This window comes from Coturnix japonica, chromosome 12 (genome assembly GCF_054131305.1).
Source record: "Coturnix japonica strain WE chromosome 12, WE-NBRP24, whole genome shotgun sequence".
NCBI classification, from domain to species: Eukaryota; Metazoa; Chordata; class Aves; order Galliformes; family Phasianidae; genus Coturnix; species Coturnix japonica.
In genome coordinates, this window is record NC_140674.1 from 12,696,595 (window position 1) to 12,819,563 (window position 122,969).

A 122,969-nucleotide genomic window follows, 5' to 3' on the forward strand; every position below is an offset into this window, starting at 1 on the left:
GGAAGGATTCCTATGCTGCACCTGCATGCTTGGCTCATTCAGTCCCCCTCCCTCTCCAGGCAGAGAATAGCCAGGTTATTGAAAAGCAGCAGTTCAGAACATTATGGCTGAAGCTGAGAGAGCCTACTTAGAAACCAAGCTTCAGTAACTTTGCTTATGCACAGAGGGATCTGAATTACAAACCACTGAGTTCTACATGCAGTCATAATTAACGCCCTGAGGAAATGCTCAGTTCAAGATGGCTCCTAATTAAGCAGATAAAAAGCAGAATGAAACCTCAACACCGGAAACTACAGCACAAACTCAGACAAAGCAGAGTGATGACGTTTATCAGTGACAGTAATAAGCCTAGCAAACTTACCTGTTGGCAAGATCCATCACAGCAAATTGTTCCATCAGCCCTCAGTGTTTCTTTCTTATGAGTCTCATAGCCCAGGCAGAAGTTTTTTGCAGATGATCACAGAGACAAATTCTGGTCTTTACCACCTGGTAGGAATAGAAAATGCACATAACAAATTGCATGTAAACAGGTAAGGGATTTTTATTTCTTCCCTGATGTCTCTAAATTGCCCAAGAAAATAAGAAGATGAAGAAAAAAACTGGGATTGGATCAAGTATTTCCTGCCAAGAATGACCAAACCCCTTTGATTTCCAGTGTTGGTGGAAGTAAACAGCAGGAAAATCTGCACATAAGTCAGAGGACCCAAGGAACACTGAGCAAGCCTTAAAACACAAGATCAGTGCTGACAGAACTAACCCATAGGACAATCCATATGCATTATATCCTACATCTCTGTTGCCTAACATGATGCGATTCCAAGGGAATCCTTTTGTCCCTTGACTCTAAATTAAGCTTTTCATACACAGGTCTGATCAATACAACTGCTTGCCAACCTGTTTCTCCCTGGTCATTGGAAAGGACCGGTGTTTTTGCCTTGCTGCACATGAGCACACACCTCACCCTCCATACCCTTTCCCCATCTCTGCAGCCCTCCTTTGGATGTTCTTTAATAGTTTTAAGGCTTTCTTCCATGCACCCAGTGCTCGAAGTGAGGCTGGGCCCTGCCTCACTTGGAAGAAGGGATAATATCAGCTTGGAAGATGTGAAAGAAAGCCAACACATAATAAATACCCCAGTACCAGTGCTGTACCCCCAGCATTGGTAGGCTCAGCCAGAACAGCAGCCACTTCTGTGCATGCTTGCAGGTGGACACAAAAACACAGCAGCTCTGCAAGATGGACTGGCTGTTTTCTCTCACAAGGCTGACGGCTGCTTATTTTCTTTGTCCACTTCAAAACTATTGCCTCAAAAAGAAAGAATCAAGTTTGTTTTTGCAAGAGCAAGAAAACTGGTCTTACTGCTCCCTCCTGGCTCTGATATCAGTCAAAGCTGGCACAGTGAAGGCCTTGTTCCTCCCTGGAAGTTCAAGACAGTTTTGTTTAGGGGAAATAGAGGTTTCAGCAGCTGCTTTATGGTAAAAAGAACCTAATAGACAATAGGTGAATCATTCCCAAAAGCAGTCACTTGACATCAGACACAAAAGCTTCCAGCCTCATGATCAACGAGCCTCTCTGCACTGATATAGGAGGAATTACAGTGGTGCTTTTCTGAAGCATGGAGCTTTTCCTCTCCTTTTTGCTGGGAACACAATCACAATCCCAGCTCCCCTCCCCTCATCTCTGTGAATTATCGAACACAAGGCTGATGACAGGACTTGTCCCATCTCAGCACCTGGCTGGGTGCTGCGTGATGGCCTCTTCCTTGTTCTTCAACCTTAGACTTCTTTTTAACACATGACTACATTAACCTCACAGACAGAGCTGTTGGTTTTTTTTCTGGTTTTTCTTTTGTTTCCCCTCTGAGACAGAAGAAAAAGAAGCATCATTAGTTCAACCCCAAAAGGCAGTGAGCAGCACAGACCAACCTCCTCCTGTGTCCCCTATGGTTACAGAGCTGGTGGGCGTCTGTCTGGAATATCCAGGGCCGTCATCCACAAAGGGTCTTTTTCTTTGCAGATTCATCTGCTGACAGTGTTTGTGTTGACGTTCCATATGTAATACCTTCATGAGGCACATCTTAAAAAGACTCATTGTGATTAAGGTTCTCTGCCATTTTCAAACCATTGCCTAAAACAAAGATTGCTAACAGAATGTACGTATATTCCATTATAATGGAATTCTGTGTCATCTGCATTTTGTTTCCTCTAATGCATTATCGTGGAAAAGAAAAACTAATGGTGGGCTTACAACAAAGCATTGCCTTACCAGAGGGGATAGTGTTAACTGCACTAATTCATGGTGGTGGTTGTTTTTATTCATCTTCCTGCCAAGTATTTTTCTCTAATTTCAGGCTCTTGAAACCCAATCTGGACTCCTCAATGTAGACTTGCAACACAACAAAGGAGGGTAGATAAGAAAGAGAGAGAAAAAAAAAGAGAGGTCCTTCAACAGCAGCCTTGCCATTGCCCTCCAGTGTTTTCAGGAAGAGAGTGGCTTGTTTCAATATCGTTTGGAAGTAACCATGGCAGAGACAGGATGTTTGGTTTCAGAGAGCAGGCAGTAAGTTTATATTGTCAGAGCAAACACTTGCAGCTCCAAATCACAACATCCTTTTGCTGTTTACAAAGTGCGTTATGCCAGAATCAGATGCAAAGATGCACTTCACAGTGACAAAAGAGGACAATGCCATTATCCCGCATTTGTCAACAGTGTTACAGTGCTGAAGACTTTAGTTCAATATTTGCCAAGCAGTAAAATGAGCAACGCCTGTCAGTTTGTTGACCTAGATGCATCTGTTACTAGAAAAACTATATTGAGCAGACAGCAGGTCAGCTTCAACAGCTAGGGACTCGCATCCAAGGAGGTAAGTAAGTGCTATTGAGTTACAGTCAGATTTACAAGTAAACAGTTAAAATCTAGTCCTGGTTGTCCCCAGGATACAACAAACAAGTGTCCTTATGTTGAGACACCTCCAAACTAAGCGTAACAGCAGTTTTGTCAGGTAGGCAGACACTACAATTCTTGCAGACTAAAATTTCAAGGGGGATTTAAAACATTTACCTTCCCTTTAATGCCAAATGATCACCGTAGCTTCACTGACAGACCTTCTACAGGCTCCTATATGTTAGGTCACAGGGCAGAGTGAACAGTGCAGACACGCTTTTGCAAAGACAAAGCATGGAACAACAGTGAATTACAATCAAAATCAAGCAAGTTCTACTGATTCAGCCTTAAAGGGCTGGCAACAGACTGCATCCTACAGACCTCACTGCCATTTCTCTCCTGCTGTGCTGAGGATGCATCCTCGTGCCTGCCACAGGTGAAGCGTCAGACTAAGGACAAGGTCATGAGAAACCCTCTTAGCCCACATCTCAGACAGAAATTGAGACAACTTTACAAGTGCTTCAGTTACAAGATTTGCTGTTCACAGCGCCTTTGTGTTTCACATTCGAGATTCTGTACAACTGTTTTTCCCCCCCATGTCCCAGGAAGGACTCTGTTGGTTGGGTGTTTACCAACCAGTAAACACACTAAAACAGCCGAAACAAATCCCTTTTACCAGTTAGCTTTATCCTATGCTTTCCTAAGACAATGCACATATGTCACATAGATTCCTCTCTAGCTTATCCAAGCTCTAATAAAGGCTTTTCTTTATGTTTTAAAAGAAGCCTTGGATGCTAAGATACCACTCTGTTTTCTTAAGTAATGTCACAAGACTTCTGGTTTGGCCACATAGTTACACTTTAGAAATGAAAGGCAGAGTCCGTGCTTCTGCTTGGGACAAGTGGCGACAACACTGCAATCTTTTTTTAATAAAGAAGAGAGAAAAAGAGAGAGAGAGAGGAAAAAAGAGATCAGGAACTTGGTTCAGTCACTCTGGGAACCCGGCCTTTATTCACTGTTTACCAAAAGGATGAGCTGGGAAAGGGTTGAGGGGCAAATGTGTGCATTAGGTCTCACCTGCTGCTTCTCAGGAGTCATGAATATTCTTATAATCCCGTCTCTCGGCCCAACAGGCTGCAAAGTCTTTTCATCACAAAGCTCAATTTCTGTGAGGATCCCAGTATTGTTCTAAGCTGCAGCAAGTGACTGAATATTCCCATGTTTCCATGTGAAAACAGCCTCTTGCCACCGTTTCTTTGCTACTCTCCATTAATTACATTTGTATTTCAGATTAGATTAAATGAGAATAAATTCTGTTCTGGGCTATTCATAGAGCAGGCACTAAGTCCCAATTTCTAGGTTGCCTATGTGTGCATAATACCTAGTTTTCATGCTGTGATACAGGTGAATTAATAACGTATGTGCTACACACTTGAGCTACAGTGAAGATGTGAGAAGCTACCCTGAAAAAGGATGTGAGCAGTTGCATGAATTAATTATACTGCATTCGCATTTCAAGCCAGATGGCTCTGCTGTGAAAATCTCATCTGAACTTCAGTGCATCACAGGCCAGAGAGCGTCACCTGGTGTGGGAGTCATTTGCATAGGGCAGAGGAGGACAGGGAAGGATGTTGTGCTGGCAGGAAAAGCAAACGGGGTGTGTAAAACCATGTCACAAAGCAGGGTACAGAGATAAATCTTCACAAGATAACCCACTGCTGCTGTGCTTCCAGAAGCCTGGCTGAATTCTAAAGTTCAGGCTCTGGGCAATGGAGAACTGTTTTCTTTTAAAACAAATATTGAATAGCTTAAAAAGCCTGCCTTGCAAAAAGATCTAATTGATTGGATCTGCCAGGTAAAGGCCAAGACAAAAACTGGCCTTTTGTCCACTCCTCAAAGAGGTGTTCCATGATAAGAACAAAAGTAACAGCCTTCCTTGTTACCAGCGGAGGATTTCTGTTTCTTAGTTTTAAGGGCTTTATACCACCAATATTCAAACTGACCTTGGCTAGAGCTCACACAGAGCTACGTACCACCAGAACTGGAGCCCTGTGGAAGTATAAACTCCTTTAGCAATAGGAGGTGGGGTGGGAAGGAAACAATTCTGTTTGGCTGAAACATTTAGTCCATAATTAATCCTAAACTACAGAGACAAATTGCACATGCAAATAGCTTCAGGTTAGGTGTGTCAGAGATTACATCTATTAGATGAGCTCATCTTCCACCTGAGATAGATAAACATGTCACAGAGGAGTCACAAACGTAACATGAGCAAAGAGTTTGTTTTGGGGATGCCCCGAATCAGTGCAGGATGCGGAAGTTTACTGTTCAAGCTTAACACAAATTATAACATAAAATGTCATTATCAAGGAGGTCTGCAAACACACACGGTAAACCTGTTAACATGCGTGAGAAACTGTAAGATAAACATCCCTCCTGTCTGTACCATCAAGCTGCAGTTCACCAATTTAAAATCATTAATGCATCTCCGGCTTTAAGGAAGCACTCTTACCTGGGATACGACGGACCCCTTTCATTCCCTTTGTGTTTGTATTTTCCATATCAGCTGCAGAACCAGACTAGATGAAGTTATCGCAGATTTGTCTGTCTGATTCAGCTTGTGGAAGCCTTCTGCGAAGCATGTGTGCTATACGAAGTGATGAGCTCAAATCATAAACAGGCCTCTCACTGAATTCCTACTGGAATAAGTAGACGGAGGCTGTCATGCATCACCCATTCACCTGCCAAAGATGTATGCTGCTGTGGCAGTTAAATTATCCACGTTTCTCTTTAGCGTGATTCTTCCTGGAATACTGGGTGTGATAATTTTTCCTATCATGATTTAATTATGATTTCACACTCCAGATACTGTAAACTTACTATGTACACTCGAGGGAGTAATATTTCTGTGTTACAGTTGACATCTTTGGAATCCATTACTTTCCATGTAAGAATGACCTTCCAAACATGATAGCACTGACAGCTCAGAGGGTAAACTATTAGCTGCACAGGATAGCTGTGATGATATCCTCATCTGTTACTGCTGGTCACATTAGTCTATTTTTCCTTCTACAGCAGGATGCACAGTGCTGGAAAATCTCATTGCTCTTAGAATTCAGTCCTGGTATGCGGGAATCCACTGCTTTCCTCATCATCAAACACACGAACCAAGGTCAAATCTCTAGACAAACCAACCTGGCTGTTCAGACCTACAAAGTGCTCTGCCAAATTCACACATCAGACTGAAACACCCCTTTGCAAAGTGTTGCTTAGTGTACACTGTACTATTTTCCTCTCAGCCTCACAAAGTCTTCCCGACAGAAACGTGTTAACACTGAGCTGCTCGAAGCTTGTGCTTTGTTTGCTTCGTGCATGCTCATAAGACAGATGTTTCAAGGCACGAAACAGGATATAAACACGTTCATAAATAAAGCATCCAGGTGTTTAAGCGATGTCAAACGTAAAGGAATTCCATTTCACTGCTTTCTCCTTTAATCTGGCAATTCCAAGGGACCGAGCGTGTCAGCACACGTACCCAGAATGCTTTCTGCTTGGGTGAGTTCAGACAAGGTCTGCATTAACTCCCCAACCTGCAAGAAAATTATTTGAAACAAAAGGTTCAGATACGTCCCCTTCCTTCCAACAAGCCTGGAAACAAATGGTACAGGAATGAGGTCAGAAAGGAATCATCCGCCTACCATACCGCTGAATTCATTTACCTACCTCAGAGCCCATTCAGGGGAAGGGGTGGGATGGGGAACAAGGGATGATATAAAGCAGAATGAAGCTCTGGGGTCGCTTGCTACATTACAAGGTTTGACAGGCCTTTGCCAGCCTTCAGCTTCTTTGTGTCTTTCACATAATAGAGAAACACAAACTGAGCAGCCTGTGATCTGGGGATTGCACTATTAGACGGAGCAAACTCTTTGCAAATGCTAATAGTATTGTAGCATCCTGTCAGGCAGCAACACAAAAAAGGATGTTGATTTTCACATGAACCAGAACAGGCTCATTGTACGGAAGGTTGCAATGAATGTTCCATCCCTAAACATCGCAAGTCATAGGCAATTGGCTTGTGGAGATGAGGCAAAACACTGCTTCAAACCTTCTTAAATATACAGAGCACACTGTTAGCTTAGCACCTGTTCTGTGAGGCAAGCAAGGACAACACTTTCAAGAAAGTGAACATTACTTCTGGTTATGATTTCTGTAGTGAAATGGTTTCTAACATGAAGAGGCTTATGTTAGCAACTGTATTTTACTTTACAAGTTTTACAAAACTCATCTTGTTGGTTTACAGAATGACAGCCTGGATATTTTCATTTTCTGATGTGTGACAGCACAGGTGATGGCAGAAGTCAGCAACGTTTGTACACAAAGAAACATGTTTTCCATGCCAGCACAACAGCGTGGACCATTGTTATAAGCTCAGTTTTCTTTCAGTCTCCTCCCTGTTTCTGAAGCCATACCAAATGCTAAAAAAATTCTCAAGCACAGCCTTGTCCTATTAAAAAAATAACAAAACTAAACAAGTACCTTAGAGATGGTCAGTTGCTAAACAGGCATCCTAAGAAGGAAAACGACAGAATAACTCAAGATTTAAGACTGCTTGAATACTCCATGTCAAAGATGAAAGCTTTTCTTTAAGCCAGTTATTAAGGTTTATAGAAAAATAAATATATTCCCATTGTGAAGGTGATCGAAGTGTTCATAAAAGCTCTTCCTAGCCTGGAAATCAAGCTTCTAGGGTCACATCTATATATGAGACAGCAATAATTGGATATACACTAGTTCATGCTACTAGGGTAGTTTATAATCAGACTTTAAGTCAAATCCCTCCTTTCTCTCAAGACTTGACTTTTCATTCAAGGAAGTTCTCAAAGAAGCTTTACCTGAAAGAAGTGAAAACAAAAGATAAATACAGGAGGCAAATTAATTACCTGATGTTTCCTGTAATCTTCATCAATGCAAGCCCCTTCCACGTAAAGAAGCATGACTGGGACGTTTCCTATGGCACCTCAAAGAAAACCAGAAACACACCTGAAAGAAAACTTCTACTGTCACTCTGGAAAAATATAGAGAGATCAACACAAATTGAGTTCATATGGTAACATGCTCACTGACAAATATATCCTGTGAACAACTCCAGGACCAAATACTACCAAGAACAGAGAGTTTTAAATGACTCAAGGGGTCCTGGGTCAGACTTGCAGACCCCTTACTTCAACATTTCTCAATGGTAAGGTAATCATTAGTTCATATACTGAAATAAAACAATGTAATTGTCACTAACTTGGCGGTAATAAGCTTCTGAATCGGATGTTTTAGTACCATAACAGTATACTTTCTCACAGTTTAACAAATGAGAAAAAGAAAGCCCAAATGACTCTTAAGTACAATAGTACTGTGTCCAAAATCCACATTTTATTTTTCCTTCAGTTACATTTTTACTCAATAAATACCTAGTTTCCATGGAATACATCATGCTGAGTCTTAGATGAGCAGCACAGAGGTCGGAACTAGAACTACAGGGACATCACACTGAGAGATGAACACTGGACCACTGGATGTAATATTTTGCAACATTTACATTACACAGAATTTTCTGAGTGATCTCTTGAAGTAAATGCAAAAGTTTTGTGTATTCTTTTTTATACAAAGAGAAATTTAACACAAGTACAGACCCATTCCACTTGCTGTACAGCCTATGGAATCTTCGTCCAGAACTGTGCAAATATACATCTCTAAAGTTACTGTCAGAGAATGATGATGATAGAGAAGCCTATTTTTCATTTTTCCATTCTTAAAAACCTCATTTACAGAAAAGCAGTTTTAAACAACAACAAAAATAATCCCCATGCAGTAAGATCACCTTGCAATATTTAACTTTTCAACTTCTTTTGAGTAGCTTTAAGTTTTCATACAATAGCCCAAATACTTAATTATCTGAATATATGGGGAACATCTTACCAAAATGTCCGTTGTTTTCACTATGAGCAAACAGGCACAGTAACTGTTATAACAGAGTCAGGCTCATCTCTTTTAATTGCCAGGAGGTCAGAAATCAATGGCCTTTTCCAAAAAGGAAAATAAACCTACGACAAGTTTTCAACCTTCGTAATGAGACAACTTCAAAACAAATTGTTTAAAGCCTAATATCTTCTTCCACAGAAGTATTCAGAAGTGTATCCAGATCATCTGTTGCAAAGTGTGGGCAGAAAAATATACTGGTGATTAATCACCAGGCACCTACAATGCAGAGCCTATATCATACTTACATTTGTCAGAAGTGACATTTCCATGACCAAACTAAAATGCAGGAGAAGAAAGACTATACTTAGTTTTTATTTTTACTGTATTGCATTACAGATATCACGTGGTTATGGAGGGACTTTGTGCATAGCTTTCATATCAAAGCGATTTTGGTCTTACAGCAGCTATTAGAAACATGAAAGTAATTATATTTTGGCTTTTTTACTTCAAAAGGTTGGAATTGTACAGGCTATCTTTCTACATTTTACACACAATCAGTTTAATTTGTGCCTATTGGAAAAGGAAGATTTAAAAAGGAAACCAGTTTGTGCGATGACAAATGAAATGTAATCGGCCATGATTCCAAGGAACAACAACATGTATTAGGAAAGAACTTGTATGTTGGTATCATTTCCTGAGCCAAACCTTTTTAGGTGTCAGTGAACAGCAGCTCTTTCACTTGAAAGCACTGCAATTCCTTGAATGACGTCTCTCAAGAGTTCTGAATTGAACAAAATTCACAATTTCCCCTCGATATCTCAACACCATGCTTAAAATATGTACCAGAGTGATCAGAGACTGTTTCAATAACAGAGCATAACTGAGAAATAGCATAACTTCGAAGGGTGTTTTAATGTACACACGAATACAAAACCTTTATGTCAAACTTCTAGGAGCATTTGCAGCCAAGAAACCAACAACAGATAAAATCCCTTCGCGAATCTGATCCAGCTCCACTGCACAAGACAGATGACACAACAAAAGCATTTTTTTCCTATCAGGAAAAAAGAACTCAGTCAAGATTCTCATCAAGACACAAGTCAGGTTCTTCTGTCACAAACACGTAGCTTCAAAAACTAAAAAAAATCAGGCCAGTTTTGATTGAGTTTCTCCATCCCAGGAAACATTATTTGCTTTTTTCTCCGACATTTCACAATGCTCCCCCAAAATGTAAGATACAGAATGGGACACGAAAGCAGTTTTGTTCAGTCTTCTTTGTGCATGGTATCCTTGAAAAGTCTGCATTCCTGCGTTGCTGCTGAAACAAAGAGGAGATTTTACAACATGCAGATATATCAGAGGCCTCAGGCCTTTGTTTTTGAGAATTAATGCTGCAAACAAAATTTAGAGGTGATCTAAGTGCAGATCACTTTTGTTTACAGTATATAGCATCTACAAAGAAAACATTTCAAACTGCTTTACAGGCAAGAAAATTGCTTCCTTAGTTTTCATTCCAGTTTGTTACAGACTGACTCTTAACGAAGAAAGAAATAACAAACCAAGAACAATCAAATCTGAACAACCAACTGTTAATTGTATTCCTACTAAGTTTCATATCTCCATATCTTTCAGCTGAAAGTATAGTTTTACGTGTTAGAGACAAGCAGCAGCAGCCGTCAGGCACTGGAATGAAATAGAAAGGAATTTTCACAAAGTCTGTACACAAACACATCCAAGGGACATGAATAATTATTTCATACTGAAGGTGAAGAAATGGCATTAATTGTTTTATCATCTGCACACAATTACCTGCTTGACAATCTATTTCTCTTGATGGAGGGCTTCTATGAAGGCTTCAAGTTTTTCCTGGATTTCCCGAACTTTTTCTGGAGAATTAAAGAGATTGTAATTAAAACATCCAGCTACTTCAATTTTTCCACATAAGAAGAAAGACATAGTCCCCTTTGAAGAACTTCTGCAAACACAATTCAGGATTATGATATTTTATTAATAAGTCTAATGTTTCCCAAAGCAATCTTACATTAGAAAAGAAATCCTATACTTGTATTTCAAAAAAACTCAAGCTTCCACAAGGTTGTACACAGCACAACTACCCTATACCTGCTGTGCTGTGGAGAATAAGGACAGTTCCCTAAGCAAGTGTCACAAACTCCACTAATCATTCTAAGAAGAGCTAGAAGCAGTGACCTTCCATCTGGCAGAATTTCAGGGAAGCAAACATCAGTATCCAAAATCCCGACGCAAAAGGGTATGCACAGTACAAAGACCATTTAAGGCTTACACTTTATTTCCTTGCATTTGGGCAGTAACTAGGTGGATGTAGGCAGAGCCTCATTTTATATACAACAATAAAGCTGGGAACTTTTTTCTTTACGAAAGCATTACTAGACTAAAATTGCAAACAGTTACCAGAAATAAAAGACAATGGGGGTTGGGAAAAATACCAAGTTTTAGGCAATCTCATCCACTCTTCACCCAGTCCCATTCAATACTTGTTACCACATTACTTATTTAATTTATTAAGCAGCTTATAGAGCAAGGTTTAGAACCTAGATGGAACTGAAAGCCTGCAAGCTTTCCTGCTTTTCTCTCACCAGATCCTCACCAAAGCTTCTTCCAAGTGCCATTATAGACATGAAAAAAGCACAGGTAAGGATCACGAGGGAATGGGAGGGAAACATTATGATACACAAAAATAAGTCACAGAGAAGAAACATGTAAGAAATGCTCCCCCCCCCCCCAGCCCTTAAGATAAAAATACTACTGGTCTAGAGCTGTAAGTTTCTTTGAGATAAAAGTTTTGAGTTTCTTTCTTCCTTTTATAAAACTTTTATATATTCTATTAATGTTTTCTTCTCTTTATCAATACCATATTTGTAAATGGGCTTTGCTGAGCTGGAGTAATGGCAAAACAGAAAGGAAACAGAGTTGACATCCTTAAAAACAGGATACATAAACATAATGGAGGATGGGGGGCAGGAAAAATAGGGTCTCAAACTGGAACATGATAGGAATGCACCCAAGGGAACTGAAAGTTTCATCTATTAACCAAGTGACAATCCCACAGATAATACCGAACCCATTTTAGAGGAGTAATAACTCAACAAAAATCCCATAGTCCTGATCTTGTAGAAGTGGAGAATTTTAACTGGAATTTAAAATAAAAGATGGTAAAAAGCCTGTAGGGGAATGCAGAGGCCTTGGACTTCCATCTTTATGGTTCAGTGTTTAGGTGACGAAGGGAAAATCCCTTCTACGTTCAGCACTTCAGTGTCCCCTTCCCCAGCACATATCTACTACTACAGAGCACCTGCTGGCTTTGGTGTCAAGTAGAAGTTACAGTATGGGGGTGAAATCTGTATTTTTGGAAGTTGTGGAATAGCAGTAGCTGATTTTTAACAGAAGAAATTAAGTTTTGATTCGGTTCAGATGTAACCTTTGAATGCTGACAATGTATAAAAAAAGATAATCCCTATGAAGTTAATTTGAAGAACTGCCATCTTCTTAAAGTAAAAAGAGGTTTGTTTGTTTTTTTTTAACCCGTCAGTATGTAAACCCATTCTGCATCAAAGCCAACAGCACTACGGCATTCCTTTAGCCAACTACATAGCACAGCTCACAATATGGATGCTCTGCCATTGCTTATAAAATTAGCATTAAAAAAAAAGTCCTTTGACTTTGGACAGTCAACCCATTTCTGGACATTATTGATCCTGTATTTCCCTCTCCAAAACTGAGCAGCAGTTCTCAGTAGTAACTGGAGATCAGATCTCATTAGATTAGTGCTCTTAACAGCTTTGATGTTATGTGTGTATAGTTACTATATATATAAAACCTGATATGTTCTCCCCCAAATATGCTTTTTACATTGATCAAGCCATTGACATCATGAAAGCAAAGAGATTTAGCAGTATTAAATGCAAATATTTTCTCTACACAACCACTTGATAAAGTAATATTAAAGTCTTGAAAATTAATAGCATCAGCAAAAATCTCTAATTTTACCACTGTTAAAAAAGGTTTGTTGCCAACAAAAGCTATTTTAATTTTCTGATTAGGCCATACTAAAATAACAGGATACCAAAAATTTATTCCATCAAGATGTACTGGATCAGATGTGTTTGTTCAGGGAACAGACACACTAAAACTGCCTCCATATTACAAGCACTTTATTAGTTTTTATATTTGGACTGAATTGAAATGATTTCTTAACTGTAGTAATTATGAGGTCTCAAGGTAATTTCATACTCTGAAAAAACATGCTAGGTATTCTTAAGACAGAACAGTTACAATGACTGCTAAATAGCGGCAGTTCCTTGTGCTCTGCCTTGTACTCCTGCAGCAGCACCAAGAAACAGTTTGCTAAATGCATTTACTTTTTAAACAGGGAAATAGCAGAGTTATGTGTTGACTATACACACCTTAATAAAGCAGCAGGTATAAATGTTTGGCAGTTTTCTAAAGAGTAGAAGTGGAGCATTCGCAGTTCTGAGTAGTGGTCAATAGGCTCACCAGCACTTTTTCCATGAAGAAATAAACTTTGGATTAAAAGCATTTAGTTGCTAGCAAATTATTTCTGTATCACGCTCAATTACCCCAGTACCTTTATGCAATGCTCCAGTAGGCTGGAAGGACTACTGTCTTATTATACGGTGCTTCACAAGTTTAAATATGTGCTATTGCTTATTGTTACCCATAGCATCTAGAAAGAGCATGGTGTCTTTGACAATTTTAAAGTGGAGATGAAGTTGCCACCTGTTAAAAAGCAATCCAAAAATCAAATGCTATCAACAAAGAACTGTAGCCAATCGTGTTTCCATCTTCAGAGCAATGAAATTCACAGGCCTAGGGGCAATGAATGGCTATTCTAGTTCCCATTTACCCCATGTTTACCTAAAAGATAAGCTGGTTCATACATCAACTCCTTATGCCTCTTGATCTGGTCATGAATATTCCCATAATCCTCTCACCATATCCCATAAAACTTCATTGACAGAATGAGGAAATTCTTTTCTCGGATGTCATGAGATCCTCATTCATGCTCAGTCTATCCTTATCTCCATATGAAACGATATTGTTACCCATTCATTTTCTTTTCATTAATCCTGTGATACTAGATCTAAAAGGCTCGAACCCAAACTAATTGGTCTGTAATAAGGATTTGGATATGCTGTGAACACAAAAAAAAAAACCCCACACTCACAGATAGAGTTTGTTTTCTGTAATATTGTAAGCCAGTCAGAAGAAAATCTCTTCAAATATTCATTCTTACAGGAACTGCAAGGTCACTGATGGCAGCCTGTTATAACTAAGATTATCTACCAGTTAACAGCACAGAGGTCAGGAAATCACTCTTAACATGAAACACTTAAAATAAGGCATTATCAAACAAAGCTCCTGAGGTAAGGCCAAGTAATCTCAAAATAATATTAAACAAATTATGAAAGTAAAACACGTTACCAACCTATTCCTACAAGGCTTTGAGTAGCAAGAAAATATATATTTTCCAACGGCATTAATTGGTTTAATGAGAGATGCAACCTCTCTCCACAAGATTGGTCGTGATTATACTTCTAAAGATAAATGAATTTTCAGACATTCAAAACATATGTGCTTAGATGGAAATAAGAAATGGGTTTAGCATAGAATTTTAAAAGAAAAATAATGTCCCTGCACGACTGCTTGCAGGAATCTGCATGAGTGTTTTATCATACAAGGCAAAACAAAAAGCTTTCCTGCCCGCTGTTTGCAAGTTTGCCCATGTGGCATCAATTTTCAGTTGCAGCATAACAAAATAGTAAACTCTTTCTGGACAGCGATCCATCTTCATTTCATATTTCAGTGCAGCAGATAGCATGAAGAAGCATGATAACATTTGCTAGTGGCTCACTGTAAATCCCGTTGTACAGAAAAGTGATTTCTACCTCCAACTAATGTTTACGTGGCTTTGATATTATGCTCTGGGTTTTGGTTACAGTTCAGTTGTGTTGTGTTTTTGTTTTGTTTTTTTTTTTAATCTAATCTTTGTTTCTTAATCCCTTTGTTGCCTATAAACATTGCTACCACTTGCTATGCTACTTCTGTGTTATGGTTAATTAACCATAAAGGCAAAAATCTAGAATTTACTGCTGTGAATGCATCATCTTTCCTCCAGCAAAGAAGAAAGCCTGCTCTGTAGTCAGATTTCAGCAGAATGCCCAGAAGCACACTATTAAAAACTGGAAACATGGATCCACAGTTTCCTATTGAAAGCTGAATTCCAGCTTAGGGCTACCTAAGTCACGGATCCCACACATGCACTCAACCCCCAATGCACAGCCAGGTGGAGAACTGAAAAAACAAACTCCTTTAAGTTCAGCCTTTTGCACTGCATTCCTGGACATTCTAAAGGCCACGGAAAAAGCTACAATTCTTGTTGAAACAGTAAGAGGCAATGCACTAAAAGCCACTCTAAAAATGCCCCAGAAAGCAGACTTCCACCCACCGCTACTGGACCTGCATCAACATGCTTTCTCTCTTGTCTCACAACCGCAGCCTAACAGCTCCCATAATTCACCCATCACTGCAGGGTCACGTCCTGCTGAAGTTTAGAAAATCCTTTGAAACTACCCATCACATCTTTTTTTTTTTTTTTTTTTGCCAGTTTCCTCTTGTTCACATACTGTGTTTTCCTCTGGACAAGGACAAGAGGAAAGCTAAAAATTTAAGGGGGGAGGGAGGGAACAAAACCACCCAAGCTGCCCTTAAAGAGAGAGAACATCATTTATCAGCCGCAAAGACAGATTTATAAGTAGAGGGCTCCCTCTGTTCCTTTAAGGCTGCAAAACAGATGGGAAGTGAATGGACAGTCAAAGGGTCAAGAAAACACACGGGAGGTGCTGCTTGTCTGCTGTATGTATGCTCCCAGCATAAGAAAGAGGTCAAGATTGTAACTGCATGGCTGGGTGCTGGAAAGGCCTTTTCTTTAAGCTGTTATAAAGACAAACACTGTTCCTCATCCTGCTGTCAAACTGTTATAAATATTAGTTTGTCAGGAGTTTTAGCATCTACTTCTTTTTATAAAAAGCCCGAGAAAGATGAATCGTGCACGTGATTCTTAAACAAGGAGCTCAGTAGTGTGATAAAGCACTGCAAAGCTTTGAGAAGTTTAAATGGAATTTATAACTGTTCATATAGTAAATCCACAAATCAATAAACACATACAACTTTTGACACGCACCACTATAGCCTTCAGTTACAAGTGGTTAGGCTGAACGAAGGTGTGAACCAGTGCTTTCCTTTATGGAGGCAGTGTTCCCTATACCTGCTGCAATCTGTGATTGAATATACAGACAGCTTAACTGAATTATTTCCATAAATTCTGATTTTAAAGTACTCGCAGTGGAATGGGATAATTCAGACCCAAAAACTTTCTAAACATGTTCATAAACCACCCCCTCAGGAATCTCTCTACCTTCATATTCAGAGGAGCTGACAACTTTCCTGCTTCCCTTAAATCCCATTGCCATCCTGAAACTACAGGCACTTTAATCTGTGCAATATCTGCAATCAGTGTACTTCACTTATCAGCCCCAGAGAGTCAAGGAGGAGGACAGGAATGCATTCTAACTACTCAAGTGCATCAGGTGAGCTGCTTTCATTATAAAATAAATTAAGCCGATCGTTTCAGTGTTCTTTCAGAGATATTCATTTTAAAAGCTAGAACAAGATAATTCACTGGGCATACTACTTCAGTACCATTATTAAGATCTGCAGGAGTCAGTCAGAACATCAGCTCCACAGATACGACTTTATCTGTAACAGACCTGGCTGAATGTCCTCTAGTGTGGCATCAACAGGAAAAACCATCAGGGAAACTGCTTTCTACAAAGATATTGTGAGGGAAAATTGCTCTTTTCACTTTTGCAGCTGCTAGAGCAGGAAAGGATCAGCTACGTTGTATATTTAGTCTGCTCTAATAAAATCTTAGCCTCAGGTCATTTTAGACAGGGGAAAAAATAAAAATGTTTAAGTTGTCATCACTGAAGTTGCTCCTGTTGCAAGTATTAATACCACATTCTGCTTATTGTACCCAAATAAAGCTACCTGCAGAAAAGATCATCACAAAGTTCAGACTAAAGGGAACCAGATGGCAGTAAAAGAGAACTTAATCCAAAGACACCTGAGCTATTTTTACAAGGTACTGAGCATTGCCCCGTTACTGTAGCATCACTAATAATGCTTTTAAGCACCAGAAACAGAAATTGTGTGTTTTGCTAATGAAACTGTAGGTTACTGATCAGTGTCCTGACCTGTAGCTGCTCCAGATTCACAAGTGAGACCTCTGCAACTTAATGAAACGGCTGTAGCAACACATTTCCCCTGCCTCAGCCAAACAGAACAGAACAGAAGCTCACTGTGTTTCTTGGGGCAGTCCCCCAGGGCTCTTCAGACTGGTGAGCACGAAGTCCTCCTGTGCCTGGCAGGGCAGGAACATGTGAAACTGAGGTACGTGGCCGAAGCAGAAGTGGCAACTACACAGACTTCTGACTGTCTGTGTTTCTACAAGTTATTACATGTAAGTCCCACTTGTCTACAGAACATAAACTAAATATTTCCAAAGCATGATGTAAGGTCATAGACTAGTATACATTTCTATATTGCCATTAACATGAGCTTAATGTACAAATGAAGCTTAATAAAGGTAATAATCAAGTTTATGAGAGGTATGATGTCTGCAATGGCAAGGTAAGACTTGGGTTCCTTCCAGTCTCCTGTCTCTACATTGCATTTTTAATTAAAACTGTACTAATAACTCAATCTTTCAACAGAATTTAGTTTTGCTGCTTAGTGGACAGCTAGAAGGCTCTTAATAGCAGAATGACAAAGAAACCTCATAAAACAGACTCACATCTCGAATCAGACTTACAAAGTTCTCATTTCAAAATCAAAACTGTTGACTTTGAATGAATCCAGACACAACGATACTCACTATTTGGGGTGGAAATGGCAAAAAGGAGAAAACAGGGGCAGATCATAAATATTAGCCAATGATTCATCCAGCAGTGTTTGCTTTTTTCCAGTTGATGCAGAAAGACACGCATGGCTGTATTACTTACAAAACTAAGTTACTTATGCAAAGGTTACCACTGAGTTCAGCTATAAAACTTTAGCAGTATAAACAACTGGTATATGCTGGTTCTCCACCCAAAATAAAATTAAGCAGTAGTTAGCAAGATAATGATGTAGTATGCTGCCAGGAATATTTATGTGAAATTCTAATAATTAAATCTCGGAAAATCTGATCATTTTTAGATCCTCGTAACATCTAATTTCAGTTCTGACAGTCAGAAACTTTAAGTGAGCTTTAAGGGAAAATCAGGCTGTTTAGTTACTATTTTATTATTTTGCCATAATCACTATCAAAAAATATTTCCTTTTTTCCTGAAACTTTTATGTAGTGTTACACATTAGAAGCAAAGCACAACATACAATAGCTTGAAAAACCATTGCACTGATTTCTCCAACTTTTGGAGATGTGAGTGTTACACTCCACAGTTACACACTCACACCAAACACACACCTACAGTGCCTAGTTTAAAACTCTGCATCTATACAAACAGCAATCTCCCCATAACATGCACTTACAACTTGATTAATAGCTACTCTCATACAGCCAGTATTAAGAAGAAAATGTCAACCAATTACATGTCTTGAGCCTTGCATCACTAAGGGCATTTTAGGAAAACAATTAAATTTAGCATACAACAGAATGACCCGCGAGTACAAGAGGCATGGGTTGAGGCACAGGTCTGGATCAGCAGGCATTAAATATGTCATTACTCATGTAGCAGTTTATCATTATTTTTCAATGTCAGCTTTAAGTGATAGGCTTCACTTAGTCAGTGACAAATGTGCTGAACTTTGTAAGGATCTGTTTTAGAACCTGGACACCAGAGCCTAACTCTTCATCAATAACTTTAAGAAATCGCAGTAGACAGACCTTGGTCATCTGGGATTCTTAAGTAAAGTAAACCATCACTCCATCACAGGAGGTTTACGAGTGATGGATGTTCTCCCTGGAGGATTATTTCCCTCTCTGAGAAGATACAGCTTTTTAAAGCACTTTCTGCCATGATACAAAGCAGGAACTACCTTATCTGCATTTTGACAGAGACCATCCTACACATTCTTCTGGTTTTAATTCTTCAGTCTTAAGCAGCTGCCCCAGAACTCAAAGGAAACAAACAACAACAAAGAACTGAAACACATCTACTAAAAATAACAGGATGCATTTTAGTTGACTTGCTATATTCAAAGGCAAGGGAAATGGAAGACATGGATGGCCACACTGACCAATTTCCAAGCAGAAGCACACTGCCCCTGACTTTGCATCACAGAGCCCCAGATCCTATACAGGACTCAAATGGAGCACGGCAGTCCTGCTGCCACCTGCATACTGCTGACATCAGAACAAGCTTGAACTCATTTGACACACATGGCCCACATGAACACTTTTGTTGATTGATTGAGATCTGGGCAGAAACAAATATTTAAGTGACAGCCCGCCTCTGATAAGATGCAGGCCATGGGGCATCCCAGTAGGAGCTGCTGGCAGGAGACTGAAGATAGCAGCTACTTTGCACACGCTGGAGATGCATTTGATGACTCCCAGGGAGAAATGGCCCCTCTCTTTTTGTCTGGATAAAAGGCCACAGCACCTCCTGTGCAAACTTCTGTCAGCTCAGGGTCAGCCCAGAACTATATGCAGACTACCACACCAGCTGAATGGAGCTGAACAAGACCACTGCCACTTACATGAAACATCTCACAACTATGAAGTGATCGCACTTTCCTTCAGTAGCTTCCCAAGCAATAGTTAAGTGCCATGGAAGAGAAGGCGGCACTGAAGTAAGGACTACTAACAGCTTTTTGCCTTTTGCCCTTTGGTTTCCAGTGGAAATTATCTGAGATCTGCCCATTTGAGAGCAGAACCTTCCTCCTACAGCTGAGCTTTTCCCCCACGAAACCTTTTAACCTTTTAAAAAATGTAAAGCTCGTAACAGCAAAGAAAACAGAAGTAAAAACATTAGAAAGCTATGACAAAGCCAAGTCAAGGGCACATGTAATCAGCATGGTCATATAGGACCAAGGTAAAAGTCAAAATAATGTTGACAGTCATCTCAGGAGACTGAAATTTAAGTAGACTACCCTTGTAAAATAATTTGTGGAACTTAATTATTTTCAAGTTAAAAATGTACGACAGAATTCAAACAAACGGCCCCAAGCTATGAACTGCCTTTTCTTCATGTGAGGGCTCACTACCTACAGGTTTCAAAAGGCTTTTGTGCAGAACGAAGTCTCAGCTGGCCCAGGACACCTGTACAGGTGTCAGTGTTACTGACAAACAAACTCACATGCTGACCCCTTCACATTCAAACCTAGTAAATTCAGGATCAAGTTTCCTCAGGCTTTCTGCAGTGTCTTTCCCCACATAAATGTTTAATACCTAATTCAGGGAGGTTCTTTTTTCTTTCTTTAAGCTTACGAGGAAATAGGATGATCTAGGAAAGATGATTTGCATTTACTAGTCTTCTGTGAGATTATCCTGTGCAAAAAATCACATTTTTTTTCCCCATGAATAATGCCTTTATGACACACATACCTTAGCTGTCTGAAAGAAATAAAGAAGAGGAAATAAGGCAAGATAGAGCACGCTATTTTCTTTGGCTTGGTAAAATATTTAGTCTTTAGTGCAGTAAAAGGCAAAGCTCCTGCCGACGGCCTGACATTAGGATTCACTGTAAGTATTCAATATACATGTGCACCACCTAGCATGTTTTAAATGCCACTGCAACACAGATTTTTGTAGCTTATGTTTAGGATACAGCACTGGAAGATCCCATTCACTTTTGCAAATGGTTGAAGCATTCAGATTGTAACAGTCAGCAGGCTTCATTACAAAACCAAATTTGCCATGCTTTTGCTAATTAAGATTATCAGAGGAAAAAATGCCTGCCTTTTACAATATTTATAAGTGTTAGTAAATTATGTAAATAAGCAAATAAAACATCAGAGAGTAGAAAACAAGAAGAAGGCTGGGCAAATGCAGCTTCTCCTCAGAAGATAAAGGCTAACATCCAAGAAACAAATGCCTGTTGTGTAAACAGATGCCCACTGGGTATGCCATGTTCACACATGAAATGGTAACCAGAGATGGAAGGCTTGGCACCAGCCCTGCTGCCATGCTCCACTTCCTCACTCCTCTAAAGACCACTCATTGCCATCTTGCGTTGGAAGGTTGTAAAGCAACTTAACTCTTGTACAACGTTCACACTAATGAGGAAGTTTCCTTTGGCCTTCAATAGAAGAGACGCAAGACCAGCAGAGCAGAATTCTGGAAACAGATGCATAGTTCTGGGAAGTCCTTCACAGGGAGTTCAACAGCAACAAAAGCGGCCATGTTAAATGGTCTACTGAAAGTTAAGCTTCATCCAGCTTGTTAGTTTTGCTCTGAACTGCAAAGCACTTAACAGAAATGAAAGGGTAGTAATTTTAGTTAAGAGTAAAAGAGCGTAAAGAAGACACTCTTTATCTTGAAATCAAATTTCCTGACATTTATGTTCTTTATTTTTCCCCCTGAAGAAAACATCTCACTTATTATTGAAAAGCAGAAGGATATGCCTGAAAGCCTGCAATACAAACAGGACAGTCCTAACAGGAGGTATTTTTACAAGTGGAAGTTTTCCTTCAATATATTAATGTTTGCCCTAATACTTTTAGCTCCCTCTACCCTATTCTGTTTCTTACTGAACCACCCAGCACACAATATGTTTAAGATACTGATTTAGCTAAGCATATAGGAAAACACCAAGTTGTGTGTAACATAAGTTTCAAATCAAAACGCTTTGTCCTTTGGCAGCACGTGCAAGCAAGAAGCATCTGCCTACTGGAAAGCAAATGTAAGTCTTGTTGTTGCTGATAAGGCCGTACAATATGTGGTTTAAGACCTGGCTATGATTTTCAGCTGTCAGACAAGTTCAGCAGAGAACTTCAGTATTAATGCTGCACCAGGGCTGTGAGGGAGGTTGTGGACAGCAACATTAAACCAGACTCCTACAATATGCCTGAAGTGCCCAACCAGATGTCTTAGACATAGAAGTTTCCTTGTTTCCACATTCCCTGAGAAACAAACAAAAATCTCAGATGTGTTTTAAAACAAAGCAAGGAAAGTGACTAGGCTGACTGATACTGAGCTGACTTATTTTTTACAGAAGAACGTGGAATTGCAACAGGTAGCCAACGCGACCATCATCTCATTGCTCAGAAGTCAAGAAAGGAACTATGAGGAATTATTAGTAAAAGACCAGATTAAAAACTAGAAAGAACTGTAATACAACTGCATAAGTCCAGAATGCAGATACAGCCTAAATATTGCGTGCAGTTCTGCCCTTTCAATTCAAAAAGGGTTTAGTGGAACTAAAAAGGGGGAAAGAGTGGCAGGGCTGATTGAAATGATGAAGCAATGTCCTTGCAACGAGCAGCTACACAAATGAGGATTTTTCAATTCAGGAAAAAGAAGAGCAAGTGCTGGTAGCATAAGCACGTATGAAGTCATAAGTAGCACAAAAACTGAATAGAAAAAGATTACTGAATGTTTTTCACAGTGCAAGAACTAGGGAGAACCAAATGAAACTGGCAGGTGGCTCAGAAACAAACAAAAGGAAGTACTTTTTCACACAATGTGTAGTTAAACTCTGGAACTAATTGCCACAGGATGTTGCAGATGCCTAAGTTTATAAGAGTTCAAAAAGCAATTAGAGAAATTCACAGGAGGAAAAAGAAATCCATGAAGGGCTATTAATCACAAAGATATTACCTCAGGATTAGGAAATCTTGGAACACAGATTGTCTGGGCTGCTCTTTCAGCATCTAACAAGTACTGCTGTATGTTTAACCTGTTCTTTTCTTTAAGTACCCATACCTGCTCATTGCCAGGGATATTACTCTGGGATCCACCCATTGCAAGACTCTTTCAAAACCCTATTAGTCCTTAAGAATACAGAGCTGAAATACCAATCCAGGATGTAGAACACAGACAAAACTTGCTCAAATAAGTTCTGGGGTTTGTGTGAGCTCTCACTATGAGATTGAGACACCATGCTAGAAACAGTTTGCCATCAACCAGTATCTTGAACAAACAGTAAAACACATCCAGTGTTCAACGTAAAGGACTGACTGATGGAAGCACAATAGCATTGCCGTATCAAGAAGGAAGCATCTTAACCTCAGATCTTTAAAGAAATGCAGTTTCCAATCAGGAAACTGATCTTAGCTTTATATTAACAAAATTACTCTGGAAATTAAAAGACAAGTTTGTAAGCATTGGGAGAATGATATAGTGGAACAGATTTTCAGTAAGAATAGAGTGCCCCCAAAAGTTAACTGATTTAAAGATGGAGCTCAAGATAAATGAGTGAGCTGGATTGTATAAACACAGCTGCCTGCAACAGAGGGAGAGCGAATATCATGACATAGAAGATCATTTTCATTCCATTCTTAATTAAAGTACAAGAACGTTACAAATGTGTGTTACGGGAGTCAGGATCTTCTTTCCTTAACCACGGTTCTGATCACCACTGAATGCTCTAAGAAGGAAATTAGTCGTAAAGCCACCTGAGGGTTCAGTGCATTATGTTCTCAAAGTTTGCCTCAGGAGTATAAAAAAATTGCAACACAGACATGCACTCCAGTCACCATGGGAACGGCAAAGAAATCCCTCTTCCCTGTCATTTGCCCATAAAAATTATAACCACTTAGCAATAAAAGCTTGCAGAAAGTAGAGAGAACATTGCTGATTTGACTACAGAGCTAAGCAGTGGCACTTTTAAAATCTTCCCGTAGGTGCAATAAAACTGAACATGTCATCATACATCGTTTTGCACTGAATAATGATTATTTCATTAGAAAAATGTACCCAGAATCTGTGACCTCCTGGAATCTAAAAGAAATAGAGTGTAATGATGGTGTTTAAAATATATAATAATTTTACAAACACATACTCCAAAATTGATGCAAACGTACACAGACACCTAATCACACAGACAAGGCACTCCTAGAGGTCTAGCCTGAGTTTATAAAACAAAAGCTCCAGTTATCACTGCTTTGAAATGGAAGGTTGTTCCTGATGCTGCTAAGAAGCAAAGCTGACAATGCAGAAAAAATTTAAGCCAGCTTCAGTGCCAAATAAAGCCAGGTTAACTTAAAATACTATGTATTGTTTTAGCGTTCTGTTTACACTGCTTTGAAACATAGCATATTTAAAGTTAAATTAAAATTAACAAGTTTTGATCTGTACAGATACTCGCTCAGGAAAATAAAAAACAACATCCAGCATCAAAGCAGCAAGACATTTATCAGGTGGAGCATCACCCATGTGCGAGCTGTCCCCTTAAAATCTTTTACCATTTATAACCTACATGTATTAACACCAGCACTCCCTTAACACTTCTTCCTGAGTGACTCAAATCACTATACTACTGTAGCCCCCCCAGAAGTTTTAAATTGCTAGCTTTTTTCCTTGTTACATCTCAGGGTAATAGCTGTTTCAGCTTAGTAAGCTGACAGGTATTGCTCGGCATGTAAGGACTAAAACCAGCTGACCAGTGGGTCAAGGACATTTCCAACAAAGAATCTGTGGAAAGGCATCCAACAAGTAAAAATAGGTGTAATCAAAACCTCCTTAAGCAGCCAAGAACTGTATGACCTAGAAACAATTCTGTGGAGGTGTAGATTAACCATATTGTACTGTAAAAACAGGCACTATTCTTTACAACATTGTTGTAACCATATTTTTCAGTGCAATGATGCAATATATTCATGATAACAGTGAACTTAAATCTAGCATAAATATTCTACCACATTTACCAACTACATCCACCTTTGGTCAGTGGAATATGTTTGTATTTAAAAATCCCATTTGTGATACTTATCAAGTGCAAGCACATGAACGGCCCACATAGCATCAGGTGTTCTTAGCCTTATTTTCCTAGTCCTAAAGAGAGAGGAAGGTTAGAATTTGTTTTACTTCAGCCTAGTTCCAGACGGCTACTTACTGAGATCCTCTGCAAGCTGGACCCTTTTGCCAGTTAGGAGTTTAACCTTCTTTTCATTGTCCTCAGCAAAATCTTCAAGCACTTCCTTTACATTCTTCTCTAAGCGTCTTACTATCAAAAAAAAAAAAAAAAAGGGGGGGAATGACAATGAATTGCAACTGAAATTACACGCTACAATTGATTTTATGTTTTTATATCAAACATTTTAAAATCAAGGAACACAGCAAGGAACTCAGGTGAATATAGTTACTACTTAATCAAACTCTTTCTGCTTAGAAGAAAATTATAAGTGGAATCACGTAAGTTGAAAATAGCTTAAACTGGAAACTGTCTCAATAATTTACCATTCCCTTTACATTAAATTATCCTAATTTAATGCTGTTAAATCACTAATCTTTCTAATTAATTAATCTGAAATTAATATAAATTAAATATCATTTTTTATTTACTATATATCCTTTAACTACCCAGCCAAGACACGAAAATTAGCCACACATGATAAGCATGAAAGGAACAAGGAGATAAAGGAAAGCTAAAAAAGACTTTGGGAAACATTTTTTAATTTCAAATAACTCACTGTGAGCTTTACCTTCTGTATTAGTAAGCTGCTGCCTCAGTGTATTGGCTGTAATTGCCAGCATTCGCTGTATCCGCCAGAAGAGGACAATATCATTACATTCAAGCTGAAAAGAGGGAAGTTGTAGTGTCAGACCTCCAAGTGAAAGGCACTTTTAACAACTGTTCAGGTACATACATGCATCCTGATCTTGCACAAAACCCCCACAGAACAACTGCTGGAAGTAATAAACACATTTACTAAACATACTGCTTAAAAAGCATGTCAACCCTATTTGTTCATAACAAACACATTGAAAGAAAATAGCTCAGCTCCACACAGGGACTCCCTGCCTGGCAAATGCCTCTGGAAGACACTGCTGGGCCAAGGTCTATGTTAATTCACATCAGAAAAGATAGTTCTTACACCTGCAGAAATGACAGAAAGGAGAGCTAACATCACACCAGGAAAGCTTATAAGACAAAAATAGAGAAGTAAAAGGAGGCGAGACATCTAGACATCACAGAGTGGCAGCTCTCTGTCCTATGATTTCCATCTCATCTCTTTCAGGAAAAGATATTTCTGTGCCAGATTTCTGGTTCCACTGGGAACGCTGTTTCTCATTTAAAAGCAAGATAAAAATCACACAAAGTCAGAAGCCCTAACCTTTGGGTAATTTCTCTTTAACTTAAAATACAGATCTAAGAAAAATGCATATTCTTTTCTTATAGGTCTTTGTGCATGCAAGTCATTTGTTAAGCAAAACTAGAAAGTTCTTTAACAGAAAAGATAATTCTTTACATCTAGGTCACTATAGGCCCCGTGATTGTTTGTTGTTCGATTCTTTTTCCACTGTTGATCACATGCAGCACCAAGCATCTATTTACTGTGCTTAATCCATAGAAACACCTTTAGGTAATGTCTTACCTGACTGCTTAGTATCATTGAGGAAAACAAGTATCAGTGTAAAAGTGAGAGAAATGGATGCCAAAAAGGCATTGATAATTCCTGTACAGTACTGCTTTTAACAGCATACTTTCAATGCACGTTAACAATTAGTGGAAGCTTAGTCTGTAGCTGACTCCTAGTGGTCGTTTTGTATAATTACCATTTGGATGGAATTAAAATCACAGGATTTAAAGAAAACATCCAAGATCACCAGCTATGTTAAGATACAGAACACTAATCAAGGGCTAGACTAGTTCAACACATTTCTGGGGCTTTTTCAATTAAAACACTAAGGCAAACCATTAATACATGTCTGTTCCTTAATTTACCTCTGAGTCTACAAAATGCCGTTGATAGTAATAAAAACCTCTTCGACAAAGGTTGCAGTGGTTCAAAGCAGTCTTCAGAAAATACCTTCTATAAATTTGGTGCCACGTGTCTTTTATCTAGAGAAAAAAAACAGAACTTAAAAATACAGTTCTAAGTTCTATACTACAGAATAAGGCAAACTGTGCTGCCCTTGGCATGACGTAACCTTCAATTTAATATTAGGGACACATTTTTATGTACATTATTTTACTAGGTAATCCAAATTAAAGCACAGGGAAATATTTAATGGGTCTTGGTTAACCAAAGAGAGTAACAAAAAATGCACATAAAAGTGTGACTATTAGTAAGTATCAATTGGTTATCTAGAAAGAAAATTCAGTTTGCAGTCTGCTCACATTACAGATGCGGATTTCTACACTGACCTTTATAAAAAAAGGTATGATAAATGCTGCATAAGAAAGGCAGCCAGTATTTAAATAGCTCTTCTACCTTTAGTAAGTGCATGCATGAATACTGAAAAGGTAACTAAGGTTACTGCAGAAAATAAATCACTGTTTAAAAAAAAATCCACATCTATTATGTATTATCTGAATTTTCTTTTATTTAAAAGCTTATGTTTAATTAGATAAAAGGTCTAATTTGGTTAAGAGCCCTATACTGTATTAAGATAAATCACTTTCCAGAACATTTAAAACTTACATTACGTTCTTTTAGGGCACTCTAGAAAACTGCTTTTTTGCAAGTATTTTTCAGAAAACTCAGCTCTCTTGGATGTGGATTTGAACGTCAAACTGTAAACACAGCTGAAGTGAAAACTTAGGAATGTGGATCATATTTTTTATCATATCTTGTCTACAAGGGCTTTGATTCTTGTCTGCAACACACGAACAATGATTTTTAAACAAGCAGTGGCATACTTCAGGTCTGTACTGCAGGCAAGAAAATCTGCTCAGCAGATTCTGACAAATTCCAAAGGGTTGTACTGCACTTGTCTGACAGCCAACAGAAGTGTGTGAATTGCGTGCAAACAGCCATTTAGCAATCCATTTGGAAACATCTGGATTACAAACTCCGTATTTAGATACAATCTTTTGTACAGTACTTAAAAGGATCATTTGAGCGTTCATAGGGAGCTCCCATATGTTTTATTACAACGTGGCATCTTACCAGACACGGGTCCACTGTTATTCCTCTTGCTTCAAGATTCTTTCTGACTGTTGTCACTTCATCATTTGCCAGATATGCCGCATGTTCTTCATTACATTTGATTAACTTCTCAAGTTCATTTTTTGTTTCATTACGTATATTCTAGGATCAGAATGATTAGTTGGAACTGGTTATTTATAGACACGAAGATCATCACCACTTTCTCAATAAACTCACTACATCCTAATAAGCCAGAATACTGTCAGATACCTTTGACGCTTTACTTTGTGTGATTCAAAAGCACATTTGTGTATAGACATCTCAAATAGAGTATTTATACAAAGCTAACTGCCTTTTTGATTACTATGTACAGAAATGTAAAAGTGGAATAGAAAGGTAGAATAAAATCAGATTTTGGCCTCCTTTCCTCTTCATGAATAGGAACAGGTACGGTCCACATTCATACATTAAATTAGCAAGACTGAGTTGCTCTGCAAGTCCCTATTTAGTTTTAAACTGAGGTAGACAATAACCTGAAAATGTGTCATTTTCTTTTGATACTAACTGAATGAGAAAAATGCAAGAAAAATGAACGAAAGAACCCAAATAAACCAAACCATGGGCTTTCTGACACCTACAAGAACTATCAGCTTTGCCTATCAGCTCGCAAGAAGTTCACATGGTCCTAAGTTCCATGGTTTATATATTTAAGTTGTCATCCATTATCTTCAAGTTAACATAGGTTGAAATGACTACCCTTCTCCCATATCTGGCTGCACAGCTGACTGTAAAACTCCTTCCACCTGATGAAAGTAGTCAATCCAAAGATACAGCTTTGACAACAGCAGTGATACTGCTATCACATGCTAATGAAACACAGATGGAGCTCTGATAGGAAACTGCACGAGACTTCTGCTTGGTAGAGAGTTTTACTTCATGCTTGGAAAAAAAAATACACAGGAAAATAAACCCCACCCTGCTTTCATCAGTTTCTCTCTAGTGAAAGACTAATACACAGCTCAACAGCATATTAGTAAGGATGTAATTCAACTGAAGAGCGGTTTAAAACTCAATATCTATCTGTAATATGAAACAAATATATAGAATTATTTGTGGTATAATTAAAACTTAATAAAGAGAAAAGGCAATTTCAAAGTATTTGAAACAAAAGTTACTTTTAAATCCTGAAAATTGTGATATTATGGCATGTGGTTTTGAAAACTAATCTAGGTAATGTATGTTCTCTAAATGCAGGGAACTAGCATTTTATTTTTTATCTTTTGTTATTATTATTATTGTTACTATTTACTCTTGCCCCTGCCTCCTCCTTTTACCTGTTCTTTGGTGCGGCCTGTCCAGTACAGCCACCTCTTCTTCCAATCTGGACCCACCATATCTTCAATAACAGATTCAGCTAAAGAAGGAAATGTGAAACTATCGTAAGAAATATACGGATCCAGACAAATTTATAGTTCTAAAATTAGATACAAGATCAAGAATGAATATCTCATGCCACAGGTCAGATATCTTGTGGCAAAATTTAAGAAATGACTGCCATTAGGAACTGGTACTTTAAGGAAGTATGTAAGAAACATGACAGCTGTCCTCGTTTACAGCCTCCAAGTTTCAAATCTTACTTACTGCACCTTGCAACACAATTAATTTTGTTTGATAACCATACCAGGACCAACTATTTTGCTGAATACAGCCAACCCATTCACAAATTTCTCTGTACTTCTTCTTTATTCTCTGCATCCCTATCATCTTTCTTCCAACTGCCTTACTATAAGAGGAAGAGCAGTAGTTTATTCAGGCTGTAGTCTGACATTTTTATTGTACCAGTCAGTTCCATTTTAAACCATCCCTGCTACCTCAAGTTACGCTCATACAGAAGTTTGCACTGCAGTGGTGAGGAAGCAGGCTCAGATTAAAAATGTGACTGGAAGAAATCACAGAACTCACTGTCTTTGAGACGACTTTGGAGAGTCTCTTCCATAAAATGAATAGCTGCATCCCATTGCTGTTTATCAGATATTGACCGATCTTCTAAGGCATTGTGCTGGATCACTCGCTGCAATGCAGAGCATCTTTTTAGCATAAAATAAATAATTTATACAGGATATTGTTAAAAAGAACAACAAAAAAGACCCCACCACAATTTCTCTTTGCCTTCTAATATCTATAATGACAGCATTTATCAGGCACGTGGAATTTATTCAGTTTCCACAGCACTGACAAAAATATTTTCTTGTGCTTTTGACTCTTTTGTATAGCCTAAATAAGGTAAAAAATAAAAATAAAAACCCCCAAAACATGCAGCAAACAACATGAAATCCCTTCAGCCTATGGGATCTTTGGAAACGGCAGTGAAATGCTGTTGTTTTATGTGGCTAGGGGCAAATAAGCCAATAGTAAATTCCTACAAGGCCGCCCTTAGGCAGCCAGTGAATTATGGAGGGCTTTTTTTCCTGAACAACAACAAAAAAAGGCGATTTTATTAGATGTTACTTAGGGCAACAGTTAACAAAAGATAATCATAAAGTGAATTGAGAAACACTGTTAAAACATTTCATAGAAAGGGAGATGATCTCAGTTCCCCATCATTTTATGATCATGTTAAAAGAACTCAAGAATACTGAACATGCAACTTAGCAAATGATTTCAACAGCACTTAGTCAACAATATGAAAAAACCCACTACATTATACCAGACTATCCTCTGCTCTCTCGTTCCATTTATGGCGTTTAATACTTTCTTCTTTGACAGCTTGTTTCAGTTTGTCAAAGATATCATCATGCTCTTTTCCTTTTTGTTCTGTCATGAAACGGGAAAATTCCTCTTGCAAAGTCTCCCATGCCACCTAAAAAGTTAGCAAACAATAACTACACTTACACTGACCATAGCAAAGTGCATCAACCAATAGAGCAACGTTTTACTGCAGTTCTTACACCAATTTGTGTACATTCTGAACATAATGCACATACATATATTACTGACTTCTTTTCTGTCTTATCTATGACTAAAAAGGTCAATGCTGAAGTTATGAAGTTACTTCATTAAGTTACTGAAGTTTATGAAGTTAGCAGGTGAAATGTTAAAATTGCATGAATCTATTCAATATAAACAAACCTAGTGCAAAGGATTTAAGCTTTCAAAACGAGGCCTGGAGGTGGTTTATTTGTTGATTTTTTGTTGGCGGCGGTGTTTTCACTTGGGGCATGCAGAGGGGTTTGTTTAGCAGGGAAAGTCACTAGAAGAGTAAAACATGTTACTCCTGCAGAATTCGCTACTTGATATCAAGATCACAGTAGCCTCCTCTACACACAAGCTGGATAGAAGAACTGTAGGTAGCCTTTCAAACCACACCTTTACCTCCCTGGATCTGTTTTCATGTTATGACTTTGCATACTTAAAATACAAGATATAGTAAATAAGAAAATGAAGCAAATCCTTATTTACAGAGCTTAAATGTCTTAATTTGACTAAATTCAAACCTCCACAGCTTTATTTGGCAGTTGCTTGTCAGTCCACTGCTTCAGTTTGATGTCCACAGTGGTGTTAAATGTCCCTGAGTTCATTGTCTGTGCTGCTGGAAGGTAGATGTTCTCAATCACATGAGTAGATACCCTCTCCCATAATGTCTTCTGAAGAATGTCCTCCCTAAAATTCAAAGTTTTAACACTTATAATGGCTTTCAATACAAAATTGTCTAATGAGCCTATGTTCAATTTGCCAGAAATCCTGACAACAGACCAGAGAAAATACTCCTTAACATCAGTGTATCACTTCAACCAACATCTGCTTAGAACTAAGGACAAAGCTAAACATTTTTCTGTCACAAAAGACAGTTTCAGGTTTTTGGCTCCCTCTACACAATAAGAGCTCCTTGCACTTTTTAAACAGTAACAGTAGAACCATGCAGAACTGTGTGTGCATATGCATGGAAAATGGGGGAAATAGAAACAGAACAGACTGTAAATCGTTGAAACAATTTAACTCGTAAGTCCATGTCTCCATAACAAAGCATGTATGTTTTGTTTTGCTGTATTCCAATGTCTTTGTTGGAACAAGCTGTGATTTTCCATCTGAGCTCTTCATTGATTGTTCCCAGATTTGATAAACAATGAAGTCGCAAAGTCCAACCTCTTACTTAAACGTGCACTGACATTCATTTACAAACATGCCTCAAGTCACTATAAAACTAAGCGCCACTTTCCTACATATGATGTGTTTCAAGAAATAACATTGGAAACACCTCACTGCAACTTTTTAAAATGACAATAAACTTACTCAGGAAACTTTGCAGCTGTAGTGAAACAACTCAGGCAAGACAGTATAACATGCAGCCAATATCCACAGAGACAGTTATAGCTCTCCTCTTGTTTCCACGGTCTCCAGAACAAGTTGCAGTTTCTTTGCCACTTAATTTTACGCTAGCTCAGCATGCTAAATCAGCTTACCAATGGGTTGTAAGAATGACAGATTTGGTGGAACAGTGGAAATAGAGAGCCCAAGACTAAAACCACCTCCTGTCGTGATACAGGACTAGCAGAGTCACTTAAGTCCTTTTCCTATATCTAGACTAAAGTTCAGGAAACAAACCCCACACCCTTGATTATGTTCTTATTCCAAAGCATCTCTGGAGAAGGACTGAGGAACATTTCACATGTACCACTCCTCCTCTTTGCTTTATCCAATCAAACAATTGGAAGGAACTGAAATTTTAGAATAGAATCATCTGTGTTCATCAAAAGCACTGCTGGTCTCAGGCTGCCTGTAATTGCCAATAAATGTAATTTTTGTGACGTAGGTATCCAATTCTGCTTCATAGCTAATGAGGTGCTACATATAACTAGAATCACCATTATATGCTAACTCTCAAAAGAAATGCATAGAAACATCCACGTTATGCTCCTTCTCTCTTCCACAGGGACAAGTGAAACAGTAATACACTGCCATAAGAAAACAATCACCTTATTCATGTCATATAGTTTTAATAATAAAAACACTTTGTATTTTAAAGCTAAATTTCTGCAAGATAACCAGAAAACTCAGAAGTTACATACCAGTGCTTCGGTGTGACCTGAGTCAGACTTATGACTTCATCGAGAATCTCATTCTTTGCTTTTTCAAACAGTTCATTCTGAGCAAAAGGAAAAAATAAGAAATAATGAATTTTTACGTTTGTTTTATTTTTAGAGTTTGATTCCATTTTCAAAGAGTAGCAAAAATGTTTTCTTTGGGTGTTTGAGCCTAAAACAGCACCTTCTGGTCACATTCTGGACAATGTATGTGCTTATCATAAGCTACCCTGGTTTACCATGCATCATGCCTGTGGCCAGGCATGGCATTTGAACATTCAGTCTCTGTAAGAGAATTAGAGAATGGGATCATAACTGTTTTGTTACTCTGATTGAAAAAACAGGGAATGTAAATCCATGCCATTTCTATTTATCATGATCACAAAGAAACACAGATGTATCCCTGTGGGCAAGTTAGATCAATTAACTGTATGCTCGAAGAGTAAAGAACTTGTTAAGCATTAAATTACCACAATTTTGAGGCACATTACTTCACACAGTGTGAGAACTTTGTATTTCCTTCCCCTAGGATAATTTATACTGTCCTTGCATTTTAAAGTGTTGGTAATTTATGCTAACTTTAAGAAACCTTTACAAATAAGATTAAATGGAATGAATTTTAATTTACAGTCTTCGCAGCATATTGTTGCATACAAATTAAAGCAGCAATGTGATTTACCCTGTCAAGCTCTCGCAACCGGGGGTAATTGTTTTTCCATTCTGTCTCAAGATTGAAACGTGTGGCTGCAAAGAGAAAAATCAGAAAACAGGACTTTATTATTTAAACAGTCCATATGCACTGCATGACAATTTGAAAGTTCAAGAGTTCCTAAAATTGCCATCAATCTGCTTATGACAGATCCTCCAAAAACTTCAAAACGGATCAGTAAATGGATGAAAGTGTTTGCTGACTGTTCTATCTATTGACTCTTCCAGAATTTGTAACAAGCAAGTCCTTTATATATTGTGAATTATTTTGGTATGCTTTTGGAAAGATTAATTGAGGCAATTTATCACTTTGTGAGAAGCAGTCATTTAAAATATGAAACAACTGTCCCACATACTAGCATAGCATGATGGTACAACAACTCTGTACCAGTAAATGGCTATTTCACTTTTTCTTTTGAAGACATTTACCTTTAAAAGCATCTGCTTGCTGCTCCACAGACTCTCTCACCATTTTCCAAAAGCAATCTGATACAGCAAGACTTAAGTTCTTTGTTGTTACCTGGTGTGCCTTCAGCATGCATCTTCTGCAAAGAAAGAGCAATTGGATTTTTTTTCCATGAATACCCTGTTTCCTGAATTTCATTTTCTCCTCACAAAGAAAAAGCTTTGTTTTTTGTAGCAAAGGATAACATGTCCAAGTGCACCTAACCTAAATTTCATCCTCTTCCCCCAAAACATATTCAATACACAATCCTCATTTGAAGGTGTAAAAGATGTAACAAACCCTTTCATTCTAGAGGATGCAGTGTTAGGGACTGCAGTCCCACTGACCATGAACCTGCCCTTCATGAGAGGAAGCCCAAGCATGTCAAATCAAAACTCCTCCAGCTAAAAGAACTTCCTGCAAACCATATAAACTATTGCTTTGAATACAACACTGCTGTCACACCAAGAAGAATGCTATTTACAAGCATTCACACCTGGGTTGTATTCATTCCTCCCAGCTGTATCAAATCTCCAGGCATAGTCTGGGAACTAGTTCATCTAGAGCCTCTGAAGAGAGGCTCAGAAGTACAGGAGAATGAATTGATGCCTGGATATGCCTCTCTCTCTGTGAGCATTAATAAATCAGGCAAGCACGGTCATCTCAGCAAGCTATTTAATTTAAGCAGAATACATCTCAAATAGCATTTCTGCACTGCAAACTCTAATAACACGTTCAACAAGAAAATCAAACACAAGCATTTATCAACACAGGCCCAGTTAAGTAAAAGGAATAAAACCCCAACGTACTTCAACAGCTTGGAATTTTGAAAAAATTCCTCTTCATACTCTTTAATAGATTCAATGCTTTCACTGCTGTTTCCTGGAGAAAGAAAAAAGTGCTGCAACAGTTCTATTGAAACAGTTCTGTCTGGTAAGAAAAAAAACCCGTAGAGCCAGAACTCTATTTACCTTTTCCAGTAACAACTGCAAAATAACCCAAAGCTTTCATTGGGAAGAGTTTGCCTTCAATTATTTGCTGGATCTATGAAGATAAAGGATTAAACAAAAAACTTAATGGTAATTTTGCACAGGCACCCTTCAGTGCACTTTTAGAGCCCGCCTTGTTTGTATGTATGCAAGAATTACTATATATATACATAATACTATTTTGACAGAACAACTATTTTGTGCATGTCTTCAGCCGTCATAATATGAAAAAAATAGTTTCGACTCACCCTGCTTGGGCTTGCCACATTTTTCTCTGCAAGATCAACTTTAGTAAGCACAAAAATTGTCCTTTTTCCTTGGGGATCCATTTGGCTGACTAAGTCTGTGACAATACTGCGTTCTGCATCCACCGATCCATCTAAAATAAATGAACTTATATTTTAGGGTCTATATAATCTATCTCACATTACCAAAGATACAGTAAGCACTAAATACATTCCATGTTATGACTTAAAAACAGTAAAAATTAAATATATGCTTAACTTTTGGGGTACGTGCAGAGAAAACTTGCTAGGTTCCTAGCATCATTAACATTTCTGTTCACTGTACTAGTATAAGTTGTATCTAAAATCTCTTCTGGAGGAATCTTGAATTTGATTACTACCATGATTTTCTATTTAATGACAAAAATCAAGGTTTCTTTTAGTCACTGACACTAAAGATGCCTTAACTTACAAACAGACATTTCATAGCATGCAGTTTTGTGTACCATATGAATTGACACCCACTGAGAAAAAAAATATTTAATTGGGAGCGTTCCAAAAGGAACATAAGAATAAGAATTAAAACATTCTGCCACTTATTCTGCTCATTTATAATGTTATTACCTTGAATACAAAGGATGATGGCATTTGGATTCTGCATGTAGGCCTTGCTGATGCTAAAGATTGTTTCCTTTGTATCTGGAGCCATACCTGATGTCACAGTCTTTAATATATAGAGAGAGAGATTCAATACATTAAATACATTTAAAAAAAAGGACAACAGAAAGATGCAAGAAAGAAAAAATGAACAGTTGATCAGCAATAGCATTACATAACTAACAGAACTTAAAGCAATTATTATTTATGCGATGCATACTTACACTAATGACTCCAGGTAAATCGACCAATACCATTCGCTGTAAACCAGGACCTTTCACACTTAAGGAGATAGTCTGTGCAATAAAATTGAAACATGTTCATATAACACATTCCTACTTTGTTGATACTTAACATACATACACATATATCAAAATTATACATATTTACATACATCAAGCAACAGCCTTCAATTTCAAATAGGAAACCAGATTTTATATGCACACATTTATGACATAAAACTTATTTGAACAATTTAAATATAGTTTGTATGGAACAAAGTATAAAGTAGAGACAAATTAGATTTGCCACAGTGTCTTAAAGAATATTAGCAAAAGATATACATGTACATATATTTGTCACTAGGTATTTGAGAAACCTTACCTCAGTGCTAACAGTGCACCCCTCCTTCACACTATTTCTCATCCTGATTTCTATCTCATTCCTCAAAGCTGCAAGCTGTTTCAAGAAAAATTAGAATATCAAATGTATTTCAATATCAAATTCCCCCAGTCGTGATAGAAGAAAAATCACAAACATTAGTTTAAAAAAAAAAGTGCACTTAAGGATTGTTCAAGATCTTTTTATAAAAATAAACCAGTACATTTATAAGCATAAAACAGTTGTGCCTCAAGTACACCAGAAAAACATCATACATGTTGATTAACTAATTTGGTAAATGCAGCACTAAACTGCAGATTACCTGCAGAGTCTTGCACACTCCTCCCCACAACATCCTTCCAGTCTAAGTACTAGTAAAAAAAAATCATATTAAGAGCTACTTTAATAATGCTTTGCTCCACTCAGTGTATTTTATTCTTATTAAACAGGAGCAAACAGCCAATAAAGATATACAACTTTTCAGAAAATTAATCAAAATCCCATTAACTTCCAGCCACCTCTTCATACTTACATCCTCTTCTTTTGTCAGATCAAACTCCCGAGAGCTGTCTTTGAATAAAGCCACGTGGTGAGGACCTTCACTAAGGGTTACCTAAACAAGGAAAAGCTTTACTTGAGAAAGAATGTTAAGTTCAACACAGAGAAACATTAGAAGTACATACATATATTTCTGACTGCAGACATACAGCTTTTGAAAGCCTGTTTAGCAGAGAATTACTGTGGGGTCTGTAAAAACAGGAGCACAATACGGCACATGCTGATTCAGAGATTAGTAAACTTCTTACCTTGACAGGGGAACGTGTCATCATCTCTCCAGACCCTCTAGGGAATATTCGAGCTTGAGCAATCATCTCTAATACACTTGTTTTTCCTGCACTTTGATCTCCAACAACTACCACCTTAAGAGAGAATTTAAACAGCAGAATATTTTGGAAGTTCAGACAACAGAGGATTAAAAGTATGTTAATTCATATCAATACTAGCTATGTTATATTTGACAATAAATGCACTCATCTAAATAAGGAACTCTTGAAGAAACGTTAACTTTCATTCTTGTAAAAACTTTGATTTTTGCTCCAAACAGCCCAGTCTACAAAGTGATTAATCTGCCAGGCCATCTAATGACAGGTGGAAGGGTTTGCTAATCTCATAACAGCCAGTGCTTTACAACTTGTGCATAATTGTTTCAGCCAGGTGAAAGGCTGAAAATTACTCATCTGGTAAGATGCTGCTTCTGCCCAGAGAAGGCTATGTTGTAATGAGCTGCTATCACTTCTGTCTTACCAGCTCATTATAGAAGTTGCCAATGTCAAAGGAGTCTGTATAAGACAGCAGCAGCACTACAGCGAGAACTTAGCTGTGATACCTTTACCTTCTAAACTCTGCTGGCACACACCCTGAAAATAACATGTGTTTTACAGTGCTGAAAAGCATGGGGTACACCAGCTAAGACCATTTAAAAGAAAAGATTGAGCACTGAAGCAATATCCACATCTATGTAGAGCTTTACATGTAAGTCAAAGCAGACTTGATGTACTTGTATTGATTACTCTCAAAATTCAACATTTAAAATGGAGAATATACTTTAAAGCAAAAACTCTAGCCTAACACTAACTCTGGATTATACTTACATGTTCTATCCAACTATAAGATAGGACTTCCAATAAAAAAAACCAACAACAAAACAACCAAAACACAATGAACCAACCAAACCAACTCTGAATTCTAATCAACTTACTCGAGGTAGGTGATCTTGAGTGTTATAGCTGGCATCATAATCAGACAGGATATCAAGTACTTCAGAATACATATCAATCAAAGATTTCTACAAAAGCAAAAGGAGAACTCTCAGCCTATTAGCAGAACAGATTGGGTTTCAGCTGAATATACTGTAAATTCATCTGTAAAAGCATATTTACTCTGTCCTCACTCTTTAATCCATAAACTATGGATGCTGCAGTGTCTATGCTGCAGCACAGTATAAAGTAGCCAACTTTTGTATCTGTGGATGAACACACTATAACTGCAGATGCTTCTTCCTGAAAGAACAAAATAAAGTCTTGTGTACGGCACGAGAGCAACAGCATTCAAGTTTCCCAGCTTCCAAGTTGCAAAGCTGAACTAAATTTCTTCCACTAAAAACCAAGACGTAAGTTGAACAGTAAGTATTAAGAAAGGTTCCAAACTATCAACTTCATTGCATAAAAATAGTAACTCTGTGTCTTGCAGCTTCCGGGGAAAGAAGATCCATAAGGACCAGCAAGTGATAGAAGGATAGGCAGAAAAATAGGCAGGAGGGAGAGTTGGAAGCATATTTATTAGCAAATATAGCATAACTATATTAAATAAAAGGAAAACACAACAAACCAAACCACGATCCATATTTCCCACTTAGATCAATTATTTAGCTAGAACTGATGATCTCTCTTTAAAGATGTTGATATATAAAAGCCTTAGAATGTAAACAAAAAAAATCAGCATAGAAATGTTGACATGCGCACTAACAAACAAAACTTAGTGCAATTGAATTTCTAAACTGATGATTAATAAATAAATACCTTTAACTTTCTCTGATGAATCCCTTTGTCATCTCTTTGCAGTACCAGTTTTCTTAACTCTTTGTTCTCCTTCTCTAATCGCTCAAGCATCCGTTGGTATTTTAGCTACAAAACAGTGTTACACATATACTGCTGTAATTATGGAAATAGCACAGTTTAACAACATTTTATGAAAAAATATGAAAATATGAAAAACATTTATTCCTTCAAGTAAGTCTTTAAAAATATATATAGAAATCCTTGTAATCTCTAGGTTCCATTAAAATAGAATTCCAGCAAGAGAAAACTCTTAGAATTTTTTCTAAGTTATTTTTTATTTTTCATCAACACAACACCTTTTCCTCATAGGAAGATAAGAGCAAAGTATCAAACCAGGGGACAAAAGCCCATATTCAACTACCTTCAACATCAGTTTCAAAGGAGCTACAGTTATGCAGTTAGATATAAATTAGTGGTAAAGGGAACTCTGGCTGCTCAGAGATCAAACAGGGCCTAAATATGAATTTGCAAATTCACTCTAGATGCTTCCTTTAAAATACAGCTTTGATGCAAGAAAAAACTGTGCCAGCTCAATCTGAAACTGTTGCAGATGAATGTCTACCTAAGATATCAGTAAGTCAGAAAAGTTACCTGAGTTCGCAGAAGTTCTTCTTGAAGTTGATCAATCTTCTCTTTGTCAGAAACCTATGAAGAAAAATAATCATAGCTACTAACACACTGTTCAGTTAAGTAATGAATTCACAAACTAAAAGCTCCATTCCACATAAGGAAATTGACTACACATGCGTGATAAAGAAACTAAGATTCAATCTGTACTTGAAATTTAATGTTGATGAAAAGTTCCATCTGCAACAGGAGAATCATGGGGAAAGGTCTCAACTTCAGTGCATGCAAATGCAAAACTAACCTTCCAAGACTACACACTGGGAAAGTGGGCTTTGGAAAAAGCAAAACTTAGTATGGTGCTTAGAGTTCTCTAACTGTTAGCCTCAATATAATTTTGTAGTCAAATTCTCATGATCTTCTATGCTTATGTCCTGAAATAGCAGGAACTCAATAATATACAATCACTAAAACATCTGTTTTGCCTCACAAATGACCTCCAGGTGAGGATTTACTATTTCTGAAACCTGAAGAGGTTTGTTTTTCAGAATTACAAGCTTAAACCATGCTCAACTTCACAAATTGTAGTTAGTCAGGATAGTCTCGAAAGGTTATTTTAGAACTATTTGAATTACAGTATAATAAAAAAATTAGAATGTTATAACAAAACATTTTGTAGTTCAAGTCATAAAAGCAAGAGACATTTTCAATCAAATATTTTTCAAACAGTTACATCAACATGCCATAAACAGCTGTTCAAAAGAATCCATTTTTAATAGCACAAAACCAAATCTATTAATGCAATATAAATCCATAGGATGTAAACCATTACAAGAAACAGGAAATCTAATGGTTGACAGATGAAATATTAAATTTATGAAAAAAAGATCAATACAGTTATTTAAGGAAGGACATAGGCAAAAGCTTAAGATTTAAAGCTTATAACATTCACAACTCAAGTTAGCTTCACATCAGAAAGAGCAATTATTGAACATGCAGAGGACATCTTTCATTTTAGCAGACAAATCAATTTAGTTACTATAATTTCACATCAGCTGTTACAGATTAAACAACAAATCACAGTTATCCATACAGACCGGTATAATTAGAACACTAAACCAATAATATACAGGATCATGGATGCTCTTTACAGGAAGCAATTCATGCTGAGATTTCCATCTACATCCCATTTTTTTTTTTTATTCACAAGCAGCAAAGGGGAAGTACTGCAAATTAACTTTTCCTCTTCTCTGCTAATTAGTTAAATGATAGCAAGTGCATCAGAAAGAGGACTTTAGCACAAAGAAAAATTGATTCCTGCACCAACAGCACAGTATATGTACCTATACCAACACTTCAAATATCTCAGAGACATAAGGGGAAAATAAAGCAGGACAAAGAAGGAGAGGAGACAGGAAAAGCAAGAAAATAAAATGAAGGTAAACAAAGTGGTTCCATGTAGCGTAGATTTTCAAAGTAGCTAACATCCTCCCACTCTAAAGGAAGATCTTTCTAAAAGTGCTTCTGGAGCCTTGCTGCATTTTTGATGTGCACACTTACTGCTAATCTCATGAGCGCTTTCTTTTATGTACAATGTACTTCTGTTAAAGGCAGCAAACAAAAATATTGCACTCAGTAATGTGTTGCAAGATCTGAAGCAAGGAATTATCTAGCACTAGATGAGAAATCTATCAAGGACAATTAGGTAACATGAAAAATAATGAACAGGTCAATAATGATGTATATGCTTCAGCATTTCGTTCAGATGTGCTCTGAATATTTGGCTGCAATTAATACATACAGTATTTTCAACATAAAGTTCTACATATTCCTAACTGCCATAACATTCTTAATTACTAACAGTCACAGGATTAATCCAGGATTTCTATTCAGTTTTAGAAGAACTCAGAAAATGTAACTGTTCAGAAAGCTCTCCCAATAAGCACTCACACCTGTATTTGTCTAATCCAGTTCAGTAAGGTCTGGACATTGAGATGCTTCTTTCTTTCCACACTGCCACCAGAAATATTTATAGTGATTAAAAAAACCTGTACCGTCACGTTAATCAGGGATTCTTGCACGCATGATGCAAATATCTTTTTACTAAGGTCAGCAGAAGCTCTCATCTTATTCTTTTAATATAAGAGTTTTGCACAGTAGTTGCTTTCCAGCAACCTTCATCTCATATTGTATAAAAAAGTATGTGCCTCCGAAAATTCAATACATTTGAAAATACAGTTAATTGGTTTTGTGTATTCTCTAATCAGACTATATACAACTGTAAAATAATCACCTACAGAAGAACCACAATGATTTCCAGCAATAGAAATGAAAACATCAAGACTTGAACATAATATACATACGAAACAGCCATGCACACTGCTGCTAAAGAAATCAATTACACTGCTACACATTTATCAAAAGATTAACAAAAACATCAGAAAGAATCCATTACACTTTTGCTTTTATTCCCCACCCTGATTGCAAGTTGAGTAACAGCACTGATTACCTCACAGTTGAAGACATCTTAGCATTGAATAATTAAATTAGAATGGAAAATATGCAAGTAAATCAAGTGACAGAACTTCAAATAATCAAAGTGATCACCCTCTCCAGTGGGCAGGCAAGCAAAGCCAATTAAGTTAAAAAAAATAAAAGTGTTAGTTTATGACCTGCAAAAATGGCATTCAGTGACTAATCTCAATGACAAGAACAATTTCTTCTTCCAAAGGGGAATTTGCATCAATGTTTGGAATCACTGGAAGTTATAACTTCACATCAAGATGGGAAGGAAAGCAGTTTATTACATTTTTCAATTTCCTTCTTGTAACAAAAAAGATATTTTTCCCCCCCAATTCCCTTCTTATCTTGAATCATTAAGAAAGATTGAGAGTTTAGAGTGATAAGGGGTTATAAATCTAAATTATAAAATTATGTATAATTACAAGAACATAAAATACTTGAAAAACATTATTTTTAGAGAACAAAGAGATAAAAGCCATTTCCTCCATTAAAGGACTACAAATTATGACCAACCGACACTATGGAAGTAAACCGATCAGATCACAAATGAAGTAAAGCCACAAGATGTTCAACGACCACAGCGTATCAGTACAAAGTGTGCTTTACCAGGGTCAACAGGCAAAGGAATAGCTTGGATGAACATATGGTTTTTAACAGTATTTACTGCCTGTGCAAATTTGTTTCTAAAGAGCTGCTGCTACTTTCAAACTGGTAACACTGTAAATTGGGAATACAGTGTTGCCGGAGAGCACCTGCAAACAGCTGGACTTCTGTAAGATAAAGCCACAGTAAGCAAGCAGCAGCCAAGCAAGCACTAACATTCATTCACATTCTTTCCTTATATGCACTTCTTAATACACGAACTTCAAGTAACAGGTTTTATAGAGACAGAGAACACAGAATTTCAAAGTGACACAAACTATTTGTTCCGCTTTTAATAGTTAAAAGGAACTCGGTTAAACTGAAACTGGATTATACACCCGTTCTGAAGTTGTCTGCAATAATTACTTTGGCCCATGATTTAAGCGTTAGATTTTCTTTTAGCTCAAAGTACAGGATGCTGAAGTATTCAATTAGTGTGATTACAGAACATATTGCCCCTTAAGCCATCACCTTTCGCTTCTGCTGGTACGAGCCCGTGTTATATTGGCCAGCGGCTCTGCGTGCCTCCTCTTCATGCTGCTGGATTTGTTGTTGTAACAGAATGAGTTCACCAAGCAGGCCCTGCCACGAGTTTATAATAAAAAGGAAAGGAAAAATTGGGGGTGTAAGGAGAACGAAGTTAAACCAAAGGGTATGACAAAGACAGATGAAAAACAGGTATGAGAATGGGTCAGTTCAAACAACAGTGAAATTTCATTAGCAAGATCTCTTGCTAGTTAGCTGGGACTGGATACAGCCAGCAGAACCAGGCATTTTGCAAGCCCTGGTAGAACAATATTATAAGCATTTAGCTAGATTTTATAACTGTATTCCATAACATTAAATAGGTAACTAAATCTTGCAAAAATAAAATTCAACCAAAATCATGTTGTCAAATGGCTCAGGGTTTCATTTCAGTTGTTAATAACAAAGAAGTATCAGCAATCTGTCACAACTTATCTATGCAAATATCTAAACAGAGTTTTGGTAACGTTACAGAAAGTGGTGCACAAAAGTTAAACTGGTTCAACTCTTGTCAGAAATGCAAGAGCTCCCATTTCATTCTTGCTCTCAGAAATGCAGAGCCTGTACAGAAAGTTGACTTCTTCTGCTACTTAGCCATCAAGAGAAGCAAAACAGTTTCTGGAGCATAAAGAGAAAACCCTCACTTCCATTACACCGTAGTTTATAATAACTTTATCATAATCCTTCCTGATCGAAATCCTTGCAATCTGATGCTTATTTCTTTACTTGTTCAGCATTTCCATAAAGTTTAGATTTCTTCTCTCTCCACAGTAAAAATTGACTTAAGTTGTCTTTCAAGAAGTCCACACTGCTTCAAAGATGCTACGTGATCTTCTAGTGGGACAAATAATTTCAGAGAATACATATACAAATACTAATAAAATATTCAAATAAAAATAGTTGAAACAGATCATGGAATAAAACCTTGGTGTAAAGAAACCAAGACATCTACCACCAATTTATACATTAGGTGCATGGGATACACACACAGGCATGTACACATAGGGATAAAAACACAGGAGAAAATGGATAAAAGAAGAGATACAAATGACTAAATGTAAACATTCATTAAATACTGATTTGTGTAGATTTCAAGAATAGAAAAATCCTCACATTTGTATTTTCTCGACCTACTTTGAGATTTATTAAAGCTCTATGGTCAGACTAGCAAACACGAGAACTATGCCAGGAAACTGGGCCAAAAGCAAACCATTCCATTTAACTTTTACTAAGTATCAATGAGAGATATCCACATACCTACACAATATTTTACCACTGCATAAACAAGGAAATTCTCAGTACAATCTGACCCTATTTCGCTACAAATTACATCGTAGATCAAGAAAGCACAAGAGGAACACTGAACAAAACCTGCCACAAAGGCCTTTTAGCATTAAAATAAGCACAGTAACAGAAGATGCTTGAAGTCACCCTTGGATATGAAATTGCTTCCTAGGACATCTGGTTTGCATGACTGAGGTAAAATATGAAAAAGCTTTCTCAACTTTCTCAATTAATGGGATTTCGATTTACAATTAGTTTACAATCACTATCAATTACGAAGGAAACAAATGAAATAAGAGTAACACTAAGTTCACAAACTTGGTGGCAAACTCTGCGCAGTCACCATGAGAATCTGAGCATACAATAAAGTAAGACAGATATTACAGCATCACTGCACATACTTAAAAAATCCACTGCACATTACTTTACATTAAGAGTTGATCTGCAACAGTTTAGTTGAGCACAACTATCTTAATTCAAAGGTAACTCATGATTAAAGTAACGTGTGTTCTGTTTTCATTAGCAGCCAAAGCCTGGGTACTTGGTATGCTTTGACTCCCTCCACTATTGCCTATCAATATCAGTGAAACCACTCAAGAGAAAAATTGACAATAAATCCCCTGCAGTAAAAATATGTAAGTGCTGAGGTGGGTAAAGGAGTGAGAACAATGAGGAATGTAAAGAGATCAATTTCTAAGAATTTAAATGAATGTTGCCATTTTACCCAGCATATTTATAATTTGAAACTCCTTTACATTACTTTGAAAACACAACCGTGCAATAAATACAGAAGGGAAAATTATGCAGACCTTGTTGCATAATTTACAAGGTAAAAAAATGAACACAAACAAAAGAAGTTAAGAAAAGATTTTGAAAGTCCTGCAACCTGTCAGCTATACAGAGATTACCTGAAAATGGCCTTGGAAACACATACAAAAGTATTTACAGACACATAGGAAAACTGATGCCCATGCACAAAGTGTATGTTGGAGAAAGGTTCTGACAAGGGAAACAGAGCACTGCCTTATGCCTGCAAATTTCTCTGCAGTAATATTACTGTCAGTACATGACGTGTAGGCAGCTATTCCTTATTAGTTTTCAAGAGCTGTTGATTCAACTTATTCAGCTTTTTTTATTTTTTGGCCCTATCAGCGTGTAGTTTTGATTTCTCCCAATGCATGGAGCTTTTGAACTACCTTAGACTCCAACCACCATTCGCCAAACACCTTTTGTTTCCTATACGTTGACTGCTAACATAGGATGGAAGCTAACATGAATGACAAAGACTGAAATTTCCTTTACTTTTAGCTCAGTTAGACACCAGCCAGTCAAATTCCAGAGAAACAATCAGTGGACAGTCTCTCCTTCAAGATGTGTTAAGTTGTTGATAATTCATACAATATGGAATTTTACAGAAGCAACATTTGAGAAGTTAGGTTACAATTTTTCCTGAAAGATACAAATGAAACTAAACCAGTGATATAACAGAACTGGGACAAACTGGCAGTACAGTGTTAGTTTGAAAGAACTGCCACACAAAGGGTGGAACTGATATCCAAGTCAAGTGGTATTCCTATTTCAAAGCCACTGTTCGTGTATTTGTCAAACTTAACAATCAGATACAGCTCACCTTCCAACAAACAATACCATGCTATACCATTTTGTACATCAGCACAATCATAATTCTTAGTCTAGGACTGATTGACAGCAGAAAGCACAGTATGAAAAAAGGGCCATCTTACCTATTGTCTAGAAAATGATTTTACTTGCCAATAAAACGAGACTATGCTACATTAGCTGTTTTTGAATGTCTTACTTGAAATATTATGACCAAAAATTATCATATTAATTAGCAAAGCAACAGCTTCTAAGAGTAGCTTGTTGGGTATAGCCAAAATAACAAGAATTATCCCACACAAGATTGTATAAATCATACCTGTTTAGTATGATTTATTCTGCATTGCAGCCAAAGTTTGTTGCTAACATTAAAATGCAGTGACCCTTGTATGTATGTAAAGAATTACTGATAATACAAGCACTCATTAAAAAAAAAATAAGAACAGTTAATTTACTTCAAAAGACAATAAATAAAGATGACCATTTATTCACAAATCAAGAGTAAAGAAGTGATGTTTTGTTTTTGTTTTTTTTTTAAAGTTTTAAACAGTGAAACCTGTGCTAAGAAATCACTCCAAAGAAATAATATACAAAGATCTAAATTTAGTTCTTAAGTATAATTCTGTCACCATTCCAAAGGGGAAAAAGATCATAAGTGACCTTTGCACAGGCTTCACCATATATTGCCATGCAGAATTAAAGTAGAATGTATACATGCCTGCATATACAGAAATGCCTTTTACATAGAGACACATTTGAAGTTCAGTAAATGCTAAACACTCAGCTGGAAAAAAAAATAATTTACAAATGCCCCAAAATTTATTGTTTTCATTCCTTTCCTTACAAAAACAGCATACACAGGAAAAATGAAGAACCTTTAAAAGAATGAACAACGTTATCACTGAAAGATAAAATCTACTGTGCATCAAAGGAAAAGATTAAATTTCACCTTTGTGACTTCAAGGAAAAACACTAAAACTTTAAGTTAAATAGTAATTTTTTTATTTTTTTAAAGGAAATAATAGTAAAAATGTGACTTTCTAAACAAACTAAAAAGACAGATTGCGTAAAGCAGTTCTTTACTAATGCAGGGATCCTTAAATAAGGAATCAAAACCATGAACAGGACGAGAATGAGGCTGCAAGCAGAAGAGCTTGCAAATAACACTAGAAGCTTAAACAAGCTTCATCAGCACAGCATCAGTTCAAATGCTACTGAAAATGCATCCAAAAAATATCCAAGTGCACAAAGAAATACCTAAATGACTTCCTTCTTACAAACCAAGTTTCTGAAGAATGTCATTCCTAAATATTTTTATGGCTGCCTTGAATTTTCCTTACACCAAAAAATACGTTTAGCACCATACTGTTTATATATTAGCAGCAAGAACTCAGCTTGTGTATATATAAAGGACAGGTCTATTGAAGAATTTGAAAAGTAGCTGCTGTCAAGAACTCTTTTTTTCTATTTTTGCTAAAGAACAATTACCTTTTTGTACTGTTTGTCACTTTCATAACCCTGGTCTGTAGCTCTGAATGCTGTTTCTCCTGGAGTACCTAGAACACAATTAGAGAAACTTGATACAATAAGCAAAACGCACCAAAATATATTCAAACTATAACTAACCAATGTAAAAATAAAGTTTTAACTTCTATGTATTAGTAAATCAGAGATCTTGCTATCAACCCCAAGAAGATTTACTATAAACTGAAAGAGAAACTCACTTTAGAATTCATCTGGAGCCTATATCAAATACAGTTTGAGTGAAAACAGTTATTATCAAAAGCAAATAGGCAGATTCAGCTCTAGTCAAATACTCTGAAACCTTTGTTTTTTAATTACATATTTCTGAGGATAATACAAATTTCACTGGTGTTACCATAATGAAAGAAATATATAGATATTCTTCCCTACTGTAATGATACATGTTTGCAAAGCAGGCTGCTTGGGATATGCCTGAAATAAAATGCATCAGCTAAGAACTACGCCAGAGAAACACCAATAGCTCATTCTCTCAAGGGTGGATCTAAGAACTTCTTAATATTTGGAAGATATTTGTAATGCAAAATTAAATGCAATGAATGGCTGCATTTATATCAATATTCACTCCTCTTGGTACAGTGGTGTTTTTAAAGCTAGCTTTAAGGAGGCAGGTTAAGGGCAGTAAAAAGGGCTTTTACACACCTAACAACAGAAGTAGATCAGAAGCTCCTATGACTTCACTAACCAAATTGTAACCTGTGAAAAATCAGCAGAAGAGGGGAAATAAAAATTATATATACAAAGCAAAATGCAAACCAAAGATGAGGGAATCTTGTCTCATTTAAGAGGACAACAAAACCATAAATGCTAACTATGCCCATGTGAGTATGCTAGAGAATTCCACTATAATAGGTGATATCCCACAGTACCAGTGAATAAAACATGGCAATTTTAAACAGCCAAAGCACATAGGAGAGTCTCACCTACTCATCAATCTGTTGACCTTGATCCTGCTGAGTTTGTACTGAGATGAATCAACTACTTCTACCATTAACAGTATTTTAAGAACATTAAAACACACTTCTGAAGTAGACTGACAGGCAAATACTTTCAAACACACTTGAAGCGGTGACTGTAACACCTCACAGATACATTCTTTCATAATTACCAAAGCAGGTAAATTCATATTTACGAAGGTATACATCAGAAAGAATCTTTTCTTCTGTTACAAGAATCATTAAATTGAGCTCTCAGTTGTGCTAAAAAGCAAGTCAGATAATGATGGATCATCTTTATTTTAAAATAAAGAAGTTCATTATTCAGAAGAGATCTATTTAAAAATCCTAAAATCTGAAAAAAACTTTAAGGCTGGTAGCATTTAAACACGTGGAATCAACCAACTATACCCCTATATTTTGTGAAGGATTTAGAACTCGTACTTATTCCATTAAACACAACTGCTACCTAACCTGAGTCTCCCAATAAGTCCTTCTAGAGCTGTATCCAGACAGAAAATATTCCTCAACCCAAAAGAACTCCTTGGTTACAAATGCTTGCAACATTAAGCACGTATTTTCTATATCTAACTCTGTCTTCCTGCAACAGCTATAACACTGTTATTGACCAGGGTCACTCACAGCTTCTGCCAAATTCCAGCCAGACACATGCAGCTTCCACAACTTACTGAAAATATCAGGTTTCAATCTGTTTGTTTACAAGGATTCTACTTTTCCATTCAGTTCCACATTTTAGTTCTTAGTACTTACTACTAGAATTTGTGCCTTTAAAAACGCATTCCACTTACCTGTATCCATAACACTTTCAGATGAGAAAATAAGTATGCATTTTGAGGATCCACTTCCTTTTAGCATGAAAGGATGAGACCTCATCTTGTAATATGTTATGTTTTCAAAATTAAAACTAAGCTGAAAAATTATTCTCACCAGGAGAAAAAAATCCTTTCAGTGAGGTGAAGCTCTCTCCAATCTTCTCAAAGTCAGGCAGAAGTTTGGCAAGGTCATTGGCATCAGGAAGGGCTTTGATAAGCTTTTCTATGAAAACAGTACAAGAACTAGTGAACGGCTTTTCATTTCTATTATTTTTGTGAACAAGAACAGCTTAGGCTGTAAAACTTAATAACTTTTCCAGTAACAACTTTAAAAATGAATGAAAAAAGCTTATTTCCACATGCACCTCCCCCCACCGATATTGAGAAAGTTTATCAGAGCTGCAAAAGCACCTGCTTCTTTAGACTTTGAACTTCCTGATAACTTGGTTGCCTAAAGTACTTAAAAACTGTAAAGCTTACTCATGCATTTCACCACGTTTCACACATTATCTCACGTACTTAGGAGATGATGTTTTTAAGAATTTGAACAAGACAACATCGGTACCCCTTACTCAACCCCAGCATTTAACATTATCTATACAATGTCTGTATGTGCAATGGTAATTTTCCTCAACAATTTTTTAAAGCAAAGAACACTGCTGTACTACTCTACATACACAAGAAGTAACTCAGTGTGTTTTTCTGTCTGAGAATATGCAAGAAAACTACTGTAATCATAGTGCAGGAAAATAAAATCTGTACTTTTAATTTTCTTAACTCCGCATCTTCAAAACAGTTTTGCAGATAGTTCTATAAGCTTCTGCATGTTCAATTACACATTTAATTATACATGTCTTTTAATTGTCTATTCATATTTTTGTTTTTACTTGCTAGCCATTCATATAAAGAACCTCACACATAACACAGCCAAAACCTGTTTAAGTCTTCTTGGTCTGAGAGGCTGATTCAAATAACATGAACACATGGCCACATTAAAAGACCAAGAACATTCTCAAATGAACAGATGAATTATGGAATACCAATGCTGTAGTACAATACTTCTTCCAAAAAACACACTGATGCAAGTAACTTGGTAAGACATACCTAGAACTCTGTAACAATGCAAATACATCCAAATTACAGCTATAAAACTACCACTGCACTGGAGACAGGCACTACAAGCCATGTGATTGTGTTTAAATTGTGTTCAGATACAGAGCAACATTTTTACTTTTGTGATACCTAAATCAATATGTTCATCAAGCTCCCAGATGAAGTCAGGAATAATCCACTTATATTCATCAAGATCAGGCATCATGTCCTTCCACTGATCATACTTCTATTATACAAAGGAAACAAACAGTAGAAATAGAAGAAACACACATAGGGAAGCACATGAGTAATCAACTGAAAAGTAGCATCTACACAGAAAACATACCAACCCCACATCTTTTAGATATATATAATGCTGTTCAGGTCTTTGAAAATATATTCTAATCCTCTTGACAATTTGTTTTCCATTTTGAGTTACTGTACCATGACAGAAAGTGCAGTAACAACAACAGAGCAGCAAGATCCTGGCCTGCAGCAAGTAAGAACCTGCTCAAACACAACAGCTGTAGGCACAGAAATAAAGAAACTGCTTCCCTTCAGAAGGCCTCAGGTAGGCAAGGATCTCCAGTGGGATACCCTCACCTCCAGTGTCCACCCTTAAACAAGATCTGGGAAGGGATGGATTTTGGCTCCATCCATTCACTGCATGCACCTGAGCTCCCTGGGTTGGCCCTGCCTTCCCACCAGGTGCTCAATCACTGCTTTAGGCCATGACTTAGCATTTCTGCTACACTCATCCTTACTTTCATCAGTTAACCAAATAATGATAGGCTACATTTCTGTAGTTATACCAAGAACTACTGTTACAAAATAAATAATAACAAAAAATAAATATGCTTAAAAGTTAAACACACAAGACAACACAAAAGATAAATACCTTCTTAGCTGTGTAACCACCGCCTACAGCAGACCCCAATATAAGATAGCGAATTTTGAGAAGCCTCGATGCTAGCCTAGCTAGCCAAAAGTTCCTGTAGGACTGGTATCCATATTTTACATTTAAAAGTTTTGTTTTGCGTAGGGGAAGACGATTAAGAGAAGAGAACTGTTGAAGGGATATCCTTAACGGACGTCTTTGAAGTTTTGAACTTGGATGGTAGGGATGATGGATGCTTCGGGAAACCAGGTGCAAGTTTTGAAGCGGTGATTTTCTTTTTATTCCATAGTTGTTATTTGCTAGACTCCTGCAGATGACACTGAAAGAAAGAAAGACTTTAAGTAAGAGATGTGCTCAACATACCATTAATTCAACAACCTCTTTAGAAGCAACTGACATTAAGTTTTAACTGGTTACAGAAACATTAGAGCAGTGTTCTGAATGTCCAGCTGTAAGGATACAAAGACAGTAACAAAGATAGTAACAGATATTCAAAAGGTTATTTATGAGGAAAAACTCACCGATACAGATGCCTTTGCTGGGAAATGCTGAGACAATCTCCCTTCCGGGAGCACAGCTAAATTACTCTCACCTGTGCTCTCACAGCTGACCCAACACTTGCCTCAGCTGATTAATCAGAGGTTCAGGCTGTGATTATCAATTTCCCATACACCAGCTATCATTGCTGTGCTGCCAGGGAAATAAAAGCTATGAACAGCATTCGTTGGTAAAGCATGTCCAGTGATCACTGAAAAACAAACACCTTAAATACCATCTATAAGCTCTGTTGTTAAGTGGATTTAAATTCCACAGAAGATTTAGGGAAATAACATCTCAGTGGTAAAGCATAGTTAGGGCAACAAGTATCTGAGCCCACAGAAAACCACCATCAACTTGCTACATAAATGACAGCTTTATGGCTTGGCATATCTTGTAACACTCTCTAAAAGTTAGACTTGAGTAACATTTGAAGAGAGTTTTCAAGCTTTAAAAAACAACAGGCAAACAAAAAGATCCCTACAAAAGGCATTTTCCTTTTTCTTGGAAAAGCTGATTGTCCTGTGGAGCTGAAGGATTTATCTGAAGAAATCTTTCAGTTCCCTTACCTCTAATTCACAACAGTTATAAGACAACAGCATTACTGTTTTCTCTCAGGTCAAGCATAGACAAAATTACTTCTGTACACATCTGTAACATGCTTATTGAAGGCTTCTGTAAATAAATCTGCATTAGTTTACTATGAAGACTTCCAGTGTGAATGAAAAGCACAGTTCAAACACAGAAACCTATCAGTCTTGCCTGTATTAAAATACACATGTAGGTTTGAATGCTTATGAAGGGGGCAAGTTACAAAGACAAAAGTGTTTCACACCACTGAGAAGACAAATTATGCATCCTGCAGTCCTTAACTATTTCATACTCAGGGAACTTAGTATGTAAGTGAATCACATAATTTGAAAATAAACTCTATAGTAAATATCATCTTTCCTCTGAGATTTGCTGTGTACTGGAGACAGCACTGTCTTTCACAGGGGCACTGTTAACCTCCAAACAAGTGTAAGACTTTGCTATAAAAACACTTTTAACACAGAAATCCAGCCCTAGGAAGGAAAGTTAAAAATCAATTCAAGAGACATTTTTGTCTCTTGAAAAACAGCTTTGCTGATGGTAACTGCACTTGAAGACAAATGTTAATGAGGGTGTGGTAAGCCGAGACGAAGCAAGCCAACAACAATGCCGTTATTTCCCTTCTTGTGCTATCACTGCTATTACACAGATACTGAAGCTGTGTTTAACAACTACAAACCAAATACGAACCTTCACAGAATCACAGAATGACCCGGGTTGGAAGGGACCTCAAGGATCATGTAGTTCCAACCCCCTGCCTGGCAGGGCCACCAAACATACACCTTTACTAGATCAGGTTGCCCAGGGCCCCGTCCAACCTGGTCTTGAACACCTCCAAGGACGGGGCATCCACAACCTCCCTGTGCAGCCTGTTCCAGGGCCTAACCACTCTCCTAGTAAAGAACTTCCCCCTGACATCCAACCTAAATCTTCTCTCTTTTAACTTAAAACCATTTCCCCGAACCTTACGTTTACCTGTACAAACCTTACAGACACACACGGCTGTGCTACAAGACCCACCTGCCTACAGGCCCGCAACTGGGCTACGCTGCCATTGCACAAGCCAAAGATATATTGGAAATTAAAAGCACAAAGGCCTGTCGATCCCATGCCCAAGCACTGAGCCTAGAACCCAGCATCCCTCAGCTGCGGCCTTCTCTCCCGGCCCGTATCTTGCTGCGGCCCCCGGGCTGCCCCCTGCCCGACCCGGCCCACTCACCAAGCCGCCGCCGCCCTCGTTCTCCACATCCTAAATGCCGGGAGGTGCTGGGGTGGAGAAGAAGAAAGAAAGGCCGAAGGAATCTCCTTCACCGCACCTGGTGCCCCGGAGCCGCGGCCAAGGGCAGGGGGAGCCGCTGCCACCGGGCTACCGGGCCGCGCCGCTTCCGGGTCCCTGGTCCTCACTGCGAAACCCGGCTGGAAACAACCCTCCCCTCCCAAAGGTTCCGGGAGCGCCTGTAGTAACGCTGTAATGCTGGAGAAGGGCACGGAGAGGGTAGCAGCATTGCCTCGGGTGCTGAAAAGCAAGAGGCGACTCAGTGTGCTTCTGCCCACTGTTGGGTGGCAGGTAGGATGCCTGCAAGGAGAAGAAGAGACAAAAGGGATCAGCAGGGCTGTCTTCCTGCACGCACACAGCTGGTCACTTCATGCAGTTCTTGGTATGTGCCAAGCCGCTGTGTACAGACCTGAGGCTGGAGTCTGGTAGTGCCAGAGCTTGTCATACCTTCTCAGTGCCTCCCTCGGGTTGCACAACATGAAGTCCGTCTCCCTTGCACACCATGTCTCCCAGCTCCTTTCACTTTCTTCTCTGTGCTGTTCACAGGCTTTGTGCTGCACCCTGGCCACTGCAGGACTTAAAGAGAAGTTTGGGGTGTGTTATAGGTCAGGCTGTTGTTAATCACATTGGGGTTTGAAGTAGACAGTGTTTAAAGACCACTTTCAGGTTGGGTATTAGGAAAAGTCTCTTTCTCAGAGAGAATAGTTATCCATTGGAACCGGCCAGGGAGGCGATAGAGTCACTGTCCTTGGAGGTGTGGTTTTTATCTGTTTTTTAAAGCAAATTCATAGGAGGAATGGTCACCCTGTCGGTAGAAGCCAATACAATCAGTTTATGTGCACAAGCAGATTTGTAATGCTTAGTTTGATCAGTAGGGGGCATCATTTAACTGAAGGTTCAGAGTTAGGGTGTTCAAGTTGCATTTTCTCCAGATAAAAGTCGTCCTTAAAAAAATGGACAAATTCCACCATTTTCATTGGTCCTGGATAAACAGACTTCTCTAAAATGCCATGCCAGGTTGCCAATCTATGGAAATTATGAATTTTTTAACTCTTTTATCTTTGTATCCTTTATTTTCGGTCATGAAGATGAGAACCTCCCAAATAAGTGTGTTAAATAGGAGGAGAGAATGTCAACAGAAGTTGGATTCAGGCTATAAGCAATGAATAGATTGGATGAGTATTGATATTTCCCCGGAGTTCCAGGTTGTGGTAGCAATGGTAAAGGGAGGTTGGTTGGACTAGATGATCTTGCAGGTCCTTTCCAACCTTGTGATTCTATGATTCTGTGATTCTAGGTTTGGTGTGATCTTCTTGATACTCTTCTCCACAGAAGGGCTGTCCAATGCCACATGCTTCATCCTACTCTTCCTCACACACCATGAGATGCAAAGCTGACATTTGATAAAGCAGCAAAAGCTGATCGGGCAGGGAAATTGTTTGTGCCACTCCTGTTTTCCACTGCTGTCACTCCCCAGAATAATGAGTCATTTCCCAAAACCATCAGCCTGCTTTGGGAAAGATGCCTTTGCACTTGTTTCCTGTCTCTTATAGACTTTAGATAGTGCTGAACCTTATAAATACATTTATCATAAATGGACTATATTGCATTCTTTCTAATTTTTAATAGAAAATTTTGATTCTTGGGTAATAACCAGAGTTTTTGTTGCTAAGTTTCAGAAGAACAAACTGAAACATGCAACTTTTCTTGTGTTGGTTGGCCTACCTCCTTCATTTTCTCTTCTCTCTTCTGAATTTCTGACATTCAGCTTTTCTGAGTCCTCCAGACCTGCCATGTGAAACAGGCAATGGCCATTCACGGTGCTTGAGATGTTTGTGGCTTATACAACTGCATGCCACATGGAACTGAAGTGCGGATGAGCAGGAACAAACTTGGCACGTTCTGGTCTGTTTCAACCACTCTAGAAATAGTGACTTAGTTTCCTTAACATATTTTCTGGAAGAACAGGTTTGCCCCTCCTGACCTCATTCCTGCAACGTTTGATGTATAGCTTAAAAAATAGCAAAGGACAAGGAAACAGTAATGACAATGAGCATGAATCACAAGAATAATAAACAATTCAGCCCGTGGAAGTGAAAAAAAAGGAAGTGATAAAACCCTGATTACTGTTTTTGTTTATTTTAATTTTTATTATTATTTTGCCAGCTTCATTTTGACCCTGTATTAGAGGTCAGAGATGTTTGCACCCAGCTCTCTGACATCAAGGAGGAGCTCTAGTTTTGCTGAAGTGTGTATAAATAGCTATAATTACTCTCCCCAAAGATATATAGTAAGGTCAGAAGATGTTCTATGACAATGTTTTTAGTAATTAACAAAAATATTGATCACAGACCCTGTGTGGCTGGATCCTTACACGTAGTACATAAATCCACCTGCACAAACTAGAGCCAGAACTTGAATTTTCTCCAAGGAATATGAATCACAGCTGGACAGGCTGATTGCTAAGAGTATAACAACAGCAAGGCCTGTTCTCATTTGAACATGCTCCCTAGTCCCCAGTAATTCTATAATCTCTTGAGGAGACACATTCACCTCTCGCCCACCCCTGAAATACACGTGCCAGCAGCACTTGCTGCACTATCAGAGTTATGATTAGGATTCCTGCGCTGACAAATGCTTATCAGATCTAATTTTTTTCTTTCTCCCAGTGTCTTGGAGTGAGTTTTGTTTCAAGGTATCCCCTCAATATCAAAACCCCGACAACAGAATGAAAGGAGGAGGGATGAATGTTACCTGTTTACCCCACAGAGAGGGAGGAGCTCCATTCTTCAAACAAAAGCAGAGTTAGAAAGAAGGTGTGTACTTAGAACACTTCCTCAGTGTGGACATCCAAGCCACACAACACTGAAGACTTGTCCCGAGGGTGTTGTAGAAAGTCTCCAGAAGGTCATTTCATGGGGGAAAATCCTGCTAAGAGCCATTATGCAAAGCTTAACCAGGGAGAAGAGAATGAAATGGTGAGTTGTTTTATCTTTGTCTAGGTCTTTCTCAACTCAAAGTAGCAGCTGGCATGTGTTCTGCAATAACATGCTACAATCTGTAATTTAATTATAAATGGTGGTATCTCCATAGAAGATACATACAGTTATAAAGATATATAAACATATATATATATATATGTATGTATATAATTTTTCTTTTAACTGAGAGAACACTAAGTTGTATATGTCCACTAGATGTAATTGATTTTTACCTCCAGCAGAGGACAACTTCACAGAATCTTAGAGGAAGTTGACAGAATATTGATGTAGTATTATAAAACTAGCTGGTACTAGCCTTGTCTCAGCCTGAGGGTTGGCCTAGAGTAGTGTTCCTAACCATTTAACAGCTGAATCTCTAGGGTCAGCTCCATCTGGATGAGATGGGAATCTTGATTTTCTCTGGAACACACACACAAAAACCCCAAACACTTCTTATGTTTGTATAAATTGTTAGCTGAAGCAGCCTGTTGGGTTAGCAACACAATTTTAGCCTGGGAACCTGTATTGAACTGGATTTCTAATTACAGAACTATGTTTTTTTCCAGGGAGGAGTATGTTGCTGAGTGTGTTTCTAATAGAACAACAATGAATGTTGCTCCTGGCTTCGTAGGGAATGGGAAAAAAAACCCTCTAATGAAAGAGGTTCCAATTGCTAAGAATGAGATTCAGATATTAAATTCATTCTGAATCTTTACTGATCTTTCAAGTCTAATCCTATTATCTGTTGCTATAGCAACAAGTTATTAGTAATAGGGTACCCGGTGATTGGGTTGCCAGAATTATGATTTTTCATGGCCACTGTTCAGATTCCTTGCTCTTTAGTATCTACAAGCCACGTTTTCACCAAGGAAAAGGGTGCTTGAACTTGTTTCGCTTTTGCATTTCATTTCTACTGAACAGATGACTCTGCAGTTACAGGAAATTTTTTCCTTCAACCATAAGTAGCAGACTTGCTGGATATTAGAGTAATAAGCCCTTGAGAGCTGGCTTTGTATGTTTATAAGTGCAGCTAAGAGCCTTTCATTGAATAATCATGTTTTCTGCCAACTGAGCAGGTCTGACAGTCCAGTAATTTGTTGTCCCTCCCTAGACTCCTCACTCACAAGTTGAAACCCTTCTCTATTTGTTACTCTTCTGACTGTTAGGAGATCCAAGAGAAAAGTATTGTCAGCAGGTAAGGAAACAATGTTACACTATGATTAATTAGAAATTACAGCACAGAGATGAGATGAGTCCTCTGTACAGCCTCTTTTGTAGGCAGTGCTATATCCTATGAAATAACAAGAAACCCTTTGGAGTACTACAGATAGCTAATCTTAGCTTTGGTTTCCACAGCCTCTAAGTTTTGTGCTGTTATGAACCTAGATTATTTGACTGCATGTTATATATCAAGCCCTAAAAACCTGCCCGTGGAAGACAGAAGGTGCAAATCTGTATATTTCAGGTGAGCATGTCTACATTAGTAACACTTCCTTGTGCAACGAAATACAAGCCAGCAGAAGTTATTTTATTCCATACCAACGTAAAACCAAGCTGACAGGTATTCTCTTACTGGTGACATCAACACCATCAAAGCGCATTGTTTGTCTTGGGACATCTTTGCAGTATAGATGTAGCAAATCTTGAATAAGCTTGAAGGCTCGTTGACTTTCTTGGCAAATTAGAAGTGGTTTTATTTATTCAGTTTCTGTTTATGCAAGGAATTGTTTATCTACTAAATATTTCTATGAATCCATCATTCATTGCTAAACTTCTTTCTTCTGAAGGCACAGTTGGAAAAAAACACCCGAATCTGGCAGGAAGTTTTATTCTAAATCAGAATGTTGTAAGGGGAGCTTTGGGACAAGTCAGGTTTGGAGCCTGGTTTGCTAACCCTGTTCAGTTTTATATCTGAAAGATGTGACACAGGTAACCCGCTCCAGACATTTCCAAACCTTGGAAAAACCTTGCTTCACTTCAGCTTTAGTTTTCAGCTGCTCATCCAGATATGAAACAGCAGTTAACATCTGTTGTTTATTCTTTCCCAGGTCATTCCTTGCAGGGCTCCTGAGAACCTACATTCAGAAATGTCATGTTCATCAAGAAACAAACCAACCCGAACCAACACAAGTGTTCTTAGGGCAGAGCATGTACTGTGTCAAAACAGCTTAAAAGTATCTATGTCAGGCAATTCCCTTGTCAGAATCAGCAAGATTTAACAGTGCTGGGTGACCTGAGAGCAAAGCCATTTCCCCCCCAGCTATTTTCCTTCTCATCCTGTGTCCTAGTTCTCAAGATGGAGGATAATGATGCTTTCTTCATTTTGGAAAATATCTTCAGATGTAGAGAATTAAACTGTTTTGTTTTGTTGGAAGAGAAAACAAAGGCCTGAAAACATGCAGGTGTAGGTAGAACTCAGATCCTGATATATCGATGCCTGTTTCTCTAGGCAGAGAAAGACAGAATCAGCCTTAGCTCTCCAGATTCTGTTTGCTCACTGTTTCTGTTCTCTTGCTGTTCAGTGAATGCCCTGTAGTGTACAGGGATTAATTGCTTGCAGCGTATTTATACTAAAGCCCTTTTGGATGTTGATTTGCATAAACTTCATTTCAAAAATACAAAAAAATTGGATGGATGCATTTTGCCACATGACTCATCCCGACTTTGCCATTGTGAAAGAGGACACCATTATCCCTCCAAACACGCTGCTTTGGTGGGTGGACCTCCTGGTTAATTTGACATGTAAGGCTTGGGGAATCATTTGGCATTTCTGAAGAGAAGAACTCTGCCAAAAGAAGATGAGCCCAAATGACTGCCAATCACATGCTAGGTGCCCACCCTCACCCTTTTTAATTGTACTACCTACAGCTTTATTGACTTCTCAGACTTTGGGTGTAAGGCACAAAAGCTGGAAATTAAAGGAATGAATCACTCACAGAAGCAAGATGCACATGGCAGCAATCTCATTCTTCCCCACCCTGATATACAGGCTCATCCCAATTTGGGAAGATTATTCTAGTTATTTCAGGTCCAACTATTTACTGCAGGAAATCTGAAGGCACGCTCTTGTAACAGTTCTTCCCTTAGGCATCTCTATCTACTTGGGAGTTTCTTTACCTTGCTGACAGGCTGTAATGTCTGGAGACAGGCATCTGCATCTTGCTAGTAAATAATTGCTGCAAACTGAGTTTGCATCGTTGCATGTACTATTCAGTATGCTGGTGCTGATACTAATTTTATAACCTTTTGGTTGAGAATGCAACTAGACAGAGATACATGGAAAGCCTTTAACCTGTCTTTTGGAGCAATGAGTGAATACTAATAACACGACTGCTACACCAACCACCTTAAAAACGTGTTGCCTATCTGCTGTAGAGTGCCTTGTTACATGCTGCTCAGAGACTGTAGAAACCTCCGAAATTGCTGAGCACGTGCAGCTCAAGGTGGTATAAACAGGTCCTGCACAGCGCAAGCCACTTGCTTGCATAGCCTGCCATACTTTTTTCCACAGTTGCCATTGTCTTCTGTTTAGAAGCTCTATGGAGACCACTTAGGTGAGTGGAGTCTGTCTTCTGAGGAATGACAGAGGGCAGGCAGGTTGTTGCAGTGAGCGGAAGCACTGGGCAGGGCCTGTGTTTCGCATAATAGGCAAAGGCACCAGCACAGAACCAGGAATTATGTATTACTCATCCTTTCAATTACATTATCTTTTCTGCTCCCCTCGTGAATGGATCTTGCAATATCTGTAGCTGCAGATATCTGATCTTGAGCAGCAGATTGCACAATTGCTGCGGGTATACAAAGAATAAGGAGATTGAGGAATCTTAACCCTTACGTTAGCAAATTCCCTTGGTCATCTGATGTAATTACAGCTATTCTATCTTTCACTTAGATCAGGACTTGGTCTGCTCTGTTAAGTCACTCTGTACATCTTGTTTCACCTTTAGCCAACCTCTGATAGCACCACAGAGAGAGAATTTGGCCGTGGTACCATGACCTGGCAGTTCCTGAACTATAATGCTGACAGTCATCCCTTTGAAGTTTTGGGCAGGTCACCTTGCCTCATTGTAACAATTTCCCCAGCTTTAAAAAAAGGGATAATGATACCTACTCATACAGCTACAGAGAATAGCTTCCTTTTGCCCTCTGAACATGTAAAACATTGTGCAAGTGTTCATTAGCTGTTCCTAATAACTGTTATTATTATTTTGGAATGTTAGGACAGTAGCATATTGGCAAGGTCCCAAATCCCCACACTGAAGCTGTCGTGGAAGGTGGTAACAGCCCTACAAATACTGTGTCAGTGCCAAGTCTTACAATGCAGCTCCAGCAGGTCTCACCCAGGGATCTTAAGAAAAGCTGAGCAAGCAAGCTTGGCTTCCTGTCTCAAGGCCTAGATGTTAGGACTTCTATATTTTGATATCATTTCAAATCATTCTTACTTTGTCATCCACATAATCACAACTAAATAAAACTATATTAGAAGTTTGTATAGGCTGCAGGAATCTGCATTTTGTATAGATGGACGAAAACTGCAAAAAGCAGAATTATTTTCTGCCCATATACTATAAATAAGCAAAATGAAAGTTCTACAATTTCTATTCATTTATTTACTTATTTTCACAGCCCCATACCAAACAGTATCTATGGAAGAACAGTGGATGATGGGAATCTGTATTATTCCAGGTGTGTAAGAATGATTCTTTCCTTGTCTTTGCTGTACAGGAAATTTTTGGCTACAAAACCCAATGTTGTCGGAAGGCCCTGTGCATTGCTGGGTACATCTTGTCCTGTGGGGCTTTGCTGCTGCTGTTCTACTGGAAACCAGAATGGGATGTGTGGGCAAACTGTGTCCCCTGCAGCTTGGAAGAAGCAGACGTTGTATTGCTTAGAACAACAGTAGGTGCCTGCTTTAATCCTTAAATTAGTCCCTAGTATGTGGTTAATTGGAAGGTGAGTTAATTGGAATGAATCCAGTAAGCTGAAATCTCGTGTTGCTGATGTATTGCAGTAATAACTTTTATTTGCTATAACTGAGCTAAGGAACTCTCAATCATTACACAAACTATATGTAAGACGATGATTGGAATGAAGGTTAACAGCTGATCAGGAAACAAAATGAAAAACTGTGCTGATAAATCTGTAATTTCTCTGATTTCATGCCTGCATTCTTTGCTCTGAATCCTTCCTATTCCCTTCCACCAGCCCTGTGTTTTCTACACTACAAATCCATTTTCAAGATACCAAAGCATCAATCCTTCTCTATGTCCATTAGGATGATAATCCTGCAGAGCATGCTTTCAGGGCTGTTATGTTTGGCTGGTAGTTCTTCCATCTGTTGAGGACTGCACAAAAGTTCTGCAATATACCTTGATTTCATTTCATGGAAACTACTGCAAAACTGAAAGAAGCAAAGTGAGACTTGATTTTGAACCCTAGCTGAGCCTGAATACTCCAGAAGCTGGCAGGGTTGGTTTACTTCCAGAAGTTTGATTATTTTTTTGCTTTAAAGATTCCTGAATAGTGGCATTTGCAATTAAAAACTGTGCTGCCATTCTATCTGAGCTACCTTCTTAAATGAGCACAACAGTCTGCAGTTAGAATGCTGGGCTTTGGCAATCACAGATCTGCCTGTTGCATATTTTATGTGGAAGCTGCAATCTAATATGCCAGGGGGGGAGATTTAAAAAACAATTTATTATTATTTTTTTAAGAAGCATATTAGGTTTAATCTCGCTTTTTAATCTTCAGTTTGGTTTGCATTTTTAATTACCCACTCTCATGTGTCATTTTAAATGGATTTGCTATGCCAAGCACTTTTCAGATAAATGGGTTTTAAAATGATCCTTTGTGTAATTAAACAAGAATTGAATCATATCGTAAATTCTTCTTATCAGTAAGCTCTCTGAAAATATGCTCTGGGCATTTGCAATTGCAAATTTCTTTCTTGTGTTCTTTGCATGAAAATGACAGGTATTTTTTCCCTACATTCTTTCTGATTATGTTGGTTCTCTAATATGACGGCTACCGCTAATGAGAATACAAGTAATCTTGTCAGCTTGATCCTGAGAGTTTTCTTGTGCTGTACATAAAGCCTTCATTCATAATTTATCATCATTTCTGCAATGGCAATTGAAGAGCTTATTAACTCACTTTTGTTATTGAAGTTTGTCTCAATTTAATTTAAATAAAGAGCACCTGTGTTATTGACTGCTTCCCATCTCAGACTACATCCCAATGAATACTAATTCTGAAATTGAAGATAAATACCAGAAAATAAATTATATTTGACTCAAAGTATAGGTATAAGGAGAGAAGTGCACAAATAATTAAGGTCGATGAAAATTCTTAAAGATCTTCTTCTGAACCCTTATATTATTCAAAAAGATGCATATTTGGTACAGAATCTTGTATTTTTGTTATCAGTTCTAACAAAAGCATAACAATTTAGTTTTCAGAGCCTGGCTAGCTGGGGTAATCAGCTTTCTCCATCTTTCTTACATACCGAATATGCTATAGTCAGTTGTACAGCTGGCTTTAATGCATGTGGTTTGGTGTTCACACCCAAGACTTGACATGCTGGTGCTTATTGCAGCAGTTGTCCAGACCTCTAAGGCCAACCTACCAGCATTAGTTATCAGGCAGTTCAAATGTCAAACTTACTTTATTACAAAAATAGCAGGAGCATGAGTTGAGTTTGTGGCAAAATCTTGTCTAAGGTAAGAGTGTCACAGTGCTAACACATTTGTTCCAATGAAATGTTAACACAGGAATGACTGTGATAAGCATTAAACATCCATCTTGCAGTACACAACTCTATGCTTTTTGACCTTTTCTTTACAGTACGATCACTACATTTCAGATTGTCCCACACTATTTGCCTCTTCATTGATCATGACCTGAGTGTTCGTGTTCCATCCTTATCAGCCAAACAACAGACCTCTGCTCAGTGAATTACTTTGTAGTACTTGCATTTTTGACAGGGTGGTGGTTCTGCTCCCATTCTGCAGATTTATCTATCAATCACAGGTGCAGGAAGGATGCTGTCAAATTGTTCTTTAAAAAAAGTTGAGTGGTTCTCTAGAAAAACCTACAGTAATCATTCACTTTATAGCAATAGTGAGTTTGGTCTAATCTTGAGGGAAAATGAGCCACTTTTATATTTATTTAGGATGAATTTCGCATTTATTCACGCAAGAGTGTGACATGGATCTCTGTGTCTGGGATTATCAAAAGTAGATTGGATTATCCAAGCATTGCTGAGGAAGATTCAATCTTCAACAAAGCCTTAATGAAGCCAAGTTTACAGGTAAGTCAATTATTGCCTGCAGCATCTGGGAGATACAGCGAATCTCAGCCAGGCTGAGGTGAAAGTGAGCTGTGAAACATACTCAATTAAGAGATGCTGCTGCATCAATTTGTACTTTAATGTCTATTCGTTGGAGTCTGGCCTTGAGCTGCCCACTGTTCTTGCAAAAATGTATCCTGATCTTTTTCCATCCCAGAGCTTGGAGGTGCCAGTGAGGCACTGGGAAGAAGGCAGAAGATTAATTGATTCAAGCAGACCATGTGATCCCACATGGTTTCAGTAAACACAATTAATTCAGTTTCAGAACCAGTACCAGATAGCGTATAGACACTAGATCACTGCACTTGGGAGACCATAAAAGAGCCTTTTGCCCTTCCAAGAAATAGATTTCTAACTTGTTAACATTTATTTTTATCTCTGTAGCATTTTTTTTTTTCATGAGAAATTTTCATTATAAACATAACTTCAGCTGAGCAAAGCTATTGCCTTTTTTGCTGTTTTGTGTGGGCATATCTTAATGTACATATGAAATTTTAGTGCCAGCTAGTTTAATCAGCTGGCACAGTATGAAAGTGAGGACTGATTTGTAACATTCTTCAGAGGATTGAATTAGCAACAGAGAAAAAACAAAACAATATAGCCCCTAAATAACAGACCCTTTGAGCAACACTCACATCAGTCAAAACATCTAGGTAGGAAAGAACAGATTTCAAGAAGCAAGGAGCAAAAGGTTTAATACTTCACTAACAACTCAAAAGCCTTTACTTACATGCTGTTTATAAAACCTTACTGCCTTTTAAGCTACTTAATTCCACAGAGTACTGTGTAATGCCCGAGAGCTACCCAAGCACTACTCCTGAAGCAAGCTGAGTCTCTCACTTCCCAGTTTGTTTTTTAGTGTTTCAAACATTGTTGTTCCTTTGCATGCAACTAACTACAAAACTCTTGTTAGGTTAATGACTGGTTATAGCTCTGCTTTATATCAGGGTATGAGTTCACTATAAATTTCACTGTCTCAATGTACTGGATAGGGATAATCTTCTAAAGCTGCTGTCTTATGTGAGTAGGTGTATTGCCTTCTTCCAGCTGCTATGAAACACCATAATCTTTAACAGACTTCATTATTATTGCACAGGGCAGGACATTCTCCTTTGCAAGTCATAAATGACAGCATGCGCTCCTCAGAGATAACAGCTCTGCAAGAGCCAAGCATGAGCAGTGGCTCAGAAACCATCCTGGAACAGCCTTTCTTGTCCATTGGAATGTCTGAGCAATGTCTGTGAGAACTGTTTGCTGTGCTGCAGCTTTCATTGCCTCTGCTTTATTTTGCAGGTGAAGAGTATTCAAGTACAAAAAATCCGCTATGTCTGGAATATCTATGCAAAGCAGTTTCAGAAAGTTGGGTGAGTTCCACACAGTGATTACACAAGGGAGTCAACCATTCTGGGGCTAACATGCTATTTATATTTTAGAGCCCTAGAAGACCACCACACTTGTTCAGCTATACATGAAAAATTTGGTTCTGGTCTTACCTGCAATGAACAGAGACTCAGGTACGTAATTTAAAACACTCTGTGTACTCAACATATGGATTTCAAAGAGATTAAAATTCACTGTTCTTGGTACCCTTTTCTTGAGCTTCTTTTGCATACATTAATATGCACATAATTTGAGATGAAGTGGCCATGCTTGAAAAATCAAATTAAAAATGCTAGAATGTTGTGCGCTCCTTGTCAAGGTTTTAAAATGCCTTTGAGTATTCATAACTGTTACTGTTCTCAATCAAGAAATAACTATGCTTTGTGACTAAGTCTGAGCTGTTCTTGCTTGGAGTAGCAGAAAGGCTCCAGGGGATGGCGTAGATAAGTTATATATGTATGTTCAGTGGGACTCCATGTGGTTGTATCGAACTTATATTGAATTGGCTGTGTTACATTCCTTGGCTCTTGGTTTGAGTTCATTTCTCTGGTAAATTCATCTTTTCTGACATAAGCACTGTAAAGGATATTTTTTAAACTTTTAAGATCCTCACCGATTTTAAACTGGGATCAGTGCGAGGGACTATTAGCAGCTGCAGCTTCATGAGCAAGTTACGTAGTCACTATTTTGCCTGTATCTTTATCCCATACAGGAGAGCGATATGTGGGCCAAACACTATTGATGTTCCAGTGATCCCTATTTGGAAACTACTCATCAAAGAGGTTCAGCATTTCTCTCAATTTTATTCTTAAGGCTACTTTGGAAGGCAGAGCATACATATAGAATATGACGGACTCTGTGTCTCATTAGGTTCTCAGTACATACCTATCAAGCACACCATTTTTTCAAATCCTACTTGTGAAATCATCATAAATTCATTTATTCTTCATTGTTCCATAGGCAGCACTCCCACACTTGTGTAGCAGTTTACTGTTTGCTTGTGTCTGTGTCCTGGGAGCTCGTTCTGTTGGCCTTATAATGGCCAGTGAATGGCTACAAGCTGCACTGGAAATTAAGTCTTCCAGGCAAAGGCTGTCTCTGAATCAGCAGAGTTGAAGAGAAGAACACTAGCTGGCACATGCCTACAGCTACACTGCAATGTGTGAAGTACCGATATCCTTTGACTACAACTGGATATACGCATAGCCTAAGCAGAGTGTTTGTGGTGATGTATTGCCTACACTGTGCAAGCTCCCTGCTCACTTCACAGCCTGATCTCAGCTTGTTGTAAAGAACAAAGCAAAACAAGGACTGGGGATTGGGTTGATTGGATTGAGCCATTTACGTTGTAAATAACATCCTTATTGTCCCTGAATATTTGGCACTTTTTTTCTGTGGAGATGAGCCAGACAGGTTAGGCTTGGACACGGGTCACAAAATCAGAAAGAACGTGGGGAGAGAGAACACTTAAATCCATAGCTTTTGTTTCAGCCTAGCTCTAACAAGATGGGCTGTCTGGTGACACTGCAGCCATATAGATATGTCTGACTCTTGAGTAATTCTTTCTCTCCAAACAGGTCTTAAATCCATTTTACGTGTTCCAGCTGTTCAGTGTGTGCCTGTGGTTTGCTGAAGATTACATGGAGTATGCTGCTGCCATCATAATCATGTCTCTCCTCTCAATTTCTTTGACTGTATATGATCTTAGGCAGGTAGGTGAGACATCTTACCTTTCTCCACTGCAAGGTCTTATTTCTAATATCTGAGAAAGCCTAGGATATAACAACAAACACATGAACTGGGCTATGAGAGTTACTCAGAGGTTTAGCAGGTGCAGTGGCTTGGCCTCCTAGTCATAATAATCTCTGTGTGGTACTTTAACCACATCCTCCCTTCCCCATTCCAGTGATTTACTTTGTAACCTTTTGTTGCATCGTCTCCATAATTAAGGTGAGAAACTTCTTTTTCTGTATGATTGTACAGTTCCTGGCTGGGACAGACCCCAAGTTTATGGAGGCCCTCATAACCACAAATAACAGAAGGGAATAGTTAGTGGATGAATTGCATCATGTAAGATGTATCACTTTTCTATGTTTGCCTTTAATTTATAGCAATCAGTTAAACTGCAAAGACTGGTTGAGTCTCATAACAACATCATGGTCACTGTCTGCAGAAACAAGGAAGGTAACTTCTGTGTACTTCTTTCCCTAATGCATTTCATTTCTGAACTATTTGTTTTGAAACTGAGAATGTGTAGTATCAAATTCCTTCCAGAACAGTTGCCTCAATTGTCTCTAAGTCCTTTTAACTACTGTTTGCAGATCAGTTTGTTTTTTCCCAGAAATATGTTGAGGTACATCAATCATATTCATGGTTGTGTGAGCACAGACTTACAGAAAAAGTTACCAGGAAAAACAAAGTCATTTTTCCTGTAGTAGTGCTGGCAAAGCCAGCCACCTCACCATTTAATGGTTATGAGTCGACCTAATTGTTGCTTTCAAAGTCTGTTCGTTGTCATGGTATTTGTAGAATTCAAAATAAGGGAGTCAGACTAAGAAAAGTAGATCTGAGTTTCTTCAGTCAGATCAGGACACTGGAGTGATAATTATTAGTTGGGGTCTTATGGAGATTAAGGTATTCTACAATTTGAACCGATACCTAGACTTTTCTTGGTAAGGGATATTGTATTCTTAAGTCCTACTTGCAGTCCTTTGTTATCAGCTGTTGTAAAGAAGTAACGATATATTGAGCTTCCTTGTATTCTTACCCTTAACAGGGAGAAACATGTGAAGCACAAAGATTTCATTGCATGTCACCTACAGGTATCCAAGAGCTGGAATCACATCATCTTGTTCCTGGAGACATGATGGTTTTGAAGGAGGGTAAAGCCCTCTTGCCTTGTGATGCCATCTTGGTCAGTGGGCAGTGCATTGTAAACGAAAGCATGCTGACAGGTACAACTTGTTCCTTCCAGATTCACTACTAAAATATCATCATGGTTCTGTGGTTTCAGCAAGTGCTACAGGATATATCATCCATATTGTGAGATAGTTAGCCTAGAAAGGCATTCTTTGGGATGTTTGCTATAAAAAAGACTGAACAGTAGACAGCCCAGTTTATCTACATAGCTGACATGGGCTTTGGGAAGAGAAGTTCATAATTTTTTTCTTTTTAACTAGGAAGGAAAGTGGAGTGGGTGGGATAGGAGAAGAAACAATAGTTACAGAACAAAGCTGTTCCCACACAGAGCACAGAGTCCACTCAGTCTGTAGGGATTTTTCTCATCCACTGAATATTTCATCGTAATTACTACAATGTCTCTAACCAGCTGAAGTGTCCATCCAGCTCTACACTCAATCCCCTTTTCATGTGATAGCAGTGAGGGAGACACCAGGTGGGTGAATTTATTGTAAAAAAAAAAAAAAAAAGAGGATTTTTGTAGCAGATTCATATTTCTGCTTCTTATCTTTAAATTTGGTCTCAGTCTGAACTGAACTCAAATCAGTCATTCTGAAATCTCAAGCAAATGAGAAATTCCAGAAACTCCTTTTATTTAGAAACCCTCAGAGACCAGATATTCAGTGACAGTATTTCTGCTGCTTTACCTGAGTATATCTGCTCTGACATACGCAGGATGTTTATTGGCTTTCAAGCAAGAATCAGGTAATACCACATTCAATCCGCCTGAGGGAATAGTGTAGTAACCTGCACATGAAGTTCAAGCTAGGGGAACAACTTGTGGCAATCAGTTGGAGTCACACAATACCAGTTGAAGTCTCTGTTCAGGTTTCTGTTTCTACAGCCATTGTTCAGAGTCCTTGGACTTTTTTCAGTTCTCAGACTTACAAGTAGCTGTTGTGCAAGAAGCTGCTGTACCAGTGCAAAGGGGAATTTTTCTCTGGCAGAATTTGTTCTTTCCAGCTAGGCTCAAACTCCTATTCGTTCTGAATATGTGACGATATAAATTTAACATCTCTCTTAACTGGTTTCTCTAGGAAGTACGTTTACTGTCTGTCTAGATAATTTACTGTCAGCAGGCTAATTTTAAGGCATACTGCAGTTTTCTGCATCTGAGTTCATCTTTCCTAGGGGAAAGTATTCCAGTAACAAAGACCCAGTTACCCTATGCTGATAATCTGAAGCCCTGGAGAATGCACTGTGCAGAGGATTACAAAAAACACGTCCTCTTCTGTGGAACTGAGGTCATACAGACCAAGGGAGATGACAGAGGAGTAGTGAAAGCTGTGGTGCTGCAGACCGGTCAGTCAGCTCTTCAGCTTGCTTTTCCTTGCATGCATTTTCTTATTGCAACATGACTTAGAGGTCTCCAGAGTCTGAATTAAAGTTCTCTGGTGCAATTTACACTAAAGGAATTAATCGAAGTTCACAATCAATATACCCAGCTGGACTAAACTGTCATGTATTGTTTCAGTTCGTTTGGCAAACCTCTTAAAAAACCCATCAGCATATGACTGCATAGAATTTGTCTTTGCTTTGAGATGTTGAAAAAGTCCTACTTAAGACAATTTTTTTTTTCTATATTCTGTATACTAGTTCACATACAGCAACATGAAAGATCTTGGCCTTCATAAGTCACTTGAATTCTATTTCAAAGCCTTTTTTTTTTTTTTTCTTTTTTTTTCCTTAGAGAACTTTTGGAAGTGACTTTCCTATCTAATGATCTTAATTTATCTTTTCAGGTTTCAATACAGCCAAAGGAGATCTGGTGAGGTCCATTCTCTACCCTAAACCCATGAACTTCAAGTTGTACAGAGACGCCCTCCGATTCCTGATGTGCCTCATAGCATTGGCAACCATTGGGATGATCTACGCAGTGTGTGTATTTGCACTTAATGGGGTGAGTTGCTAAATGCAAGATAAATAGCTATGCTCAGTTTCAATAGACTTGAAACTTCAGTGGTTTCCCTATGTGCTTTTATATAAGAGTATGTTTATACAATTCTCTTTGCCTTAGTAGATGTGGCCATTTTACAATGAAATTATGTTTGTGACACCACAAACTCTTGGATATTCAATTCTAATGTGTCAAAACCTACTGTGTCCCCATTTTAGTTTCCTCAGAGTTCTTAGCATATCTGGTGTGAGAACTTTACAGGTTATTGCATACCCCTTCAGCCACTTTTCTTCCTTCTTCTTCTTGCAAAGCCCTAAACAATACTGGTACAAGCACATATCCCTAAAGTTTATTGACACTATAAAGAACTCCCTATTTTATTCTGGCCCTTTTGTCATATCTCTATATAGTTATTTGTGCAGTGGAGGAACCTTCAATTAGTTATTGCTAAATAAGTATAGCTTTTGAAAAGTAACTTCTGAAAAGCCAGGTATCCTGTATCAGTTGAGTCATTCACCCACACCTCCACTTATTTTTTCCAGAGTTTGTTAGGAGGTTTATGAGGTGTGAATTTGCACACTGGTATCTGCTTTGCCAAGTTTATTTAATTTTTTTCTTCCTCCTTCCTCTTTGTAATATGTGAAATACATGCTGATGTTATCATGTTAGCTGAAAATGCTATCAAAAAGGAACTTTCAGTTGGTCTGAAATAGTACCAAAGAAGGGAGAATGAGAAATCGAAGAAAATTCAGTGTGCCAAAACCAGCATGGTTTATGGTCAAATCTCCAGGCTTAAAAGTGGTAATATCAAAATTCTAATGATGGTTTTCAGATCCACCCAAACTGCAGATTGGCTTTAGTTTGCAGTACCTCTGTCCTGGGACCCCAATTTGAAATGCATTCAATCCTTTAGTAGCGATACTGTCTGCCAAAAGTAACAATGCCAACATTCAGTGTACCTGCAGCCATCTTTACACCAACCTCTTAACTTTCTAATTAGAGATTAGAAATGTAACTTTTATTTCTACGTATTTTCCTCCACATAAAAGCCATCCTTTTTAGCATTTTCCCATATGTCTTACCTGTCACCCTAGTAGCCCAGAGCTATGTCTATAGGCAGTTAAATGAACACCCATGGCAATGACAGATTCTTTTGTGTTTCATGATAGTGAACTAGGCTTGACTGAAGGTGTAATAACCTATCCTGGCATGTTTGAGCTCATTTATGTGCTTTGCAGGTTTGTTAGTGCAGAGAATGCTCTTTAGCTCCTTAGGACCTTTGGTTAAATCAAAGCAATTCATTTTTTTTTAGGGACATGAATATGTAATGTACCACGGGTAGAAAACAACAGTATGAAGCATCTACAGTACAGAGCAAGAGAGTTAAAGAGGGCTATTCTCAGATAATCCAAGCAGCACATCATCTTACTGATAACTGCTTTTGGTTTTATATCAGGAGGAGGCAGGAGAAGTAGTGAAGAAAGCTTTGGATGTTGTCACTATTGCTGTCCCCCCAGCCCTACCAGCTGCCTTAACAACAGGGATCATTTACACCCAGCGGAGGCTGAAGAAAAAGGGCATCTTCTGCATCAGCCCACAAAGAATCAACATGTGTGGACAGCTGAACCTCATCTGCTTTGACAAAGTAACTGCTCTATGTTGGTCACTCCTGCACTTGCAATGGGAGCAATGCTCAGGGTGGGAGAGTTTGGCCAAGCATTTCCATTGTATTTTAGAAACATATGATCCAGCCTTTCATCCTGAAGTTTGTGCTGTCTGAACATAGATTGTTGTATACTCTTAGTTGTTTTCTTTTGAACCTGGGAAATATCTGGTGGTACTTTTGCTCTGCACTGTGCTGACATCTAAACAGCAGCTTCTTAAAATATGTTTTGCTTTTTATATATAAACATAATGTACAAAGTTAATTTAAATGTCTATTCTAACATAGACTGGCACCTTGACAGAAGATGGCCTGGATCTCTGGGGCTTGCTGCCCTCTGAAGGAAACTGGTAAGATTCTTTGATGACCAATGGCATTTGAATTTGTGAGATAATGACCAGATACTCCTCTAACACATACAAACAAATCTTAATGACAGGCATTTGTGTCAAATCCAATGAAAAGTTCCCCTTGTTTAGATATCTAATGGTATTTCTGCATCCTTCAGAAAGTGAGTTGGTTTTCTCATCCTGTGCACACAGACAGGGAATTCTGCAGTAGATGTGCTAGGTTAGATATCAGAATAGCAGGAGATCCCTGACCACTTACAACAGGAAATTACTGTAACCTGTGAAACTGCTTTTCAGTTCCTACAGTGCCAACATTTTTGTCCATTTATATTTCCAGAAATGTGAATGCACAAAGATGTTCAGACTTGTAGCAGCCTCACAGCTTGAGTCCTTGCACAAGCCTCAAATAACATTTCATGGTAATCTGATGTCTACCCCAATGGACTACTAAATACTTAGAAAATGCTTATTTTGAGTGTGCGTATTCCACCCAGGGACATGCACTAAAAAGAGCTGCTGGGAGAGGACAAATCTACAGAAACATGCTTGATGCCTGGCCACAGGATGAGACTTTAACAGTCACCTTAGCAATCTCCTTACACAGAATCGTTAAGTTTGAAAAGACTTCTAAGATCATCTATAGTCCAACTGTTCACCTACCACAAATTTTGCCCACTAAATCATGTTCCCTGTTATCATACCTCCACATTTCTTGAATGCTGCCATAAACAATGACTCCACCACCGCCAGTGCATCATCTCTCTCCAGAATAATTTTTCCCTAGCATCCAACCTGAATCTTCCCTGGCAGAACTTGAAGCCGTTTCCTCTCATCCTATCAATTTCTGACTTCTCCCCCACCCCCACATTAGCCACATGTGTTTGGTGTTTCCTAATAATAATTTTTATTGTTTCCTTTTCATTAGCTTTCAGGATGTTCACAGGTTCCCTACAGACCATAACCTACCCTGGGGCCAAGTGTTCAGAGCAATGGTGACTTGTCATTCATTAATTGTTTTGGAGGGCAAGATCCAAGGAGACCCACTGGATGTGAAAATGTTTGAGGCAACTAATTGGGTAAACTGTGATTTGTTGTTATGCAAATAACAATATAGAGGTTTGATGTTTTCTTTCAAAGGAGAAATGTCCCAAAGCCTTCCATGCAAATAGTCACTGTCTAAACGTAAGTGAAACAGCCAGAAAGGATACTACATTCTTAGGCTTTTAGAGAAATGCTCTGTCTAAAGCTTTCAGCCTGGAGTAAATTAAGTATTTAGGTCATTTGACTGAAAGTGGTGGATATCATGCAAACCTTATTGGGATATCAGTTCTAACTGTGGCTACTGCCAGATGACAGGAAGTCCTAGCTATAACTTGTATACAGATATGAACTGGCAAATAACTACTTCTGCCACTCTGAACTGGATACTCAGCGTTCAGTAGAGCTTTGTCATTCTGGATATGCTTCATATGGGCATGGGATTTCAAACCTAAAGATGACAGAAGGCCCCACAGGTGGGAAATAATTACTACACTTGCAGAGTAATGAGAAAAGAATAAAACCAGTATATCCCAAAGCACACTGCTTTAAATTCCCTTAATGTTCCATTACCTAAAGATGCTGTCAATGGCCCTACTTAGTATCTGATCAACTGGAGAAAAGTGAGCATTTATAAAAATCTGAGAGACTGCAGATCTGAGATCGGTTGTTATTCTGTTACCTATAATTATGCAGTGAAAGACACAGCCGTAAGTTGATCTTGGTGCAAGACAAGATGCAGGGTCAGGTTAGTTATGTGGTTGACAACATCCATTCTTAACGTCTGTTTTATATCTACAAAATATGTAAGACAGCCAAGTTTCAAGGAACAAACTTGTCTAGTAAGGACAGGAACTAGAGGGTATTTTTTTTCCCCCTCCAAGGGCATCAATTCACCACTTCAGCCTTAGGCAGAAAAAGAATATAAATTACCTGAAAGACAAACAATTGCATGCCCTCTGACACCATAAAATATTCTTATTCTCATGGTCATGTTGTGATGACTAAAAAACAGCTGACATCTGGATGTATTGTGATAGACAAAGGATTTGTCTGGGAGATGACACAACCTATTTGCTGTGCAAGAGTACAGCAGTATCTTCATGAAGCTGGAACCTCTGGATTTGTTTGCCAAGGGAGCAGTGAGTTTTCTGCTGAAGTTTTTTAGTGTGAGGTTGGGAATGAATAAGATACCTCATTTTGAGGGAAGAAAATGCTCTAAGTGATCCACTGAGGTTCCTTTCAGCTATACTGATACTGTAACCTAAAAGATTTGTGTCTTTCAATACACAGGTGATAGATGATTCCAGTGAACACCAGAATGAAGGTCAAAGATCTACACACACCACATTTGTTAGACCTGGACCTAAAGCCAACAGTGTAAGCTACTGGCAAGATTCACATTTGTGATCAAGTTAAACTGTTAGTGTGAGAGTTACCTCTTAGTAGAGAAATGTTTATTGTTCTAGTCTAAGACAACTCTTCCACACTTTGTCTCACTTGGATTTCATGCAGGGAGATCATCGTTCTCCTGATGAAAAATAGATGCCAGAAGGAGCTTGCTGCTCACAAAAGAAACAGGACATGAGCAGGGGGTTGCTAGATGACAGATTATCCAGCCCAAGAATTTACCTCTCCTGGTGGCACCAGACTCAGTCCAGGATCAGCCAAGTGGTGGTCACCTCTAGAGTGCTTGGGGCTGCAGGTCACCCCAGAAGCTGATGTCAGACCTCTGCTGATGTGAAAACTTTCTAATGTCTTACAAAGGATAAATCACTAGTATAAAAGGTAGCAGTCTTGTTAAATAAACAGGACTGGTGAATTCCTTTCAGTAAACTGTATGAAACAGCCTGCTAAAACTATCAGAGAACTCTTCACATTGCTTGAAGAAAACATAGCTGTACAAATTTCATGAGTCTGTTCTGCTCCACTATGAAAAAGAAATGAATCAGTGTATTATACATTGTTATCTTCTCAGTGTGTCTCAGGGGGCTCATCTGGTTTGGCTTGAGCTTAAAATCTTCACTGCAGTATCCAATCCCTTTATTTTTCTCCTAGGCCTCTGTGGAAGGAATTGCCATTTTACACCAGTTTCCATTTTCTTCGGCTTTGCAGAGAATGTCTGTCATTGCTCAGGAAACTGGTGGGGAAAAGCAGGTCTTCACAAAAGGTGCTCCAGAAATGGTAGCCACATTATGCAGAGCAGAAACAGGTAACCAGCATTCATAAATGCTTCCTAGAAGTGCGTAGGTGTAACTGACTTTTGGTGGTGCATTGTAGCATAAGGTCCTAATGAGATTTCTGAGCCTAAGTACTTCCATTTCAGCCTGAAATGTTAGCTGTGCTTCCAGTCTAAGGTCAGTCTTTCATACAACTCAGAAAAGAAGCACTGCTTGCAGACAAAAGTACTAACATTCACAAGGCATTCAGTTTCTACTAGAACTAGTATCTGAGTTACCCACTATATACCAGAAAACAGAGATGCTTTAGAGAAGGTTCTTAAGACCAATCTGCTTCTATTAAACAAACCAGCCAAACTCGATGATGAGCTGCCTTTTCCTCTTTGCACAGTTCCACCGAACTTTGAAAGCAAGCTTCTATTCTACACAGCACAAGGTTTTAGGGTGATTGGAGTGGCGTGTAAATCTCTACAGGTGGAAAAGCAATCTACTGATCTAACAAGGTAAGCAACAGATGGCTTCTTATCAGCCACATCCAGCCATAACCCTCACAGTATATCATTACTACAAGGCTTCTACCAAGAGCAGGGCTGCAGTATAGATGGGTTTGCTAGAAGTAGGCTAAAGGGAATCTGTTTAGATCTGGATATGGGTCTGAGAGTGGGTATTGCTACCCAATACCTGCAGCACATACCTGTATTCTTTACGTGTTTCTTAGCAATGAATCAAGATGGATGATTCAACTCTGGCACAACATGAAGCCTAGAACAGATTTGGTAATTACATGTGCAGTTGTATTTGGGTAAAGTATACACTGCCAGGAAAGAGAAAGGACAAGTGGAGGTCAAACACAATGGCCCTGCTGTGAAAGCAGTGACTATTCAGCGCCATCTGACTCAGCTACTCTGAATAGTTACTTTGACTGCCTTGCAAGTGCTTGGCATTGCATACTTGCTACATTGGCTAAAATAAGTGTTTGAAAGCTTTTATTTTTATTTTATTCAAACTCTTCAGAAACAACCTGACTCCCTGGGGACCTCTATTTCATGCCATTGTTTACCAAATCCTGTTCTCAACTGCATGTGTTCAGCTGTAAAAATGGCGATAGCACAGGTACAATAGGTTTTCTATTTGTGTACAGGGCTTCTCCAACTTATTGTTCAGGTTTGATTTTTGTATGTGGAGGAGATAACTCCAAAATGGTTCTTTTTTATTTATTTTGTAATAATTAAGCAAATGTGATCTGACACCACTCACTACTGGTGAAATGCAACCCCAGATGGTCTTGAAATAGCACCAGAAAAAACAGAAAGCCTTAGACTGTTAAAAACTAAGAAGTTTTTTACATCCTTGGGATTAGATCAGATGATTAACACTTAGAAATGGCTATAGGCAAATTCAGGGCTAAAGCAAGGTAAGGGGAAAAAGGAATTAAATATTTACATCTGATCTTCACTTAAGGGAGGAGGTGGAATCTGATCTGACATTCCTGGGTCTGCTGATAATGGAGAATCGATTGAAGAGAGAGACAAAGCCTGTCCTGGAAGACCTCAGTGCTGCCCACATCAGGAGTGTTATGGTCACAGGTAACAAAATGGGATGGACTAGTTCAACAGCTGCTAGCACAGACATAACACAACCATGTGTAAGTGAGTGAGCAGTCTGCTTCTTTGTCATCAGCACTGGTAAGAAGGCACAGGCATTTGTGTCCTTCGGACAATTACAGTCCAAGAAACACTTTTCTGGTGAGCCCATTTGTTTTGTCTACGAAGTTTAACAGTTGACATGCATGAAAGCACATAATGATGAGTCAAAATGGAATGCTGTTGCTAGAACAAATCACTGAGCCATGTGATACCTGCCAATTCATGCCTACAGATCCCTATTTATCACTCCTTTTATTTTTTCCCCTTGAAGAGTTGGTTTGGATTTGGAAAGGAAAAATCTCAGGTTTAATGCGGTCTAAACACGTTTTCCTGGAAATCACGCAGAACTTCCTGGGCTTCACCTCTTCCTGTATTAAACTCACACCAAAGCCATCTTAAGACAATTACAGTGAAGCAGTGATACTCACTGCACTTCTCCCCCCTTTCTCCAAAACAGAGAAACTAGGAGCGCATTCTGCAGTTATATTTCTTCAAGCTTAGGCCAGATTAAATATGTATCTATTGAGACAGACCTCACCTGCAAAGTTTTTCTCTTTATCTAAAGCCTCCCTATACATGGATAGTGCAACCCTATTAACACCTGCAGATATATTTGAAAGTTTGGAATTCAGGAAAGGGTTAATGCTTCCTCCACAAACAGTTCCTCACTGCAAATGACACTTGGAATTTTCTAGGTGATAACATTCAGACAGCTGTAACTGTTGCAAGGAATGCTGGGATGATTTCTCCAACAAACAGAGTGATTCTTGTGGAAGCAAACAAAATACCTGGATCTTTTTCAGCATCTGTAACATGGAAACCACTAGAAGAAAATAAAACTGAAGACTATGGAATCTTGGTGAGAGTAAAATTAATGATGCAGCAGGAAAACAAAGTTGAAATGCTTGTAATACTGCAAAGTACCATCCTACAGATTCCTTCTTAATGTATTATCTTTTTAACGACATTTTGGCTAACTACAGGGACTAGATTTGAGGCCAGCTTTACAGTGTAACCCATGGAAGATTTACCCATAGCCCTCATGCTTAGCTGATGTCATTTTCAAGCATGTTTCCCTGCAAAGTAAGTTTAGTAGCATAGAATATTTTGCAGATCTAAAGTTTGTGTAACTGCACTGAATGGACAAACCCTGTTGGAGCAGGTAGAGAGTTAGAACTTTCCCATACACACAAAACTGAAACAGAGACTAACCCAGGTCTCCAATGGTCTTCACAAGTGCCCTCTCTATTGATGTCCTTTTGTAAAAGATTTGAGGACTTGGAAACAGCACTCATTCTGTTGTGATTTCTTTTATTAGGACAGTGTCAGTCAGACTGGAAGAAGAATTAGTTTGGCAGTGGAATCAGGCCAGTTCCATTTTGCCATGAGTGGAAAATCTTACCAAATTGTAGCCCAGCATTTCAGCAACTTACTTCCAAAGGTAAGAGATGGATTATTTTATAGGAGTAGGCTGCCAGTTGGTAGATTCAGATTGTCTTTCTGTGATTAGTTAAAGAGAGCTGCACCAGGAATTCCTTGGGAAAGACTCTAATGCTGAAATACTCATGGACTAGGTAAATCTCTGATGCAATTGTGTGGAGGAAGAGTCTGAAAAGCTCTGATTTTATCTAGTGTGAGAGGGCAGAGTAGTCTTATAGCATTTGAGAACATTTGTGAACACATAACTAGCCTTTGCACAGCCCCACTTCTCTCATGTTTTGAAGAATAGGTGAAAATAGGTACTATACAGGTGAAAATGTGGTACTATACAGCATGAGATGTATTAATCATATTAACCCTCTTCTAGTAAATCCCTCCTTAGTTGTAACACTATAACATAAGGAACATACTGCAATAGTAGAGGGGCAACAAAGTCTCTAGCAGTAGCAAATAAGAAGGAGCCCAAATACAGATGTGGATACAGAAATAAAAGGAAAAAAAATCTGCTTACCTTTGGAAGGTCTCAGGTAGGCAGGGATTCTCCAGCAAGATGCCCTTACCTCCACCACCACAGCTTAACTGAGGTGTGAGAAGGGGTGCATCCTGGCTTTACCCCTTTTGGTCATTCAGGTACATTGCATGCACCTGAGCTCCCCTGTGCTGGCCCTGCCTTCACACCAGGTGCTCAATCACTGCTTCAGGCCGTGCCTCAGCATTTCTGCTACGTACGTGTTCATCTTACAAACACCACACTGAACCCTATGTCCTAATGGTGACCACAACTTTTTCAAAATTAGCATCCCCTTTATCTTTGATCCTCAGTCTTACAGAATCACCAGCTGTTTGGGAATGGGACTTTTGGGTTGTTTCTAGTCCAGATTTATCACTGAAATCACTGTGGCTCTAATATCAATTGCTTAAATCACCCCTTTCCTTTTTTGTTGTTTTGTTTCCCTCCTGACAGCTCCTGCTGAATTCTACAGTTTTTGCCAGAATGTCCCCCAGTCAGAAAGCCAGCCTTGTAGAGGACTTTCAAAAGCTGGAGTAAGTTCTTGTAAACTCAGCAACTGAAGACACAAGTGATTCAGCTCTTGAAGCACCAGACTGTTTTGTATAGATGATGCTGTCATAAGGACTTTTAAGTTTAACAGGCCTTGGCTCATCCTTTCACTTTCAGGGCAAGGAGGTGTCCCCAGATATCCTGTTAAGCCTATGCTTTCCCTCCTCCAGCTCTTTGTCACTCTCTGTCTGCTCCAGGAGATACTGGGCCCCAAAGCAAAGCCCCTAGTGAAATCTGTTCCCTGTGAACATGAGGAACCAGTGTGTGCAATCCATCATTTCTGAGCTGGGCCATCACTATTAACCCCTTCCTCTGTCGTGATCAACCTTACTACACTCAGAGTGGAAAACTGAGTCAATTGTAATGAACTAAAAACTACATACTAATGTATTCTTTAGTCTGTCACAGCAGAAAGACTTTACTGGAGACACATGTGAGGTTCAAGCCTATGGAAATTCATATTCTAGGATCTTGGGCTTGTATTTCAGTCTTTCAGCTTTCCAGATGGGCTTTAAAAAAGCTGACATGACTTACAGAAATAACTTGCATGGAGGAGACTTTGCTTCAGGTCTCAGTTTCCCAAGCACTGAACTGTAGGTCACTTTATTTTTTAGTTACTTTGTGGGCATGTGTGGAGATGGAGCCAATGACTGTGGGGTAAGTGAGAATTCCTTATAATTTATTTATAAATGAATGCACTGTCAGTAGAATATCACTAACTGAGCACATGCCGGAGATGGGAGTGCTGCCATCTCAGCCATGAAGCAGTTGCTTGCACTTAAACAAAGTCCCCAGGGTTTTCCCAGAAGAAGGAAGTAGAGAACCCATTCATCTACAGGAACTGTGACTGCAAAGAAGCACTGATAAAGGAGGTGCTGCTAAACCTGCCTTCTGCAGCTGGGGTTGATGGCTTTGGGGTCTATAGGAAATGGGCTTTCTCATGCTGTCATCCCCTTACTGCTTCAGACCTGATGCTTCAAATCCCAGTGAAGAAACTATTAGGATAGAGCATGCACAGGGAGTGAGGAGGGAATGCTGCTGTTCACAGAACACATCCTGTAATAAGGGCTCATTTCTTGGCTGAAGCATCACTTTCTGGGTTTTCCTGGCTTGTGAGTGCTGAAGAGCAATATGCCTTTTCAGGCTTTGAAAGTGGCACATGCAGGGATATCACTGTCAGAGCAGGAGGCATCAGTGGCTTCACCTTTCACATCCCGAACCCCCAGCATAGCATGTGTGCCAGAACTCATCAGGTAAGCATGGATTTTTGTTTTTTTGTTACTTGAAGGAGATATTCCCTACTGCTCTCAAATATTAGTGTTGTTTTTCCCCACTAAGCCAGAATGCACATACATGGAGAAAAATAAATGTATTGACATTGAAATCACCATTTGTCTAGTTCCTGTCTTAAACTCCTTTAAGATACAGATAGATACATTTCCCTCCAAACCACAGGAGGAAGGAAATTGCAGCTGAGCAGAAGAAAAGAATGGTAGAGATTTCTGTTCTTGTGGCAAACACTTTATTTTCCAACTGCATTTTGAGAGGACTGGCACCAAAAGTAGATCATGGCCTAATTGCTGTCCTTTTTTCACATCTTCGCACAGGGAAGGCCGTGCTGCCCTGGTCACTTCCTTCTGCATGTTCAAGTATATGGCTCTGTATAGCACCATTCAGTACCTTGGTGTTCTCCTACTGTACTGGGTACGTCTTGGGAATATGGGCCTTGTTTGATAGAACTGGATGAGCTACTCTCCTCTGTAGGAGAAACATAACAATAAGAACCACAATCAAACAAACACACCTTAGGATATGGATCTTCGTGTGATCTAACATAATCATCCAGTCCTTCTGTACTCTCATCTGGAAAACTGGAAAGATTATTCCCACTAACACCAGCCAATGGGCACAGGATCCACACTGGGCAAAAATAAGAATGAGATATTGAACAGTATTTCAAATGTGGGAGAATCTGCCATAAGCATATGTTGTTGCAATTTATTCAGTGTTTAAAGCATAAATTAGCTTGACAGTAAGCAAAATCCCCTAGAGTGCCTTAAACCATGTTTACATGGCTTCTTCCCAACTAGAGAGGAGGGCTTTACATTCAGAAATCACCCAGCACTAAGAAAGGACGTCTCTTCAAATAGATATATTTTAATTATTATTGCATTGAGTGAACTGGAAGCACCATTAGTTCAAATAATGCACAAGAGGGGAGTATTCACTGTGGACCCAGTAGTGATGAATCTATTGGCAGTGCTGGACTGTGTGGTTCCTGTATCTGCTGAGTAGCGTATTGTTGGAATTTCAGAACAAGCAGCTGAGATTTAGCTCCCCCCAAGAAAAAAACAACACAAAGCTTTCTGGAGGTGATATAAACAAGCCCACAGCAAATGTCTGATTTGTGATGCTTTCTTTTTTCCTTTGTGTTCCTCTTTTCAGCAATTAAACTCCTTTGGGAATTACCAATTTTTGTTTCAAGATCTGGCTATTACCACCGTAATTGGTATGACAAGTAAGTCAATTAGTCATTCTCTGTATGAAGAGAATGCGTCTCACTTGTTTTTCACCTTCTTGGAAACGTGTAGTCCTATGTACAAAGAGAAAGAAAAGAGGCTAAAGAGAGAACTGGGTATTTAGATTATTAGAGAAGACAGCTTGTTAGAGAAGAGAAAGCTCTAAAATAAGATGGTTGTTTCTTAGTGCTGTAACTGCTGAGCTCATAGGTGGTTGATAATTAGGATGCTAACTCTACAGGGAGAAAAAGCAAACTGACCTAATGAAGAGGAAGGTTTATTGAGGCTCTTTCCTGCTGCTCTGGGAAAGCAGATCCAGAAGGGATCCACTGCATGGAGTCCAGCTCACATTTGAAGACACGTAGGAAGGAGAGGCAATATAAAAATGAAGGATATCAGACACTACAGAGCAGGACATTGTGGGCCAAGAATGAGAGAGGAAACCCTTGATGGAGGGGGAAGAGAAAGGATGTTGAGAAAGAGCAAATGCAGGGAGAGTTTTAGAAGTTGAAATGTGCAGCACAAAAATCCTAAACTGAAAGCACACAACTGTCTTCCATCCCTTCTGGAAGAGACAACTGGAAAAGGTCTAGATTAATTCAAGCCTAAAAACATCACACCAGAAAGCTACCTTGTTTTAAATACCCTGGTTGGCAACACCACATCAAGACTTACTCAAAATCTGAATAACTTTCTGAAACAACAGAAGGTAACTTGTTGGAACAACCTATGCAATCTTGTGTCTCCTCAGGTAATTGGGTGCTTAGTGCAGCAGGAGACACAGAACATAGGCAACAAAACATCCCAAGCCACAGCTGCCAGGTGACTGAGAGAGAACAGGAGAGCCTGAGTATATCTTTATATTCTTGGGCCTGACTCTAGCCATATGAAATCAAAATCTAAAATTAGTTTTCCAAGAATACCTCAGGATACTCAAATGCCATTAAATTAACAAATTCTGTGGCCAATAAGCTTTTGTGGGAAATTAAATTTGTATTTTGTGCTTGATATAATAATTGCATGTGTTAGGATGAACATTATAGATGGTAGAAGTGCTGCTACCGATAACAGTCTGTACATAATAGGCAACACATTGCTTCTATTTTGGATGCAGTAATAAATGTTTCTGTCATGTTTCAGTGAGTTTCACAGAAGCCTACCCAAAGCTGGTTCCCTACAGGCCTCCTAGCCAACTCATCTCACCTCCGTTGCTGCTCTCTGTCATACTTAACATCCTCTTCAGCCTTGGCATGCAGATTTTTGGATTTATAATGGTCCAGAAGCAGTCCTGGTATTCCAAGACTGATATATACAGGTAGGCCTCCCTCCTGGGGCTCTGGGTGACACAGGGCATACCTAGTGAGACAGCTCTACTTGAAATGACTGCTTGACTACAGCACGGATGAACAGCTGCAGAGAAATCCTGTGCTTTCCCACCAGCTGCTTACAGCAAGCAGTGCTGTCTGCAGGTCCCAAACCTCTCCAAAAATGCTCTTTTGCAGTGCCTGCCTCTCAGTGAACAGCCACATGAAGAATACATCCTCTGTCTCCAGCCTGGGCCTCCCTGGAGTGACAGATGGAGGTCCTACAGAAGTGGACAATGGCTACAAGAGCTATGAAAACACCACAGTGTGGCTTCTAAGTACCATCAACTGCCTCATCATAGCACTGGTGTTTTCCAAGGGAAAGCCTTTTAGGCAGCCCATCTACACCAACTGTAAGTATGGAGAGAGGAGAAGGGATCTGTGAGTCAGTCAGTTTCAAAAGTCAAGAAAACATAGAACTTGACTGAAGCGATGCAAGCCAATAAAAGCAGAAGCTCACTATTAGATTGCTGAATGACCAAAGGCCAGCTTTTCATAGTCACAGAACCACAGAATCATTAAGGATGGAAAGATTACTAAGGTCATTTGAAACAAGAAATGATAGTTTTAATCTCCTGTAGTTAAGGGAAGCAGCTGAGTGCACTCACAGCTGTGGTTTTATTTCTTTGTTCTCCTTCCTACAGATGTGTTTGTACTGGTGCTTGTAGGGCAACTGGGTGTTTGCCTCTTTCTGGTGTTTGCTGATATTGATGATCTCTACTCTAAGATGGATGTGAGTATTGTTGCAGTGTGGATTTGCCTCCTATAGCTGGTCCTATTGTAAGTGCACTGGTAGCATTTTTAACAAAAGGCACAGATTTTTGCAGGGACATTTGGCACCTCTGAAGACCAACTGGCTGCTAAGACAGTAGAGGTTCTGCCTTGATAACACCAGCAGGGCTTGGCTTATTTAGTTTGGCAGAATGCAGCCTGGGGATTACCTTGTACAAATTCATCGTAAGAGAACAATAAGGGAAGGATAAAATCTGCATCAGCTGTAGGACAGAGATGCCAGTTTGTTAAGCTTGGAAGTTATAAGGATGATGTTAATGTTCTGCACTGTGACTGTCTCACAGCACTGTAGAAGAAGCCACAGGAACAAGCAGCTAAAGAAATGCACAGCTATTTTTTTCAGTACATTTGTGTTTTGAAATGTTGTGGCTTTGGATAACAAATACTGAATGTGTTACTGCTTTCAGTCCTATGTCCTAGCATGAGAGTTGCAAGTGGCTTTAGAAACCGGAATAATAAAAGAGAAGCAGAGATGAGAGGCACGCAGCTGGATTTTGAATGCCAAGCTGCCCAGCTACAGCTGCCTCAATGCGCAGCAGAATCCAGAGCAGAAGCTGTGCGGCAGTTAAAGAGTCTGCCACGAGATGGCACTTTAAAGCAGCAAGCCTTAGCCCTGCGATGGACTGTAGTGGCAGTGTCAGCAGTGCAGCTATGCGGGGCTGAAACACCTCTGGGGAGAACTGCGGAAACCCGGTTTGTCTGGAGGAAGCAAACTGGATTTGCTGAGAAGGCAAAAGGAGGGAGCAGCAATGAGAAGCTGCAATAGCCTAGACCTGAAACAACTGCCGATCTTGGTGTTGGATCTGAGGTGCATCTCCAAAATAAATTGAGCTACAGCCCGAAGCCCAGTGCTGACAGCTATGGGACACTGCAACGGCGTCTGGAGTTTGAAATACCCAGGACAATTTCTGATATTAGGAAGAGTGGAAGCATTTAGGCATCTTGCTGCAGTTCTGGCTTCTTTGCCGGGTCATAAGTTTAAATGCTTCTTTATCAATAATTCCTCAGGATAAGTAGCAGTATTGGTTAGTCAGCAGTGTACAGCCAGTGCAGGATTCTGGCTTTTGATGACACCAGTTCCAGCCCACTTGGTATGTGCACACATTGCTTACCACCTTCTGCTTTCCTCCCAGCTGGTTTGCACCCCCACCACGTGGCGGATCTCCATAGTGATGATGCTGGCAGTCACACTGGCTGTGTCCTTTCTTGTTGAGGTGAGCATGCTGCACTGAATGCACTGGTCAGCACTATCTGGAGAGAGTGAGAGCTGACTTTTGTCTTTCTCCATCCATCTCAGTCCATTTTAGGAACGACCTGTCAAACAGAAACCATTGCTGCTCCTTTAACCTTCCTCTCTGTTTTCAGATTCTCACATCCAAGTGGTTGTATGTGAGAAATGCTAGGTCAACCAATCTTTCCTCTAGTGAATGAGGTGTTTCAGTCCCTGTCCCGAGGAAAATGAGAAGGCTTTAGTAGAGCTCTGCTAGAGATACTAAGAAAATTCCTCAGTAGAAGACTGTTTAAGGAGCGTGAATGAGCAGGAGAGAATCTAGGTTTCTACTTGTTGCCGTGTGCTCTATGGGTAAAGAGGAAATGCTTTTGTCTGGATCCTACAGAATTTCCCTTTTCCTCTTGCTTTTACAGGAAGCCATCATTGAGAATAGAACCCTATGGCTGCTGCTGAAGACAACTTTTCAGTACCGCTCCAAGAGCCATTACAAGAGGCTGCAGCGGATGTTAGAGCAGGACTCAGCCTGGCCACCTCTAAATAAAACCTTCTTCTCAGATTCTGTGGCAGTATCAGTAGAAGAAGACATGGGATGCCATAGCAATCCAACATTTGACAGCAGTGAGGATGCACTCTGACAGAAAATGCAGTGGAAAAACATCAAGAATAGTCCTACTACAGCCAACTGCTACTATCTCAGAGATGTGAAGACAGAGGAAGGACTGACCCATCACTACCCCCCATTCTAATCCTGAGTGGGTCTGGCTCACTTTTCAGATAACCAGAAGCAGAAAAACTTGCTGCAGTAGCAGAATTCCATAATGCTGTTTCTCCTCTCCCCTCAGCCACATAGGAATGGCTGCCAGCTGCAAAAGGAACAGCCTGGTGAAAGCTCACAAAGTGCTTGTCATCTTGAGCTGCATTGTGCAGTGGTGTCTTCTGGGATGTTTCACTCATTGCAAAGAATTTCTTCTTTAGTACATACACAGAACACATCAAGCATTTCTGCTAAGTTCATCTACTCAAAAAAGCAGCTTCAGTGAGCATTTGTTTTCTTGTTCTGATGCTAGGTGGGCTTACTGCTCACCATGTTCTGCAAGTCTGCCCACAGCTGGGTGCAACAAAACACCAATCAGTGTGGCTTCAGACCAAGGGGAACACTTCATCCTCTGGGAACAGTGTGTGGGTGTTGTCCCCTCTGAACTGAAGGCACAGTTTGTTATTTACAGAAGTAGCTTGCCCATGCATTTCTTTTGTAGGGCTGAGGAATGCTTCCTAAGAACTTCAGCACTGGAGACTGCATGTTCAACACTAAACCATTTTTGCATTGACACAGAAGTCCAGAGATTGAAGCAGGTTGGGAGTCATGGTAAAGAATCCTTTAGTCTTTCAGAGCACAAAGCAGCACTGGAAAACCAAAAAGCAGTCACTGGATTGTTTTGATTCAACGTGTATGTATCAGAGCCATCTTTGAAAAGAGATTAGCTTGAATAAAAAGTTATTTTTCTAAAAAGAAACATTTGGATCAAAATATTTCCTCCCCAATTTTAGATAACTTCAACACAAACATTAAATACCTTCCCATCTACTGGGATTTAGGTGACAGTACCACACAACACCCAAACTGGAAATGACTCATGTTTGTTCATGAATCTCTCTCTGAAGTGAAGATGAACTCCCAGTTTGCAACAACACCCCTTATTAGATGAAGGTGAGAGGTTTTATCTCTTGCTCTGTGGAATGCATGCAGCTTCAGGAGGAACTGCGAGAGCAGGTTAGTGGAGTTATTCCTGCCATCCTCTGTTCAGGGTGCAGAAACAATTTCCTTGGAGACCACATTCACTGTTCCATTTACAACCTCCTGCATACAAGAAATGCTGTATGTAACAAACTGGCAGCCACAGTGGTTTGCAGACTAGGCATATAAGTTATGTTTATCTCACAATTGGGAATGGCATAGTGTCAGCTCTTAGTAAACCTGTGGTGCTTGTAGAATTGACCGGATAAAGATCTACTTACCTACCAAGGCTGAAACACAGCTTTACCTGAAGGAAGACAGAATAAAGACACCAGGTGATATTTAACCAATGCTACTCTTTCAGGTGCCAATCTTTTGTTCCATCACCCGTTACAACTTTAGTGTCTCCAGCCACAGTGGGTGTAACAATCAGAGAGATCAATGCAGTGGTAAGGTAATACAGAAGGTGCAATGAAAAAAGGGACTAGTAAGATGGAAGTGCTCACCTGTCTCTGAAGTTCTAAGCTCACAAGGGAAACTCCACAAGGAAGGGATCTCCAACCAGAGATCCTTCCACAGCGGCAGTCAGCCCTTAAATGAGGTCTGAGAGGTGTAACCAGGCTCCACTGCTTCCAGTCATACAGCTGACTTGCCTTCACCTGTGTTCCCAGGGCTGACCAGGTCCTTTCCCCAGGTGCTCAATCAGTGGTTCAAGCCAGGACTCAACATTTGCCATACAGTGGGGTATGTTTTATTATCTCTCCTCACTTATATCAGCCACAGTATAATCAGCAGAGCTCTGTGGTGTGCCCTTGCTGCTCTGAACTGCTTACACAGTGTAGGTCTGTGGCCATCAGGAGGCAGGGGAGGTGTTGCACACATCATCTCTGCAGGGCGGTCATAAGCACACATCCAAGACCCCATGTTCTGTGCCCTCACCTCTGGTGTGACATCAAAGTTCACATTTCACATTCTACAGACAGGGCAGTCCCCTCAGACTTGGACTGGGGTGATATTTGGGGTCATGTTGAGGAATAAGTTTTCACTTCTGCCTTTTGAGGTGCTCGTGAATTTGGAAGAATCTTGTCCTTTTGGGTACCAGGATGGCACGAACAGTAACAAGTAGCTTCTGCTTGCACAGTCTGTCTGTCAGATACAGACCACAAGTTTTAGTCCATCCTTATGTGTCTGTGCATAAAAGAGAGGCAGGTGCAATGAAGGCACTCAGTTCTGCGTAACATTTGAATTTGTTGCTTAGCATTCCCAGGCTGTTACACTGACAGATCTGTAGAGAGACAGAGACAAAGCTTACCTATTTAATGAAGAGTGTTGTTTTTCAGGGGGTATGAAAGGAGTGTTTTGCAAGTTCTGAGGCTGCATAAAGGCAGCCTGACAGCCCTGGATGTGGCTTCCATAGCCCTTTTTGGCAGCCCAAATGATCCAAACAGAGCTCAAAGCCCCCTGGGGGGGACTGAAGCTCTGGACTCACTTTCTCCTTTTATGACTGGCAGTCATAAACCAGTTGGATGGACCCCAGCGATCTTTGCCTGCAGACACTGTCCATCCCAGTTAGTGCAGTGAAATCAAAGGGGCAGGCTGCCTGCAGTGCTGGCACTCTGCTGAGCCGCACAAGCCATTCTTAACAGCTAAGTTCAAAATTGGATTTTTCTTTGAAACACAGTTGTCCTAGATAATGAGAAAAAGAAATTGCATTATTTTTTTTTGTTCCTCTCCTTTATTTGTTACTTATTTATTTTGATACAGTCATCACAGTTTCTGTCTACTACTCAGCACTCCTGCTTGGTAGTGCACAGGATCAAAGGAGGAACAAAGCTTGTTCTAAAAGATGCAGATCTTCTGCTTCTTCGGGGACAGAAGGTGCTATTTTACTTCTGTCTGCACAGTACCTGCTCTTTTCTTTATAATGCAACTGAGACTTTTGGCATGGATACAGCTTCACATTTCCTTATAGTTGAAAGGACACCTGGCTCTCATGCAAAAACAGAGCTTTGTTGAGTGTGCAAATCAGAAAAAGAAGATGGATTGCCCTCCAGAAGGGCCTGGCTTCTCCACTGCAGCCCAAATATTCCTGAATATCTAACCTAGCTCCAAGAGTCTAATTGTTTAATCTGACTAGAAACTGGGCTGTTTTCTCCCTGATCTCTAACAAAAATGAGAGAAAGAAAGAGTAATTGACTATCTTCTGTGTTACTGGAGTTACAGTATGCCAGTTCTGCCTTCTCTTTCATCATTCAAACAGTTACTCAACACTGCCTCATGGGTCACATTTTCCAAACATGCAATCTTGTTACCATTTGGACCCTTTCCATTTAGCTCACACCTTCCTAGAGCCTGACCTCCTGCTGAGGCCTTGCTAGCAGCAAGTGAGGTGGAATAATATCCTCCTGTCCCACGTATCTCAGCTGCCTCCTGTAGCCATGACTCAAGTCACTCAACAATCACATTTCTGGCAAGGATAGACAACATGTGGTGGGCTGCCTCCCCTTCTCTGGCACACATCTGCACCACACACCCCTTTTTTTGACTGAACTTCCTATGGTGATTCCATGTTGCTAGCAGCCCCAAATCTTACTGCCTCATTTCATCCCCATAAGGCAGGTGACTAACAGCTCAGTGTCATGAAAACATTTCAGATGCCTCTACATCCTGTTATATAAGCTGCTAAAAAAAAAACCATGGATATTTTGCGTTGCCTGGGATGGACAGTGAACCAATGACAGCTACTTTGAGTTCAACTCTCCAGACTATCATAAAAGCATTCTATTTCCCATTACCCTCAAATCCCATAGAGACTGCATTGGTGGACATAAAACACACCTCACCCAGATGGACAGAATGATTTAACCACCCTGCTAACAATACCTTGCATGAGTTCCCTTCCCTTAGCAGGTTGCAGGAGGCATTGGTTGTCATGAAGAAGTCACCAGCTTGCACTGGATTGCTCTTTGTCTCTTTGTGAACAAGTGTTTTGCCACAAGAATGTCCTCAGATCGACCTTGTAAAAAAACAGGAACCAGCACTACCCAGACTGTCAGGAATGGGTATTTCTTTTTAAAATAATGGCCAGGAGTGACCTGTAAGTGTATCATATCTATTGGCCTTCATGTTCTCAATGGTTCTAAATGGCGCTGCTTAGAGAAAAGAAAAAATGTGTTTTTTTATCATTATCCTGATTTTTTAAGTTTCTTCATTATTTGGTCCATCTTCACTGCTCCCTGTACACAAGTGCAGTTGACAGAACTCCCCAGACATGGATCTGGTTGGATCATGTAGATCCATCCTTGTGAGGTGACATGGTCTGCCATGAGACCTCCTCTGCCATTATCAGCCTCTCCTCTGGGCTAAATATTGGTATTGGATTATATAACAACAACAGACTGTGGATGAAATCTGATGGATTTTATTATAGCTACACACACCGATTACCAGCATAATTAAGCCTGAGTGGAATGTGAGCAATCTAAGCATAAGAAAAAAGAAGGGGAAAAGCCACTTGCCATGCAGGCAAGGCACAATAGCATTAACAACCAATCTTACCTGTTGCCTATAGTTGGGCAAGTTGTTGGCATCTCGTGTTCTCTGACATGCTATTTGATATCTCCTTCACTGGGCAGCACCCCTGGACCAGCCTGTCCTACCCCAGTAAACACAGCAATGTCGGGGAGCGGAGAAATGCATGGGTTACACAAGCTGGGCATTTAAGGGCTTTACACGTGAGACTGGATTTTCCTCCCTCTCTGGGAGTGTATTAAAAACTGTGCGCATTGTGAGACATTCAAAGGCAGCAGGAAGGACCATGGGGAGAGCTATCTGTAATGCTGCCCTGAGTTCAAGTCAATAGCTGTGCTTGATGTCGCGTGACCTTACCAAGGACATCCAGTGCTGAAAACAACGCAGTCAGATGGAGGAAAAGATTTGGAAGGATCATTACGTGCTCCTCAACAAGGATGAAGAAAATGAGCTGGTAAGGAGTTGGGGGCTGTGCTGAGGATCAGTTTGCTTGTGTGCCTCTTTCACTATATGCTTGTTTTGGATCTGCTTCTGCTTCTTCACCTCTGTTTCTCATGGTTCAGCATAGCACTGGGGATGGCAAAACCCTGAACACTTGGAGATTGATACTGGCCACGTAAAGACTAATTGAGGAATGTAGTACTTCAGTCCAGAAGCACAAAACATAGAAGAGACCACTGCCCACCAGAAATCATCCATCTGCAGAGCAGTTTTTGTGTATTTCATTATCTTTTTCACCTTAACCAGAGGGATCTCTACTTACAGGTGCCTTTTTCCCTTACCAGGCCATCAGAAAGCAAGTCATGGGAAAGGTGCTACAAAGGAGCTTCATCCTGGGTCATTCTCTAAAATAGTGGTTAAATGTCTTCTTCTTACATGTTAGGGTCTGTGCTGCTTAGCAGGTCTAGGAAAACTGGGCAGGTGTCCGAAGTCAACTGCAATTCATATGGGAGCAATCTCTTGTTCCTCACTCTTTTATGGCAACACTTACAGAGAAAAATTCTGCCCTTAAAAGGCTTTTCATTAATGTTAATTGAATCTTCTTTCTGGTTTTGACTATAACTGATTAATGACTATTGATGAGTGTTTATGTACACTAAGGGACTGCTTTGCAAATGCAGTGAGTTGGAAACTCTTCCCTCTATCTGTCAACATGGACTGATCACTTTGAGCCAAGTGAGGATGGGAGTAAGGCTTTCTTCTCCAGCCTTCTGTGCAGAGACAATCTAGAATTCAAGTGCACAGAAGTAGATGCCTCTGCACAGCTGTGAAATATAGCTCCATCAATCTGTTATGTGCTAGAGATGCATGTGTGATGCATGCACTGGAAGCACAGCTATGCACTCTTCCCATGATGGGATCTTCTGTCCTCTGCTTCTAACATCACCGTATCACCCTTTGCCCAGCCGTGGGGACTGAGCTGTGCCTCCGCCATGCAATGCAGGTGCTCAGAACAGGCACAGGTGGGAGTGATCCAGCCCTGCACTGCACAACTGTGCCTCTGTCTCAGGATTGTTCACAGGGCTGGTGACAGCAGTGGGACTGCAGCTCTGCTGCATGCCTATGGTATAACCCAGCTGGGCTTTGCTTTCTGCTCATGCAGCTCATGTGAGCTTGTTGTGGATTAGGGAGCACAGGCTGGTTGAAGCTGTTTGCATTCAACACAAAATCAGAAAATCTGCCCTGGGAGGCAGGAAAGGAGTCAACCAGTGATTGCCTGCGTCATGCTCATAGCTACTGAATCCTTCAGGGTGTCCCTAACTGCTGTGGGGGTAGTTGTCCTCCGTGCATGCATACATGCATGCTTCTGTTAGTATAGGAAGCAGTGGCAATATCAACTGCTGGATGTGGATGGAGGGCTAGCAAGTGTGGGTGCAGAGAGCCATTGCCACAGGCAGCTTTTATCTGTGCTCCCCAACTGAGTTGCATCCACTTTCAGAGACACCTCCCTACCCATCCGGCTTCCATCCCTGCTGGCAGAGAAGGGCCTGGCACTGCCTGCAGGCTGCTGACACAGCATGGCTTGTGAGAGACTGTCTAGCTTGAGCTGGCTGCTTTTTTGTCAAACATGCTCTTGCTGCCCTGTTTGCTAGAGCAGCCTTGCCTCCATGTACTGCAGTTCTTGGGAAACAGCTCATAGGGGCACACTATGCAGCTCTTCCCAAGGTGGGACTGAGGACCTGATCCTCTCCGTGCCTTCTGTGTGAGTCGGTCCCAGCTACCACATTATGCTTCCTGCTTTTCGGACCCATCCTCAGATTTTATCTATAAAATTGCTGCTATTACAAAACAAGCAATTGAAGATCAACATGAATTTCCCTAGCTGTGGAGACTGGTTTGTCCTCCAGGTCTGAGAACATCTGCAATTATTGCTTTAAACTTCTGTGTCCTTCAAATAAATAATATTTTGCATGCAGCAAGGCTGTGAACTCCAGAGCTGCAGAGCTGTTTTGAAATGGGTTTTGCTAACCTGGTACAAGAGCTGCATGATTATTTTTATTTCAGTGGAACTGCACTGATTTCAGCTTAGTTTATGTTGATTATGATCACAGCTCAGATAAATCAAGTTAATTGCTCTCTTAAAACGAAATAGGTTCTTACTCCAGTGCCTTTTAATCACTTTAAAATTATACCTGAAGTTGAACCTGTATAATTGTTGATACAAGCCCTTGTCAAGGAGCTCTGCTTTGTTGTATATTCTATCCTGTAGAGCACTCTTCCTTCTGGCATCTCTATCATGTATAATTCAGAATTGAAACTTCCGCACTCTTATTCTCTTTACATTTTAAAACACTGTTTCCCCCCTCCACTCAAATTCTGTGTAGGTAGCAGGTTACATTGTCCCATCATACCCTGTACTTTAATTGGCAGACCATGTCAATTAGGCATATCCAAGCTGGATGTCATGACATGCCCAATGGGTTTGCACCCCTGGGCACTGTTAGCCCCAGCTGTGGATAGAACATATACTCCTGGCCCATGAGGGCTCAGGTTCTGTCTGAAATGAACTCTGCTGTCTGCTCAGAGTAGTTCCTATATGGCAATCAAGGAGTCAAAACCTCAAAGTGAGCAGTAACTCCCTGTGAACTTTGAAAAGTAGGTTTCACTCCAGGCACTGCTTCCTTTGGAAGGAGATGTGAGCTCTTCACTGTGCAGAAGCTGTGAAGAAAACACCCTGCTTGTAGGGAAAGATCCATATACTACAGGCATTAAAGTTATCATTAGCCCTGTTGGGAAGCTTAAGTCAAGCCAAAGTGTACAAAAATGTAATGTTTTTCTCAAGGGGACAAACTAGAACTGGTATTGTCTCTATCACAGAATCACAGAATCATTTGAGTTGGAAAGGACACTTAAAGACCATCCAGTCCAATCCCATTCAATGAACAAAGACACATACAACTCCATCAGGTGCTCAGAGCCCAGTCCAGCCTGACTTATGTGTCTCCACATATGGGTCACCCACCACTTCTCTGGGCAACCTGTGCCTGTGCCTTACCACCCTTATTGTAAAAAATCTTTTCCTTATATCCAGTCTAAATCTTCCACTTTCAGTTTGCAGCCATTTCCCCTTGCCCTGTCACAGCAGACCCTGCTAAAGAGTCTGTTCCCTCCCTTTATATACTGAGGGGCTGCTCTCAGGTCTCCCTGGCTCCTTCTCTTCTCCAGTATGAACAGCTCTCTGAGCCTGTCAGTGTGGGGAGGTGTTACACCCCTTGTATCAATTTAGTGGCACTTCTCTGGAAGTGCTCCTGCAGGTCCACGTTATCTCCTAGGAGTAGATGAGTAGTGGCTTATCAAAGAGAAAGAGCAATTAGGGGAGATTATGTGATGTGGGACATAAGTAAAAGGGAGAGAATGTACAAAGCCAGAAGTTCTTTCATGTACTTGTTTTCAAAATGTGGTGTACGTGGTGGAAGATAACATGGCAGTAGGAACAGTACCTGGCAGCTGAAAGGAGTTGTATGGGTGTTTAGCCATTTTCTTTCCCTGGGGCAGAGGCTGTTCCTCTCTTGCAAGGTGGATTTCAGTGCTTAGCTCCATGGAGAGCATTCTCCTTGCAGAAGCTGTGTGTGCTTAACTGTGCCATGTCCGTCAGCAAGTTCTAATTTCCAAAAATGACCTTGTGCTGTTAGGAGGCCTCAGTCACCTATCTTTCTTTCCAATCAGCTCAGGCTTTCTGATGAACAAACAGCATAGTCAAGCTTTTAACAAAGTGCTTCCTCATTGCTGTACAGGAGGCTTTTGGCTACCAAAGCCAGTGCTGTCGGAAGGCCCTGTGCATTGCTGGGTACATCTTGTCCTGCGGGGCTCTGCTGCTGCTGTTCTACTGGAAACCAGAATGGGATGTGTGGGCAAACTGTGTCCCCTGCAGCTTGGAAGAAGCAGATGTCATCCTACTCCGAACAACTGTAGGTTGAACTCTCACACTTTACCATTATTGGCAGAACCTATGGTTTTCACAGTTAGAGCATCTTGTCACTCTTTGTCCACACGATGCAGCAGTTTGATAACACTGTCTGTGTGTGGAGATGGATGAGTCAAGCTTCAGAGGAGCAGTGCCTTTTCTCATACCCTATGCACTGTATTAGAGCCAGCTTCCTTTGAAGAAGGGAACATTGTCAGACATTCTGGCTGTTAGTAACCTTTCTGCTTGGAAGTTATCTGACTGCGTTGAGGAAATGGGCTTTGGAGAGCTGGGATTTAAGCTTTGGTTATATTCTAGGACTCCGTCCCTGTAAGTGAAAATCCCACACAATTCTATCACAGCAAATACTTACAATACTTAATGCTCAATATTGCCATGATATCCCTTATACAAATGCACTCAAGCCACTTAATGAGTAGTGTGTTAGGTTAAGGCCAAACTGATTAAAGGACAATTCAGTCTGACAAGTGCATCTGCAGCAGCAAAGCTGAATTGCTTTTGATTGTGAATTTATAATGAGCAGCAGCATTATAGGAGATTTGTAGAGCTAAGTAGCTGGTGCTGAGGTTTCAATGCTCACACTAGAGGTATTTCAGAAGGCTTTTACATGCAGCTAGCTCTAGTCTGGTTTATAGACGCAATATCCATCCAGTAGCTATTGAAGCACATCTAGTTCCATTTCACCTTCTTTGAAATAGCTCTGAAGTATAAATCAAAGCAAATGGAGATGACTGTGTGTTTGACTTTGAAGTGCATTACTGCTTGCTACTGAAGTACTGATATCTGGCATCTCTGTTGTTGTGGCCTTATATTTGCTTTGGTAACAAGCAGGCCACAGGATTGTAGTTCACTGTGAATCTCATATGCACTTCTCAGAGCCAGGAAACATTGTCATGGGCAACATTTCAGGTTGTCACTGAACTGGACTCTATTTCTCTAGGATGAGTTTCAGAAATACACCCGGAAGAAGGTGACCTGGATTGATTTGTCCACTTTGACACAACCCATTGGTAGTAATTCAGAATGTCCTCTCGTAGCTGATAAAGACTCTGTTATAAACAGAGCCATAATGAAGCCACAGTTAAAGGTAAGTTGTCTACAGAATGGAGAAGAAAGGTGGAAGGAAGATGGTGGGTGAACTACAAAAGTCAAAGCACTGGAAGGCTTCCAGAAATGCACTGACAGCATCCTCCTGCAAGTCCTCTTTTAATAAGCTAAAGCTTTCTCATATGGAACATATGGAAATATTTCCGTAACACAGTGAGGTGGATTTCCCTGAATGCCAAAAGGAATCTTTGCTGTTTGATCTTGCAGATGAGATGTATCCAGGTACAGAAAATCCGTTACATTTGGGACTTTTCTGTAAAAGAGTTCAGGAAGGTTGGGTGAGTGTCAACAAATTGCCACAAATCCCTTTACAATATGGGAGTCCCCTGTGTGAACTTATTTCTGTTATCCCAGATCACTGGAAGACAGCAACACGTGTCACAGCATACACCACAAATATGGAGCTGGCCTGACAGGGGTAGAACGGAAAATCAGGTACTGCCTGCATAAGAGTAGGTATCTGAGTTAATTATAACAGTACGACCTATTAAATCCCCTTTTAAATTCATGCGAGCTTCTTGCTGCCCACTGTATTTGTAAGGCAGTGTAAACTTCATGGGTGGCATCCAGAAAGATGAAAAGTTATTATCCTTAATGAGCCTTACTGAGCTTATTCTGTTCTAAGTGATGCTGAGGCAAGGCTGGGTTCCCCACCAGTTCCAGCCAGGTTTTAGGGCACAGCAAGTTTTGGCTATCTGCCTTTGCCAACATTGCCTTAAAAGACCTCTGGAGAGCTCATCACATGGTTTAACAGCAAAGTTTCAATATTTTCAACATGGAAATAGCAAACTTCTGCCCCTGGGTGAAACCCTTTCAGGTACAATAACTTCCTGACAGATTTCTTTGTGCTGTTCAATAGTCTCTGCCCCCAAGAATTACCTGTTTAGGTAAGTATTAATATTATTTGAGCTCACTTCTTTCCTGCTGTCTTACCTGTGTGACTAAGCTGTAGAATCAGGAACTCTTCTCTCACTCCCTACAGGCAGCTGGTATGTGGGCCTAATGCCATTGAGGTTGAAATCCGTCCCATTTGGAAGTTACTTTTCAAAGAGGTCAGTAAGTCAGGCTGTCATGGGGTGGGACATCCGTAAAATGGTTTTGAGTCTTTGTCTGTGAATGATGAGTCTCCAAGAGAGCATGGTCAGCACATTTCTGAACTTTAGGAGGAGTTTGTCGGAAGATGTGCAAAATACATGAAAAACTCCAGGGTTCCTGAAATTGGTTGGATGTGATATCACCGACTTTTCAGTGCCCCCTGGAGATGGTCTTGAAGAGAATTCCAGTGCAGCGCTCTACAAAAGTTTATTTAATTTGAACTTTGCACTTCCATCCAAGTCTGAAGCTTCGTGTTTGAAATATTAATGGTAGTGCCTGAAGGCAGAGAGGATCTCACAGGCAGGTGGTATTTCAGCCCAGATACTGCTTCAGTGGCTGAAGACTGGCATCCTGATTTAGTATCTGTCTCTTTGTCCTAGTGAATCTTGAATAGTGTATTAAATTTTCATTGAGGTACCAAATTTGTCAGATGAATAATTCATTTCAATTCAAATCTGTATGAGGAAAGCTCTTTCAATTGGTATTTTTGTTATATCAGTTCCACAGAAGGTCTGTCACTCTTCAGATAGTGGGCAATTCTCTGAAAAAATTTCATCTAGCTCTTTTGTTGTTAGTTAGAGAAGAAAAACTGTGTTCTCTGCTGGACTTCATTGAGACTTGTTTCCTGTTTTAGCATATTCCAAGCGAGCAATGACTAGTATTATAAAATTGTCACAGTGTGGAGTGGCCAACACTGTGGCAGTGTGAGAAAACACAGTCTTCAGCTTAGCTGTAGTCTGAGAGTGATTAGTGATGGCCTCACAGACCCTTAGATTACTCTCTTCTTGCAAAAAAATAAAAAGAAAGAAAAAAAAAAGAAAAAAAAAGATATCCACTTGACTTTCTTAAATCACAAAGTGTTAAACATGTTGACTGCAATTCAGTCTTTCTTTTCCTTATTTGGATAGTGTGTTCTGTGTAGAGATTACTTAGAACCAGCAATGTTAAGGTCACCCTCGTCAGTGGGAAACTGATTGACTGAAAGTCTCTTAAACTCTGACTTTAAATTGCCAGCATAATTGCTGCTGCTTAGTTACCAGTTAGCAACAGCTTTTAATTACAAACATTGTGAACAATGTGTAAGCTGGTGAGTTCCGAGATGGGAGCTATGAAAGCATATTACCTTGAGATGGAAAATAGTTATTTAAGTTGTTGCTGGAGACACTGCGATGATATGTTCTCCCCTCTTCCCACACCCCATTTCCTGCTATGCATTATGTCCATCCGCTGACAAGTGCTACATTTGTATTTGCAGATTTTAAACCCCTTCTATGTGTTCCAAGCCTTCACTCTCACACTATGGCTGAGCCAAGGCTACATTGAATACTCAGTGGCAATCATAATCCTGTCAGTCATTTCTGTTGGCCTAACCGTGTATGACCTCAGACAGGTGAGTGCCATGCAATCTGCCAACTAGAATAATGAATTTGTTTCAGTTGGAAAAGGCCAAGCGGAGCATCAAGAATGGCGTCTTCAGCTTTTTTTGGCAAGGCCAGTTTTACCGTGTGACCATTAACTTAGGCAGGAAGAATTATACTAGAAATAATGTTTGAGACCTCCAGATATTCTTCAAATTGGTTTGATATCCTCATAAGAACACTGCTAATGAAGAAATCCACTCTTGGGGTTAATTTTTTTTTCAATTTCAACTTTCTAAATCAAGACTGTGCTGTCTCTCTATTGGCCTTGCAATGGCAGTTGACTTCACCACTATCTCAGGGTACACAGTTGTCTGAATTAGATTGCAAAGACCAGAAAAAGCCCAGACTCAGCATCCTGACCTCTAAAGAGAGGTGTGAAAACTCCCCTGATAACTAAAGGGAACTCAGTTTCTCTGATACTAGCTCAGTCACTGACTTGTAACATGCTGCTCAGCTTCAGTGTTGGTGTTACAACAATGCAATCTCTTTCCCACCAACAGCAGTCTACCAAGCTGCATGACCTCGTTGAAGAGCATAACAAAGTCCAGGTTACTGTCTGCACAAAGAACGAAGGTGAGTCATCTGTGTCTCGTTTCCTCACTGGTCTGTGTAATTAACTGCTGTGTTGAAATGTATCTGGAATTGCACAGCTCCTGTTGATTTCCACAGCTGAAACGTGCAGAGTGAGCTGTGGGGAGAATGGGGTGGAAGGAGGTGAGTGGGGCAGGGCAGCAGGAGCAGTGAGCAAAGGCCTGTGCAGTTCAGTAATGATGCATCTGTGTCATTGTCATCAGTATCTGCAGCATCTGTAATGATACAGATGAACCTACTAATTTGTGTTAAGGGTTGGAAACAGCTTGGAAAACTCAATTTCCCAAACAAGCAATCAGATAACAACTCTGGTCTTCAGAGATCTGTTTCCCTGCCCTGCTATAGGCTACTTTCACAATCATGTGAAGTAGCTTGTGAGCAAGTTTTCAGGAGTCTAGATATATGGTTCACACTGAGGTATGAACTTCCTTCCCCACGTCTCTGTTCCTTGACCATAGAATAGGAAATATAGCTATTTTGGCCTCCCAAAAATGCTGAGATGTGCAGTTGATGGGATGGTGGGAGATGTAAGGCCTTAGATGGATTTTCTTGGTCAGCATTTTATGGACAGTAAGCCAAAAAAATTGCAGACAACCACTTGGAGGCAACCATTTAGGGAAGAGCCTCCCTATACAATTGTTTTTAGGCCAATATTATTTCTAAGGGGCACCAGTGTTAGATCAGGTAATGGAGAAATTTAATGATGCTTCACGTGCCTTGAAACTTGTTCTTTTTTTGCTTTGAAATTATGCACAAGTTAAGTTCATTTTTGTGTTTTCCTACAGGTTTCAAAGAACTGGAGTCTCGTTATTTAGTCCCAGGAGATGTTTTTCTTTTAGATGGAAAAAAGCTCTCACTCCCATGTGATGCTGTTCTGATTGATGGAAGCTGCATTGTGAATGAAGGGATGCTCACAGGTACTGCCTTGGAGTTAGGAATGCTAACGTCCTGTGCGGATTCTCTGCCAGGGAGATGTCACTATCTGTTCTGACAGCAATTTTTTTTACTATTTATTTAGAATAGTTTGCAGCAGGAGGTGGGAGAACCATGGCTTGAATAATTCACAGTTATCTTGGGCTTTTGAACATTACCATTGCATAATATACATTTCAAATCCGTATGAAAACCAAGCAGGATTAATATACCGTCAGGAGTAGAAAGTGCAAATATTCAGATTCACTGAATATGTATTTTTTGAGTTTTTAGAATCTGATCTTGCAGCAGCTCAGCTCAAGCAGGCAGTGTGTGAACATGGGAGTCAGTGCCACAGCTAAACATCGAACCACCACAAGGCACGAACTTGGGTCAAGGCAAAATTTGACCCATGCCCACTGACAGAGAATGCTCAGAGAAGCCATCTGATATGCTCTGAAATGCAAACTACAGTGGCTGTCACCATAAATCCACATCTGTAAGGACATAAGCAAGCTAATTAGCCAGGAAAGCTTAAGCACCCAAAGGGCGCAGTCATTATTTAACACACACACAATCTGATAAGACCTTTAAATCCCCTTTAAATGAAGAACATGCTGCTCTTCTCAGGTGAAAGCATTCCAGTTATGAAGACCCTGTTGCCTCTCACAGAGAGCCCAGAGCCCTGGAAAACCCACAGCATGGAGGACTACCGGAGACACGTCCTCTTCTGTGGGACAGAAGTCATCCAGGCAAAATCATCTGGCAGAGGACTGGCACGGGCCGTGGTGCTGCAAACTGGTATGTCTACCCCTAAGCTGGTAAGAAAATGGCACACATGGCCCCCAAAGAGGCTTCCCATTTCTCACAGAGCTCTCTTACTGTCTCACTGTTTGTTCATCTCCACAACATGAGGGTCATGTCTTCACACAGGGTTCAACACTGCTAAAGGTGACTTGGTGAGATCCATCCTCTATCCCAGACCTCTGAACTTCCAGCTCTATCGGGATGCCTTCAAGTTCATTGTAGGCCTCTCTGCCATTGGTGTGTTGGGATCAATATACACCATTTGTGTGTTCACATACCACAAAGTAAGTACAAGTCATGCCTCCAGATTGTAAGGCAGCTCCAAGACCTCAGTTGTACATGGTCATTAGAATATCATCCACTCCTGTAATCCAGTCTTCTGATTGGATGCAGAACCAGGATGAATAAATCCATCATTCCCATGGTCAGAGCTTAGGGTGCATTGCTCCACATCAGGAGGATCAGGTCCCAGGGTAGCAGGGCTGTCTCCACCCCACTGCCTGTTGTTCTGGCCATTTGCAGAAGCCAGTGTCAGACGTTGTGGCCATGGCCCTCCTCCTCCTCACCGCAGCTGTGCCTCCTGCCATCCCTGCTGCCCTCACCACAGGCACCGTTTATGCCCAAAGGAGGCTGAAGAAAAAGAAGATTTTCTGCATCACTCCACAGAGGATTAATATCTGCGGGCAAATCAACCTCGTCTGCTTTGACAAAGTAAGACTCTTCCTGAGGCAGTGACAGATGCTGGAGGCTGCTGGGAATATGGCAGTTATTTCATTTTTTTACTTTTCTATTTTATTTTTTATTCAATTTATTTCCATTCCATCTCCTCTAACCCACTCCCAGGATAACATTCTCTACTGGTGCCTGTGGGGCAGAGTGGCACTGTAGAAAGGAGGCTTTCTGCCTCTACCTATGAAGAAGCTCTGGGGTCTCACAGGGGAGGGGGTGAGCAGGAACAATAACAGATATTTATCTCAATTTAGACGGGCACACTGACAGAAGATGGACTGGACCTGTGGGGCATCCTCCCTTCTGAGGGAAGCCGGTAAGGAAAGATTTCCTTCAGTGATAACTCTTCCCCAGTGTGGATGTACTGCCCCAAAGTCACGGCTGGTGTCCCTGCTCAGCTCATTTCCCTTCAAGGAAGTAGGCTGGCCATCGTAGCTGTCAGCATGGCTGCTAATTCAAGGCAAACACACAGCCCAGAAGCCAGCAGCAGTGAGAGTGCTTTTAATTACTCGATGGGGATTTAGAGAATATGCACAGAGCTTTTCAATTATGTCATTCACAGCATAGTTCAATAAATATTCCTAATCTATTCAATAAACCTTTCATCCTTAAAGTGTTAGGATAATGCTCCCTCTGTTGAAATTAAGTGTTGCCAGCTTCAGTGCCTTTCAAATCTCACCTATCTTCTGTAAACACTGCAAAAATCCATGAAAGTACAGATTAGATCTGCAGAGCCTGGGTGTCCTTACAGCCTGCTTCCCACCCGTGGCAAGTTCCATCTCAATTTCAAGCCCAAGGAGAAATGAAAGCCTCTAGAGATATCCAGTATGTAAATATTAAACTTGACTACATCCAGAATTATTCTGTTTAATTCACAGTATTGAAATACCATAACAGACTTCAGCTTTGCAGCATAACTTGCTTGTTACACCGACTCAAAAAAGCAATCACTGGCGGTGGCCAGGACAAATCTCACACCCCATACCTACTCCTAGATTTCATTAGTTGCTGTTAATATATCAGATACCTCAACACCACAGAGATAATCATGCCGTAATGAATGAAAGGATTAATTTATTACGCGATGAGAAAAATCACATTCCCAGTGCTTTCTCAAAGGACAGAAAGAATATTGCTATCTGATGCAAATTAATGAGAAGAGATTAATAAGTGTCAGCTGATAAAATGATCCTCCAGCAGGACCAATCCATTGGCACATAGCATGCTCTCTTCTTGGCATCCATCCAGTGCCCCGGGGGTTCAGGCTAAGCTTGGGCATCCTGGGTGGGCTGGGAGCCCACCAAATAGCAAATGGCAGTGATTCCACTGAGGTAGCCTTGCAGGCAGCGTCTGCTCACGTGAGCAGCAGGACAAAACTGAACTGATATATCAGGATAAATTCACATAACAAAGAACTGTGAGGTGTCAGAACATAAGGCTCTCTTTGCTGACATGCCCAGTCTACATCCAGCTGGGAAGCGGTGCTGGTGGCTTGCCAGAACACAAGGAGGAGCTATCATTGGCTGTGTTGATCTCATTAGCGCATTTACATAATTATTCTTTCTTATATATTCACATTCCTAAGCACATAAGACGAGCTGTCAGCTAATCTGAATACTGCGAGGCAATGACAGTAAAGGAATTTCATTCCGCTTGCAAAATATCCTATTGTATGCTTAATAAGATACAAGCGTTTGTTGGTTTTATGTTGTTTAACATTTTCATGGTGTCTCTCAAGTATTAATTAATTAATAAGCCAATTATGACCAGCCTGAGAACAAGGTATAATTTGCTGGAAACAGAACAGACTCTGATGGCCCAGAGGGATGACAGGTCCTAGGATGCATTGTTCCTTTTAACAGAGCTGTGAGCTGTCATGCTACTCGCTTCCAGATTCATTGTACTGTGCTTCTTTCGGTAACAGGGGATGCTTGCAGTGATCAAAAGTAAATAAAATCTATTTAAATTTCTCCTTAACATGCCAACCTAAATGGTAATGGGCTGTGTGTTCTGGTCTGGCAGGCAGAGCTTGTCGGCAAGCCAGTTTCTTGGAAGGAAAATTATGTGAGAAGACTGAGAAATGGTGCAGTAAAGGAGCCTTGCCCCAGCCCAGCCCCTGTGCTCCCTTTGTACTGGAAGGATCACACCTCAAGGCTTTCCACAGAAATACATCAGGGCATGTATCTTTAATAGCATGCCTCCAAGTAACTCAATAGGAGTCAAACTTATCCATTTTTAAAACCAAAGAGAAGGGCAAGTAACTGGTGTCTGGAAATGTGGATTGAGCTCTACCAGTGGAAGTGGAGGTTCTTCTGGGCCTTACTGTTCAGATGTAATTGGGCTCAACACCACTGAATGCAGTAAAGCAGCACCTGTACACAGTAGCTGAAGACTTCTCTGCATCCCCCCCACAAGAAGTCCTTCTAACCCTCTGCTTCTTATCAGCTTTCAGAAAATCCACAAGTTTCCATCCAGCACTCCTCTGCCCTGGGGACCGGTGTGTGGAGCCATGGCAAGCTGCCACTCCCTGGTGGTTCTGAATAAGAAGATTCAAGGAGACCCACTAGACCTGAAAATGTTTGAGGGCACACAGTGGGTAATGTCATTCATGTCTTCTGCACCCTCCAAAGCACAGCCCTGGGGCTTATTCAAGGTCAGGCCCAAATACATGTCTATAGGGATGTGTGTAGACAAGTTTCTGTGCCCAAATGCTGAGGGCTGTTTTCTCTGTTGAGCAAAGGGATGTATCCCAATGGAGAAGCCTTGGGCTGGATAAACCGCAAATCTGAGTGCTGGGGAGGGGACAAGGGGCTGAGCCTAGGGCACATCTGCAGTGATGGGGAGTGTTGCACTGGTGGGAGCAAGATGGGAGAGGGCACAAGAAGGAAAGAAGTGGCTCTTTTTGCAGACACAGTCTGTAAGGGCTCAGGGGTCACTGCAGTCAACTGCCCCATCATCCCTTTCTCCTTCAGCCTTCTTTGCTCGAGAGATTTGAGTCAATAAATGTAACAGATGGCAGCTCCTGCAGCAGCACTGCGGGAAGGCACTGGACTGGTGCTCTCTGCTGTGCAAGGACAGGCAGAAGTAGAGCTGCACAATGGCAGAAGGGGGATGATGACAGTGAATGAGCCTTGGCAGCATGTGAAGTAGCAGAGCTGGAGGGCTAAAGCATCCTACATCCAAACTCTCCACTCTGTTCCTGCATAGAGCCTATTGAAGCAGGAGATTGGAAGATATATCTAGTCAGAAAGGGATTATTTCTCTTTCCTGGTGTTACATAGCGTTAAACTGATGTGGAACTTGAAGTTAGAGAAACAAAAAAAATGATTCAGGGTTTTTACTCTCATCAAGTAAGAAGATGGAGGGCTCTGTGGGATTCTACTAAGGATGAAACTGCAGGGAGGTTGTCAGTTGTGATGGTTAGAAATACCCCACAGATTGTAACAAAACACTGTTTCAGCTGTGTGCCAACAACAAGGGGGAAATTCTTTCATATGCTGCTGCCTCTGCTTTTAACAGTCAGGTGTGAAGCCAGAGAAAAAAAGCACCATCAGAACTGATGCTTTTCCCATACAGGAGATAGAAGAATCCAGCACAGCTCAGGATAGAGCTGGTGCTATTGATGCCTGTATCGTTAGACCGGGGCCAAATGCCAGCAGCGTGAGTCCAGTTCTTTCTGGGGATGAATACTCTGTGCTTTCAACCTGCAGCTTGTGAAGATTCTTGCACATGCACTGTTGATTTGCTGGGTGGTTGGCTGCAAGGTGACCTTCCCTTGGTCTTGGTCTTATGTTGCACCTTCCCTGCAAACAGACCTCCTGGGAGCTTAAGACCAGAAAAGCTGTATGAGTGGTCTAAGTGGAAACCAGTGCAAAGAAATCTTGCAAACTGGATAAAAGTCTAAAGCAAGAATACACCTGCAAGAAGATGCACTGTAAGGTCAGGACATAACTGACAGGAGTGTGGACCATAAGTCCAGCCGGTAATGGCTGTGTGGCTCCACTGATAGGTTTACCGGCCTCAAGCCAAAGCAGAGCTGTTTGCTTCCCTCTCCCTCTCAAAAGGCAGCAGCTCTGCATTTTGATGGTTGAAAATTGTTATGTTTCCAGCCCAAATGCTGAGCCAGCCAGCTTCTTCCCAGAGGAAGGAGGCTGATTTCTGTCAGCAGCACAAGGAAGATGGTGCTGTGGCAACAAGGAAATCAATCTTGTTTCTCACATTGCTCTGTTCCCTTGGTAATGTCACTGTAACATCAATTTTCAGTTTCCATGTCTGTAACTCCAGGAATATTGCATCAAGATGTGATTGCTAAGAAAAAGCCTGGGACAAAGTCTGAAAAATTGAATATTAAGAAAAACACCAAGGTTCCCAGGCAGTATGCTAGGAAGCCACTGTTTTTGAAACTGTGATTTCTAAACTTATCATCATTGATCTGATAACATAGTCAAAAGACACTGAAATAGTGCCCTATCAACAATAAATCTCCTAAGCCAGAAAGGCTCAGATGAGCTGAAGCTCAGAATGGATTTACTTAGTGTAATCCATGAATCAAATCCACAAGCAACATCTCCCTTTCCTGACCTCTTCCAGGCCCCTGTGGAAGGAATTGCAATCCTACATCAGTTCCCATTTTCCTCTGGGCTGCAGAGGATGTCCGTTGTTTCAAGGAAGATTGGAGAGGAGCAGTACGACCTGTACATGAAAGGAGCGCCAGAAACAGTGTCCAGCTTTTGCAGACAAGAAACAGGTATAAATGTGGGGGAGGGCACCTTCATAGCATTTATTCAAACTTAATCCAGAACAGAACTTGAACTGTAATCCTAAAAGATTTGCAGCACTTTCTGCAACTGCACATGTACAATTCCTCTCACAAACAAGCCTTGGGCCTGTACAGGAGTAAAGTGTCAGTGGTTAACAGCACAAATAAGCTTTTGTTGCTAGTGTGTATGCTGGGATGCACAGCCTGTGGTTCAGCTGCTATACATCACGTAGTTGATGTGCATCAGCTGAAGATACAGCCCGTAAATAATGTTGGTGTGTCAAAATACTCAGGGTAGGTGTGGGATGGTGGTAATTGCATGTGTCACAGCCACTCTGTTGTGCTGCATGAGTTCTTAAATTTTCTGTTAATTTGTTGACCTGTAAATTCAGTATTTATTTATTGACCCAGCTTACACAGGCTTTAAATCTCAGCGGCGGGGAACTTGCTGTGGACATGCAAATTACTGTTATTAAGGATAATTGCTATTAACACTCAAGCCAAGGCTTCTGTCCTCTCTCTGCAAGTAAACATCAGTTTTTCTTTTGTGTGTGAGAGCAATGTAATAGGCCTGTTCTCAAACTTACCTGCAAACTTGAAACCCAGGTATATTCACTGAGTGTTTTGGAAGGGTGCCAGCCATGCAGGAGCAGTGGGCTGTGTCTCTGTGGTTTGTTATTTGAGATGGCAATGACCTGAGAACAGGTGAAAATGGTTTTGAGGGACAATGGAAAGATTTAGTTTAAAGCCCAAATGACACACACAGCCAACAATTCCGTGCCAGTAAGAAAAATTTCTTTTAAAAAGTTGTTCCGCTTTCTCAGGTTTCTAAGTGACTCCTCTCATTCAGCCTTGATTGTTTTTCTATTGATTACAGCTTCATAAATAATAGGGTTCCACATTGTAAAGCTATGGTGGCAGTACGTAGTGATTACAAAATACTGTGACGTTAAAAGGAACCCTTTGTTTTTAGAGTCACTGGAACAATCAGAATTGAAAACTCAGGATATGGAGAATTTTCCCATTAAGGCATAAATGTAAAAACAACTTTCCCTGCATTATTCAGCACATTTGCAGAAAGGATCAGGCCAGAGCTATGGAAGCACTCATTTGTTCTCTGCTGAGTAATGCACGGTGCATACCTGCACCTTAATGTGCATTTTAGAAGTATGAAATAGATGTACGGATCAGTCATTTGCACAGCTGTCGTACAAACCAAGAGAGAGCACAGTATTTAAAGGCTATAAAGGGCAGACTTTAACCTCAGAGAAGCAATCAGCAAGGATGGAACATTCTAACTACATAACTTTCTATCCTGTAAACAGTTCCATCTGATTTCTTGGAGGAGCTTAAGACATACACAAGCCGAGGCTTCAGAGTCATCGCCCTGGCTCATAAAGTGCTGAGCCTCCCAGAGGATGTAGATGTGAACGACCTGGAGAGGTAAGCAGTGCTGAGAAACTGAGTATCACTGTGGGATTACTTCTCTCCCTATGGGTTGGGACTGGCCCAGCCCTTCCTCTCCTCTCCTGCCTGAGGATGTGCATGGGGAAGCTGAACCCAATCATGCTTTCCTCTCAGCAGATGCTGATTATGCTGTTAATTGCCTTGCAATTAACTACTGCTCTTGCAAGTCTCACTGAGCTGAATCTTTCAAGCTGGTAATTGTGCTTCAAAAGGGTCATGGATTGAGACAGTGACAGAAAGCTATACTGAATGTGGGTTTCAGCCAGCGTGAGCCTACCGCTCTCTGAATTCACCTTGCTGTGCAGGTCCTTCTAGGAGACTGAACAGCAGAGACTGGCAGCTGAAACGTGGACACTTGTTGAGCAGTGCTTTTCCCAAGCGCATACCAGTTGTGTTTCACGTTAAAGTGAACATGTTTCCTGCTGAGCATGGCTTTTCCAGCAATACAACCACTGGAGAGCCTTGTTCCTGGGAAGTATAACCATGTTTCTTTCCTTCTCTCAAGAGAGGAAGTGGAGTCTGGGCTGGAGTTTCTGGGCCTCCTGGTGATGGAGAACCGTCTGAAGCCAGAGACAAAGCCTGTGCTGAGAGAGCTGGCTGCTGCCCGCATCAGGAGCATCATGGTCACAGGTGAACCCCCCATAGCCATGGCAGATGGGAGCAGCTCACTCCTACAGCAGCTGCATGATGGAGGACATGGAGCCAACCTCTCTAGTACCATTCACAGGGGACAACCTTCAGACAGCAGTCACAGTGGCCAGGAGTGCGGATATGATTCACGAGGCCAGCAAAGTTATCATCGTTGAAGCCAGTGAACCAGAGGGCTCCACTCCAGCTTCCATTGCCTGGCGGCTGGCAGAAGACAGCAAAGCAAGTGCAGCTGCTTCCAGTGTGAGCACAGCCAAGGGATGGCTGCTGGGTGCCAGAGTGAATTAACAGAGCATTGATGTCTAATAGCTGGTTTTTGGGTTTGGGCTCTCACTACAGATTTTGAAGCAACCCTGAGGAGCATCGGGTGGGTTCCTATCTAGCCAGGGTATACAGAGTGAACTATCCACTTGCAAGGAAGAAATAACTAATACAGAGGCTTTTTGCTCAGGACTGCATGCGTAACTGGCAACGCTCTGCAGATACTGTGGCCACTTCCCTTGTGCTTGATGCATGCCTAATTAATGCATTTAGAAACACTTGCCTGTGAGACTATTTGCTGGACCAAGCTTCAGTGTCTAAATGAGCCAGCTATGCCTAACAGGTATTAGTGACACATGGGAGCAAAGCCAGAAAATCTAGTATTGCCAGGCCTAAAGCTCCAGGAAAAGATGCTGCAGGAAGGATGCTACCCGCTTCTTTCTCAGGAGAAAGGCTGAAATGTGGTGTGGGTCCATAGCAGAGATGGATGCAAAGTAGAAGGGAATGCTCTGCCCAGGGGCAGGCACGCTGCCCTGGCTGAGAGCTGGTGGCACAACCAGGGCAACCTGTCAGCTCCAGAAATGAGCTTGTCCTGGGGACAAGGCTTCAAGGTTTTGTGACCTCAGCCTGAGGATTAATGCTCTCTTGTTTCTAGGAGGTGTGTGCCAACACCCAGGAAAAGATTGCCTTGGAAGGAGAAAGCTCCAACTACCATTTTGCAATGAATGGGAAGTCCTACCAGGTTCTCGTTAAGCACTTCTACAGCTTGCTACCAAAAGTAAGTGCAGGGGAAAGAAAGCACTTAATCACCCCCCTGCTTTTTGTAAAGGACAGGTTTTTTTTTTTCCATCTGGAGAAAGGTGTCTTTCAGTTGATACCTGAAGTGCTGTCACTTCTGACAACTCAGCAGCCTCCCAGCATAGCTCAGGGTTAGCCTGAGCAGCTTGCTGTCAGCATCTGAGAGACCCTGGGTGACCAGGGTGGCTGAGGTATGCAAGCAGCTGTATGGTGGAGTGACTCTACAGTCACCTCCTCCACTTCATTTTAATTAAAAACAGCAGCCCCATTCCCACACAGCAGTGCCAGAGCTGGCAACATCTTCTGCTCAGCAATGGCAGAAGGAGCATGAAATAGCTGCATTTAACAGGAGAAACTTTCAGCTTTTGTCACCTTCCCATAAAATAGCTACTTCTGGGAGAGATATTTCTCTGGACAGAACGGCATGGGACACATTATTGCTCCAAGGCTGCTGGAGAGCATGCGGTGATGCTGGTCTGCCACAGAGAGAGGCAAGGCAAAAAAAATCAGAGCATGATGAAGTCAACTTTAGGTGAAATTTGATCCTAAAGGCAATTAAACCAATGTTGGGGCTGGGAGATGGCATTAGAGGTTTGTGCCACGCACCCATCAGGGAGCCTGATCCTGCCTCTGTGGGGCACAAACACCCACCCAAAGCTGCCCCTTACTCTCTCCTGCAGATACTGCTGAACACGACTGTCTTTGCTAGGATGTCTCCTGGCCAGAAATCCAGCCTCGTTGAAGAGCTTCAGAAACTTGAGTAAGGTTCTTTTCCCTTTCTTCTTGAACCCAAGCGAGGAAAGGTGTCATCAGCATTGCCAGCCCTTGCTTCCATGCACTGTGGCTTCATTGAAGGCTCAGTGAAAAAGAGCTGAGATAAAACCACAGACAGACTTCAGCATACAAAGTCCATCCTTCTCCCAAATTTTCACTCCTTCCTTCATTGTTTTCCTTCCTTTTCCTCCACCAGTTACTGCGTGGGTATGTGTGGTGATGGAGCCAATGACTGCGGGGTATGTAGGAGCGAATCTCTCACCTTCCCTTCATATCACTTCTTTCAACCTATGGGTAAAGATACTGCCTGGCATGCCACATCACAAGCACTTTCCAAGTTAGCACATGGGTATGCTCAGTCAGCGTGTTGTTATAAGACACTACCTATATGTATGGCCCCAGGAATAAGAACAGATACACTACTTCTTACATATTCAAATGCAGAGTTGAGGACCTTAATGAACAAAATAATTACCATGTTGTCTATTATGTTGCTACAATAAGTGTGTTACTGTAATATAATTTTGTAACAGCATTAGCTGGTTTGGTGGGACAGGGCTGACTCACATGGACCTCACAAGACAAATAAAAGAAACATGATCAGGAGAGGGAAGGGAGTGAAAAGAGGATAATGCACTGATTTAAATAGTTCAGTGGTTGTTAAATAGGAGAAGCATGCAGAAACACCAACGTGGGAGACACAGCAGGGTGGTTCAGAGAACTGTAAATTGACACAATGGGATTAAATTGACAAAGAAAATATTTAAGCTCTAGGGGAGGAAAGTTATCTGGAAAAAGAGATCAGCTGGGCCACAGAATAAGGGAACATGTATGACAAAACACACTTGAACCAAAACATGCAAAGCACCACTGAGTGCAGTGGGAGGGGCGGATGGGTGCTTCTCCAGCTTCCTGCTCCTGTTTCAGGCTTTGAAGATGGCCCATGCAGGGATATCACTGTCTGAGCAGGAGGCATCGGTGGCCTCACCTTTCACCTCGCAGATCCCCAACATCCAGTGTGTGCCAGAGCTCATCAGGTTGGTTGGCCACTACCCTGCAATGCCTGCACTGATCTTAGTGTGTGGGGTCATGAGTGGGAGTTGCACAGTGGTGCACAGGGATCCTGGGGAGCTAAGCAAAGGAAATGGATTATTTATGTTTGTTTATGGCCAGCTTCACACATATACATGCATATATGTTTATGTATAGCTGTGTGTACATGCTACCCTCAAATATGCTAATAAACCAAACTAAATTTCTCAGTAACAACATGAAATCCATAAACTCCAGAGCATTGGGCATAGGGACCGGTATTTTGGATCAGGTAGGACAAGAGGGAATGATTCCAGGTTGGATAATAGGAAAAAACTTCTCAGAAAGATTGGGCAGGCACAGGCTGCCAGGGAGATGGTGGGGTCACCATCTCTGGAGGTGTTCAAGAACCATGGAAATATGGCACTGAGGACACAGTCAGTGAGCATGGTGGGATGTGTTGGGGTTGGACTAGATGATCTTACTTGTCTTTTCCAGCCTTAATGAGTCGATGACTGCAGGTACAGAAGTCTCATGAAAAGGCAGGTAATAGCTACGACAGAACAGATTTGCTTGTCAGTACTTACAAATTTCATATCCAAATGCTGTATGCAGTTACTGAGCAGCCAGGAATAATGCCATTTAGCCAAATGTATGCAAAGACGATTTCATGTGGCAGTGCACTTGATTCCCAGAACTGCTGAGCAAATTAGTAGAGAAAAAACAACAGCAGCTTAAGCCAGGTATTAAAATCGTAGCAGCAGAATAAACACAAGGAAACAAAACACTGCAGATGAGGGGTAGCTAAGTGGCTCTGCAGTATCTTAGGGCCAAAATATGTCTATGGAATTTAAACTATTTTCCATTCTTCTTTAAGATTCTTAATCAAAGGAATTATTTTGCTTAGAAGCAGTAGCAACCTCCAGCAATATAACACCAGGGCTGTGGTAAGGGGGCAGCTTCAGCTTTGTTCTGTGTTTTGAGCAGGGAAGGTAGAGCTGCTTTGGTGGCTTCCTTTGCTGTGGTTAAATACCTGACCCTGTACGGCCTGATACAATTTGTTGGCACTGCTCTGCTGTTCTGGGTAAGTGTATAATGCCCACCTTGCACTGACGAGCTGTGCTCATTGTGGGGTTTCTGTCTTTAGATGTATTACTCAATAGGGAAGAAACAACATATGGGTCTTCAGCAAATAACAAAGATATGAAAAGCCGGATAACCTATTAAATGATTATTCAAGTTAATTATTTCAGTTATTATCAGAATAGTTGAATTAAATGACAATAACATAACCCTGCTTCAGCAGCCATTAATTTGAAAGCACCAACAGTGTCTGTATCCTCACTACTCAAGTAAGTTTGGAGCTTGGTACAGCATGGAACTCTGGCCATGCCTGCCATTACTGGGGGTTACAAGTGACCTGATCTGAATGCTCAACAGAGAATAGTGTCTTCTGGGATGAGGGTGGAAAAACATTCACCTGCTATGGGGTCACCCACAAGTGTTCTGAGTTGTAAGGGGCTGGGCAGCACTCAGCTGAGCTCACTCTGCTCCTATTGGTGCATCTGGATGCTGCTGCTCTGAGATAGTATGGGGCTGTATTTTGTACCCCCCAGGCAGGTGCTGGTGGTCAGGTGGTGTCTTCTTGGTTTTGTTTCAGCAACTGCAAATCTTCGGGAATTACCAGTATTTGATTCAAGACATGGTCATTACCCTCCTGGTCTGCCTGACAAGTAAGTAGTGTGGGGAAGCCCCAGCATTTAGTTTGAAAGCATGAGTGTAAATAGTCACCTTCATTTCCCAGCAAAGATTAAAGCAAAGTGCCAAGTTCTGCCATCAGTAACTGGAACCACTGGTGGTGGAGCAACCCCTTGGCCATTGACTGCAAGTCTCTCTGCTTTTTCTCCAGTGAGTCTGACTGAAGCCTACCCAAAGCTGGCACCCTACCGCCCTCCTGGCCAACTCATCTCCCCCCCTTTGCTGCTTTCTGTTATCCTCAATGTTTGCTTTACCATAGCCATGCAGACCTGTGGCTTCCTCCTGGTGAAGAAGCAGCCCTGGTATGTAGCGCTGGCCAGCAGGAGGTGAGTCCCTCTTCTCACCAGGACTCTCAGCATGCAGCTCTGGTTATGGAGTGCACAGTAGCTGTCAGCAAGACCAGACCAGACCACCAGTGCACAGGTGTGCCACAGAGCCAGCATTTCTGGAGCAGTGTGTAAGGAACTGGTCCTGTTCCTTGTTGCTGTGCATTGAATATTGTTGTCACTGCCTAGCTGGGAGCTGAGATATAGCACATGGTGATACTAAGCTGCTTTCTAGGAGATATATTGTAATACATTGGAAAGCACAACAATAACAGTGCAATAGCAAAGTCCTATGCTGCAGTGAGTGAGGAGCTGTTAAAGTGTGGCAGCTGTAGGCATGGAAACAAAGCAAAAACCTCCTTACCTTCATGTAGTCCTCAGATAGGCAGGAACATCCAGGCAAGATCCCCTTGCATTCACTGCCAGCCCTTAAATGAGGTCTGGGAAGGGGTGCTTCCTGGCTTCACCCCCTCCAGTCACTCAGGTACATTGCATGCACCTGAACTCCCTGGGCTGGCCCTGCTTTCCCACCAGGTGCTCAATCAAGCTGTGACTTCAAGCTGTACCTTTCAGCTATATATATGTATATGTAATATCTATTTACTGTGGTTTTGATTGCTGTGGGTGATATCTGGTTACTGTGGGTAAGAAAGGAGAAGGGGTTGTTGTTGCAGCTCACTCTTGCAGAAGGCAGGAACGAGATGCTGAGTGTCACCTTGCAGACACTGCTCATTCGGAAACCAGACCTTGCCCCTCACCAGCCCAGGGGGAAACAGTACCAGCAGCAGTGCCCAGAGCATGGTCCTCAGCTATGAAGGCACAACGTTGTGGCCGCTGTCCTCCATCAACTGCATCATTGTGGCCTTTGTCTTTTCCAAGGGAAAGCCCTTCCGCAAGCCCATCTACACCAACTGTGAGTAGAGCTGGAATATACATGCTTTGTATGCTCCCATTCCTGCTCCAAAATATTCCTGGCAGGAGAGAAGGGAAAGGATGATGTAGCTTTTTCTGTACCCACACCAGTGACAGGCATGTGATGTAATTGTTGTGTATGTGAGCTCCTGCTTCCCTCCTTAAAGAATCTCAGCAAGCACTGTCTACATTAGTTTCCCTCTAGTGAAAAGGAGCAGCAGAGCTGAAAGAGAAGACTGTGTTTTGGAAAATAGATGCTTTCCAGAAGATGATGTGCTGCTCTTAGTGCAGAACTGTGTATTACTGAGAACACAGATAGTGTGTGAGGATCAGATGTATTTGTTTCAAAATCCACACATCAAATAGAGTTCCTCTGAGATTCAGTTTTACCTCGCCTGACTTCCATTCCTAGAGATGAGAGAGAAAATCCAGTGATAATATCACTGTTAAAATCCTCTGACAATAACCTTTCCTTCTCTGTTTGGGATTTGTAGAGATGATTTACCCCTACCAACCTCCAGCTGACTGATAGCTCCTTTGCAATTGCAGCTTTTTACTCACGGATGAGAGAGCAGGATCTTGCTTAACCTTAGCAGATATGATTTCATTAGCTTTTTTTGGCAATAGACTGGTCCCAAACTCATTTCACAGAGCACTGATTGCCTGCAGAAGAGAGGAGGGGTCAGAAGGAAGCTGCCCTGCAGTGCCAAATCACCTGGGTGAGAAAAGCAGCATAGGTAGGGAGGTTTGCAGTAGGCCACTAGGTTTCAGTTCCATTGGTATTTGAGGCACAACACCCCCACCTCAAACAAACAACACCGAAAACGTACAGGATAGCAGCTCTACAGCACTAGTGTTTGAGGCTCCCATGAGTGTATATGAAGAGTTTGCCAAAGCCCACCCACGCTCTTGTTTCTGCAGATGTATTTTCAGTGCTCCTAGCCCTCCAGCTCGCCATCTGCCTCTTCCTCTTCCTTGCTGACATGGATGCTGTGTACAGCAGCATGCAGGTAAGTGAAGACAAAACACGCATTTGTTCTTTTTTTTGCTGGACCTTTACCTATGCACACAGAACACAAGCTACAGGTATAGCCATGCTGGAAATAAACTCACTGGTTTGATGCTTTCTGAGCATCACTTTCAAATTTCTCTATCATCCATTCAACAAGGGCTTGATTAATGAGGCAGCCCTCCCCTCCAGACTGCAACGGGGAGAAGAAAAAGTGCTTTGTATCTTGCTGAGCTGTTCTTCCTAACAAAACACAACAGCGCAGAGTGTGGGTTTGCATGTAGGAGGCTGCAGCTCCCTGGAATATTTGGGTTTTGAATGCTGCTCTGCTAGTGTCAGTCACAGGGTCAGTGGCAATGTGAGGCAGCTGCATGCTGTGGGGAATCTGCCATCAGCCCCTCCAAATCTCCGTGACAAGGAATTACTGTCATTGCCTATGGACTGCTCCACGCTTGCCATCGAGAAAATGTTAGTCAGCCTCGCCAGTCATTAGGAACAGATGCAAATCTTGGCAAGGCACTCAAACCTAATTGCTGCTCCTGTCTTTTCCAACAGTTTCTTTGCACTCCTGTGATTTGGAGAGTTTATGTCCTGCTGATGCTCCTGGTCACCTTCTGCGTTTCTTTTTTTACAGAGGTGAGTGCATTCATTTACTGCCTGATCCCAGCAGTGAGCTGCATCTGTTCAGGACTTTCTTCCTTCTCTTTGCATCCACGCTCTTCATGCAGAAGCACAAACCCTGAGGCTTTTTTTTTTTTTTTTTTTTTCCTCCTCATTTTTCCTCTCCTTTTCCTTATTAGTTACTGTGTGTCAATCAAACCCACCCGATGGAACACCAGAGATGACTTAGCTCACACGCCTTAAGCTTATAGAGTGCAAGCAATGCCATGCAGCTGAAGCAAATTATGCTTTATGGGTCAGAGATGACTGTGCTGCCCTGGGTGGGAGCACGGGGTTGAATCCTGTAGCAGGTATCATTGCCTGCAAAGCAGAAAGCATGCAGGTGTCCCTCATCACAAGAAGAAAGTGCAGAAAGTAACCTGTACTATGGAAAAGGATTGCTGTGGCTCACATAGGAAGTTGCATGTATATGGGCTGGCACGTGTCACAGGGGCTGGCTTTGGTTTCCCCCCACTAATGCCATGCTGTGTCACTCCACAGGATGTTCTCCTACAGAACAAGCACCTCTGGATGCTGATTAAAGACTGCGTTGGGTATCAGTCAAAAAGCCAGTACCGAAAGTGGCAGCGGATGTTGCAGAGGGATCCAAACTGGCCTCCTGTAAACACCAAGGACTTTGCAGCAAGAAGCACAGCTGAGGTTTATATTAACCCCAGCTATGAGCACAGGGACTAGGCGAGAGCCTGCAGCTGGGCACAGGGCTGCCTTGTCCCCGCTGACCAGTTTGTTTGCATCACTCCATGAGCACCAGGCTTGGATTTCTGTGCTTGCTGAACAAACCCCTCCATTCAGAGACAAGCTGGCTGTGTCCTGGAATAGGAGCGAGGATTATTCTTTCTCTTGCTGGTAAAATAACAGCTTTGACTCTACTCCATGGCAACAGCAGCTCTCCAGCCTTGCCAGCACCTCCTACAAAGGCTCAACAACACTGAACACAGCAAAGCTATGATTGCTGCTGCCCCAGCACTTAGGCACTGCTCCACCAAACCTTGTCACTGCACCTATGGGGCTTGATGACCCAATTAGTGACCTAATCTTGACTGCACCAAGAAGCACACATGCAACTGCAAAATCCTACATTAAATGAAACTGCAGCTTCCAAGCAAAATTCCACTTACAAAGCAATTCTGGTTTTCTTCCAGTCTGGAGTGAATTGCAAATGTGGGAGGGTGCACAGGCTGTCCTTATTTCACCCTCCCTTGCCAGTTTTTGCAGACACAATGTGCTGAGCACAGAAAAGATTTCAGCTCAGGCATTGCAGCAGGCTGGAGCCAGGCTGGATGCACCCAGGGAATGAATAGCTGCCTCCTTACCCAAATTTAGTGCTTTCTTTGGTGCCACGTGGCACTGTTGCTTTAAGGGCACAATGGGTGGAAAGCTGCATAGAGCTGCTTTCTTTATCCAAGTCATGCCAAGAAGCAGAGGTTAATGTGCACCACTGCTCTGCAGTTGCATAGTTCAGGAAGCGGAGCCAGGCTGGGCTTGTTCTCACTCTCATATCAATCAGCCACTTCCTTCAATACCTCCTTAGTCTTGAAAAAATCTCCAGCAACATTTACAGGAAAACAGAACAGGGCTTTCATGTTCAGTTATTAAGAGCCCAGTTTTATTTTAATACATTTCCCATATTAAAAACCAAACAAATGAAACAACCAACAATATTATTTAATGGTATTAACTACAAAATACAACCAGAAGGCTTGGCTTTGTTATTTCAAACACTGAAACAACCGTGGTTTAAAAAAAGCTTCTGGTCCAGTTATATACATGGTGAGAGCAGACAAGAATAGCAAGCTGCTTACTGACAGCTCTTGCTCCCATCTCTTCTTACAGTCCATGAAGCTGCACATAGTGAAGGCACAGTTAGAGTTCATTTCCTATATGCAACCTGCAAAAAAAAAATTACTGTTCCAAACATGCAAGCCTAATACTCTCCATGAAGAGTAATAAACCACACTTCCACTCAATATCTTTCTCGTAGGATAAGCCGCATGCCAGCTTTGTGCTCAGAGATGGCGAGGCTCTGTATGCATGGAGCTGTTGCACAGCTCGACCTTCAGGTGTGGGATGGGGGCTGTGCTGTCCTGCTGGTTGGGGGAAGACATCACTTGTGATCACACAAGTGTTGGTCAGTGCAGTGCAATGGGCCCAGCTCCAGGCACAAAGACTGCCCTGAGGTGTCCAGGGACTTTTCTTTATAATCATAGAACCATAGAATCGTTATGGTTGGAAAAGACCTCTCAGATCATCTATCTAGTCCTGCACTGGCCTTAACAGCAGTGCTGTTGTGTTACTTCTGGTAAGGAGAAAAAGAAAAAAGGTTAAAAACAGAAGTAAACAAAATGCTCCTTCACGCAGGTTAGGAAAGGTTATTCATAGAAAGCCCACAGGATGCAGTCTGTAAAAACAGCATATGTGCCCTCAGCAGAACCCTGAGGAGCGAGGATAATTCGCTCGTGAGCGCTGCCAGACATTGCTGGCAATGCCATGACAGCAGCTGTAGCAAACAGACTGGGCTGCCCTCTGTAAGAGGCACTGCTGGGAGTAAGGGCATGAACCACCCTGTGTCACCAGCAGCTCCTGCCTGGCAGCTCCAGCCCGGTAGCCCCTCAGTACTGCCTTTCTCGGTTCCGGCTCCTCAGCAGTCCCAGCAGGGAGAAGGCACCTGCAGCTGCTGTCACAAACCCAATGGCACTGATGGCTCTGTTGGCCTGCAGAGAGGGAAGAAAACACAGGCACATGAATGAAGAGCACGTAGAGATAATCAAGGAAATGGAATGAATAATAGCGATCCCATGCCTTCACCCTTGGGCTGAACAAAAGCTGTACCCCCAGGCCCCAGCGACCCTCCTTGTTCAGGGTCTTTTGTGAGCCTGTGATGGTTGGGATCCCAGCCCATGGACCATACTGTCCCCATGCACTGCTGGGGCTCACACTAAGTGTCTCCATGCCAACCCCACAAGGATGGGCCCTGGGCAGCATGTGTTGCCTACCTGCTCAGAGACCCCCTCTCCGTAGCGGAGCAGAGTGACAAAGTGCTCACAGTTGTTGCCCAGCAAGTCGTAGGACACCTCCTGGTTGATGAGGTACTCGGCACGCCGGATGATGTCCTCCACAGGGAGGGGAGCATAGGTGCCATCGTACTTGTTGTTGATGCGGTAGGTGTCGTTTCCCACCACCTCCTTCAGGAGCTGCATCCTCACCATGGCCTTTCGGCTGAACACTGACTTGGCGCTGCCAAATGTGGCTGGAGGTCCCTCTTCTGGGGAAGGCACAGAGTGCGCCAGTCAGGTCCCACACAGCCTGGCCAAGACCCCAGAGAGCATCTGCCTGGCCCTGGAGGTGCCACCTGTAGGGCTTGCAGCTCCCATCCTTTCCTCTCTCCCATCCTGGATGACTGACCACCTGCCCTCAGTACAAAGCAGTGTTCTCAGCCATCCCAAAGGACCCACTCCACCCCGCCAGCCTTACCCACAGGCGTCACGTTGATGATGTACCCATCTCCCAGGTAGAGGGCCCAGTGCTGGTACGCCGGACGGAAGATCTCAATCAGGTCCCCAGGCTGGGGATCTCCAGGGTGGGCGGCACTGAAGCTCCCAATTGCTGCCATCTTGCAAGATCCAGCTCAGGACATGCTTCTCTGGCTGGGCAGCTCAGATCAAGGCACCAGGGGAGCTCTGGGGCACACAGAGGTTGTTTACTGGGGGCTGGCTTGTCAGGTCATTAATGCCTGGCACTTGCAGCACAGGCAGGTGACAGCTGGCCACTGCTGCACTGAATGCTGTTTGCAGGACCTGGCTGTGATCAGTGTGCTGGCAGAGGGCAAGGAGTAAAATCCACCCTTGTCCTGCTGAGCAATGGGAGCAAAGGGTGAAGCCATGGCAGGCCAACAACAGCTCCCAGCATTCACTCCCACCTCCCAGTTCCCGCTGGGGTGAGGAGGCCAAGCTGTCCCCCTTGCAAGCCCTGATCCCATTGATGCTCTCCCCAAAACAGCCCCCCCGGACCGGCTCCATCGGGCTGTCGCAGCTGCTCTCGCACACCGGCGGGGCTGCAACACCCCAAGCTGTGCCCGTAGGAGCTCGGCACCTCGAGGGCCGCATCCTGCTTACAGGCACCCACTCCTCGCCCACTCCCCACCCGAGCTCTCCCCGCTCACCCCTGCGTTCGTCCTGCTGCCGCCGCGGCCCCGAGCGAGCCCGGAGGCGGAAACCAGCCCAGCCCCAGGCTCCTCCCGGCCGCTATAAATAGCGAGGAACGGGCGGCTGACTGTCTGCGTTGTCGCTGAGCCCGATGCCCGGGTATGCAGCGACCATATGGGAGAGCTGTAAACAAGCATCTCTCACCGGGAGTCCTCCCGAGAGTGAGCGGCGGTGCGGTGCTCTGCCACTTCGCTTCTTTGCTGGCAAAGGGAAGAGACGGAGGTGGAGCTCAGAGCCCGTCCCAATGGCTGTTTTAGGGCAAAGATGTCTAGGTTGGCTTTTCATGTGTCTTTGTGTTGTGGCCCAGGGATTTCCTCCAGATACAGGAGTGCATGGCCATGCCCGGCACATCCTCTGAGCTGAGGGGTGAGCGAGTGCAGCTGAGCAGCTGCGGCCACCCCATGGCTATTGCCAGAAGGGAGGGTCCACCACCAGCAGATGTGTGCTCTGAGTGAGCTGAACCAAGCAGGGGATTTAATGCTCAGCGTTAAGACAGCTGGTTGATTTACAAGATCTGAGTGGTGTCAAATTTGTCACCTTTCTGGCTTCTATTGATAAATAATTAGTTCAGTGGAGCACTGCGTTGCAGTTTTGCTTTCTTTATTACCTCATTTCAAGTCTGAAGCACTTCTAAGGCTGTGCAGTGGAAATGCAAAGCAATTCCTATGACATTGAAATAGCAAAGTGTATCCATGGAAACCCCCAAATCTGCTTCACCTGTGAACAGGTAGGCTGCATTACCTGGAAGAGCTGGAGCTGTGATCCTGCAGGCTGTGGGGTGTCCTGTGCTCCCAGCAGCTACAGCAGGAGTTGAGCATGATCAGCAGCACTCAACATCTACAGAACTGCACTGTTAGCAGGTACAGGAGAGCAATAGGAAGCTGCTGCTGAACAGACAGGATAGCTGCTTTTAGAAACGTGGTGAAATTGCAGCATGACGCTGGCAATTTGTTTGTAGGCAGGTAGGTCTCTCACTCTGATTCGTTCTCATTATGTAGTGAGGCTGAAAGCCCCGTTCCATTCACATCCATTCCTCGATGGCTGGGCTGTGCATGTATGGACAACTGGCATGTTCTTGAATGGACCCAAGCAAAATGCCTTTTATCCACCTGTCTGCCCACAGGGATTACAAGTGCTTTTCTGGCTAACAGCACTGAGGGAGGTTGAGGAGCAAATATTTGGTAGAGGAGTAAAATGAGGTCATTGCAGGAAGGAGATAAGGTGTGGATGAAGAAAGGGGCCTTGCTGAAACTCTTGTCTGATATATTTCCTTATCTCATGAGACCAAGAAGAACTACTGGGAGCTGTTGGAATATTGGGTTAATACTGGAGATCCATCCCATCCAGTGCAGGAGCACAGGAACAGCAGCAATATCCTGTTACATCTGAGTATGATGTCACATGGTTTGGGATATTCCTTTGCTCATTGGGATCAGCTGTCCTGGCTGTACAACCCCTCAGCTTCTGGTGTGCTGCAGTCCTGCTCTCTGGCAGGGCAACGTAAGGAACTGAAAAGACCCTGGCTTTGTATAAGCAGCATTTGGGAATAAAGCAGCGGTGTATCATCAGTACTGTTTTTTGATTAGTTGTTGTTGGTTTCTTTCCTTTTTCTTCCCCACAGATCCAAAACATAGCATCATAGGAGCTGCTCTGAGAAAAATCAGCTCTATCTCAGCCAAAATCATTACAATGCTTAAGCCTTGCAACAAACACTTTTGATATCCTGCTATTGAAGAGTTCTTAGTGGAGTCCAAGCCTGAGCTGGTGCAAATCTCTAACCACATCTCTAAGTGTGACAGCTTCAAAGCTTGCAAAGACCCCAAGGAGGACTTTTGACAGGATCTCATTGTTCATGTAGGTTCTGTTGCTTGTCATTAACACCCACAGGCAAGGGACAGTGACAGTCCTCATTCTTGTCCACTCCAGACAGACAGCAAGGAGGCTGCTGTCACTCAAACAATTACTTCTTTCAGACTGTCACTCCCAGTGGGGTGGATGGAGTTGGGTTA

At 40.9% G+C, this 122,969-nt stretch overlaps 4 protein-coding genes and 1 long non-coding RNA gene across 14 annotated transcripts; 2 read left to right on the forward strand and 3 right to left on the reverse strand.

The window, feature by feature from the left end:
* Window positions 1-8,285: 8,285 nt before the first annotated feature.
* OPA1 (OPA1 mitochondrial dynamin like GTPase) lies at window positions 8,286-54,251 on the reverse strand. 8 transcript variants are annotated; one of them, XM_015871815.3, is made up of 31 exons: window positions 54,076-54,251; window positions 51,729-52,047; window positions 50,981-51,077; window positions 49,854-49,961; window positions 48,613-48,666; window positions 47,917-47,984; window positions 43,474-43,584; window positions 39,865-39,918; window positions 39,235-39,339; window positions 38,415-38,501; window positions 37,462-37,575; window positions 37,188-37,268; window positions 36,659-36,733; window positions 36,280-36,351; window positions 36,023-36,122; window positions 35,423-35,553; window positions 35,157-35,229; window positions 34,995-35,067; window positions 34,170-34,285; window positions 33,712-33,776; window positions 33,018-33,094; window positions 31,446-31,611; window positions 30,659-30,811; window positions 29,914-30,022; window positions 29,286-29,365; window positions 27,973-28,113; window positions 26,805-26,921; window positions 25,561-25,654; window positions 24,972-25,082; window positions 10,666-10,742; window positions 8,286-10,171 (listed from the first exon to the last, which is right to left on the reverse strand). In XM_015871815.3, the coding sequence occupies exons 1-30, from the start codon at window positions 54,102-54,104 to the stop codon at window positions 10,678-10,680; spliced, it is 3,045 nt and encodes a 1,014-aa protein (XP_015727301.2). In that variant the 5' UTR covers window positions 54,105-54,251; the 3' UTR covers window positions 8,286-10,171; window positions 10,666-10,677. The 8 variants fall into 8 exon arrangements, with proteins under 8 accessions (XP_015727301.2, XP_015727302.2, XP_085369193.1 ...); XM_015871816.3 differs by having other exon boundaries at window positions 8,286-10,174; XM_085513067.1 differs by lacking the exon at window positions 54,076-54,251 and adding an exon at window positions 52,250-53,986 and having other exon boundaries at window positions 8,286-10,174.
* A 2,613-nt stretch (window positions 54,252-56,864) lies between these two features.
* Window positions 56,865-87,493, forward strand: LOC107318284 (putative cation-transporting ATPase 13A4). Of its 2 annotated transcripts, none has more exons than XM_085513596.1 (30): window positions 56,865-56,948; window positions 61,839-62,012; window positions 64,285-64,422; window positions 65,755-65,825; window positions 65,895-65,975; window positions 66,554-66,623; window positions 67,419-67,553; window positions 67,953-68,025; window positions 68,664-68,795; window positions 69,931-70,101; window positions 70,542-70,699; window positions 72,153-72,341; window positions 72,648-72,709; window positions 73,635-73,785; window positions 75,041-75,127; window positions 75,806-75,959; window positions 76,319-76,430; window positions 77,389-77,513; window positions 78,269-78,432; window positions 78,892-79,014; window positions 79,978-80,057; window positions 80,688-80,730; window positions 81,217-81,326; window positions 81,681-81,777; window positions 82,519-82,591; window positions 83,733-83,907; window positions 84,095-84,309; window positions 84,601-84,689; window positions 85,882-85,962; window positions 86,393-87,307. In XM_085513596.1, exons 1-30 carry the CDS (start codon window positions 56,880-56,882, stop codon window positions 86,612-86,614), a joined length of 3,624 nt encoding a protein of 1,207 aa, XP_085369722.1. In that variant the 5' UTR covers window positions 56,865-56,879; the 3' UTR covers window positions 86,615-87,307. The 2 variants fall into 2 exon arrangements, with proteins under 2 accessions (XP_085369722.1, XP_015727419.2); XM_015871933.3 differs by lacking the exon at window positions 56,865-56,948 and adding an exon at window positions 56,957-57,110 and having other exon boundaries at window positions 86,393-87,493.
* LOC107318285 (uncharacterized) lies at window positions 87,235-87,774 on the reverse strand. The gene is made up of 2 exons (XR_001557259.3): window positions 87,672-87,774; window positions 87,235-87,383 (listed from the first exon to the last, which is right to left on the reverse strand). It is a non-coding gene; the product is annotated as an uncharacterized LOC107318285 (long non-coding RNA).
* Window positions 87,775-91,412: 3,638 nt separating this feature from the next.
* Window positions 91,413-117,866, forward strand: LOC107318201 (putative cation-transporting ATPase 13A5). The gene is made up of 30 exons (XM_015871748.3): window positions 91,413-91,699; window positions 95,481-95,654; window positions 96,612-96,758; window positions 96,986-97,056; window positions 97,133-97,213; window positions 97,761-97,830; window positions 99,129-99,263; window positions 99,795-99,867; window positions 100,671-100,802; window positions 101,428-101,598; window positions 101,731-101,888; window positions 102,127-102,315; window positions 102,588-102,649; window positions 104,779-104,929; window positions 105,910-105,993; window positions 106,924-107,080; window positions 108,418-108,535; window positions 109,065-109,189; window positions 109,287-109,450; window positions 110,124-110,246; window positions 110,947-111,026; window positions 111,237-111,279; window positions 111,968-112,077; window positions 113,060-113,156; window positions 113,733-113,805; window positions 113,982-114,156; window positions 114,879-115,069; window positions 115,990-116,078; window positions 116,633-116,713; window positions 117,239-117,866. Exons 1-30 carry the CDS (start codon window positions 91,637-91,639, stop codon window positions 117,431-117,433), a joined length of 3,582 nt encoding a protein of 1,193 aa, XP_015727234.2. The 5' UTR covers window positions 91,413-91,636; the 3' UTR covers window positions 117,434-117,866.
* Window positions 117,867-118,342: 476 nt separating this feature from the next.
* On the reverse strand, window positions 118,343-121,379 carry PLAAT1 (phospholipase A and acyltransferase 1). 2 transcript variants are annotated; one of them, XM_015871751.3, is made up of 4 exons: window positions 121,105-121,379; window positions 120,230-120,435; window positions 119,752-120,020; window positions 118,343-119,469 (listed from the first exon to the last, which is right to left on the reverse strand). In XM_015871751.3, exons 2-4 carry the CDS (start codon window positions 120,366-120,368, stop codon window positions 119,368-119,370), a joined length of 510 nt encoding a protein of 169 aa, XP_015727237.1. In that variant the 5' UTR covers window positions 120,369-120,435; window positions 121,105-121,379; the 3' UTR covers window positions 118,343-119,367. The 2 variants fall into 2 exon arrangements, with proteins under 2 accessions (XP_015727237.1, XP_015727235.1); XM_015871749.3 differs by lacking the exon at window positions 121,105-121,379 and adding an exon at window positions 120,918-120,959.
* Between the last annotated feature and the right edge of the window lie 1,590 nt (window positions 121,380-122,969).

Coding starts and splice junctions, on each gene's coding strand:
- OPA1 (XM_015871815.3), bottom strand. CDS start 54,104: ATGTGGAGAACGAGGGCGGCGGCGGCTTG. Junction 38,502..39,234: donor TTCATCAGAGAAAGTTAAAG/GTATTTATTTAT, acceptor TTGCTTTTGTAG/AAATCTTTGATTGATATGTA. Junction 36,123..36,279: donor ATTTACCTGGAGTCATTAGT/GTAAGTATGCAT, acceptor TATATATTAAAG/ACTGTGACATCAGGTATGGC.
- LOC107318284 (XM_085513596.1), top strand. CDS start 56,880: ATGTTACCTGTTTACCCCACAGAGAGGGAGGAGCTCCATTCTTCAAAC. Junction 67,554..67,952: donor CTGTATATGATCTTAGGCAG/GTAGGTGAGACA, acceptor TTTAATTTATAG/CAATCAGTTAAACTGCAAAG. Junction 85,963..86,392: donor CTGTGTCCTTTCTTGTTGAG/GTGAGCATGCTG, acceptor TTGCTTTTACAG/GAAGCCATCATTGAGAATAG.
- LOC107318201 (XM_015871748.3), top strand. CDS start 91,637: ATGGAGGAAAAGATTTGGAAGGATCATTACGTGCTCCTCAACAAGGAT. Junction 97,057..97,132: donor AAAGAGTTCAGGAAGGTTGG/GTGAGTGTCAAC, acceptor CTGTTATCCCAG/ATCACTGGAAGACAGCAACA. Junction 107,081..108,417: donor CTTTTGCAGACAAGAAACAG/GTATAAATGTGG, acceptor TCCTGTAAACAG/TTCCATCTGATTTCTTGGAG.
- PLAAT1 (XM_015871751.3), bottom strand. CDS start 120,368: ATGGCAGCAATTGGGAGCTTCAGTGCCGCCCACCCTGGAGATCCCCAG. Junction 120,021..120,229: donor CATCAACGTGACGCCTGTGG/GTAAGGCTGGCG, acceptor TGCCTTCCCCAG/AAGAGGGACCTCCAGCCACA. Junction 119,470..119,751: donor GAGAGGGGGTCTCTGAGCAG/GTAGGCAACACA, acceptor CCCTCTCTGCAG/GCCAACAGAGCCATCAGTGC.